This window comes from Lathamus discolor, chromosome 5, assembly GCF_037157495.1.
Source record: "Lathamus discolor isolate bLatDis1 chromosome 5, bLatDis1.hap1, whole genome shotgun sequence".
Taxonomy (NCBI): Eukaryota; Metazoa; Chordata; class Aves; order Psittaciformes; family Psittacidae; genus Lathamus; species Lathamus discolor.
In genome coordinates, this window is record NC_088888.1 from 27,056,459 (window position 1) to 27,167,861 (window position 111,403).

The window sequence follows — 111,403 nt, forward strand, 5'->3', positions numbered from 1 at the left end:
AAATAAAACTAACAGTTTCATGCTTTTCAAAGCAGGAGAAGTCAGAAGAGATCATAAGATAGCTAATTTCCATGCTTCAGCAGGTCATGGACGAGGCAAATACAATGGGTGACTTTCTTGTACCCCCGAGAGAGAAAAAAGGGCTAGTTCCTGCACTAGGGCAGGGGGTCTGTGTCAGGATTGCCTTGCTTGGAAGGTCAGCCCAGGTCAGATGAGGAGATCCATATGAGAGCAGGTAACAGCAGACAACTCTGCATGTTCAGGGCATCATCCTTGCTCTGAGCATGGTGCTATATTCCATGAAGTAGGGTAATGATAGCGGGGCTGTGAGTCCCCTGGGACTCTGTTGGCCAGGGCTCTGCTTAGATCCAGTCTGTCTCTGACTTATCCCAGGCTGGATGAATGACTCCTGCTCAGAAAGGTTACCAAGAAAAAATTTACTAACTTGGCTTCCTTTATGAGATAAGGTGGGTTCTGATGCTGCCTCAAACTTACCCAACTGTCTAAATTTCTTCTGTTCTTGTAATCCAGACATTCTCTGGTTATATCTCACAAATCATTATCATTAATTTGCAACCAATGTTCAGTGAAACCAATACACACCGCCAAGCCCTGGCTTTATGGCAGCTGGTGCCATAGTACCATGTTCCCCCAGTTTCTCTAGCTGTGAGCACAACTTGTCTGGGGTCTACTGCCACTGTGTCTTTGCTGCTGCTCAGGGGACATGACAAGCTTTTCGCCAGTCCCAGCCATCCCTGCTCCCCTGGGTGAACCAGTGGCTGGGAACTGTGTAAAATGGAATCCGAGTAAATGAAAGGAATGGTCTTGATTATGCCAGGTGCCCTGGGAAATTAGTGGGTGACAGAGAGGGAAAGATCTTCACGACTGCAGCAGGACTGGCATCCCTCAGAAAGGCAGTGAGCATGTGATGGTTCCTGATTAAAGCACCACGCTTCCTCTACTGAACACACTTTTGTCTGGGGTTTTCTGCTGTGCTTAGGCTTTGAGAGGAGGAACAGCCACAAGGGATGACTCAGACTGGGCAATGACTCAGAGTGGAGTTGGCTCACAGGCCAGCTGCAGCCTGACAGCACAGGGCTGGTAGGTAGATGCAACCAGCGGCGAGGCTGGAGGGCTCTCAGCATGCTCTTCTCACTAGCAACCCCAAGAAAGGATGCAGTGACTTCTTCTTGGCAGCTTTTAGCACATTCTCTGCCAAAAAATGTCCCAGGTGTTTACGTGCTTCCATCTGACTTATTCTTCCCTCTACATGAGTGACCAGGCTTAGTCTTGGGATTGCAGGTAAGGGCTCAATCCCTGCCTTTCTGTGATAGCATCAAAGCCTATTGCAAATGCCTGTCCCAACGCATCTGACACTATATTTACCTTGTTTCATGTATGTATCACACTGGGGACTCATCAGTCCTGAGGCTGATTAATGCACCATGGTGACCAACCCATGACACCTGATCAAGGGATCTCTGTGGGACTTGGAAGGAACTCCTGTGGAGGCTTCCTGCAGCCTGGAGAACAGCTTCACTTTAGCACCTGATCCTTGCAAGAAGCAGCTCTTGGTACCACCCTCCAGCCAGAGCTATGGTAGGAAAACTGTTGAGAGATCCAGCTGCACACTCACTCTACTGAAGTGGATGCGATGCCCTCGCTGTCCTGCTGCAGACAGTCCTTCTGTATGAAAACATGTTGCCCAGCTGCTATCATGGGAAATGGCACGAAGAGCTAAGAAACATATTCAGAAGAGCTCAAAGAGTAAAGCTAACTCCTTCACCTGGGAAAAAAAATATATGCAGCAAAGATAGGACACAGATTTATTTCCCTCCCTCTTTCCTGAGTTGAGGAAGATAACAGAAACAAAGATACATTATCCTGAGTGGAAATGTTGGAAGCAAAGTTGTTTTGGACTTGTTCCTTTCTGAGGAGCAAGAAGGTAAGAGGGCAGATGGCTGGAAGAACAGCTCACCAATAGCACACTGCTTGAGTCAGGCCAGCTCTTGATGCTGCGTCTGAGACCCTTTGGTATTGTCTTTTATTTCTCTTCACCAGAAAGATTTCTCAATTGCAGCAATGTGTGTTTGGTGATGTCTTTGTCTCTCACTCTGAGATGATGCTGACAGTCTCATTTCCTACCAACTGCAATGCTGCAATTGCTTAATGTACAGTGTTGTTATGTTACGAGTTTTTCGGAAAGAGTATTACCTCCCATTCAAAAGATTTTAAGAAAATATTATGATTGCTTTACTGCTATAGGCGTAAACATCAGACACTGCACAAGTTTCAATCCAAACAGCCTAAAACCTTATTTACTTCAATAAAATTACAATGTCTAATTTGTATCTTTCCTTTTGAGAATGTGTTCACACCTGCAGGGAATTACCTGTTTTCAGATAAAATTACTTATTACCAGTAAATGAGTACTATCTTGACTCACACTAACAGTTGCTAATAATGCAGGATGGGGAGGGAGAGAAACACGTGTCTGTACCAGCTGTTGTTTCACTCCTATCTAAACAGCATGAAGAAGATACTGGCAGTCATTGCAAAAAGATTTCCTTTCTTCCTCTTTGAGTACAACAGCTGCTGCCTCTGGCAAGTGTAACTGTTGCCCTGTTGATGCTCATCCCATACAGAATTTTACAACAGACTAAACATAAAACCTGCAAACAACAAAATGGTAAAAATCTGTGCAACGAATCAAACTAATTTCTCATGTTTGGCACCCAAGTGAGAAAAAAGAACAATCTGGCCACATGAAGATGGCCCTGGAACCAGACCTGTCCCTCTCACTAACGTAGGAAAAAGGGCAGCAGCAGAAGAAATTATCACCACTTGTCACTCAATGGGGAGCTGCCTCAGATTTGGTACAAGTAGTTTACTGTTGCTCTATCAACAACTGTGTTCCTTCTACCTCTGGGCAGCAAATCACTTTCTTGATAGAAACTATTTATTTGTCCTACATTGAGACATGAGAAAATGCCTTACCTTGGGACAGTTAAATGGCACGTTGGGGCTCCTCTGCTTGGGGCTGCTTGCCTGCTCTGCTCTCTGCAGACACTTCTGTTTGGTTCAGAAATACAACTTCTCCTTACCTGAGCTGATGAAGTAGATGGAAGCACATCATTTTGGTGATGCACACAGCTTTTTCTCATAATTGTTCAGTGTCATGGCCACAAGGAGAGTTTACTTAGGGGAAGCTCTGTCAAGGCAGCCTGGGTAGTGCAGCAAACAACAACCCATGTTGCACTACTCCTAGAGGGCAGCTAAACCTTCTCTGAACAAACCCAATCCCTATTACTATGAATCACAGAAAAAAAAAAATCACCTTCTTAGTACAGGCAACCCCCGAGTCCCGATTTTTCTTCTTTTTTTTCATCCAAGCTGCTCAGTTACTGTCTTAGCATCACTTCTGATTACCCTCAGTCTGTGGGGTTAAAACCTGTGGGGTTTAAGACCATATATATCCATCACAGCATAATTCCTTGTTCCTCTCCTCTTCGTTCTAGGGACCTTACCTTTGTCCCTCTCTCTGTCTTACTGGTACATTGCACTATATCCTCGTACTGTCCAAAAAGGCTTGAGGCTGAGGTGAAACCATTTGGATCGGCTCACTGCAAAATAGTCTTGAAAGAGATTGACTAGTATTAAGGACTTTGAATTCCCATATTAAAAATCCAGTGGGTTAACCACAACAGAACTCCTAAGTACATGATTCTAGGTGCTTGCCTAGAGATCCAGTGTATTAGTCTCCACAGTTAAGCTTCTTGAGTTACAGCAGCACTTTTTTTCTGGCAGGCCTAATGGACAACACAGTCAAAGCAAATTCTAGACCTAATCCTCCTTCACAGGGAGCTGATTTTGATTAATAAAGTGGAAGGTGCAGAGCAGGCGGAATCTATCACATATGCAAGGAGATAAAATAACTGATACTTTCAGACAAACCACATTCACTCAAAAGGTCAAGGAGGAATTCCCATGGTTTAACTCAAGGTGAAGTGAGAGGCACTCAGCTAACATGCATACTATAGCGATATAATTCATCATTCGAACAAAAGTCAAGATCTTGATGTGGAAATGACTAGTAAAATCCAGCGGCAGAAAGGAGGGATTAGAATATTGAAGTAACCTCTTATAGTTTGAAATATACATGCATCTTTATTCTCCAAAGCCAGGGTCAAACCACAGCAATTACTTTTCGGCATAATTCTATGTTGAAATCAAGGGCAAATGTGAACTAGAAGTCAATGGTGCCATCTGACCCTTCAGTAGGTCCTCACATGCTCTTAGCTTTACAGAATGTAAGGAAGGTGATGTTCATCATCCAGCATGAGCAGCTGTTGCTGGAGCTGTTCCATGGCTGAAGTACTGCTCAGCCAGGGGCCAGCAATTCCTCCAAAGTATATTTAATTTAGCAGTGTAATTTTGTGAGCATATGTCTTGAGAAGCAGCAGCTACTGGTATGAATAAATACACCTGCTACCCAGTTCGAAACAGGTCTACTTGAACAAGTGATGGCAAGAACTAGGATACCTGCCTAGCATTTCTGGCTCAGTATTCGATCTGTTGCATGAGCTTTATCAAGACATTTCTGATTACAGCCATTTCCCTTTCAGTGTGTCAAGTTGGAAGCACTTTCTAAGACAGGCTGAATATAATCCTGTCTTTATGAAGCCTAAATGAAAGAGGTTCTGATCTCAGCCTGCGCATCCAGACCAAAACTGTTGAACTTACTTTTAAAAAAGAGAGGCTCAGCAGCATGTTTGCTAAAAGCAGCAGAGCTGAGGGCACACTGAAGTGACTAGGAGACTGCAAAAAGTCTGAGTCCTCCTTTACAACTGAGGGGCAACTCACATAGCAAAACCAGGCAAAACTTGCTTTCAGTTTAATCCTTAACCACAACCCATTCACTGACTGGTGCTGGTTTAGACACTCATGTAATACAAATGATCTCAAGTGAAATCATACAACTTGCTCACTACCAGTTGTGGATCATACAACTGGTGATGTGTCTAACAGGACACAGGTACTGGCTTTTCTTCCTTGTTCTGGAAATCCCTTCCAGCCCTTAAATATTCAGGCATTTTCCAAATCCTATGAAATTCTGGATGGCAACGACCCTCCACTAGAAGAAGCTAAATACCATATAGTTACCTGGCATCAAGGTGCCAGCCACAGGGCTGCAGTACGGCCAATCCCATGCAGATGTGCTACGTGTGGTGGCACCCAGGAAGAGGAGCTGGCTTTGCTGGAGGTGCTGGTGGCAGAGAGACAGCATCCAGCCCTGTGTTCCTCTTGAGTTATTAAAATGATTCCTAGATTCATCCACTGTTTGAAGCTTAGAGTACAAGGAGAGGGCAAAGAAACAGGAAAATAAGCTACTACTTTGTCAGCATTTTTTTCAGGGAACCCTGTGATCTTCCCATTGGATGATGCTAAAAGCTGTACAACCTCTGGAAGAAATGTTTGCTAAAAGAAGGAAAAAATTTGTAAATATACCTGTTTGTTTTCTCACTTAAAAGAAATATTTTCCTGCAAACAGCAAAATCCATTATTTTTTTTCCCTGAAAGCTGCACTGACTTGTTTAATAAACATGACACAAGCTGCTGGTGTAGTTTCTAATGGAGATGGGGAGACAAACCAGTTGATTCCTGCCTCAGGTGATGTGTTTCAACAGACTCGGTGCTACATAGAAGCTGGGGCTCTCAAGCAGGGAAAAGACCCCTCCCCAGAAAGCCCCTGGGAGCCCCAGGAAAAGAAGCGAAGTCTGATGGAGGTCAGGTAGTGCCAGCACTGGAAGCTGCCCCATCTATGCTAGGGCCATGATCCCAGCACAAACCTATGCATACAGGCAGGAGCAGCCAGGCAGGAGGGTGAAGTGTGGGGGCTAACCTCCACAGCCTTGGAGCATGGGTGGGCACTGCCCCATGCCTGAGGCTGCCCAGGCAGGCCATCAAGCTAGTGGCACTCAGTTCCTTTCAATTACACCACTAGAAAAATATTTTCTAGCTTTGAAATGGTGGAATAGGAGAAGCTAAAACTAAAAGGACTATTTATTTACAGTGAATCTTTGCTCCAGCAGCTAATGAGCAGAGTCAGCAGACTGAGTGATGTCTCCTCTAGACTGTTTACACCAGAGGTCACACAGTAGCTCTTTCAAGGGCCCCAGCTTTGTGTTAGCTGTCTCTGTATGCAAGAGGATGGATAACCTGTATTTTTCAGTACTCATGGGCCGACCCCCACAAGGTGCTGATCACTTTCTGAATAGCACCAAGCATCCAGTGACAAATGAGATCTCTCAGCACCTCTTAAGAGGTGATCAGCATCTGGCAGAATAAAAGGCTGCAGGGCTGAACTACCCAGACAGCCCACGCAGCAATAAATTAGACATCACAGTTCCTGTGCTGGCAAATATATTAGTCACTCGCACTCAGCAGTGCTTCTCACACAGCTGGGCACATTGACATTAAACCTTACTTGCATGGGGAGATGGCTCTTTCTTTCAAATATTTTCAAAGCCAGTCTGATTCATTTTCCTTTTTCAGGTTGTATTTCCCATCATTCAGGTTTTTGTTACAGAAGTTTGCATTTGTTTGCTTCCTAGTTTTCTATTTCACACCTTTTGGTATTTTGACCTAAGGTCACACACGGAGACTATAATCATCAAAGAAAATGCCTAATATCAACAATCTCAAATTGACCCCTTCCCAGCTTTAGTTGTATTAAATTAGGGCACTCCAAATTTGAGCACTGTATAAACCATTTTACACATGCAGTATTTGAACTGTAGTCAGCAGGGTGACTTTGGTGCCAATGAAACAGCAGCCCTTAATTATCAGGCTGCTTGTTTTTTTAGATCTCAGAAAGCATTTGCAGGCTAGTCTGCAGCACATCAGCATGGCAACCCACTGCTCAGTTCCAGTGTACTGCCTGTTGCTATTGTGCTGCTTACACAGAATTCAAAAATCCCTCTGCACCAGAAATCATGGGAAAACTGTATTTCGAAGTTGGGTTTTAAGGCCTTACTCTCTGGGATTTTTTTTTTTTTTTTCCAAATATGCAAACTCGTTATTCCATTGTTTAAATATGAAAGGTGATGGGGGTTTGTCAGAGCCATCAAAGGGACCAGAAACGAACCGGAAAAAAACTGAATAAATTATCTTTTTTATTTCATGTGAAAAACTTGATTTTGTGCTAATGACCATTGAGATTTATCAGCAAAACTGTAGGCATACAACCCACTGCACTTGAACAGGACAATTAATTCAGCCACGCTGCATATGTCCTATGCAGGAACTTCTATTCCTTCCCTAAGTAAAGAAGTATCTGTTGTTTACACCATTCACTATAAACACCAATTTTCTCAAGACATGCAATGCAGACCAAGTGCTACTGCCAGAATGTGAATATCCCCCTTTGCTGACTTGTGGGTACTTTTGTTGTGACCTTCATGTTGCACAATAAGGGTCATCAGTTACCAAAAAGGCAAGTGAAATGCTGCTGAAGAACTTAGGAATTTCTTGTGAGCTTGGCTAATGAAAAATAAAAAAAGAAACAAACTGCCTGCTCTGAATTAACTGGTGTAAGGTATATCCACCTTACCACAGCTTAACCTTAGTTTGTTTTGATATGTTGGTCATTTTAGGCTCACTGAAGCAACCACCTACCTTTACCTGCAAGAACCTAAAAAGAAACATAAAATGAAGGGTAAACAAATGAGGGCCGTGAGCTTCCCTATAAAGAACTGTGATGTCTAATTATATGAGACTCCTGCATGTGGGATGAGTTATTTTGCCTTTCATTCCATGACCAGTATGGCTAATTGGAAGGTCTTGGAGTAGTCGAACAAGTACAACTTACGGGCAAAGCTTGCTTTAAGGTGATTAAATTGTCTGTCCACTGAACTAGGTATAGAAGCGGCAGGTTCCCAACCCTTGATGAACAGAGTGAATCTTCCCAGCTATCAGTAGCTATCTAAGAGTGAAGCACCCTTCCCTGCAATTTGATTAGGTTCCCTCTAACGTTAGAGGGAGACCCAGGCTCCGCAGAGGGATATTCATGCTGATCCACCCAAGTGCCTCTCCTGCAATTAAGGTCTTCTGAAGTGCATCCTCTTTCCTCCAGTTACAGAGGGAGCTCACTTGTCTTCTTTAATTTATTGTCAGTGGTGCTGTAGTTGGGAGGATGTAAGGCCCAGGGCACTGCAGGATTCTAAGTGAGGGAAATCTGACTTACGGATCAGTCAGTGTAGCTGAAAAAAACCACCTCTTTTGGGCACATTTAAATCAGATTCTCATCTTTCACACAGCTAAAGTTAGATGAAATAAATCTTGTCATAATGACCAGTTAGCTTGTTAGAAGCAATCATCTCCCTTGAAGGTAAATCTGCATTCCTTCTCAGCCTCGCTATTGGCAGAATATTTATTTTGGGTTAACATGAAGGTTATTGCATTCTAAGGAAATGTGTATATTTGAAGGAGAACAAACCTGCTTACGTAGCCAATGTAAAATATTTTAAATCCCTCCTTTCCTCACTTCTAAGTGACTGCTTTTTTGCAGATTTTAAGTAGATTACATGGTATCCCTAAATTATGAAATATAAAAGCCTGAATGGCATTTGTCAAGCTACTAATATTCTAGAGGTTCCCACCTCCCTAATGCCAGACTTTACAGTGTTTGTCTTCTTTCTCCTGGTCAGGAACACAGGTATTCAAGTGTTAGAGCAAAGAGGTCTTTTTGGCGCCACAGCTCACATCAAACTTGCTAATGATAGCACTTCCCCAACTGCCACGCACAGAGGCAGCGGAGTGACAGAGGATCACTCCCAGAAAACATTTTCCTGTCCCAAGCTGATTTACAGGAAGAAAAGTCACATTTAAAATCAGTAAGAGAAAGATGTCTATGCTTCAAACTATTACCCCAATGAGGAAAACCATCACCACCACCAAAAACCTCCAAAACTTTGTAATAGAATCATAGAATGGTTAGGGTTGGAAAGGACCTCAAGATCATCTAGTTCCAACCCCCCTACCATGGACAGGGACACCTCACACTAAACCATCCAACACAAGGCTTCATCCAACCTGGCCTTGAACACCGCCAGGGATGGAGCACTCACAACCTCCCTGGGCAACCGATTCCAGTGTCTCACCACCCTAACAGGAAAGAATTTCCTCCTTATATCCAATCTAAACTTCCCCTGTTCAAGTTTTAAGCCATTACCCCTTGTCCTGTCACTACAGTCCCTGACAAAGAGTCCCTCCCCAGCATCCCTATAGGCCCCCTTAAGGTACTGGAAGGCTGCTATGAGGTCTCCATGCAGCCTTCTCTTCTCCAGGCTGAAAAGCCCCAACTTCCTCAGCCTGTCTTCATACGGGAGGTGCTCCAGTCCCCTGATCATGCTCGTGGCCCTCCTCTGGACTTGTTCCAGCAGTTCCATGTCCTTTTTATGTTGAGGGCACCAGAACTGCACACAATACTCCAGGTGAGGTCTCACAAGAGCAGAGTAGAGGGGCAGGATCACCTCCTTCGACCTGCTGGTCACGCTCCTTTTGATGCAGCCCAGGATACAGTTGGCTTTCTGGGCTGCGAGCGCACACTGAAGCCAGCTCATGTTCATTTTCTCATCGACCAGCACCCCCAAGTCCTTCTCTGCAGGGCTGCTCTGAATCTCTTCTTTGCCCAATCTGTAGCCGTGCCTGGGATTGCTCCGACCCAGGTGTAGGACCCTGCACTTGTCGTGGTTGAACTTCATAAGGTTGGCATCAGCCCACCTCACAAGCGTGTCAAGGTCCCTCTGGATGGCATCCCTTCCCTCCAGCATATCAACTGAACCACACAGCTTGGTGTCATCGGCAAACTTGCTGAGGGCGCACTCAATCCCACTGTCCATGTCAGCGACGAAGATGTTAAACAAGACCGGTCCCATATAGTATATAATATATATAATATATAATTTTGAAATGCATAAAATGCACTTGGCGTAGCTCTGAACTCAAGATGTAACATTTTCTATAGATGAAGCTGAGATGTGACCAATACAGCCTGCTGCTAAAGAGAGCAGTTTTCAAGGTCTCTTAAGGTCGCTTTTTCTGCTGGAACTGAATGATGCTTCCCTCCTTTTTTTTTCCCATTTATTTTTATGGTTGCATGACTCTTCAGCAATTGCAGATCCAAACACTATTTAATCTTCTCTTTCTCTTGGAAATTCTAGAATGCCCCTCTTTATATTAAATTATTGACGCTCTAGTGGAGAATGGAAGAGATCCCATTATACTATTTTTCGTTCATTAAGGTTCTAATTACTTTAGTTTTGATATTGAAAAGCACTAATTAATGCTCTTAATGTGTAGTATTAGCAATGCCCTTGAACTGAATTTATACAATTTAAAGGAAAAAATGAAATATATAGTAGAATCAAAGGCTGAGAAAATGTATAAATTATGTAAGTGTAAAAAAATGCATAGAACTAATTGCTAGTATCTCATAACCAGGCATTCTGAATCCAGGAAACTAAATTTGAGTGTTTTTAAAAACATGGAACAGTCTAAATACAAAAAATCTCAATTGAAACAACTCACAATGAAGCCTCTCAAAGAGCCCAAACTCCTGTTGGTTGTGTTTGAGGTTTTCTAATATTTTGCGTTAAAGCTACAGGTTATGTTTTCCAAATAGATTTCTCCTATGTAATTACTGAAAGGCAGTATTTAATCTTTTTTTTTTTAAACTTGTATACTTATAATTACATATTTGACTAAGTGTAACCACATCTCTGAGCATCCTGTGTTTATAAACAATCATGTGCTTGAATATAATTATTACATCACTGCAGTATTTTCTTTTTTGTGCCACCTTTATCTCCCTGATGTATGCTTGCAGTCTGAACTTCATTTTAACACAGAGATTTCTTCACATGAGGATTTGCTTAATTTTGGTACAGCTTACCAAAAATTTCGGGCTGTGAGCACCAACTGAGAAGTGCTTATACAGGATGTTACTGTAAGCTCTTCACAATGATTTGGAAAAAATACTATCAAAAATACATCACTTCCATTTTAGCTTGTTGAGGCAGATTCACACATACTCAAATGTAACACAAAGGCAAAAATGGATGCCGACTGGATATATGGGAGCGACAGCCAGACTGCAGTGTCAGGTGTTGCACAGAGCAGCAGACCATGCTAGCAAGTCTCACCCTTAATTAGATACTGACTTATTGACTTGGAAGGAAGGTTGTGCTGACCAGGATGTCACAGGAAAGCCTGAACCCCACCTCCAACTCTGTGTAATTCACAAACTGCTTTTGGGCTCTTCCCACAGGTCTCCCAAAGGAGAAGATCAGCCTTAGTGCAGAAGGCAGGGGTGATGGAGCCCTTCCTCAAACCCAGCACTGTGCTCCAGATTTCCCCGGGGAGGTGGTATCACTGAGGCTGGGTACCCCCATAAGGTATTGATGTATAAGGTGCATCAGCACCCCGCTCCCAGGCACTGGCAGAGTTAGTGCCTAGGTCTCAGGGGCCCCATTTCAGAGCTGCTGTGCTGCTGCAGCTGTGACTCCACTTGCTCCTTACCCAGCCCTGACAATTACATTTGGCTATCACTAACTTAGCTAAATAAGAACATTAGCTTTCAAATATAGCTTGTCCACATCTTGTAGCAGGATGATTTTTCCAGTTTAGCTGAACATTTTCAATTTGTATGCAATTTGAGTACAATTTCAGTTGCAGCATCTTCCTCCCTTCCTTCCTTCCTAATCCCAACCGCAAACATAAACTCAGCTGCTGAGCAATTTAAAGACCCAGTGCTCTATTCAGATTATCCTCTCAAGGTGAGATCAACCTGACCAAAAATAAAAGGGTACAGTATAGGTGTGTCCATCTGCAATGTCATCTAGACTCCTTTTACAGCTAATCCTATAGGATGCATCTAAAGCAGGTCAGATGAATGGCACCCAGGAAAAACCTGTTTCCCTCCTCTACCTCACCAGGCTCTGATGCTGGTGACTGCACTGCAGACACTTAAACTGGGTAAGATGAATAGCAGACCTTCTTTCCAAACACAGGATTGCCCACCTCTCTGACGCCTGCTCAGATAAGCCTTGCTGTCAGTTCAAGTTCGCCTAAACCAGACCACTTCATGCAGCTCTTCAGTTGCTGTTTAGGTCAGTGTTCACTTATGCCTACAACTGGGGGCACATCTTTGGTCCAGACCTCTCTCTGTGTCCTTATTCAGGTTATGTCTGAGCCTTGCAAGGTTTGCTCTATAAATAATTCCTAACACAAAGCCTTTCTGTCTCTATCCACACAGCTAAGGCTCTCTTCCAAGCTGCTGCTACTCTGAATCATGCTTATTGCTTGTCCTGTCCTGTCCTGCAGATAATCACTCTAAATGCCACAACAAAGGATATGACTCTAGCTGGTCCTCCAGTGCTGTCATACCTATCTTTGCATTTCTTCACTAGCTTGCTACTCTATCACATCAGATGAGACACTTGTCCTCACTTTCAAGTCCTTCCATAGGCTACACCAGCTCTGCCTGTCTCAGGCACAGCCTCTCACACATGACAGAGCCAGCCCTGCCATAACCCATCAGTGGGCGGTATCACCCACTTGGTATGTTCTCATACATAGTCCTGCAGGTGTCACACTGCCCAGCTTGTCTGGGAGGAGCTGCTGCACACAGCTGCAAAAGTAATGCACCTTAAAAATTCCCCTTTTTCTTGCTAGAAACACTTGAGAAGTCAGGCTTCCTTTTGCGAAGCCAAATACTGTCCCACTGGTGCCTTGTGACTGTGTGCACAACCTCCCCCATTAGGTCAGGAATTGTCCCGTGCAACTTCATTGCATTGCACATTGGGCTTCTTGTCCACGACCAGTGCTCTCATACGCTACAAATTAATAGATCTACAGTGGCAACAGCAGTCACCAAGTCACAGTCAACATTTGCATAATAATTTAAAGAATGGTTGACTTACTAAGAGGCACAGCTGTAATTTAGAGGCAATGCATGCTGTTAGTAGTGCTGGGAGAAACTGAATGTGTTTGTCACTCCTTTGATGATCCTCCCACTTAGAAGCATTGCAGGTTTGTTTATTAATATCTGAAAATGTCTACTATAAAGACAAAGACTTTTAAAATCCAGAGGGACTGGTGGGTGGGGAAGCAAGCAGGAGGTGAAGAAAGAGGGTGCCTGCTGGTCATCTTTGAATCACGTGCCTTAGATGATTTGTATAGCTATATTCTAGAATGTTCAGTGGAAATGTTTTATATTGAGGGTATTTTCTTCTGAATTTTGTGTTAAATAAATACGTGTCCTTAAAGAAACTCTGAGTCTTACATGGGAGTCCTTGCTGTAATGGGAAACAAATTAGTCCTTGCTTAAAAGAAGCTATTGTTCTGAAAGAGTATATAGAAATCTCAAGTAGCATCATTTAGTGTTATTACCCAGGTTGGTTTTTTGGTTTGGTTTGGTTTGTTTTTTTTTCTTTCCAGTAAAGCTTTTTGAGCATGTATTACTGTGTTGCAGGTTTAAACATACATCACAAAGTTTAGCTGCTTTGCTCAAAAAATCAATTAAATTCATTGTGAATGCGCTGGACAGGTCTGGAATGCAAGAACTGGCTTGTTCTCTGATTTTCACGCTTATCATTTGTGGGGTATTTTAGGACATACATGTGGGAGTGTGGAGAGAGAAGGTATGCATCAAACTTCTGGAGTGACACTTAATAGCTCTGGTAATTTCTGGACAATTTGTAAATTGTAATGAAAACTATCTTGAATCTGATGTGCAATGAACCTCTTTGTGAGTGGTAGAAAAAAACAAAGCCTGCAAGCTACTACTGAGGAGTTCCATTTCCAGGCTGAGCGCTGAGAGGAGGCCCCAGCGGCGAGGGACACTTCCCCTGCCGGGGGGGGGCCTCACACCTAGGGAGGGCTGAGCTCCTTTGAAACACATTTTCAGCATCACCGAGAGCCCCAGGCAGGGCAGGCGGCCCCTGCGCCCAGAGGGGTATGCATACTGGGCGAGGACACCGTCCCCCCGGCACAGTGTGTTCGCCCTTGACGGGCCAGGGCTGCAGGCCCGGCCCCTCAGTATGAGATGCTGTGGGCCAAGAGTGGGCTCTGCAGAGGGCGTGGTTTTGCCGTGGATGCAGTGTGCTTCCTGAAGGCTCTAAGATCACCTCCTTCTAGACCCCCGGCGGTAAGAGCACGGCTGACGGGGTAGCCCAGAAACTACAGTTCCCGGCATGGCCCGCGCGAGCAGGCCCGCACCGGAAGCAGAAGCGGCAGGCTGCGCGGCACGCTGGGACACGCAGTCCGACGCTGGCCACCGCCCAAGGGCTCGTATCCTGCGACTTTGAAAACTCCCGCGGCTGCCCTCGCAGCTCTCGCGAGAACTCTGTCCCCAGCCCCGCCCCCCGCGCGGCGGGTGAGCGACCGAGGTGGGTGCCGCGCGCGGGGGGAGGGGCGCGGTGTGGCCCGGCGCCGACCGGGGCGCGTAGCTCACCGAGCGCGTTCGGTGACGTAGGAAGCGATTGTGGCGCGGCCGGGCAGGCGTGCGGCTGGCCGAGGCCTTTGTACCCGCTGCAGCTGCTGCGGGTGATGCCGCCGCCCTCATCCGCACGTACGGGGGACAAGCGGGCTGGGGTGGGCGGCCGGGGGGAGCGGCGCGGGGAGCGTGAGGCGCAGGCGACCGAGGGGGCGGAGGCGACCCCCGGCTGCCCGCCCCGCTTCCTTCCTCTGTGCCGGTAGGTGCCGGTCGCCCCTGAGGCGGCTAGGCCGCCGCCGCTGGCGCAGCGCGGGCCGGCGGAGCCCCTGGGCGGGCCCGGCTGCCGTCGCGCGTCGCCTTATGTAAGTGACCCCCGGGGCCGCGGCGCTCTGTCCCGCCACACGTGGCCCCGTGGCGGAGGGAGGCCGGGGAGGCCAGCGGCACGGCCTGGGCAGCGCACATGGGAGGAGGCGGCGGCGTGCGAGGCTCCGAGGGCGGGAGGCGGCCGGCAGAGGCTGGGGGCGTGCGAGGTGCGGCGATTGCCGGCGGGAGTGTTCTCTCCGCCCGGCCGCCTCCCGCAGGGCCTTAGGTCACTCTCTGGAGGGGTTATCTTTGCTTTCTAATAGTATTCTTTTTCAGTCCCTCCGGTCGGTGTTATTTGGAGGAGGAGGCGGGAAATCCACTGTCTGCGGTGGTCGCGGGAAGGGGGCTGGGTTTAATGGGGAGAGCACAGCTTTACAGTAATGCAGCGCGATTTGCGGGGGTCTCTTGGTCTTTGCTTGCATTGCGCAGCGAAGTTGCTGACTGGGGCAAAATCTATTTTTTTCTTAATAACCCATGGCTTAAGGTCTGGAACTTCTGCCATGAGAAAGCAGCGTGGTGTGAGTCTTCCAGGTTTAATAATTGCTTCCTGATTGTGTTTGGTAAAATGATTGGCAGTGTAGGGAGTTAATTCTGTTCGGAATGCTGAACCCTGCTTGGGGTGCGTGGTCAGGGGTGGTAGTTCAGGTGCCTTGTTCAACCTCGGTTAGTCTTGGCTGGCAGCTGTCATGTGTTTGGGCGCACAGTACTGTCTCTGTTCTGCTGAGGACAGCTCCTCCACTTAGTGTGTTGTCTTCCTGCATGGACTTGCGTGAAGTTTGCATTTTTAAGACATCGTAATGGACTTACTCAGACTTTTCTTGGTTTTATGTTTTCTCCCTAGTAAGCTGACGGATATAGTTTTAGAGAAATAATGGTGATTAGCCTTTTTCTGGTGTAGAACTGTTTTACTTATGTGGTGGAGACAACTCCTGAATGCAAGTATAGTAATGTTAGAGAATAACCACTGCAGGTAGCTGGGTAAACTGGCTCTTGTGTCAAATTCTAGTCTGTGTGGGGTTTGACTGATTTTTCAGTTAAAGGAAAATCAAACCTACAATCTGCATCTTATATGGGATCTTAGCTGTTGAGTAGAGAGCTGAAATTCTTATCCTCTGCTGTAGATTAATGCTTCTTGAAGAGCTTGTGGAACATGTGCACACACTCTGCAAGAGCTGCACTTGAGTGAAATAAGCCTGTTTTTAGAATTCCAATACAGTCTTTGCTCTGCAAGTGGCTTTTTAGACTAAAATTTAGCTTTTGGACTTACGGTTTTGCTTAACACACTGAGGGGGAAGTTTTCTGCCTAAAGTGGAACAGTGAGACTCACTAAATCCTCTTTCTGCAGGAGTGAAATACGGCAAAGCACAAATTCACTGGCCCTGACTACTGATGTGCAGGAAGTGTCTTTTCCATCTACTGCTCCTCCAATGCTTGTGAGTTGTTTCCTGCTTTCCTGCTGAAAATGTCATTGAACCAATAATGAATGGGAATTCAGAAAATTCTGTGATGCTTTTACCATCCCTTGGCTGTTTATTCAACAAAGTGGATGCTGCTTTTCTCAGAACTTTGTTTTTCTTCTTCTTGTGCAAGAAGGAGTTAAAAATTGACTGTGTTTTGGGTGGTGTCCTTCCTTAAAAGTGAAGGGGTCCTCAGCTCTCCTTGCAACAGTGTGTAGTTTCACATGTGTATCAGCTAGCATAGCAGCTTAACTGCCACAAAATGGAGATAGACATTCCTTCTTCTTCTCCCCCCAATGCATTGTTCTGCTTCCTTCTTTGTGCCAACTCTTATGCTTGCTAGTTCTCTCTGCAAGCCAGTGTAACTCTTCAGCCTGGTGGAAAACTGTCTGCTTCTCTGGATTAGTTTCCTCTCTGCTTTGTGGGCTAACTTTGCTTCTAAAGTGCTCTAAAAGGTGTTCAAGTCAGTGCAAGGTTAGCCGCAAGAGTCCAATAGTAGAAAAAAGGAGCAGATGGAGAAGGGAGGTAGCAACAAGGCCTCTCTTTTAGTGACAGCGAAGTCAATGTGTTTTGTGAAGTCTTATCTTCAGCTGTGATTGACAGTGTTTTTAGCTTTTCCTTCAGTAAGCCCATAAAGTTGTTGGCCTTTGAAACTGGTTTTCATGCACTACTGTCAGTCAGAGCTGACATCCCAGAACTCTTAACTTGGCTGTATGTGGCTCTGCTTGAACGTGTAGCTTCACCCTTTACATTTTAATTTTTTTTAATTTTTTTTTTTTACCCTAAAGCTGTTTCACACAAAAATCTATCACCACTGTCATCAGTCTGTGACTTGTGGCATGTTCCTTTCTTTGGAAATAGTTCATGATGTTTGGAAGTCATATGTATCAAAGCTGAAGAATGGCCGTTTTGGCAACTTTTGCACAGAGCAGTTTGGTTTAGGACACAGTTGAGAGGTTTAAAATGGGATTCTCATTTACTCCTGGATGTGGAGTAAGCCTGTGGTGTACTTGCATTAATTGATTTCTAACAGATAGAATTAGGGATGTGATTGTTGTCACTGTCACTGTTTTCAAAGAGGACAGTAATGCAGTTAGTGTTGGATATATCTCTTAACAGAAACTTCATGCCTTTATAATCTAGCTCTGTTTTCCTGCTGTCAGATTTCTCGGTAGTCCTTGGTTTAACTTAGTAGAGTGTTGTGGTTTAAACTCTGAACTGAAACTCCGAAACTTTAAACTGCTGAACCCAGGACACAGAGTGATGCAAGTAAAACATCCTAATAACCAAGTCACTGTATGTTGTTCATAATTTATTATGAAGTTTATTGCCCTTGTTCCATACGGTCAAGCCAGGTACCTAGAAGAAAATGCCCATTGGCTTACTAGAAGAAACCTCGGCATGCCTGATGATTTGTAGCATTTTCATAGGCTTTCATATGCAGTTAACAACTGTTGCATGATCAAATTTAAAGTGAATGCTCCAGGTGTTGGGGTGTTACTTACTTGATGGTACTTACTGGTGGTACTGGATTGATAAGCACAATTGATGTGTGCTGTAGACAGGACTACACTGTGTGAGGGTGTGAGCTTTCCACCAGAGAAGAATCTGATTTGATGGGGAATTTGTGGTGGTGACTGATTTGTGTTCAAATTCAGATCTCCCCAGTAGTGTAGCTTAAAATTTTATTTCCAGTTTGGCCACATAAAGTTGTGTGTTCTTGGCTTGTGCAGGTATTTAGTGGCGAAGGCAGGGTGACTCAGGGTGACTCATGGAGAGCATGCAGTTGAGAAGCTTTCTTGAATGCTATTTCCTGCTGTACTGAAAGATACTTGTTCCCTCTTCAGTATACTCTGGGGGCTGCCCAGCTGGAAAGCACCTTGACAAAAAAGACCCTGGGCGTCCTGGTGGACCCTGAATTGACTGTGAGCCAGCAACGTGCCCCTATAGCCAAAAGGCTTTCTGGTATCCTGGGCTGCATGAGGAGGAGTGTTGTCTGTTTGACATTTTAGTTAGAGATCTGGGTGATGGGGCAGTGCACCCTCAGTAAGAAGTGTGACCCTGACGCAAACAAGGCTTACAATACCCTGGGCCGCACGAGGGGGAGGCGCAGCTGGTGAGGCCGCACCTTAAGTGCTGTGTCCAGGTCTGGGCTCCCCAGAGATAGGGGGAGATACACGAGAGATAGGGAGGCACTGGAGAGAATGCAGCAAAGGGCTACAGTGGTGACTGGAGGGATTGGAGCACCTCTTTTGTGAGGCAAGGCTGGGAGAGCTGGCAGCCTGCAGAAGAGAAGGCTCAGGGTGGATCTCACCAATGCATATCGATACCTGAAAGGAGAGGGTTTAGAAGATGGTGTCAGGCACTTTGCAGCGGTGCCAAGTGGCAGGACCAAAGGCACTGGGCACAAACTTGTTAACCAGCTCAGTATATCAGTATACTTTTGTATTTGGTATTACAGGTTACTCATAAAATACATTCATTAAATCATTACAATTAAACTAAGATGGAATGCTGGTCAAATTGTGGTTCCTTTTACTCACTGGAGCCCCTGGATGCTGTGCAAAAATTCACCCTGCTGTCACTTTGAAATGATGACAAGTATCAAAAAGCAAACCCAACAAAGCTACTGTTGGCTAAGCTGTCCCACTTGGAACTTGATCTGTGCTAGTTGTGAACACTGGCAGAGTGATCAGGTGGGCTGGCCTCAGCAGCATCCTGCAATGCTGGCTTTGCCATTGGCAACATTCTTTTTCCAAATGTTGACTTGTGCCCAGTGTGGGACCCTGACTTATGCTTCCCAAGCTTTACATGCTTCTTGTTTTCATGCTTGCAGAATACGCTGGAATGTACTTTTAAATAGAGTGCTTGTGACTTGAAATGTATAGTAGATTCTAATAACCAGACTTTAGAGCATAATAATAAAATGGTTTGGGTTGGAAAGGACCTTAAGATCATCTAGTTTGAATGCCCTTGCTGTGGGCAGGGATGCCTCAAACTAGACCAAGTCACCCAGGGCTCTGTCCAGTTTGGCCTTGAACACTGCCAGAGATGGGGCATTCACAGCTGCTTTGGGCAACCTGTTCCAGTGCCTCTCCACCCTCACAGTAAAGAACTGCTTCCTAATATCTAAGCTGAACTTCACCTGTTTAAGTTTAAACTCATTACCCCTTGTCCTGTTGCTCCAGCCCCCGATGAAGAGTCCCTCTCCAACACACTTTTAGGTCCCCCTTCAGATACTGGAAGGCTGCTGTGGGGTCTTCAGGCAGCCTTCTCTTCTCCAGGCTGAACAGCCCCAACTTCTTCAGCCTGTCTTCACATGGGAAGTAATAAGGCCCCCTTATCATCCTCATGGCCCTCCTTTAGACTTGCTCCAACAGTTCCATGTCGTTCTTATGTTGAGGACATAATCTTCCTCCAAAGAAGTAACAACTAATATAAACAGTGTTTCTTTATAAACATTTCCCTTAAGTAATTTTATGTTGCTCTCAGAGTCTAGTCTTCAAAACTAGCTATAAGGGAAACAGGTTATTAGTGTGCGCTGGAAGAAAGAGTCATAAAACTCCATTTGCAGAACAGGTATGGTACAGTTGATGCAGCAGGCTTTGTGTGTACGTTTAAGTGGTTGGTTGTACTGGCTAGTAGTGTAGAGTAAGGGCTCTGTTTGATGCTTGGGTTGGTCAGCATGTGTGTAATGGATTTAAGTCTAGAAAAATATCGTTATTTTAAAGTGCTTTACTACATTCCCATCGTAAGTAATGATCAATGAGCTATGAATGCTTATGTATTGCTTGTAATGTGAAAACACCAACAGGGCGTTTTTGAATGTGAATACAAGAGAGACTTGAAATTGTCTTGGTACCTTCCACTTCTTACCACTGCATGACCTCATTGTTCTGAAGTCTGTATTGCTTAAGATGTGGAAATATCAACAGCACATTTTCCAGAGGAATTTTGGGGAATGGAGGTAGTGAAGAAATTAGTGTTCCTTAATGGTCAAACTGAACATGGGAAAGTGATTAAGACATAAATGATAACATAAAATCTAGATAATAGATTTCTAAAATATCTAAAACTCGATAATAACTAGAATAACTAGAAGACAAATGACAAGAAACAATAAAGCACAAAATCAAGGAAAAGTACAAATGGAAACTTACACCTCTTCCTGAGAAGCTTTTTAAAAGACAGTTCCTCTCAGGTTGACCCTCACAAACCCATGTGAGCAGTTTTGAACTTGAACTCAGTGTACTGTATTTTTTTCTGTTACTTCCCTTGTCAGACTTGCACATCACTATTTGTTGGTGATCTCACAGGTGTCAGAAAAGCAAAGGATTCTGCTTGTGCTCTGCTGAGAGATCAAAAGCTGCCCTGATTGCCGTTTTTGTAAGGAGAAGAGCTTCAGGCGACTCATGGGAGATTTTTCCCTGCATGCTGATGAAACTTTTGTTAATCTCCAAAATATTGATTGCTGACATGAGTGTGGTTTTGCATGTTTTTCTTTATTTACAGTGAAGAATGCGAGACCTAAGGGCTCGGGCAACGAGCAGTCTCCTGCAGTTTCCAGAGGTGACTATTCAGGCACTTGGGGAAGATGAGATAAGCCTGGACTCTGTGCTGTGTGGGAAGTTTTCTGGAGGTGAGTGTTTTCCTTTAGATTTGATCTTGTAGAACGTGATTCTTGCCTGGAGTTTGCCTGAGGCATAGGGTCATAGCATCAGCTGTGTCTGGTTGGTGCTGTTAAGATGCATCAGGTTCCGAGAGGACAAAAAGGATGTTTCAGGTGTTAGAAATGCTAATGTTAAATCATTAGTGTAGTTAAACTTTAAAATGGCAACAGCCTGCAGTGCCTGTTTTAAGCTCCAAATCCCTGCCCAGAGCAGCATGTATCAATGAAATTAATAAAGTAGAAATGAATTGATTTAGATTTGTTATACTTTTAAATGGGCATTAAGACTTGTATTCCTGTGTGTATTTAGATAATTTCTAGCAAGGCCAACCTGAATATGGTACAAAGACTATGGATCAATATGTCACTGTATCCCATTCAGAATTCTTCATTGCAGGATGACAAATGCAAATAATAGGGTTGTTAATTCTAAGATGTAGTGCTTGAGGATTTCAGTGGGTGATTTTAAATAGTTGATGAGAATTAGGTAAATTGGTTTTCCTTTGTTAGGTCCGTGACTTGAAGGACAGGGGCAGTGACAGTGACTTTCAGTTGTTCCAGTCTTCTGTTGGAGATTTGCTTTTATCAGCTTTCTTTCCTCTTCCAGGGAGAAATGTCCTGGCCTGGTTGGTATGTGGTCCTCAGCTCGAGGTAGTGAACTCTGTGACAGGAGAGCGGCTCTCTGCCTATCGTTTTGGTGGAGTAAATGAACAGCCCCCCACTGTCCGTGTGGTAAAGGAGTTTTCCTGGCAGAAGAGAACTGGACTGCTGGTTGGGTTGGAAGAAGCAGAGGGAAGTGTGCTCTGTCTGTACGACCTTGCGATATCAAGAGTAGTTAAAGCAGTTGTTCTTCCGGGAAGGGTACGTACAATTTTAATCAGAAAAACAAAGCCTTTAAGTCGCTAGGTACTGCATAACCATGTTTTAAGAAAAGGTTTGGAGTGTCTCCTTGTAGGGGATGTTTTTTCTGTGTTCCGTTAACATATTGTCACTTTAGGGTGTCCAGTCAAACAGAGCCTTAATGTAAGATCTTAGGCTTAACAGTAGCATTATCTTTTGAGTTTAGTGTTACTAAAACAAGTTTTCTTGTTTTATTGTAGACCACACAGTTACCTAACTCTCCACTTCCACATATGGGCATTTCCTTAAAGTAAACAAGAATCAGCATAAGAGAAGATTAAGGTTCACCATAGTTTTTGATCTTAGAATCTCAACAAAGAAATACTCTTGCTCAGCTTTCTGTAATGTGATTTGGGTTAACTTGCTAGAATCCATTTTGAGTTTTATTTGTAATGCTGCAGAGTGATTACTAGTAGGAAGCATGGTGTCCCTCAAGGATCAGTGTTGGGACCAGTCTTGTTCAACATCTTTGTTGGTGACATGGACATTGGGATTGAGTGCACCCTCAGCAAGTTTGCCAATGACACCAAGCTGTGTGGTTCAGTTGATACGCTGGAGGGAAGGGATGCCATCCAGAGGGACCTTGACACGTTTGTGAGGTGGGCTGATGCCTACCTTGCGAAGTTTAACTGCGACAAGTGCGAGGTCCTACACCTGCATCGGAGCAATCCCAGGCACAGCTACAGGTTGGGCAGGGAAGAGATTCAGAGCAGCCTTACGGAGAAGGGCTTGGGGGTTTTGGTCATGAGAAAATGAACATGATCTGGCTTCAGTGTGTGCTCGCAGCCCAGAAAGCCAACCGTATCCTGGGCTGCATCAAAAGAAGCATGACCAGCAGGTCGAAGGAGCTGATCCTGCCTCTCTACTCTGCTCTTGTGAGACCTCGCCTGGAGTACTGTGTGCAGTTCTGGTGTCCTCAACATAAAAAGGACATGGAACTGCTGGAACAAGTCCAGAGGAGGGCCACGAGGATGATCAGGGGACTGGAGCACCTCCCGTATGAAGACAGGCTGAGGAAGTTGGGGCTGTTCAGCCTGGAGAAGAGAAGGCTGCGTGGAGACCTCATCCAGTACCTGAAGGGGGCCTATAGGGATGCTGGGGAGGGACTCTTCATGAGGGACTGTAGTGACAGGACAAGGGGTAATGGGTTAAAACTTAAACAGGGGAGGTTTAGATTGGATATAAGGAGGAAATTCTTTCCTGTTAGGGTGGTGAGACACTGGAATGAGTTGCCCAGGGAGGTTGCGAATGCTCCATCCCTGGCAGTGTTCAAGGCCAGGTTGGACAGAGCCTTGGGTGAGATGGCTGAGTGTGAGGTGTCCCTGCCCATAGCAAGGGGATTGGAACTAGATGATTTTAAGGTCCTTTCCAACCCTAACTGTTCTATGATTCTAAGTTTTATTTCTGAAATCTAAGTAAGCTGGGAATTGGAAAAGGAAAGGTTTACAAGGATCATATCACATAACGAATCTGTTTCTATGAAGTGGTTTGAAATAGAATGTTGTTCTAACTGCTGGTTGTATTAGTGACTTCTATACCATGGGGGGAAATGTTGGCTGATGTCTGATGGAGATTATGAGTTTTGAAATAAAGCCAAAGCTCGTTGGAAGTTTTTCTCTTATGCCCTGGATGCTCTTGACTGCAAGTACATTTGGTCTGTTGCTTTCAATTTGATTCCTGTCTTTTTGCTATTAGATTAGTTAGATCAGCTTTGCCAGGACGCAGGTGTTGCTAGCTGGACTGTTAACTTCCAAGTTGTGGATGCAGATAAGGGTAAGGGAAACCAAGGAGATAAAACTTGTGCTTGGCTATTGTCCACGTGGTTTGAATTTATTCTGTAATTCATACTTCCAAATTATACATTGCGTAATATGTTTTTAATCTGCTTGAGCATTTCTTTGATTTCCAGACGTATTATTTGTAAAGGTAAAATGCAGATCTGCTATTAACATTGCTTTCTACAGTTTATATCATTACTGGTTTAAGGCTTTAATGAGTACCTTAGTTTCTAGACTGTTTGCTGTGTTGGTTTATCTCTGTGGATATTAAGTTGTACAAGTTAATGCTAACTCTGTAGCTACTCTTGTCCAAGGTGTGAAGCCATTAGTTTGTTAATGCAGCATTTTTTTAGTGTTTGTATGACTGCCATTTAATGTAACAGAATATGTGTAGTCATTCAAAGAGCAAGGGCATGGGTTAAGAAAACCAAACTCACAAGCTTAGAATGAATTTTGGCATAATTTTTTTTATTTTGCGGGACCAACTCTCATTGCCCCCTAGATATCCATGTGAAATGCAGCAGAAAAGGGAAAGTATTAGTGGAGAATTCTTTGAATTGCATTCTAGTAAAGGTTAAAAACATGAGTTGTGTTAAGTAGGTTTATAGTTGCTGTATGTTTCACAACTGTCGAATAGTATTTTCATGAGTTATCCTGGTTTGTGTGAGGCAGAAGAGTAGCATTCAGATTCAGTGAGCTGAGAAAAGTTTTCTTTGTTAATTCCCAGAATGAGTTGGCAGTAGTCTAGGATAATGTGAAAAGGCAGAGCATAGCACAGTAGAAAAAAATGCAGTTTCAGGAGCTTCTGTGTGGAAAATTGAAGTGTTAAACCCGGGAAACATTTTTGGAAGACTGAATGCAAAAATGGAAAAGATTAATTTGGGGCCAGTTGTACAAAAAAAAAAAATCAAAAAAGAAATAACACTTGAACTTGGCTAATTCTGTAGCAAGATATTTATACAATATTTCTGGTTTCCTCACAACTGTCATCAAGGCTTGGAGCAGCAAGCATTTCAGTAATCAGAACACTTTTGATAGTCCTTTTAGTAGCAGGGAAGACTGGAAATTGAGTTTGATTTATAGGAAATCTGAAACTAAAAGTCGTTGAAATTTCTATAGGTACTTCTAAGATAGAATTCTTGTAACCAAGATGAAAGACAAATTCTGTAGTAGATTGCAGGGCAGTGTAGTCATAACAAATGCTTGATAAGGGAGAGGAGAAAACATTGGGGCTTAGGGGTTTGGTTATTTTTCACCAGCTCTGCAGGTAAAAACACTTGGACTCCCTTGTGCTGTTCAGTTGTTTTATTTTCATATGAAACTCTGTTGTATAGTTTCCGGTTTTCATTATGCTGCATTTGTAAGCAGGCTGAACGATAGTCTGTGTTCTTTTGTTGTGTAGCTTTAACCACAGGAATCTTTATGTGCTTGTATCCCTGCTGTAGCAGTCAGTATTTTCCCCGGGGTGGGTTGAAGGTGCTGAAAGGTCTGTCTTTGCCTTGTAATAAAATTGCTCACAGACTGGTTCGTATGTTCAAGAGAAGTGTGCTGTTCTTCCTCAGTTGGAGTTATGTCTTTATCTATCAAGCTGCTTTCCTTTTTGCTGCTGTTCTCAAATTTTGGTTAATATTCCTGAGAGTGCTGGTGTGCATTTAAAACTTTTTTTACTGTATCTGGATATTGTTTTTATTCTAAATGAGGACTAGTGTAAATGTGATTAAGCTACTGTCTTCTTTCAGCCCTTTCTAAAAAACATAAACACGTTTAATTCTCATAGGAATGGTGTGTCTATGATGCCACGTGAGTGCTGCCTGATCTGACAGCTGTGATTTATCCTAGTAGCTGTTGGCAGAGGTGACATCAACTGCATCGCAGTGCTGATGGGCTGTGAGCAATAGGAGAAATAGATTTTAAGTTCCTTACATATGATAAAGTTTCTTGCAGATAACTGTTTTTCTGTGTTTTGTTAATTATTTCTAATTACGAAATGGTAATTGGTAAGCTGTAGTAGCAGAATGCACCAGTTAAATGGAAATTAATTCAGTTAAATGGAAATTAATTCAGATAAATGGAAATTAATTCAGTTAAATAAGAAGCCTAGTAAATGTAAGGCAGGAGCACATTTTTGCACAGGTTTTTTTTTTGTTGGTTTTTTTTTTGTTTGGTAGTGGGTTTTTTTGGTTGGTTTTTTTCTGTCTTCTTTTTTCATGATATAATTGGCAAAAGTGCTTTGTCTTTAAGTCATTGTTTCTGGTGTGCTAATTCTGGTTTCACTTTGAAGTGATATTGCTGTAGCTTGTCAAATTGCTTACATGTTCCCTTGTTGTTCTCCTGTAGGTAACGGCTATAGAACCCATAACTAACGACGGAGGAGCCAGTGTGAGCACTCGGCACCTGCATCAGAGTCTGCGATGGCTCTTTGGAGTGGCAGTGGTGGCTACGGACGTTGGACATCTGCTTCTTGTTGACCTTTGTCTGGATGATTTGTCTTGCAGTCAGAATGAAATAGAAGCATCAGGTAAGCTTGCAGTCATATAAATTGAAATAGCTTCTTCAAGAGGCCCAAACTCCTGATTTACAGAGTCCAAGAAAAATCTGTCTAGGAGGGTTACCCTTTTACTGAGTTTGAAATGTGGGTGAGAATCCCTGTCGGCTCAGGGAGTTATGTTATTTGAAGTTAACCAACATGGAAATAGCAACAGTAAAATTAGATTACATGTGCTGTCACATCGGTGTTTAAAATGCTACCGCACTGGCTTAACACAGTCATTTATTTTGTGGTTTTGTGTGTGTAGATCTAGAAGTTGTCACCAGAATTCCTGCTGAAGTTCCACAAAGAAGAGAAACTGTGACCAGGGAAGGGAGACATCTCTGTTTTGAATTACAAAATCCATCGGGAACATCAATATCAACGCTGTGCTACATAAGCAGAAGCAATCAGCTCGCTGTGGGTTTTTCTGATGGCTACCTGTCACTATGGAATATGAAAACTTTGAAGAGGGAGTAAGTAGGCCTTTACACTCTGCCATGCCTGGAGGTTCAGGAATCTCATTTTTTTGCTTCAGGAAGTGTGTTGGTGCAAAGAGAACTTTTTGAGGAACTAAAATGTTGAATATCATTTCGGAATGCTTAGAAATCTTCTAAAACAACTACAAAGTCATACATGGATTAAATGGACCGCCTTCTCCCCAGTGGGCTAGGGTGGTTTTACTTATTCTGCCTGTTGATGGAAGATTTGAGGGAAGCATATTCGTTTGGGTTATGTCAAGCAGTTTGGATTTGATAGCTGAGCTGATTTTTTTTTTTAAGTCAGTCTTTTCTATCAGTAATATTCAGTGAAACCAGGAAATGTGTGTATTTTGAAGAAACAGATTTTGGAAATTATTTATCAGAGCCAGTTTCTGGAATTGGGGCATATGTTGAAAGGCTTAAGTACACAATGAGATTTTGGAGATGGAATTCTTAAAAGGGGGAAACTAGTGAGGCATAAAAAATCAGCAGCTGATCGTTGCATAACATTAAATTGTCTCCTACATTTCAACCTGGACTGAAATAGGGGATTGAGCCATAGTAGTGCAGCAATGCCTGTTCATGACTGCTTGGAACACTTGGAAATGAGAATAAGGGACATGTGAATTTATAAGCAATAGAAGAATTAAAAGATGATCTTAAATCTACCAGCGAGCAACCTCACTTGAAATTTCATTTGTCCACTTTAGCAAATCTGCAGTGACTCACCGGCAACTCGTGGATGCATTAATAGAGAGGGGAGCAATAAATAGGTGGCCAGCATAGATTGTGAACGTGCAAACAAGGTTCAGAAGTCTGGATGAAAGATGCTTTCCATAGTCCAAGTAAAGAAAAGAGAAACTACTTCTGTGTGGTGCTGTTCTAAATAGGTTTAGAAGCTGTGCTGCATTTTCAGTTCAATACTGAAGTAGGCTACACCAGCAGGAAGAGTCTTTTGCGTGGCAGTAATTACTTCAGCAATTACTTCAGTAATCATTTATGTTCCTGCTGCTCAGGTGGAGGAGGACATAAACCAAGGTTCTTGAATGGGATGGACAGTAATTTCCTCACCTCTTGACTGTTGCATACCAAGGAGTCACTTCCTTGTCTCACTAGTTTGAGCTGGAGGTGTGCCCTTCTGTCCTTTGGGGATAAGGACACAAGGTGCTCTGCTCAGAAAATGCTTCTACCCTTCTACAAAAAGTTAGGGCCAGTAGGCTCACCTTTCCTCTTTTTGTTTTTTTTTTGAACCTGCAGGCACCACTCTCAGCTCGAAGGAGGAAGGATTCCTGTCTATGCTGTTACTTTTCAAGAGCCCGAGAATGACCCTCGCAATTGTTGCTACTTGTGGGCTGTCCAGTCTACACAAGAAAGGTGAATAAAACTTTACTATAAGCCACTGAATTGTTACGTTTTTATATATTTGTTAACATACAGTTGCTACACATATATCAGTTAGAATCTCCTTAGCTGTGCGGGAGATTCTCTCAGGTATGAGAGGTATTAAGCTTACAATGCAATTTTCACAGGGTTTAGCAGACGTGAACAGTTCCTAGTTCTTACCTTCAGAAAAGAAGGCAGAGTAACAGTGGCTGCATTTTTGTGCTTGCATTCCTAAATGATTTCCTTTGTTTCTTGATGACAGCTTCACAATTTGTTTGTATTTCCCTCCGTGGTATCAAAACACCAATAAAAGTAGTTGAGGCTGCAGATCTGGAAGACTAAACATGCTGGTATAGCAGCCTTCTGCCTCTGAAGGAGGAGGTGACAGTACTGCTGATTGCCTTGACCCTGCTTCAGCATTCTTTGGAGCCTCTGTGGGCTGTTTCAGCTCTCCCTGTTCAGGAGAGAAGTCAGTGTTTTCTTGCTGGGCTGGTGAATCAAATGAGGATGTGGAAGATGCAGTGTATGCTGGAGAGGGACTGGGGCTTTGGTGGGAAGGGAGAGGGAGAAAGCTCGCTCTCTCAGCATCACCGAGCTATGTGATCAGCTCAGCTGTTCACAGAGTTGCAGTCTTGTAAAGTCTGACTTTAAAGTAGTTTTGATCACGAACTCTTCACTATGAAGAACTGTTTCCAAGACATTTTGGTCCCTGCAACGTCTTAAAGCTTTCACGCGGTATGGCTGGCATTTTCCACTGAAGCTCTTAGTGTCCGTATTTCCTCTGATCCGTTTTAGTGGCTACGTGTGACCAATTGTCATGTTTTGGGAAATGGTGTGTTTCTTTTCAGCAAGAGGATGCTATTAAGAAAATTTCAGTCTAATGAAATAATAATGAGAATTATAGAGCAGCTTTGTAATCCAATTTCATCATTTATACCTTTTTCAGTGAAGGTGATGTTGTGAGTTTACATCTGTTGCAGTTAGCATTTGGTGACAGAAAACACTTGGCTTCAGGACAAGTCATGTATGAGGTAAGACATGCATGTGTGTGGAAAGATGAAGATAGTAATTTTCTCTGAATGAGAATTAGTGAAGCTGGAGGGGCTGATGTTAAACCATTAGAATTCAGAGCAGACAAAAAAAAAGGAATTACCTTCTTGGGCCTGGCCTTTGTGCTTTTTGACAAGCCGCATCAATTTTATACTGCAGCGTCATGTGTTCCAACTAGAGTCATCTGCAAAGAGCCCAAATAAATACAATTGTGCAAGAGGAAACAGCCTTTAGATATAAAATTGTTCTTAATTTAAACAGCAAATTAATGACGTGTAGCTCAAGTAGACAGGGCTTTGAATACCTTTGTGTAACCAGACTTTAGACCCAGAGAAGCTTATTTCTGTCAGCCTTTTCTAAAATATGGTTTTGCCTTTCTTTTTCTCTCTCTCTGTTTCTCTCTTTCTGTTTCTCTCTTTCTGTCTCTGTGTGTCTTTTTTCACTTCTGCTCTTCGTCTTATATTCTTGTTTTTCTTCTGATTGCCAGCTGGGTTACTCTTAAAGCCAGCAAAATATGTAAATGCAGTAAAGAGTGGCATGATTTGGTCTGAAGAGTATCCAATACATTTTTAAAACTGGCTCCAGAGATTTTATGTTAAAAATATAGATGGGATATCATTATAGCTGACATAAGAGATAATGTGTCTATATACTGTGTAAGTCTATTCCATAGTATGCTTTAAACTCTTCAAAACTCTTTTTGAGGGGAAAGTAATCTTAATTCAGAGCAAAATTCTCCTCTTATTTTGATTCTTTCTTTTGCGTATTCTCAGTAGTTATGGAATGAAATAGGAATGATTCTTCTATCTTGATATTCTTTTACAGGGACTGTATGTTTTTTCTTTTTTTCTGTGAGTTAAAATTTTGATCTTTTATTTTTTGCTTAAAGATAGGAAAGCTTCTTCCTCATTTGTAATTATAGCTTTTGAATAGTTACAGTTGGTGCTTGGAAATGGTGATGTTTCTTTAAAAGGCATTCTCTGTCATGGGGACAAGGTAGACAACTGATTGAGTGTGTTCTAAATATGGATGTCTTGTCTTTTCTTTGTTGTGCAGCTTTTTAATGGCGTAAATATAGTGCTCTAGAGCAGCAGAGCACCCTGATTGGGATTTTTAATTTTAAAAGATTTTCATTACATTTATCTGCTGCAAGTCTTTTTAGTGCTCTAAGCACTTTGGCCGGTTTATAAGAGAAACTGTCTTTAATCTTTCTCTCATTTTACTGTTGAACTCCTTTGTATTACCTTTTAGAAGTTCTTTTTTAGCTACAGTCTTTGCAGTGGCTAAGACAATACCTTGTGCTATATGCTGCTTTGGAAAAAAAGCAGTTGTCTATATCCATTCTTCTCATGGCTACCTTGTTTCATCTCAACCCTTTTAAAGTTTTAATGTGGGAGCTTTAACTCTTTGGCAATTCTTTGTCTTGGTCTCCTTATTTTCCTGAAGCAGATTAAACTAATGTCAGTTTTTATCTCTGTGGGTCAAATGTTTCATCAGCCTTTGAAAATGGTTCTTCTAGAAATTCCAGCAGACAGTCTATGAAAAGCACCCAATGTGATTAAGTAATGTTACTCTGTTTGTGGCTTGGAAAAGCCATGGTGTAGTTAATAGAAGACTTCTAATCCTCTACAGCCTATGCAACCAGTACCGCATTCACAGGCTTATAAGAGATGTCAGACACCTGAGTCTGGATTAGAGATGTTTTTCTCCCCTTCTGTTTCTACTTCCCTGTGATGTAATGTGGTGGAAGATAGAAACAGGACCTAATTTGTCAAGGTAGTCAAAGAGTGAACTAAGTAGCTGGACCCTCTGGGGAGAAATTACAGGTTCTTCAACTAGGTTTTAGATGAGCCACTTACATATGAGCACTCACATAGCTTCATACCAAGACTTGGTAACACCTACTGCCAAAGAAAGCCATCAAAACCAACCCCCACCCCTGGCCCCCTACCAAAGATGCATTAAGGCAGGATCTGTGCTTTACAGTGGACACTGTTAGTCTCAGAATATTTCCTTGTATTTGCAGATTGGTCAGTACTACATGACTGACTGTCTACATGGCAGTCTGAGTCAAGTTTCTTGTCCATCTTCAGTAGCAGAAAATTTGAGAGTAGTTCACCTTTACCAGGCCAAGTTTGAGTACATGAGGAGTAAACTGTTGATCCTTGTCCACTGAATAGAATTCTTAAGAGCTTGAAAGACTTGTCTACTACAGCAGTGCTTTACGTTCCAGGAATCAGAGTTGAGGCTATGCAACAGTGCATCATGGACTTTGTATCATGGTAAAAAGACACTAAGAGGACTTTTGGAAAATGTGACACTATGTTTTTGTAAATGTGTGTCAAGCTTGTGTCTCGATTGCCTTCAAGGCTGGTGCAAGTCTGCTCAAGTAATTAAACATAAAGGTATGCTTTCAAAGATCTTTTTTATACCATCTCAGCAGTTTCTAAATCTGGTGCATCAAATCATGGAGCACATCTTTACCTTGGTCCTACACAATACTTGTGGATTGGCGGAGTGTACAGTCTTTACTTTCATACCAGAGTCTGACCAGTGCATCTCATTTGGAAACTGTCTTCATGTTTTCCTGGTTGATTAAGTCATTCTCTAATATCTTCCATACAGTGGAGTTCCTTAACTTACATTAAGTTAAGATTAAACTTAATTTAGATTAACAATCTAGATTTGTTTGCCGTGGAGTGAAAAACTTAAAGTATACTGGTTTGCTTCTGGAGTTGTCTTAGGCAGGATTGTGTGCTATTATTTTTCCCTTCTCCTCTGCACCAACTTTGTGGGGGACTGATTCTTTCTATATGAATCAAAGTTGAAATTTCTAGCTGTTAAAATGAATCTCTGACAGATTTATGGAGTTTTATTTCTTTATTTGATGTAACTGGTTTTAGTGATTATTCATTCTATAATAAAAAATTTGAATCTTTGCTTAGGTATACACTAATTTTTCAAAGAGGTGGGTTTGATTTTTGTTATCTGCTCTGCACATGTTATCTGTTTCCGAAGTTTGAATGGAATATGCGTGCTTCAGAGCAAAGTGTAGTTGGGGAAATGCTAAATTATGAAAATATAAAAAGCCTTTACAGCCTATCATGCCTGTTACACTTAATTCTTGTGCACGTCAGATGTAGTTTCTGTTATCAGAATTAAGCTCAATATAATATACATACTGTATTAGAAACACTATTTCCTATGTAAGTGTAACATATGGGGTTTTTATTTTAAAATGACCATTTCTTTATCCTGTTTTTCCCCAGGGTTTGGAATACTGTGATGAAAGGTACAGTTTAGAGCTCACGGGTGGAGTCTTTCCCTTGAGAGGGCAGACCAGCAATACTAAGTTACTCAGCTGTCAGACTGTGGAAAAATTTCGCAACCACGTTGACAGAGAGGATAGTGTTAATGAAGGTTTGTTCTGATGTCTGTGTTTGCCTACTGTAAAAGAAAGGGTTTGGGAATCTTAAGCAGTGAATGCTGTTTCGTACCCACAGTGTACAAGTATTGAGTATCCATGTCAACTAGCTTCTTACGCTTATTGTGAAAGGAAATTTGTCACATGAGACTTTGCTCAGAGAAAAAATATAGAGGTTTTTTTATGCTTGCTCTTATGCTATAGCAATGTGTGATGGGGTCATCTGTGTAATGCTGGTTAGTTCTTCTATTCTTCCAGCTGTTGTCCTTGAACAATCGGATGATTCAACAAACAACACCCCTGGGAACCCTCCCCCCCCCACCCCCGAAAAAAACCCCAAACCAATCTAAAACCCAGCAAATGAAAGCAACAATAAAAAGTGATGTGAGGCATGGAGAAATACCTGTAATTTTTCTGGTCGTTTCTAATTAGCTTTTATTTAGAACCTGCTCAATTTAAGTTGTAGGTTCTGTTGTGTGTCGGTTGGAGCCAGCAGTGAAGCTGTGCTCAGTCATGAATTGATAACTTCAAAACCAGTTTCAGCAGCTGACAAAACTGAAACAGCAAAGAAGTGCACAATGGAACACAGTAAAGTGTTTGAGGATCTCTGAACAGTAATGATGATGAATTTAACAGAGAGCAGAGAAATATTTTCCCAGTCAGGATCTTTTCTCTGTTTGTGTAAATGATACACACATGCTTTGCTTCCATCTGGAAAATACATTCTCCCTAGAGAAGACAGACCATGCCACTTGTTGAGAAAACTGGAGTGTAACACTGTCTATGTTTGAAATTAAAATCTTTACTCTAATTTCCCGTCTTATGGGTTTTGTTCTTTCATTTATTTCTTTTGTGTGATAATTTTATTCTTTGATTCTGAATATACTCAATTTCTTGTCTTTTACAGTAGTGTCTCCTGACACCAGTGTATCAATCTTCAGCTGGCAAGTGAATACCTACGGTCAGGCAAAACCATCTACCTATTTGGGTGTGTTTGACATTAATCGCTGGTACCATGCTCAAATGCCAGATTCACTAAGGTAGATTTTTATGTAGTGCTTTTCAGTATCCCAACAAATAATTCATTGCAAAGTCAGTGTTTCACTTACACACTTGTTTTCTTTAAGGCCAGAAGAATTCCTTCACGATTGCCCCTACTTTGCCTTGTGGTCACTGGATTCTGTAATAAGCATGACTTCTCCAAACCTCCTTTTGGATATTGTGGTACATGAGCGGAGTCTAAGTCGGGGAGTTCCTCCTTCTTATCCACCACCTGAGCAGTATTTTAATCCAAGCACCTATAATTTTGGTAGGTATTTTCCCTGCTTTTGATAGTGATAAGCTAAAATAGAGGTCAGATGCCACTTACTGGTTCTTTTGTTTTGTTGCTGGTGGCTCAAATAGCAAAGCAAACCAGAGAACAACAAACCCCCACCAAAGCCAACTCTGATTATGTTGTCCTAACAAGGTATTGAATATTGTGAAACATTTCTGGCAGTCTGCTGAGTCTGGGGGTTTGTTGCTTTTGTAATGTAGTCTGGGAAGTGGTGAAGGTCACCAAATGAAATGACTTTGAACTGAAGCTCCAAGCACAGCACCTTAATAGCACCAGCGATAAAATTATTACAGGCAGTAATTACATAGTAGAAAAAGCTTGTAAGTGATCTGATAAAGAAAATGGGTGCTCAGTTCTATCTTTCCAGGTACTGCTATTTAAAACATGCAAACTGCTCATAACAGCAGGCTGTCAAACGTTCCTTGTTTCTGCAGATGGTACGTGCTTGCTGAAGTCTGGAGTTGTTCATATGACTTGCACCGGCTTCCAGAAGGAGGTGATCTTTTCCTGCATCTTTATTAAGATGTACCTTTCCTAGGTTTTCCAGTGCACTGCTTTTAGTGTCAGAGACCACTTTATGCTCATCCTGCCCACCCACATGCATCATTGCAAGTGTATCGTGCCATGGCAATGTTTTTGGTCCCCTCTTGGGACTGTAAAATTACAGTTGCCACCTGTTGAAGCACGAGCAGGGATTGAATGTCTGGAAAGGAACACAGCATTGCTTGACAAGCAAGAACGAAAATGTTGTGGAAGTCAGGGCACATGGTTACCTTTCTATTACCCATCTGCCAAAGTGCCTGCATGGCCTTGAGATTGGGTTTTGATGCGTGAGTAGCTTGAAAAAGGAGAACAGAATGGAGAAAATGAGAAACGATTGAACTCCTTAAGAAGAAATCAATGTTTTGGCTAGCTGACTTGGCCAAAGTATAGCTTCTGAGACACTGTACAGATTATGACCAGTAATGGAACTGAAGTTCTGAAATAAGTTTCTGAAACTGAATTAAGTTTGAGCTCACTAAATACTTCCAGGGTAAATCAGCTTCTGCACAAATAAGCAAAGGAAGTTTTTTCTAGAGGGTGATTTCAAGTTGTGTGCTAGTTTGAGCTAGCAATGAACAGTGTGTCAGTGGTTGGGGAAAAGGGAAGCCCTGTGTCCTGACAGGTAAGATAGGAAATAAATCAGCCTTGCAAGGGCTGATGTTTCGTATTACAGGATTTCTTTGTATAAACTGGAACTCTTGGTTTGCTGCTGTCTTAAATACTAAAGAGGAATGCGTGCTTATTCAGACTGGTAACCTAAAGCATGTTACTGGCACAGGCTTTCTGGCAGCTGCAGGGAACATTTGCATTACTTCTCCTAGTGGTCATCCAGACCCTTAGTGATTGAATAATAACGCTGTCTTAACCTGCCTTTTCAGACCTTGAATTTCTTGAAGAAATCTGGCCCTTCAGTAAGTGAAGCTATTCACGATAGCTACAATAGGTGTCTTGCTGCTGGCCTGCTGTCTCCAAGACTAGCGGATGTCCAGCCCTCCAGTTTGAGTCCGGTGAGTGCGTATGAGGGAACCAAGTGGGAAATACATCCATTTTGTCTGGTAGGGCTGTAGGAGCAGCAAGACATTATAATCTGATTTTTGTGTTACGTACAAGTTGCACTGAAATGCAGGTGTTACCTTAGTTAGCCAACTAGTATTCTTGGTTACGAACTGCTATTAACTTAGTACTGGTATTCTCAGATTGAGATAACTGAGTTTGACTGAGAACAGACCCCCATACGCCTGTCTTTAGAGACCTGTTTAATCTTGCAAGTCTATGTATACATGTTGATAGACAACTTGGGATTGGTTCCTACTCAAGGATAACCACTACGTGATTAGACTGTGTTTCAACTGCCTAAAATTTAAACTTACTAGAATTCAAATATTTCATTTCTGTCATTTTAGAAATTGCGACTTAATATTTTAGGTGCCAGAACCACTTCATATCTTCATAGCGTGGGAAGCTGCTTGACCTTTGCTGGACTATTTCCACACAAATATTTCCTGTTTGTATTTGTTCAGTCCCCTTCATGCTTTCCTGATGTCAAACTTACTGCACAATACGTGTAAAGGGTATTAGCAGAGGATGTTACTGAGAAGAGTTAATTGCATTTCAGTGTATTAAGACTGCGATGCAGAGGCATGCAAAAAGATTAGAATTAGCATCTATGGAAATGTCAGGAAAACTGCTATGTGTTCCTCAGGTCAAGAAGCAGTCCTGCCTGTGGCTGGAATTATGCAAAAGAATGTGGCATTATTAACACGTGTACTAATAGACTTCGTGATGTCTGAATGAGTATAGGGGTGGAAACACTCCAGATGGTTCAGGTACTGAAAGTGTATAAGATTTTCGTTTTACATTGTCTGTTACATTTAGGAGGAGCAGTTACAAGCGGTATTGTCAGCTGCTGTCCACACAGGTTCTTTAGAGCTTCTGACTGGATGCATTAAACACTGGACATCTGAAGGTAATGCTTCCTACATTGCCTTTGTGATAGATTTTTTGTTTTTTGGCCTGAGCTTGTGGATTAATTTCTGTTTTGTTTTCTTTTTTTTCAGAGCAGCCAAATTCTGCTGCTAATTTACGGTTTGTTCTGGAGTGGACATGGAACAAAGTGATTTATGCGAAACACAAATTTGACCAAATTGGTGAGTACCAGTTTAGTCATTGTGCACACAGAAAGTCATTGTTTCTCCTTGAGCTTCTTCAGTCAATGTAATGGCTTGACATTTCTTCTTCTTGAAAAGGTGTTCCGCTGTTTGATGGCTCTTGCAACTTCATTGACCCACAGACATTACAGTCTCTTCAGCACTGCCAGTTGCTTCTGAGCAACCTTAGCACAATCTTAAACAGTTTTCTAAGAGAAGCACAGGAGGTTACAGAAAAAGGTTTGTAAGAGTCTTACAAAATCTTTTGGTATGTTTTACTACAATTTGGAATTAGGCTTGGGTTGTAATTGTGGAAACATGAGCTTTTATTGCTTTGATGTTGGAAGACTGTCCAAGTCAGCTGGCAGGAGAGCCTTAAATCTGAGAAACGTGGGCTACCTCTCAATATACATTACTGTCAGGGAAATAGTTTGTGGTGGTCTTCAGGCAAGGGGGCATGGGAGGCTGTATTCAGCAAGAAGCTTTGTAAGCAGCAGTCTTGAATTTACAGCAGTTGAACATGGTAATGCTGAAAATCTTCTCCTTAATTCCTAGATACCAATTGATAATTGCATGCAAATTACTAAAATCCATGATGGAAGCATAAATGAGTAACTTGTAATGTAGCTTACTTGAGTTTCTATTGCTTTTTATGTTACAAATTCTTCTTGGCAGGGTGAGGAAAAATAAAACATCCCTTTGCTATCGTAAAAAATCTCTGCTACATGAAAAACGGGTGCCTCATTCATGAATGTACTTAATAGTTCAGGCTTTCTGTTAATGTTATTTTATATTTTATCTTTAGTGAATCTGTTGTTTCGTAGTTGTTGCTTTTTGCTTTGGTTGTTGTTGTGGGGTTTTCTTCAAATACAAATGTGAAACAGAGTGAAAAATGCCAAGACATTTTAATAATTTCTGTTGGTCTGATGAAGGGAGTTTTGTCAGAATGAAAGGAATTCCATAGCAAAAGTCATGTCATGGATTTTTTTTCAGGTTATGCAGACTTGAGAAATAAGCAGGTGGTAACCAGCCTCATTTCTTTGTATGCACAAGTGGTTATCTGGTTCTGTCGATCCAGTCTACTCCCAGAGGGTTTAGGTAAGTATCAAGTGCAGTAATGTGTGTAACAAGCAGAGTGTGTGCTAAGTAATTCTGTCACCACATCCTTAGCCATGCTTGTGTAAATGTTTCATTAATCCCAAGTTGTGCTGGTTCAGGGTCATTGTGTGCTGAAGTTTTGTGAGTGAAACGGAGGTTTTACTGGGTTTTCAAATGCGGAGTGTAGAATAATGCAAGCAGTTTTTTTCCTGGATGTTTTTATGTAGAGAGCAGTAAGCCTCTGGCTTTAAGGAGCTGCTTGTATCCACAGTGTAAAATGCCTGGGGTTTTAATCCAATTACTATTAAACAGCAAATTCTGGAATGCATTTTTTACTCTAAAAGCATCACTTGAAAAAAATGTTTGGTTTTGTTTTTTTATATACCGAACTAGAGCTTATAGTTCATATTCTGAATTCCACTTTCACTGTAAGCCTGAAATGCACTTGAGACAAGAAGGAACTGAGTCTTGTGCCTACATCTCTTAGCAGAGATAGAAGCAAGATGGGCTTCTTTCAGAGTAGGAAGCTTCCCTGTGCTTCTTGATTTTTAGCTTGTATTGTTCTGTCTTTTGTCAAAAATTTTAGTTTAAGAATGTGATACTATTTCTTTAACTTGCTTTTTCTTTATTGCCTGTAGATGATGCTATGCATTTGTCTAGACCTTTCTACAACTATCCTCTGATTCAGAGATACTATACTGGCCATCGACAGAAACTTGAACGTTTATCAGGGTAAGGCTTATGGGAAATCTCTAGTACACTTCCATTGCAAATTCACAGGTGGAGGTGAATGGCTTTTTGTAGCAACAGCTTTATTTGCTAAGCTCAGTGCATTGGCCAGCAATGCTCTGGACTTGAGTGATGCTTGTGTTCTGTTGGTCGCAGAGGTTACTTTCTTGTGTGAAATGTTTATGTATAGGTCTGCTTAGTACCATTTGTTGGTATTGTCTGTTCTTGTAGAGTACTTAGCGCATCAGCTAATCTGTACAACTTGTTACTGCTGAAAAGGGCCATGTATTTAGGGTAGGATCAGTCACCTCCAGATCAGCAAAGCTCAGCTTTTGCAGAGCAGTTGGACAGAGAAGAAAGTGCTGTTCTGGTTTTGGTTTTAAATAAATAAGAGGATCTTTTCTCTTGTTGACTAGTAATAGAAGGTAATAATTGTTCTGGCCTATGCCTCCTACTCACAAGGAAATATGTGTAATTTAGTAAGATAGTGTCAGTTACATGTACCTGGCACACCTAGCACTTTACTGGATGGTTGGATAAAATTCACTTCCTCATGTGAACTCTCTTATGTGGACTGGTGTACTAGGCCATAGGTGATATCCTTTGGATTAGGTGACTGGAGATTCTTCTTTGTAAATTGTACTGAAAACTGACTAAAGACCGAAAGAAGCTTAGTCCACAATGTGGTGAACAAGGTGCTGCAAGATGAGTTAAGGTGGAACCTGCAGGGTGTTAGGTATTGGAAGTTCATCTCACTTGGCTTACTTGTCAGGTAACTTACAGTCTTGTGTGTTCCTTACCAAGCATACAAGTTGTGGTGTGCTCTTGCTGCTTTTTATCATCAGGAAATGACAGGGTAAGTCGCAGTCAGCAGAAGGCTGAGATGGACTTTTGAAGAATGTTCAGCCATCCATAATTGCAGTGGTGTGTGTAGAGAAACAAAAGACGCTGTTGAGATGCTGCTAAAATTTCGTGTTTGCTCAGCTTTGTGACAGTCACTTCAATTTTCGTAACCAAAGTGAGATGCTGAGAACCAGATCTGAAACTTCCTTTGTGTTGTCTCCCACCTGTGTGTTGGAGCACTTCAATTTAATGCATTGGATTTGGCATAAGGAACAGTCCTGGTACTTTAATACTGGTATGTTTCCTCTGTTAGACAGGATGAGCGTGGTTAATTCAAAAACTTTGTTTTCCTTGGGTAATACAAGTAACACAACAAAAAAGAAAACTTGAAAACTAAAAGGCCATCGCAGCTTTCCCCTTAAGAGAGCTTTTAGGATTACTGCTTTGTACTGCTTTAATGACTCAATATGATCTAACGAATGTATTTCATCTGAGTTGGAAATGTCTTTCATGTGCCTTTCAAACCATATTCAGGCCTCTGTATGTTTGTTACTTTCTTGACTTATGGGAGCTTTTGCTTTGTGTTGACTGAAGGAAATTCTTACACCTAGTGGCTGGAGCCTAGGTCCAAATCCTTGCTACCTTTTGTTGCAGAGGAAAATGGGATTCTGACTGCTTGATGATTGATGGAATGGTTTCCCAGTTAGGAGGCCAAGTCGAGAAGCTGTGGCAGAGAGATGAAGGAGGAACTGGGAAATACCCACCCGCTAGTTTACACGTAGGTGTTGTGTCCACTGAAAACAGCAGCAACAGCAAACCCCCACCCAAAAGCCAGTGATTTCTGAAAGACAGGAGCTTTTTAAGAGCTTGTAACTTTCCCTTTCAGGCCCTGCTGGATCTCTATTTGCTAGAAAGCATTGAAGAAAACTACAAACATGCAATTGTATCCTTTCTAGTAATTCTCATTGCACCTTCAGTACATGGAGATTCGTGTCTTTTCTGCTGTGGGAAAGCAGGCTTACTAAGCAATGTTAAAGACAAAACCCTCCCTTAGTTTTTCTCAGAATGGAGCCCAGTTTTTGATTTGCTGAAGCACCTTTATCTCTGGCAAATGGCTCCTTGCTGGAATGATGCACAAAACCGTGCTGCTTCAGGGCAAAAGTTTCCCTGCCAGTGGTTTACCAGTACCTGAATTTTGCCCAAACCATCCCTTTTCCAGGCTGAGCTGACAACTGAAGTTTTAAATACCTGAAGTGATTCTTTTGGAGTACCTTTCAGAAATCCAGGGGTGCTCCTTTTGGGCTGTTCATTTAGAATGTAATCTTGTGATTACAACCAGCGTATCTTCAGGTGATAATGGCTTAAATTGCCAAGACTAAAACACTTGTATTTTCTGCTTCCCACCACTTCTGAGTTCTTCTGTTTTTTTTAGGGTTTGTTTTTTTTTTTTTTTTCTAAATGCAGTGTATTGGGTCTTACAAATTCATTTGCCTTAATTAGATACTTGATGTCAGACAATCTACTTGCTGCTAGACATCATGCATTCCTTTCCGAATAAAACAGAGACTTCAATTGACTCCTTCCCAACGGCCTTTGGTATCCCTTGGGGTCTTGTGAAGCTTATTCAAGGTTACTGGCTTCTAGATCACAACGATTATGAAGTAAGTATGGTAGAGATTTGATACTAAAACATTAGAAGTCATTTTGTAATACTGCTGCGACATCTTCAGCAGCAAGTTGTGATTTGAAATTCAGTATTAACTACTTTGTCGGGAAATGAATTAACACAAAGAAGACATCGGGTTTCATAATGCTTGATGATGGTATTTGAATTTTCAAAGCCATTGTTTAGGTCATTCTCAGCAGACCAGTTGAGCACTTCCTCAGAAACAATGGTTTAGGTCCTCTAGATAGGAGCACTGTGATTCTAGCAGCGAGCTTTGAGACATAAGGATGCAGAACTGACTTTTCAACCTAATTCATGTCCTTTCTGATGCTTAAGGTTGCTCTTTATGATGTTAATAAAATCTGTTAGTCTGACAGAATAATATAGTACTTGGTAACATGTTTATAAGGAGTGCTGTTTGTATACTGACAAGTGTGAATTACTCCTCTTCCAACACTTCCTCTTCTGTGTGACTAAATGATTTTGTCAGAAACTTTTGAATATCTTTGTTACACGTGTGGCTGCATGGATTATAATAAACCTGATCTCTACCGTCTACAGAATTCCCTGGCCCTTCTCTTTCATCCAGCTACAATCAAAACTGTGTCCTGGCAACACAGGAGGATTATTCAAGCCCTCATGAGCCAAGGAGAGCACAGGCGAGCCCTCAGATACTTGCAGATGATGAAGCCATCGATGTCAAGCAGTAGTGACGTTCGGCTTTTCCTCACCGTGTTGCTGTCCAATAGGTAAAGGAATCTGTCCCTCCATTCTGGCACTCCAGTATTGTGACAGGTGCAGAACAAGCGGCACAAAACACCTTCCCCTACATTTCCATTAAGCTTTGAATACAGTAGTTTGGGGCATTTTTTGGTTATGCTATTATATTGCATCTCAGCCAAATGAATTCCTGGTATTCCTTTATATCTCAACAAAATGAACTGCAGGTGCATGGTGGAGGCCTGGGGTCTGTTGCACCAACACACGACTAAGTTAAACACGGAAGAGCTGTTAAAGCACATGTATGAGCTCTGCCAGGAGATGGGACTAATGGAAGACTTGCTGAAGCTGCCTTTCACAGGCTCTGAACAAGTAAGTGTGGACAAGAAAAAAATCTGAATTGGAAAGAGAAAAAAAAAGTTGGGGCTGTTCAGCCTGGAGAAGAGAAGGCTGTGTGGAGACCTCATAGCAGCCTTCCAGTATCTGAAGGGGGTCTATAGGGGTGCTGGGGAGGGACTATTCATCAGGGACTGTAGTGACATTAGAAGGGGTAACGGGTTAAAACTTAAACAGGGGAGGTTTTAGACTGGATATAAGGAAGTTACTGTGAGGGTGGTGAGGCACTGGAATGAGTTGCCTGGGGAGGCTGTGAATGCTGCATCCCTGGCGGTGTTCAAGGCCAGGTTGGACGAAGCCTTGGGTGAGATGGTTTAGTGTGAGGTGTCACTGCCCATGGCAGTGGGGTTGAAACTGGAGGATCTTAAGGTCCTTTCCAACCCTAACTATTCTGTGATTCTATGATTCTAAGAGAAGAGGCAGAAGCACAGTAGATTTTTACAATGTGCTCTTTCCCACAGGAGTGTCTGGAGAAGTTTCTGCAGACCAGTGCTGGTGTTCAGAATCATGAATTTCTTCTAGTCCACCATCTGCAGCGTTCCAATTATATTCCAGCACTGCAGTTGAATCAGTCAATGAAGGGTAATCTTATGGTAAGTGTAATATTTGTGTTTGATGTGCAAGTATCTGTTAGGAGTTACTCACTAGTTGTTTTTTGTTTTTGGTTTTTTTTTTTACTTAGTAATATTCCTGCTTTGTTTTGTAAACCATTTTTTGAAATATTAGGAATACGTTTCTACACGTTAAGTTACATCTGAACATGAAATTTGAACAGAATATTTCTCCAAAGGTGCTCTCTGAATATCTGTGATAAATAATGCACACCGTTGTTGCCTCTGCTTAAATTAGTTTGTTTGCATCTGTGGACTAAATATCCCTATCTTTTCTGTCAGTTAGCTGTATCACTCAGTTGCTCAGGTGTGTATGTTTTGTATGGTTTTGATAATTGCGAGATTGTTGTGTCATTTATTTCTGTGGAATGAAGGGTATGTTGTATGTCACCTTATTTCTGTGCAATATGTCACCTCTTGTGTCTTGCACGCAACTTCATTTTTCTAGCTGAGGCCAGTCTGGGTGTCAGTCCACAGGTAAAATCGGTGTGGGTTTTTTTTTGTTTTCACATTCCACACCTTTCATTTTACCACTTTCTTGACAGAAATTCTCATCTAACTTTTGTCTGTCAAAACAGCTAGTTTCAATTTTGTGAATTTTGTTATGAATCTGTGATACATTTGCTGTTCTCTGGAATGAGAGTTTTCGAGAGAATCCCATTTATCAGGTAGTCTTGGAAGATTTAGGTTCTCCAGCTGAAGTTTTTTGTACAGCTAGAATGTGTTGCATTGTAGGGAAAGCCTGCTGTTTGAAAATTGCAGGTTATAACAAGTGTATCTGAAAAAGGTTCTGTGGAGTGCCAGAATTGTTTTAACTTAGAGTTGTCATCTTTCTTGTGATTTAATCCTCCTTCCTCTTTGCAACAAACACCAGATGAAATAGGTGTGTGCTGCTGGGTAAGAATTTGATGCTCTTCTGTGCAGTGGATGTATTTTACCCTATCTGTAGAGTAAGTTTATTCAGGGATGGGAGCTCATGTGGTGCTGTGCAGTGAACTTGTAATTAGTTAATGTTCTGCTTTATGCTTTTCATTTGTCAGGGTGATCGTGATCCTCGCTTGAGAGAGAGAGCAGTTGCCAGAAATTCTATATTAGAACAGTATGGCAAGATCCTTCCTAGGGTTCAAAGGAAGCTGGCTGTAGAGAGAGCCAAGCCTTACCATCTGCCTTCATCCATCTTAAGAGAAGGTAATTTTTAGGGGGCAGATACACTGGACAAGTAACCATCACTTTGATTCCACAAGGGTGATCTTCTTTCCATCTTGCATTACAGTTGCAAGACCAAAGCCATTATCAACAGTGGCAAGACAAGCTAATGCAGGACATGTGCATACAAGAGCAACTTTCATCAGTAACGTATTGTCTAAAATTGGAGAAGTGTGGGTAGGAAATGAGCAGAAAACCGGTTTCTTACAATATGATAGGTAAGCAGCCTTTTCATAACATTTCATCTTGAGCTGTGTATTTGAAAAGAGAGAGAGGGAGAAACCCCTGTCAGTTATGTTAGTGTTTTGGAGGGAAGGTGACCTGAAGAAAGCTTTGTCTGGGTTTTTGCACATCCAGTGTATAGCATTTAAGAATTGGTACCATCGTCAGTTACATTTTCCTTTCGGTTCTAGCCCTAGAGCTACAGAACCACCAGCACCTCCTCTCCCTGCTGCAGAGTTGCCAGATGCATTTGTTGGAACACCAGTTACAAAATTCTCACAGAAACGTTCCAGGTACAGATCTACAGAACGGGTATTTCACGAAGGGGTTCCTACTCGTAAATATATATGTGTGTGTGTGTATGTATGTGTGCATATTCTTTCTGTCTTTACAAATTGTTCTGTTTGCAGTGAGTTTTGTATCTGCTAAAGAAAAGGTCAGCTTTTCTTTAATGGAGAATTTGAAGTGGTCCCAGCATTGAGAGGTAGAGGAATTTCCTTCTGACATGAGCATTATGTCACTTGTTCAACTTAAAATTGGGTTACTCTTGCCTCAGAGGCAGAGATTTAGGACATTAAGTACAAAGGATAAAGAAGTGATTTCTCATTCAGTGAGTTTTTGTTCGGTATCATCTCAGATTTCTCGAACACCATTTTGTCATGCATTTGTTTATGTTCCTGTTTGAAATTGTGCCTCTTAACAGATTGCTGGATTCGGTGGTTCGTCCTGTTCCTTCATGTTCTGCAGAGCATGGTGGTGCCTGGCAGTCACCACGCAGAGATTCTACTTCATTCATGGCGTCCAGCCCAGTGAATTCAAATCTGCATGGTTCCGCCTTACAGAAGAAGTTTTTAAGAGCATCAGAGCTGAATCTGCTAGAGACTCCTCTGGTGGTTAAGGTTTGTGTTCTAAAAGACCAGTAACAACCAGCCAAGACAAAAGCCTGTAAACTGTGCTCAAAATGAACCCCCCCAAAGTATTAACCCAAACACTGTTGGATTCAATTTGTGGAATCTTTTCAGCATGCTTGTATTTAGTGTACATACAGTCCTTTAGGAAGCAGTATGTTGGGAACAGTCTTGAATGGGGAAAGCTTAGTTCTGCATTAGTTGCAGTGTGCACGATGTCCTGTAGGTTTGTGAAATCCACTTGCTTTCATTGCATGGATCCAAGTTAAAATTGGACTCTTCAGTATACTTAGATCCTTAAAGGTGCAGTTTCTGGCTTAACCATCTCATCATTTAAATGCTTGATAGTTCTGTATAGTTTGATGTACAAGCAAGATGCATACACATCAGTTTCCTAATCCAGTTCAGTGAATGACAGCTAAGTGATGTAGGTTAAGTGATGTTAGCCTGTGTGGAATTCAGTGATGGCTTTTTGCAGTAATTTTATCCATTAGCTGTTTGAGTTAAACTGTGCTCCCATTCACAGCCATCATGATCTTACAGTGCAAAGAAATAACATTTGACCTGTCATCTTGGTGCTGATCTTTTTGCCTTTGTCTGCTTGAACAAAGCAGTTGTGATCTCTCAGAGTTCTATTTTCTTCTTCTTCTATATTGTCTGTATCGTGAAGCTAGTTTCATTATCCTCCTTTTAACCCCCTGTAAAACCTTCACTGAGCTAAGCTAAGAAGACCTGAACGCTTCTAAATGAAGAGGTGGAGGTATTTTTACAGCAGTGTCATTTAATTTAGTCTGGTGCATGGATTGATTAATAAGTGTCAAAAATCAGCTGTTGCTTTGCTGTTTGTCATTGCACATGGCAGTGTGCTCACTCAGTGTATCTGGGCTAAAGTTGGAATTATTGTATGCTTTGGGAAGAGCATTATAGAAATTGGAAAAATCACTGGGGTGGGAGACAAGGTGCCAGACAACAAAATGCCATATCCCTGTTCTTCAGGAATTTGAAAAATAACATCTTATGCTGGCATTTAAAAAAAAAAAACAACAGTGGAAAGCCAAAAGAATCATAAAAAGCCTGTGTTTTTATCAGTAAGGGTTTTGTGCCTTTGGAAAAAGAGCAGTGCAGGAGTAAAACTTTTGTGTTCTCTGCTGCTACAAACCCAGGTTGTAATTTAAACGTGAACACTAGTTTAAATAAAGTTGATTTGACAAGTGCAGTTCTCTGTTTTGAAATTGAACTGAGTTTAAATGTTTCTGTTTCTTTTCATAGAGAGCTAAAGATTTGGCCATGTCTGCTTCTGGTTTTCCTGGGTTTACTCCTCAATCTATCCTCAGATCCAGCCTTCGCACCACACCCTTAGCAACTCCCTCTGCATCTCCGGGACGATCAGTTACTCCTCCTCTGCGAGCTAAGGAACCTAGAATATCCTTCAGGGAAGAGGGCTCGAGTGCAAAATGGACTGTTGGGGTAAGCTGGGTTGTAGTTAGTGATTTTTGCAGTTAAAGGCTTTCTAGACTGTGATTTGCTTTAGCTGCTCTCGAAGCTTGCCAAAACTCCTTAGATTGAGAACTGAAATTACAGATTAGCGCGGCAGACTTGAATTTGGTCAGAAAAGGTTATGTTGGACTGTCTGTAGCATCACATGCCTGCACGAACGCGTTGATAATAGATGTCAGTGACCTTGGTGATTTTTATTCAAGACTTGTTAGGAGCTGTTTTTTTCCTAGTTTCCTGCTGTACCTTTTCAGGTGGTGGTACAGCAGGAAGGTGAGGAACAGATTGAGCCAGTTGTTTGGGTTTGTCAAGCTTTGGGAATTAAACATCTTGTAAAGCAGCAGAACTCATGAACTGTATTTACTTTCAGTCGCTCTTTTTGTCAGGCTGAGTTTACTTCAGTTGTGATAAGAATAGACTCTTAATGAAGAGAGCTGTACTGTTGGCTGTTCCCTAGCCTTAAAATTCTCAGATTTGCCTCTCACCTTGCACCATGGACAGCATTTGTAGTATTGTCCTTCTGGAAGCTGTCAACTTCTTACTCCTCTTTTTGTTCTGTCAGTTGGATTCACTGATCCAGCTCATCATGCAGTTAGTGAAGGAACTTAACAAAATTGGGCTGAACAGGGGCATGTTACTAGTGTGAGCTTTCCGTATGTATAATAAGAAATTGTCCTTGTCTAGTTCTTTTATTTTTTTTTTTTTTTTGCCTGTTACTCAGTTGTAATAAGAGGCCTTTTTATATATGAAGTTCTCACTAATAATGCAGCGTGACCAGGTTAGTTTACTTCTAATGTGCTATCAGCATAGGGATTACTAAAATGTTGTAGTGATGCATGCAAGCTGAAAAGGTGAGCAGACAAAAGAGAGGAATTATGAGTTACGATTTTACTATACAAAGGTTCCTCTTCTTGAAAACGTAGTAGTGAACCCAGTGAACAGACTTGATATGACAGTAGAAGGAAGTACTTAAAAGACCCACTTCATCTTAATTCTCCAACGTTGTGGAAAGCAGTCAAAAGTGTGATTATTTTGTACACTGTGCTTTAAAAGCCAAGTTAGTGTTAGAATGAGATTAAATTTTTTAGCTCCTTGCTTAAGGTGCCACTTTTAAAACTTAAAGGTATTGGTATATGCTTAGGTGGGGTTTGGTTTTTTCTTGCTTTGACAAAAGAATATGCATGTTATTTATCGATTTCTTACTTATTTTTAAGGTAACTGTACAAGATAAAATGCTGTCTGAAGCTTCATCTGAGCGTCATCGTGGAGCGGTGAAGGATGCTTGGTCTGAAAGTAGAGTTAAAACAACTCTCTTTGCTCTGAGCAATCCTGAGAAAGATGTTGGTGGAATGGAAGAGTCTTCAGAAAGCATACCTGGAGATGGTTTGGAGAATATGGTTGTCAGCAAAGAAAATAGTAATGTTTCTGCCAGGTCAGACCAAACTACTCTGGAGTATCACGATGCAAAATCACCTGGCGATTTTGAAGATGATGTAATCTTTATAGCTGCTAAGCCAGCTAATTCTTCCGTCGAAGAGACTGCTGATTTTCTAGAGTCGGAGAAGGAAGAAGACAGTGAAATGGTTGAAGATAAACCTTTCCAGATGGAAGAACCAGGTTCATCAGAGCTAAGGGAAGAAGCTGGTGCGTTTCATACTGTGATAACCTAAGTTTCTGAATTAATTCAAATGTCTTCAAAAGATTAAATTGCTGATAAATGCAGCAGTTAACAATGAGTGCTCATAGGTATCCTAGGCACTTCCTTGTCTTGGGGTTTAAAATTGCCACTGTTTAGAGTCCTTCTTTTTTTAGCTATCCTGGATATTATGAATGAACACTACTTTGGGTTGGCATCTCTTGTGTATAGTTGTAGCTGAGAGGCAGCAGTGATTTGTGGAGAGTTTTGAGAGGGAAGCAAACTGAAAACTTAAGCTTTTGGTTATGTTTCAGGGATACCTCCATAGGGTGCTGGGTTTTTTCAGCAAGTTAAGTGTATGGTGTGCTTTGACTAGATAGTTTTCTTTTTGCTTTTATAAACCACCTTGTTAGTGCTCAGTTAAATAGTTTTCTTCTAGAAGTAAGTCTGTTTTCTGTGTCTGCTGCTTAATACAGCTATACTTGCTCATTTTGCTAGCTCAAAAGCTTATGCAGCTTTTTCCAAACCTATTTCACTTGTGTTTGGAAATTTAGGTCAATTGAACTCAATCAAGGCAGTTCAGTTGCTGAGGATGTGTTCATATGAATAGTTCTGCTGGCAGATGAGATAGAGTTGTGGCTCACTAGCTGTTGAGGAGGTATGAAGAGCTGGGAAGGAAAGTAGTGCAGGAAGAGGGAGATGTGGAAACACAGCTGCAGTCAGTGACAAACAGAGATGAGTCCATTCAACTCCTTACCAAAAAAAGTTTGTTATTTCTGAGATATGTCTGCAAGTGTTTGGAGTTGTGTGTCTGAGGTCTTGAAACAGTTTGTCTGCAAAGGTAGTTGCTGGGTCTGGAGGAAGCAGACAGTAGAAACAAGAAAAGGAGGATGTTTCTAAAATTGACCCTGCTGAAATAAGAACAGGTTAGAAGGCGGTGGGGTTTTGATGTCACCAGTCAATCATGAGAAAAAAAAACAAGAAAAGACCCTAGATGCATTCTTTTAGAAGAGGAGAAATGGAGTCAGGAAAGGAAAGAAGTATTGCTGCAATGGGGTAAATTATCCAAAGAGAAATAAGAAAAAATCCTGCCCAGTTTTAAGAAGGAAGGATGTTTTCTGAAGTTTGTATGTATTAGGTCAGTAATGTACCAAGTTTAGTTTGTAAACAGAGTATCAAGTAATTTTGTTTTCTGAACTGAAATTATGCATCGTGCTTCTTGGTTTACTGGAAAGAATTCAAGTCTTCTGTACAGTTGAAGTGTGGGTAGCATTATTTTGTTAAATCACTCTCCTATGTGAAATGCATAAAGGCTCACTTTACACTCATTTGTACTTTTATAAACAATTATGTTAAAGTGCAATATAGAAGTAATCCAACTGTCTGGTTTTGTAGGATTTGTGAAAGAATCAAATGCTGAATGTCTTACCCTTCCTGACAATGGTAAATTGGTGTTTAAAGCTGCTGAGTCTGCTGCTTTTGGGACTTCAAGTGAAGGGTAAGTTCATAAAATAGATACCTCTTTGGGTTTGCACAACATGTAATTGCTGGCTTCCCTGGCTTTGGAAACTATGTTTTTTCAGCTGCTGTTGGTTCTTTACTGTGTTCTTATAGATAATGGCTTTTCTGTTCCTGTCTGTGAACAGAACTAATTTGGCATGAATGTAAGTCAGAGTGACCAGCTGTCAATTTGAGCCTTTTTTTTTTTTCAAATGATTGCAGACCCCAAAGTATGGTGATAAAGACTTCATTCAATGGGCTAGATAAACCTTTTTTACAGTTTGAGGGTTACTAAGTAGATGCTGCGAACAGAAGCCCTGCTTTTGTCTGAGAATTTTGTAGCTAAAAATTACTGAGATTACTGCAACTTTAGTAGGTTCATTTTGGGGTTTGAGTTTCTGGCAGTATTTTATCCACTTAATTTCTATTTGTGTGCTCAATTAGCAAGTGCTTAGTGATCAAGACAGAATATTAACAATGAAAGAACCCTTAATTTCATGTGGTAACTTACTGAACAAGAGTTTGTACCAGTATTTGTTCTAAACCTCCAATACAGCAATTGCATTCTTTCTACAGAAGGCAGTATATAATTCTTTAATACAACTCTGTTGTTATTCTCTAGTGTTAGATAGCTGAGAAGAATATTTAATACTTGGTTCGTTGCATACTATGAGCCATGAATTGAATGGAGGTCTGTTGGTAAAAGAATTTCTGGGTTGGTTTTTTTTTAATTCCTCTCTTTTGCAACTTAAAGATTTTGCAGTGAGAAAGTAGTATGTAAAGCTCTTCAAGGTTTGTTTTGGAACTTTTATGATTTTCTCTTTCTTTCCATGAAGTGAAACAAATCACCAGGAGTCCAAGATGCCTTCCTCTTCATCAGAAGAAAAAGTCATGCCAGTTGCGACAAATCCACAGCTTTCTGAATCCCCAGGAGCAGACAGTGAATGTATGTACAGTATGTTGGAGATGTGATGTGAGTTGAAGTAGCTGAACTCCTGAAGTAAAATATGTGGTTTGCTATACCATTATAGGTGTCTCAGACTGAAGCAGTACTAAGATGTTACTGCTAACTTCCATTAAACTGTAGAGAGGCCACCTTCCTCAAAGAAAGTGCTTCTAGAAATTGCATAGTGAATGTTCCTGTTATTGATAAAGATACTGAGAAAATTGGTAGGATTAAAAATACTGGAAGGGGAGATCAGTTAGAATCATAGAATCGTAGAATAGTTAGGGTTGGAAAGGACCTTAAGACCATGTCGTTCCAACCGCCCTGCCATGGGCCGGGACACCTCACACTAAACCATGTCACCCAAGGCTTCATCCAGCCTGGCCTTGAACACCGCCAGGGATGGAGCACTCGCAACCTCCCTGGGCAAATGATTCCAGTGTCTCACCACCCTAACAGGAAAGAATTTCCTCCTTATATCCAATCTAAACTTCCCCTGTTTAAGTTTTAACCCGTTACCCCTTGTCCTGTCACTACAGTCCCTGACGAAGAGTCCCTCCCCAGCATCCCTATAGGCCCCCTTCAGGTACTGGAAGGCTGCTATGAGGTCCCCACGCAGCCTTCTCTTCTCCAGGCTGAAGAGCCCTAACTTCCTCAGCCTGTCTTCATACGGGAGGTGCTCCAGTCCCCTGATCATCCTCGTGGCCCTCCTGTGGACTTGTTCCAGCAGTTCCATGTCCTTTTTATGTTGAGGGCACCAGAACTGCACACAATACTCCAGGTGAGGTCTCACAAGAGCAGAGCAGAGGGCCAGGATCACCTCTTTCGACCTGCTGGTCACGCTCCTTTTGATGCAGCCCAGGATACGGTTGGCTTTCTGGGCTGCGAGCGCACACTGCCGGCTCATGTTCGTTTTCTCATCAACCAGCACCGTCAAGTCCTTCTCTGCAGGGCTGCTACTGCAGTTCTCTACTTTGCTGTTGTACACCACTGCTAAAGTGCATACTGTGGGATCTGCTGCTTGAGTTATTATTTTAAAAGATGATGCATCCTGGCTGTGAAAAATAACTAGCCTTTCCAGCCACCATTTTCTCTGTTGTTCTTTTTCTCTATGGACTTACCAGCTAATTTTACCCTTTCCTCTTTTAAATTAATTGTGAGGTTGCCTCCTTTACCAGATGGATAGTTCTGGCTTCTAGTTTGTGGAGGAAGCCCAGTATATGTGGCAGGATGGAAAACTGTGTTGTTTGTTCATGCTCCCTCTGCTAGTTCCTGTTGCTTAAACCTGTGTCATTTATATTGCAGTTAAAATTATATGAATCTCTTCTAGCTGTGATAGGTGTCCTTGACAGTGAGGATGTGGTCAGTGCTTATTCAGAGATACACCTTGAGGAGAAGTATGTGGATTTGCCTAAAGAACCTAACCTAGGAGCAGCTGAAGTTGAAGCCGAAGCTCCTTCTCCACAGGAAGAAATAACTGGTTCCAACAGTCTTCCTAAAATTGAGGAAATTAACGTAAGTAAACTGTTTTCCCCTTTTCTTTAAAATAGAAAACTCTTCGCAAATGGAGGGCAGTCCTTTCTTCCTGACAGTGAGAAGGCACACAAAACCATCTCTGTTTCTTTAGCTGGCTAATACAAGTTAAAACCTCGTTATGTAAGTGCAGATATGTTTTTCTGTACCTGTAACACAGAATGGAATCTGTCAAGATTTGGGACTTTGAGAACTGTAGTAGCAAACAATTCCTTATTGACACAAACAGTTCCCCATAATGAGTTAATTTCAGTGTCAAGGTATTTCCAACTACTTAATCTTTTATTATTATTTTTTTTACCACACCTTTTAACATCTAAACTTTTGTGAATTGTGAATTTTAAAAGGTTGTTCATATGGACTGAAAGTCAGAACTGGAGATTCTCCAGCTGTCCCAGGTTTTCCCCTGTTATTCTACTGGGGCTGATGTGTGAGCTTGAATTCATTGTGGATGTCCTCTAAGTACCATATTGAAAGAAACTGTTTCTGGTAGGATTATAATTACAGGAATTAGTAATATTGATTGGGTTTAAGTAACAGAAGATGCTTTTCAATGTCTTAGATTTCAGATAAAGTCAAATGGGTAGTCACTTACTTAACTTGTCATGGCTTTCCAATTCAGGACAGCTCTGTAGAGAAGATAATTATAGACTTGGGAGTACATAAATAACTTATGGGGAGAAATGAAAATTTTGGGATGGGAAGAAGGAAGTAGGGACATGAGGTGGTCACAAAGCTTCTGGGGTCATCATGTAGCAGTTACAGTGAAAGGTTTTCTGCTTTCGTTATAACTGGTGCTTACTGTTTTATATGTACGCATTGGGTTTTGGTTTGTCTGCCTTCACTGAATTTAGGACAAACTACTTGCAGCTTTCTTGTTCATAGATATGTAAGTATTAAAGGAAAGTTTTTGCAGACAGGTCTTTCCTGAATTGAGTTTTGAAGGATGGCATGTTGCTAGTATGTGACACTTCAGCAACTTTTGGCAAGGCAGGAAGCAAGAAAAAAAGCAGATTCCATGGAGACTCCTGCAGGGTGGCTTACTTCTTCCTGCCATTGATGGCTAGCACTATGACTTAGAGGCTTGGGCAAAGGTGTTTACACATTGATTCAATTCTCTTGACCATTTGAGTCACTTGAAATATGTAACAGGTAGTACTTTCATTCTCAACATACAAGCTCGAGTATCTCAGGTGGATCTGGAAGGAAAGAATAATTGCTCAATACAGGGAACTACAAGACATGAGATGGAGTTATTTAGAATACATGTGTTGCCTCTTGCAATCCAGGTGACTCCTTAAAATACAGTGCTGAGTTGTCAAATGTGATACTTGGCCACCCTGACTGAGTGTTGAGGTCACAACTATCATGACTGAAACTTGGGGGGCATAATTCTTGAACATGGGTAGGTGCAGAGATGGTCACTCTGTTGATTTGTAGTCAGTCCAGAAAGTACTGCAATGTGACAATTACTGCCAGTTGTCTATGCAGTTTGTGTTGTAAAACTGCTTGGTTTTGTTCATAGGTGGATGCAAACTGTTAGTCAGGAGCAGAAATACCAGCAGTAGAGCATGTGGCTGCATACACTGAGTACTTGTGTTTGTAGTGGAGAGTATTTGTATGTCACTAACTTTACATTAGAGGGTGATCAGAAAGGTGTAGCAGCATTTCACTGTCCTCAGTTTTATCTAGCTCAGTTTGAAGTTAGTCTGTTTGGTAATCGGTAATGTATTAACAGCCATTTTTTAATTTCAGGTTATTGAATATAGTGTGGTTAAGGCACAAACCTCAGAAGAAGCACCTGATGAAGCATCACTGTACAGTGAACTACATCCGTCAGGCAACCTTCAACACAGCTGTGATACTATAGAGCAACAGTTTGCTTGTGGTTTGCCTGATAATGGTGATGAATGTGATGCAGCTGAGGGAGATGGAGAGCTTTTTATACCCCAGAGTAATTTTACTTTAGTCTTAGAAGGAGATGAAGGTGAAGCGGAGATGGGAGACCCTACATTAGTAGATGATTCTAAAGCATCTGGAACAACAGAGGCAAAACCTGTGGGCTATTTAGGAAACACTGAAAACCAAGAATGTGTTACAAACTCTGTGTCTACTGTAACTAGCGATCAGGAGTCTCAGAATACCACAGAGTCACTCCCGTATGTGCCTGAACCCATTAAAGTAGCCATTGCTGAGAACTTATTGGATGTAATCAAAGACACAAGAAGTAAAGAATTTACATCTGAAACTGTGGAACAGTCTATTCATGAGACGATAGGTAAAAAGGTAACTCGATTCCAGAAGGCAAAAGCTCCCTTAACAGCTGTGCCAGAAGGAGTGGAAGATGAAACCAGCAGACATCAAGTAGGTTATGTCATCACTCCGAGAACACGTGCCAGGGGACAGCTGAGAAGTCTGAATATTCCATCTCCAGGTGATGTGCAGCTACGGAACCCAGAGAAACCAGTTCTGTTTGGACTGTCTCCCAGGAGAAGTACCAGGCGAACAAAAGAAGCATCTGAGACTTCTAGCCTTCGAACAGAAGAAAATGCTCAAGAAGAGCAAATACCTGTGACGCCTGTTACTCCGAGGAGAGGTCGGAAGCCTAAACAAGCTAATATAGAAAAAGTAGAAAGTGGCCATTCTGATGATCAAACATTGTCCATCAGTACACAGGCCACAGCTGTTACTCCAAGAAGAGGTTTAAGGAGAGCAAAGGAAGCTGCATCTGCACTCTTGGAAGAGGCAAATGAGGAAACATCTCTTACTGAAGGTAGCATTACTGCTTCTGCTACTCCCAAAAGGACTAGAGGAGGGAAAAGTTTAGTGGGAGATCCAGAAACTGGTCAGACTGACACTGATCGTAAGACAAAAACAGCAGTCAGTCCCAGTAGAAGTGCAAGAAAACTGAAAAGCATTAGTTTACAGTTTCCCGAAAATACTGTCAAGGATCAGGAGGTGCAGCCCAGTGACCAGCTCCTTTTACCTGTGCCCACTAAAAGAGGCAGAAGAAGAAAGATAAGTTCATCAGAAGTGTCAGAAAATTCTGACCTTAATCTGTCTAAATCATTGCTTCCTCAAACAGAATTTAAACTTCCTGTCACTCCTAGAAGAAGTGCTAGGAAGGGGGCACAGAATCTCCTGGCAGACACAGAGTCTGTCTTCACTCAGGAAGACTCAACTTCAGGTGGGAAAGTGGAAGTCCTTGATACTCCTAGGAGGAGAGCAAGAAGAATTCCACAGGCTAAACCAGAAAAAACAGATACTCATGAGCAGACATCTGCAGAGCCAAATGAGGAATTGGCCACACCCAGGACTCCAGTTAGGGCAGGGCGACGGGGCAGAAAGAGACGATCAGTACAGGAGGAGAGCACAGGGGAGGAGGCCTTCCCCCAAGGACCTGGTGGCAGTCTTTTGCTGCCTGAAGACACAAACCCATCAGGATATAGTGAAACATCAAGAGCTTCAACAGATCGTATTACAAGAACCAGATCCCACAAAACTGCCATGCATCAAAAACTGTCAGTTGAAGAAAATGAGTCTTTCCTTTTCTCTCCTCCTCTCACAAAGCTGACAAAGAAATTTAAAGGTAAGTGCACTATGTTTATACACAAAATAGGGCATGTTGCTGTTTTGAGGATGGCTTCAAGTATTGTAAAGAATGTAAACACGCAGACTAAAAAAACTGAAAAGAGTTAGATCTTTCTGAGCTGTACATGACTGGATGGCTCCTTGTGGTAGAAGTAGATGAGGCTGGTCTGAGTAGAGTGAAATGAAATTTAAGCTGAATTTTTGTCATGAGCTTAATTTCTATCAGTTTTGGAAACTGGAGGTTATATGTCACTATGTGATTGCTCTCTCTTCCCTCCAACAGCGAAATAAAGATGATGTGCTTTCAAATTCTGTTCAGTTTTTCTTAAAATGAGATGCATCTTCCAACAAACTATGTAGCCATTTACTTACATGATGTTTTTTCTTGGGCATAAACTTTGTTAGTGAAGTTACTGTGCAAAGGGTTCATTTTATTAGAGTACGTAATAAGAATGTTATTTTGAAATGTGTAAGGACTGCTGATACCTCTTGAGCATATATCTTTGATATTTATGTAGTATCTTTGGTTATATAAGTGCAGACAAAATCACTACACTGGCTTATTTTGGGTTTATGAGTTACTGTGGACAAGTGAATTTATAAGGCTGATTAGACCTTTTATTCAGAAAGCTGTTGTGCTCTTGATTATCAGCTGTAATTTAATGTCACTCTCCTTTATGTATAATGTACATACCTGTTAACAATGCATTGTCATTTTAGCTGAGAAAGCAGACGATCCTGTGCAGCTGAAGGATTTAGACCCGGACTTGTCTTCCCAGTTTGTCTTTTCACCCCCTCTTTTGAGGTCAAGAAGCAAAAATGTATCTAGCATTTCCCGAATTGTGACAGAATCAGTAAGTAAAAACTCTGGTTGTCTGATGTTCTTGATTTTCATTCTGTATTGCTTTTCCAAATCATGCTTTGTATTGCCTTGCCTTTTTCTTTGAAAGAATATCTAAAAAGAGAGTTTTAAATACATCAGGTAAACAGGGGGTTTTCCTTTATGAAAACTAGCTTCAAAAATAAACATTGAATCTATGTAAATCAGGAATTAATAAGTTTTGTTTTGCATTTAACAAAAGGCACAGTGGACTTCCTTAAAACTTACCTGATGTGTTATCTGTTAATTTCAGAATTTGACCTTTATTTATTGACCAGATTCAGTAATTTGAGATGGAACGTTTGTTTTTGCAGAGAGAAACTGTAATGCTTTTGGAAATAACTTTGGCATGACTTCTTCATAAAAGAAGCATTCATGTATATTCTGTAAAAGTGTCAGAACTCGTGCATGACTAATATTTTTGTCTTAACATAGGAAATTCCAACTAAAGAGGAAGAGGATACTAAATCTGTAGAGTCTGTGGGAAAGCAAAAATTGAAGAGAGGTAGAACTGCAAAATCAAAAGTGAAGAAAACAAGCAAGTATGAAATTCTTCTTGAACACTTACATACATTATTGTGGTAGTGATTCAGCTGTTAGCCCCTAACAACTTGTTCGTCACTTGGCTGAGTAATTCTGCTGACTTTACCATCCTGCCCATCTTGCTGGTCTAATTGGCACCTTTTTCTCTGCTTAATGGTTTAGTTTATTAATGGAAACAGAAGAGGGAAGAGATAAAAAAGGGCAAGTGGATCTTTGCAATGATAGCATGCAATGATTCTTCATTGTCTTACTCCACTGTATGAAAACCACACTCTTAAGGTCTTTAGTTCCCCATACAAAGCAGGAAAAGGTCAGACAATGAGTGAAGAGAACTTCTGGTTCTTTCTGGAAAACTGTTTGACTTTTAAAAGCTGTGGTGGGGTGTTCCGAAGGCTGGTATGACTAGTGACTGAGAATGTTTGGGGCAGTCTGGTAAGGAATGAAAGTAAAAGGAAGTTTATTTATATAACTTTTCTACCTTGATACCATCTCCAAAGAAACCCATAAAAAATTCCTTTGCGTTGATTTGTGTAATTCAATTTTGTTTTTTCCTCTGCTAAATGCTGTTGGTGATAAGAAATCAGCTTGATACCTCTCTCTTTTTTCAGAACCCCAAGAAAAGAAGGTTCTTGGTCACCTCCACCAGTGGAAATAAAATTCATCTCTCCATTTGGAAGTCCAATGGATGGAACAAAAAGCAAACAGAAAGAAACCACAGACATGGCAGAGAAGACTCTACGAAAGAGCAAAAAAAGACTGTCTAATTTTCCAAAGCCAGTTGTGCGCCGGAGGATGCTGTAACTGTTTTTTAAGTTTATATTGTACACCACTGTTTGTAAAGTCATCAAAATTGTGTGGATTATTAAAAAGAAAAAAATCATCTAATTTGGAAGAGATAATTTATATAAATTATTGTAAAATTTCATAAACAAATGGTCTTCAATAAGTAACTCCATATGGAGTGTTGATTTCCTCAGCCAATGCAGTTTTCTATTTTATATTAAGACTTCATACATTTATATAATATGTAAATACAGCTTATTTTAGGAATGTTAATAAAAATGTATACTTCAAATATGCTTACTGTCTTACAGCTTTTTGAGGGGAATAGTGGTTGAGTGATCTGTATCGCTCAGAAGTTTTACTGTTGGTTTGCAAAATTGCTGACCCTCAAAAGTGAGGCCAGAAGCTTTTTAAGCCTTTCAAAAGTTTGCTTAGAATTCTTTTAACAAGTCAAGATTTGAAACATAGTAGTTTAAATTTTGAAAATTTTGTTTGACCTTCTGGCACAAAGAATTGGATTCACAATGCAGAGGGGCAATTGCTTACAGTCACAGTTGAGTTGTACTGTATTGGAGTCAGAATGTAAACAATTGTATTTTAAGCTGTGCAATATTTTTTGTATTTGTCTTAAAACTTTGGGAAAGCTGCTCTTTAATTCATAAAACCTAGATCACACCTCAGATGTTTCATTATTTTTTACAGTTTGTTGTCGGCAAAAAATTAACTACAGAGGATGTGATGCTTACTGTAGCATAGCACATTTAAGGGAGTATTACCCACATACTTTGAAATTTCAGCCAAAATTATTTTCATAAGGCTAATAGAAATGTGACTGTCATTGAAATAATTACTGTCTGTGAACATAGCTTGCAATATTTGAAGCCTGCATATCACAGCACTGAAAACCTGATGGTAAAGCTAAAATAATAGTCTGGAAAAGGTACAAAAATGCACAGAAATCTTAGTTACAAACCATATAATGAAACAACTATTCAAAAATAATCTTGGGTAATGGAGTAAATGCCCCTATAAAGGTTCAATTTGTAAAAATAAACTCAGAAAACCTATTCTTTTAAAAACTGACATGGAAGTACTATTTTGGTGTGCAGTCTTTTTGACAACGGATTATTTTTATGTATGTTAATTTATATATGGATGCAACTTTGAAGACTACAGATTGATGGAACCTGATATTAAACTTTTCATTTAGTAAAAACTACTACAGTTACTCTAAGAAATAATTTATTGGATAACTAATACCTTGTATGTAGTGGATGATTGCATTATTAACAGACTAAGCTTGGAAAAGAAACTCTTCCTAGGGCCATGATTTTTGTATCTCAGGTCATTCTAGAGAAGTAGTTGCATGCGCTTGGATTTTTTTTTTTTTTTTCTTCCTTGGGATTATTCATAACTGAGAGATTTAAAAAAGCCCAATGTTGTCTGTGAAAGTGGCACCTCAGGTGAGACCTTTCGGTCAGGTCAGTAATTATTTACTCTGAATATTTTGTACTTGAACTTTACAGTATAAATATGGTCAAAGAGGAAGGGTGGGGGGAGCTCCAGTTATACTTTTTTTAAATTCACATAATACAGGAATGCAATGAATAGCTCAGAAAATGGGGTAAAAGATCAGACTTTCCAAACTAGAATAGAAAGTGAGTGTCAAATCTGAGTATGTTTTGTGTAGTTCACAAGATTATTTATTAAATACTCTAATTCCTGATCAGGCAGAATTTACCGATGAAAGGCTAGTGAAGATTGTTTCACTAGGGGTTTCATATGTTTCTCACAGTATTTTTTTATATGAAAATCAATTAGATACAAAGAAAATATTAGCTAATTTTATGATTAATTTTTAGCAATTTTTAGCCTTTTTGTTTTATAACCAGCTCAGCTGAATTATTCTCATTTGGCAGTGCTTTGGAGGGAGAAAATAAATCAATAGTCATAATGAGAAGATTGGCATGAGATTTAGTAACTTCCTATAAAGGTTTGTAGTAGTCTAGTCATGTTTTATCTTACAGGAATTTTAATACAATTATCTGACCTCTGGGCTTGGGGAGGTTTTGTGGGTTGGTTTTGGTTTGTTGGGTTGTTTTTTGGGGTTTTTTTTTTTTTCAGTTACTTAATGCATCTTTCTTGGGTGCTGACCAGTTTCCCCAGGGAGCAGTTTAAAAAGACTGTGTCATGTATGACAAGGAATGGGATTTCAGAAAGTTTAAAGGACAGAAGGAAACAGAACCAAAATCAGGCACTGACCATTCTTTAGAGCCCAGGTGAAGGAAAAGTAGCTAGTTAATAATGATACGATGGCAACTCAAGGATGGGTTTGTAATGAAGTGAAGAAAATTGATTTAACTTGGCTGATTTTTGTGTAGGCTTGCGAGAAGTACATGAAGGATAGAGTGGAACAGATATTTCAACAAGGGTGAGAATGCCTGAGTGCATGGGCAGTGCTTCTTAACAGGATGGGGAAGGAAATTGCCTTTTAAAAGATTAAAATGGCATGAGGTTGAGTGAGCAGGCTAGGAGTCTTCATAGAGAATTGCAGGTGTTTGCACTTGTACCTGAGAGGAAGATAATATTCATGGTGCCAGAGAAGGGCATGAGAGGTCTGTGAAGGCAAGAGGGGTTGATGCATCCTTGTGGATACATGAAAAAGGCTATAGGGGCAGAGAGCAGCAATTCTCTTGTTAGCAAGATGAGAATTTTCTACGGGCTACTCAGTACAGTTCATCACGAAATAGAGCAATTCTGAAGTTTTTCCATAGGAAATTTAGTTGAGGGGTGTGGGTTTTCTCCCCCTAAAGAAAAAGTGTGCATTTCTCACAGTGTTTGGATGAATCTGCTTTGATCTAATGTTAGTTGGCTGAAAGGTGAAGCTAAATTGTGCATCTGTACCTTTGGGGCTGTAACCCCAGAGAAAATTCCACTGGAAGGTTGTCTGCCTTGGGGCAGCAGACTCTCACCTTCCAGAAAGAATAGAAGTAGGTGTAATGATAGACTTTATTTCCAGGAAACACATAGTAGGAGGTATTAGTGAAGGGATAATGAATATTAATAAGGTTAAGGGATGGCGTTAAAAGGGGTTTTGTCAAGAAATGTGTCTTTAGAAATGGTTCCCTAGGTTACTGCAGAGAGTTAACACAAATATTCCCAAGACCCTTTTCTTCAAATATTTAGAAGCTAAGGCTGATGAAAATACTCATTCTAGGTTGTAACATGAAAAAGAATTAAAACAAATTTGTTTTACTTTTGATAGCCACTTAGTGCTTAAAGTGTTAAATGATTCACGTTGACTTAGTTTATTTGCCTTAATATTGTATATAGCTAGCATGCAAATAAGGCTGCAGATAACTTATTTAATCCCCCCCATCAAAACTTCCTCTCATGGAAGACTACTCTCAGGGTTGTCAGTGCAATAAATTACTGCAATTTCATCAGTTCCCACGTAACCAATCAGGAAGTGTTTAGCTGGTGGTTTCTGGTGGGGGGGTAAAAAAAGAAAGCTAAAGGCAGAAGCCAGTACGTAGTTTCTCCTGAGTTGTCAGGCAGTACTTGTAACCCATTAGTTTAGGGCAATCTGAAAATATTATGAAACACTAGAATTTCAAGTAGTAAGATAGCATTTGTTTCCTCTTTTGTTTGTACTTTTGCTTTCCGTGCAAAACTTCCATGTTTTCATTCCAGGAATGCTTTTTTCAGCAGTCAAGATGATGAGTCTCTTTGATATGCTTGCAGATAAATGTACTGTGGTTCCTTTTTAATTAAAGTAAAGCTGTTCCTAAAATAAAATGCATTTTCCAATGCACTCTGCTGTGTGGATGGCCAATATGTGAGGTAGAGAATAAAGTGCAAGTTATGGTTACTGATATGTCCGTTTGTTCAGGTCACTTATTCCTTGGCTGTGTTTATCCCACAGCAGTCATTAGCGGGGTGTGCAGTGCTGCTGGACTTAAATCCAGACTAAAACGTGAGTTATTAGTGAATGACTGATTGCTTTTGTTTTGATACTACAATTGTAGTTTTAATACATAAAGACAGAAGGATACAGGAAGTAGGTGTGTGTTTTTTTTGTGAACACCAACAGCACAAGCATGTATGACCCTGGAATCCAGGACATGGGAAAACATTTACTTTTCATCTGGCCTGTTGGTCTCATAGTGGCTTCTTCTTAAAGGACCAGAATTGTATGCTCATCTTGGCAGGATCCAACACTTAACAGGCCAGGTAAGCTTTTATTCAAAGAACCAAGTCAAAGCAATGTTAGCTAATACACAGTTGTAGACTGGTCAGTTTGTTTATTTTCTGTTATTAACACTCATGCAAGTGTAATACAAATGACTGGCATTTACTAGTTTACTGATCTGAAACATCTAGATTTTATCTGCATTTCTGTCATCTTGTAACTCAATATTACTTTCAAGTGTGTTTGCAAATCTTGGTTCCCAATTAAACTCTTAGTGAGGGCAATCCTACCAAACAGCAGTACTTGCGTGGGCTTGTGCTTGCTCACCTATGAAGATGTGTTTGGAAATTTTTTAGAGACAGGTCTTTTGTCGTTATGGTCAAGGAGTGCTGGAGAATGCCTGGCAAGGTTATAGCACCGCTATAACTGTTACACTTCCTAACTTCACTCTTGCACAGGGTATTCATGAGTCTTTGCAACACTTCAGTAAAGAAAATTAATGTTTTCTTTTGCATACCTTTATACAATACAGAAACTTTATAGTGCCATACATCCCCTGTAGAGTAGGAGAGATGTCGTTAGCCTTGCAGTACAGCTTTTGTACCTGCTGGATGCTCTCACTCATCATCATCCTTCTGTGCTAGTGTTCTAGCCCTGCTGTAAACAAAAAGCTTCACTCCTGTTCAGTAGTTCCTGTGTCTACCAAAGTATCACCCTGATTACTGAAGGCTGCTTGTGATATACTGCTGTGTTACTTCCATTCCAAAAGAGTATTATGGTTATTTTTTTTCCATAACCAGCCTTCTCAGCTCTGTGCCAGCAGAAATGATGCAAGAATGCTGTTTGTGAGCATGCTTCTATTTGCCTTGAACATCATCCACTGTACACTCCTGTGATAAACACAACAGTGAAAACTCATTCATTCCTCATGAATCTTGCTCTATCTTGCTCACCCTATCAACATGGAAATGCAAAATGTCAATTTGAAGCTGAGTTCCTGCTGTTGTAGACAGTCCTTGGATAGAGGGAAAATAATTATGCCCTGGATCTTTATTTTTACTCTTAATTCTTAACCATAGTCTTAGTGTTACAGATCAGGCTTCTTTTCCCAGTTAATGAATTTATTATTGCAAAGCTTAATGTTTGATGCCAGTGCCTGCCAAACAGTGAAGGGATATTACAAATCTGTCCTTCAGTGTGTTGCAATGCAAGCTTTGACACCAGAGGCATGCTGTCACGCTGTAGGCTCCCATGCACACCCATGTTTACAGATCCCCAGAAGATCAGCACAGCCTCGAGCCCAGCTGTGGTCTGTGCCCCCACCTCTCGCCACTGGCTGGGACACTGAGTCTTTCCAGGGGTTGTTGTTCCTCCTGCTCACTGATGAGCCCACCCTGGAGTCTGCTACCAATTTAGATGTTTACATGCGGCTAGGGGAAAGTTACAGCCGCTCTGCCCCCTCCCCTTGCTGCACCTTGGACACATGTGCCCTGTGACTGCGGGTCCCAGTGCAGCTGCTGGCGCTGAGACACTCACTGCTGACACCACAGGCATGTGGGCTTCTGTCACATGTGACTTGGCTTGGGTTGCTGATGCTTAGCTGACTCGCCCCATGACCACCAGTTGCTGGCATGGGGACCCTCCTATGATCTAATCACCACAACATAGCAGACGTCCTCATGTTGCATGTACCCTTATGCAGGTAATATATATGACCAGAGCTGTTAGTTCAGAAATCAGAAATTTGGGCTTTTTCTTTCTTCAAATAGCCTTGAAAATAAACACTGGTTGAACCAACCCGCACAGCTATCGAAAATTAACATTTGCCCTTCTTGAATTTTCTACAGTGCTGTCTAGATGCTTAATAACAATACTTAAGTAAAATGATTTATTGAAACATATGGTAGGTTCTAACTAGACAGTAATAAGGATTGTGCGCATAAAGGTAGGTGGAATAAATGCTGGAGAAGAACCAGTTGTGATGAAACAGCGTGGATGTGATAATAAATAACTGCATGAATTAAGCTTATGTAATGGTCTAGGGTGAAGGGAAGTTTTAGTATGACCCGTTGAGTTTGTGGGTCCTTTTCAAATACATTGTACCTACTAGTTACATCTTGTCTTTACAGATTACTTTAAGTATACTGGAAATACATAATGAATAGATAACGAATTTGCTTTGTATCGGAAGATGAATTTGACAGAAAATATTGTGGTTTGCTGGGATTGTCTGGGTAACCTGCTTTTTTGTCTTCTATGTATTTTCAGGCTTAAAAAGGACAAAAAAGATCAGGAACAAAACATTTGTGAATGCAAATCCCCACAAGAAGCTTGTAAAAGAACTGAAGGCTGAAAATAACAAATTACTATCCAGCCCAGCTGGGCTCAGGAGCACAGGGTGACCTACAGGTCAAGCATGTAGGTATTCTAGCATAAGCACAGCTACAGATAGCAAGTAGATTTTGATTTCCTAAAGCAAGTTTACAAGTAATGGGCATCATGGCCAGGTTCCTTAACCTCTGGTCATCTGAGCCTAATGTTTTCCCTTTCTTGTCATCTTTGCTATTCCCCACTCACACTCACCTCTGTTAGTATTGCCCTGACAAGACCCTCCAGGGGCTTTTGAGCTTGAGTAAACTGGCAATATGCCAGTTGGTTAGGGGCCCACAGCATAATACCAAACCTCTCATGAGTTCAGATATCAGACTATTCTGTCTGCTTCTAACTCCTGTTAGACTATTCTGTCTGCTCTTTAATAACTCTAGGTCTGCAGCTTCTGCCAAGAGAAAGCAGCATGGTGTCAGTCTGTCAGATCTAATGTTTTTCTGATTGTGTTTGGTAAAATGACGGGCAATGTAGGGACTTAATTCTGATGGGAATGCTGACACTGCTTGAGGTGTGTGGCCAAGCGTGGTATTCAAGTGCCTTGTTCGGCCCATCGGCCTGGATGGCTGGGGGTAAGAATCGCCTCCAGATGAAGCTGTGTAAGGTCAGGGCCCAGGTGGGTGTGGTGCGAGCCTGGACAGCGCCCTGAGGGAAGGTGCCAGCAGTAGGACAGGGGTGTCACAGGGAGGGGCCCGGTGTCACGTGGCTGACTGGTGTCTCAGCCACTCCTGGAACTGAGGGGAGAGAAGGTTCCAGAAGTCCAGGACCTGGAGCCAATACACAGGGGCACCTGTGCGCCTCTGTGAGAGTGTCCACACAGAGCACTGGCACTGTCCAGCACTGTACCCAGGACAGGTGATTTCCCAACATGTCCCCTCCTCCCCCTTCTCCCTCACGTTCTTTTATCTTAAAACTGTTAAGCTACAAAAGCCCTACCTTGACTTCTCACAAAGCCGCATAGCTCAGGTGGAGTATAACTGTGAGAGGCCTGAGGTTTACAGAATATTAGTTCCTTTAAGGTTGGTGTCTATGTACAGAACATGAGTGTTATCTCACCTTCATCCACACTGAGGGGATTTGCAAATCGTAGTCATTCTTCTCTTCTCACAGGTGGTGTATTTTTACAGCAGTGTCATTTGATTTAGTCCAGTGCAGAGTACTGAGTGGCTTTATAGACTAAAACCTAGCTATTGGACTAATTATAGGGTTTTGCCTGACACACTGGGGGGAAGTCTTCTGCCTAAGGTGGAAAGAAATGACCCAGTGGTAGTCACTAAATCACCTGCTGACTTACTCACTAAATCCTCTCTCTGCAGGAGTGAAATACGGCAAAGCACAAATTCACTGGCCCTGACTACTGATGTGCAGGAAGCATCTTTTCCACCTACTGCTCCTCCAATGCTTGTGGGTTGTTTCCTGCTTTCCTGCTGAAAATGTCATTGAACCGATAATGAATGGGAATTCAGAAAATTCTGTGATGCTTTTACCATCCCTCGGCTGTTCATTCAACAAAGTGGATGCTGTTTTTCTCAGAAGAACTTTGTTTTTCTTGTGCAAGAGGGAGTTAAAAGTTGACTGTGTTTTGAGTGGTGTCCTTCCTAAAAGTCAAGGGGTCCTCAGCTCTCCTTGCAACAGAGTGTGTAGTTTCACATGTGTATCAGCTAGCATAGCAGCTTAACTGCCACAAAATGGAGATAGACATTCCTTCTTCTTCTACCCAATGCATTGTTCTGTGTCCTTCCTTATGCCAGCTTTTATGCTTGCTAGATCTCTCTGCAAGCCAATTTAAGTCGCTAACCTGGCTACTGTGGGCAGGGGTGTGTGTGTTGTCTGTTTGACATTTTAATTAGAGATCTGGGTGATGGGGCAGTGCACCCTCAGTAAGAAGTGTGACCCTGAAGCAAACAAGGCTTACAATACCCTGGGCCGCACGAGGGGGAGGCGCAGCTGGTGAGGCTGCACCTTAAGTGCTGTGTCCAGGTCTGGGCTCCCCAGAGATAGGGGGAGATACACGAGAGATAGGGAGGCACTGGAGAGAATGCAGCAAAGGGCTACAGTGGTGACTGGAGGGATTGGAGCACCTCTTTTGTGAGGCAAGGCTGGGAGAGCTGGCAGTGTCCAGCCTGCAGAAGAGAAGGCTCAGGGTGGATCTCACCAATGCATATCGATACCTGAAAGGAGAGGGTTTAGAAGATGGTGTCAGGCACTTTGCAGTGGTGACCAGTGGCAGTACCAGAGGCACTGGGAACACACTAGAAGGTGGGAGCCTCGGTCTGAACATCAGAAAAAACTTGACAATGACTGAGCACTGGCACAAGTTGCACAGACAGGTTGTGCAGTCTCCATACTTGGAGATGGATGTTCAAAAGATGTGGTCCTGAACAGCCTGCTGTAGGTGACTCTGCCTGAACAAGGTGTTATACAACATGAGCTCTGGAGCTCTCTTCCAACCTCAGCCATCCTGTACTGCTGGAAGGCCTTTCTCTTCTTTGAATGCAAATACAAGAGAGACCTGAAATTGTCTCTGATACTTTCCACTGCTTACCTCTGCATGACCTCATTGTTCTGAAGTCTGTATTGCTTATGATGTGGAAATATCAACAGCACATTTTCCAGAGGAATTTTGGGGAATGGATGTAGTGAAGAAATTAGTGTTCCTTAATGGTCAAACTGAACATGCATAAGTGATTAAGACATAAATGATAACATGAAATCTACTAGAAGACACATGACAAGAAACAATAAAGCATAAAGTCAAGGAAAAGTACAAATGGAAACTTACACCTCTTCCTGAGAAGCTTTTTAAAAGACAGTTCCTCTCAGGTTGCCCCTCACAAACCCATGTGAGCAGTTTTGAACTTGAACTCAGAGTACTGTATTTTTTTCTGTTACTTCCCTTGCCAAGACTTGCACATCACTATTTGTTGGTGATCTCACAGGTGTCAGAAAAGCAAAGGATTCTGCTTGTGCTCTGCTGAGAGATCAAAAGCTGTCCTGATTGCCGTTTTTGTAAGGAGAAGAGCTTCAGGCGACTCATGGGAGATTTTTCCCTGCATGCTGATGAAACTTTTGTTAATCTCCAAAATATTGATTGCTGACATGAGTGTGGTTTTGTGTGTTTTTCTTTATTTACAGTGAAGAATGCGAGACCTAAGGGCTCGGGCAACAAGCGGTCTGCTGAGGTTTCCAGAGGTGATTATTCAGGCACTTGGGGAAGATGAGATAAGCCTGGACTCTTTGCTGTGTGGGAAGTTTTCTGGAGGTGAGTGTTTTCCTTTAGATTTGATCTTGTAGAAAGTGGTTCTTGCCTGGAGTTTGCCTGAAGCATAGGGTCGTAGCATCAGCTGTGTCTGGTTGGTGCTGTTAAGATGCATCAGGTTCCGAGAGGGCGAAAAGGGTGTTTTAGCCATTAAAAATGCTAATGTTAAATCATTAGTATAGTTAAACTTTGAAATGACAACAGCCCACATCAGTCATGTGCTATTAAAATAATTACCTTCAACATGCTGAGATAGTTAGCCCTCCCCAGTTCTTAATTAAAGAAAAGGTGGTTTTCAAAAAAGTAATCTTTTTTGGTTACAAAAAAAAGTGGTCTTCTGGGCCATATTGATTTGTACCAGCTCAAGCTCCAGGACTATCATAACATCACATGCAGCAATAGTTCCTCTACATTGTTAGAGAGGCAAAAGCCCCTGCTTTCTGTTCAGAATAAAATCAGAAGGGCGAGAGTAGCACTGTGCATCGCTGCAGCCATATTTCCAAAGTATTAATGGGATGCAGATGGGTACCCAGTGAGAGTTGCTGAAAGCGGCTAAGCAGAGTAAGCAGGTGGCTTTCTAGGTGATCCGAAGGTAGAGCTGGGTGCCTATGTATATGTGTAGGCTTCTTTTCAGACCAGGTAGAATTTATCTGAGTGTAGGGGCAGTAATTGGGTTAATACTTCTTTGAGCTTGAAGTAGTTCAGTGAAACAACATACATGAAGTTCTTTCTGTGATCAGCCCATGTAAAAGTTTCTGTTTACTCATGCAGTGTTGTTTTAAGCTCATTTCTTGCTGAAGTCCCTGCCTAAGGCAGTGAATTTAATAAAGTAGCAATGAAATGGTTTAGATTTGTTACATTTGAAGTAGGCTTTAAGACTTGCATTCCTGTGTGTATTTAGATGATTTCTAGCAAAGCCAAGCTGAATATGGTACAAAGACTATAGATCAATATATCAGTATATCCCGAACAACCATAATTCTTCATTGCAGGAATGACAAATACAAATAATAGGCTTGGTAATTTCAAGATGTAGTACTTGAGGATTTCAGTGGGTGATTTTAAATACTCGATGACAATTAGGTAAATTGGTTTTCCTCTATTAGGTCCGTGTCTTGAAGGACAGGGGCAGTGACAGTGACTTTTCAGCTGTTCCAGTCTTCTGTTGGAGATTTGCTTTCATCAGCTTTCTTTCCTCTTCCAGGGAGAAATGTCCTGGCCTGGTTGGTATGTGGTCCTCAGCTCGAGGTAGTGAACTCTGTGACAGGAGAGCGGCTCTCTGCCTATTGTTTTGGTGGAGTAAATGAACAGCCCCCCACTGTCTGTGTGGTAAAAGAGTTCTCCTGTCAGAAGAGAACTGGACTGCTGGTTGGGTTGGAAGAAGCAGAGGGAAGTGTGCTCTGTCTGTACGACCTTGCGATATCAAGAGTGGTTAAAGCAATGGTTCTTCCAGGAAGGGTACGTACATTTTAATCAGAAAAACAAAGCCTTTAAGTTGTTAGGTGCTGCCTAAGCATGTTTCAGGAAAAGTTTTGGAGGTGTTTTTCCTATCTTGCATCAGCCATTATCTTTTGAGTTTACTAAAAGTGAAACAAGTTTTCTTGTTTTATTGTAGAGCACATACCTACCTCATTTTCCGTTTCCACCAAAAAGGCATAGAAAGCAATCTTTTTTAATTTTTCCTGAGTGATAAATGAAAACCACCACTCTTGAAAGTGTCTGTACCATACATTTCTTAATGGTTAATTTCTCTCAGAAATGCTGTCTTTAAAATATCTCAAACTTCCATAATTGTGCCGTAAAGGGCTTAGGCATATTCCCATGAATCTCAGACTAGCAAGCAGGTGACTTTAGAGCAGAATATATTTTTATGCTGACTTAGGATAGGAAAAAAGAGCCTTTAGTGAATTACTTGACAGATTGTTGAACCTTTCAGTCTGCAGTCCTTGAATCTCTGCTTATTGAATACTCTGTGTAGATGGGATACACTGCTGTAATGTTACTAATTTGATCTATTTTCTATACCACACAAGCTCAAATGATTTAATCTCTTCTGGTCTCATTGTCTAAATGTAAACAAGGTCAGCATTAAGAGAAGATGAAGGTTCACTATATTTTTACCATCTTAGAATCTGCAACAAAGAAAATACTCCCTACTCAGCTTTCTGTAACATGATTTGGATTCACTTGCTAGAATCCAAGTGGAGTTTGTAATGCTACAGAGTGATTACTGGTAGGAAGCACTTGTATTGTGGTAATTCCTACAGGTAGGAGTTTGGTCAGTACTCCACTGTGTTAGTTTGCCTATCACCTTCATAAACCATAGAGTTTAGAGGAAAAGGCAAGCTGTGTGCTCACAAAAGCAAATAATCAACTAGTACATTTTGTGGAAGACAACATAGCTTTGCTAGGTTTCGTTTCTTAAATCTAATTAAGCTGAGTATTGGGAATGGATAGCAGGAACCATGACACATACCGACCTATGAGCAGTGGGAGAACTAGATTTAGTTTTGTCTTTAAGTCCCTACCATATGATAAAGTTTTCATATATAATTGTTCTTCTGTGTTTTCTTTAAGTTAATTATTTCTAAGTAGGAAATGGAAATTGGTAAGCTGTAGTAATAGAATGCACCAGTTAAGTGCAAGTTAATTCAGTTAAATAAGAAATCTAGTAAATGGAAGGCAGGAGCACATTTTTGTACAGGGTGTTTGGTTGTTTTGTTGTTTATTTTTTTTCTTTTTCTTCTTTTTTCATGATATAATTGGAAAAAATGGTTTGTCTTTGAGACCTTGTGTCTGATGTGCTAAATCTGGCTTCACCTGGGAGTGATTTCTCTGTAGCTTGTCACATGGCTTAAACGTTCCCTTACTGTTGTCCTGTAGGTAACGGCTATAGAACCCAGAACTAATGATGGAGGAGCCAATGCGAGCACTCGGCACCTGCATCAGAGTCTGCGATGGCTCTTTGGAGTGGCAGTGGTGGCTACAGATGTTGGACATCTGCTTCTGGTTGACCTTTGTCTGGATGATTTATCTTGCAGTCAGACTGAAATAGAAGCATCAGGTAAGCTTGATTTTTTTAAACTTGAATTTAAAAGTTAAGGAAACTTTTATCTTTTAAATATCCCACTTTGAGGATTTTAGTGTGTGGACATTTATGACTGGTGATTACAGGTGTTGGCTTGATATGGTATAGTCCTGAACCGATTAAAAGTTGTAGGGAGTGGCTTAATACTCCTTCTGATGTTATAAATACTCTCCTTCCAGCGTGTATGTCCCTCTGATTCTTGCCTGTGAGACGCAGGAATTTTGCCATCTGAGTCAGTACAGCTGCCTGATAGGAAGTTGTATCAGAGCTGCTCTCTTTCTTGGGAGTCTTCTCCTGCTCCTATTAAATGACTTGAGACAAATTTGGGGCTCATTTTTGAAAATAAATCTGACTTAGAATAATCATGCATTTTGATGAATGAAATCTCCAGTTTGTGTACTCGCAGTGCATACACTGTTGTGGCTACTATAAGAGTGGCTTCAGGAGTTGACATCCCTTCAAAACACTCAAGAGGCCCAGACTCCTGATTTACAGAGTCAATAAGAATCTGTCTGTGAGGGGTTTACTGGGTTTTGAAATGCACGTAAGAATTCCTGTCTAGTCAGGGAGTTCTTGTGTTATTTGAAGATACCCACATAGAAATAGCAAAGAAGTGTTGCATGAATGGATAATAAGCAGGGAACAGTAGAGTTAAATCACATGTGCTGTCACGTCAGTGTTTAAAATGCAATTGCAATGGCATATTACATTCATTTATTGTGTGGTTTTGCGTGTACAGATCTAGAAGTTGTCACCAGAATTCCTGCTCGAGTTTTACGAAGAAGAGATATTGTGACTGGAGAAGAGAGACAGCTCTGTTTTGAATTACAAAATCCATCAGGAACATCAATATCAATGCTGTGCTACATAAGCAGAAGCAATCAGCTTGCCGTGTTTTTTTCTGATGGCAGTCTGTCGCTATGGAATATGAAAACTTTGAAGAAGGAGTAAGTAGGTCTTTACACTCTGCCATGCCTGGAGCTGCAGGGGTCTCTAGGTTTTTGCTTCAGGAAGTATATTAGTATAAAGAGAACTTTGACAGAGACTGAAATGGCAACAATGCCTGTGAATGATAGTTTGGAACACTTGGAAATGAGAATAAGGGACATGTGAATTTATAAGCAATAGAAGAATTAAGAGATGATCTTAAATCTACCAACGAGCAACCTCACTTGAAGTTTCATTTGTCCACTTTAGCAAATCTGCAGTGACTCACCGGAAACTCGTGGATGCATTAATAGAGAGGGGAGCAATAAATAGGTGGCCAGCATAGATTGTGAACGTGCAAACAAGGTTCAGAAGTCTGGATGAAAGATGCTTTCCATAGTCCAAGTAAAGAAAAGAGAAACTACTTCTGTTTGGTGCTGTTCTAAATAGGTTTAGAAGCTGTGCTGCATTTTCAGTTCAATACTGAAGTAGGCTACACCAGCAGGAAGAGTCTTTTGCCTGGCAGTAATTACTTCAGCAATTACTTCAGTAATCATTTATGTTCCTGCTCCTCAGGTGGAGGAGGATATAAACCAAGGTTCTTGCATGGGATGGACAGTAATTTCCTCACCTCTTGACTGTTGCATACCAAGGAGTCACTTCCTTGTCTCACTAGTTTGAGCTGGAGGTGTGCCCTTCTGTCCTTTGGGGATAAGGACACAAGGTGCTCTGCTCAGAAAATGCTTCTACCCTTCTACAAAAAGTTAGGGCCAGTAGGCTCACCTTTCCTCTTTTTGTTTTTTTTTTGAACCTGCAGGCACCACTCTCAGCTCGAAGGAGGAAGGATTCCTGTCTATGCTGTTACTTTTCAAGAGCCCGAGAATGACCCTCGCAATTGTTGCTACTTGTGGGCTGTCCAGTCTACACAAGAAAGGTGAATAAAACTTTACTATAAGCCACTGAATTGTTACGTTTTTATATATTTGTTAACATACAGTTGCTACACATATATCAGTTAGAATCTCCTTAGCTGTGCGGGAGATTCTCTCAGGTATGAGAGGTATTAAGCTTACAATGCAATTTTCACAGGGTTTAGCAGACGTGAACAGTTCCTAGTTCTTACCTTCAGAAAAGAAGGCAGAGTAACAGTGGCTGCATTTTTGTGCTTGCATTCCTAAATGATTTCCTTTGTTTCTTGGTGACAGCTTCACAATTTGTTTGTATTTCCCTCCGTGGTATCAAAACACCAATAAAAGTAGTTGAGGCTGCAGATCTGGAAGACTAAACATGCTGGTATAGCAGCCTTCTGCCTCTGAAGGAGGAGGTGACAGTACTACTGATTGCCTTGACCCTGCTTCAGCATTCTTTGGAGCCTCTGTGGGCTGTTTCAGCTCTCCCTGTTCAGGAGAGAAGTCAGTGTTTTCCTGCTGGGCTGGTGAATCAAATGAGGATGTGGAAGATGCAGTGTATGCAGGAGAGGGACTGGGGCTTTGGTGGGAAGGGAGAGGGAGAAAGCTCGGTCTCTCAGCATCACCGAGCTATGTGATCAGCTCAGCTGTTCACAGAGTTGCAGTCTTGTAAAGTCTGACTTTAAAGCAGTTTTGATCACAAACTCTTCACTATGAAGAGCTGTTTCCAAGACATTTTGGTCCCTGCAACGTCTTAAAGCTTTCACGCGGTATGGCTGGCATTTGCCACTGAAGCTCTTAGTGTCCGTATTTCCTCCGATCCGTTTTAGTGGCTACGTGTGACCAATTGTCATGTTTTGGGAAATGGTGTGTTTCTTTTCAGCAAGAGGATTCTATTAAGAAAATTTCAGTCTAATGAAATAATAATGAGAATTATAGAGCAGCTTTGTAATCCAATTTTATCATTTATACCTTTTTCAGTGAAGGTGATGTTGTGAGTTTACATCTGTTGCAGTTAGCATTTGGTGACAGAAAACACTTGGCTTCAGGATGAGTCATGTATGAGGTAAGACATACATGTGTGTGGAAAGATGAAGATAGTAATTTTCTCTGAATGAGAATTAGTGAAGCTGGAGGGGCTGATGTTAAACCATTAGAATTCAGAGCAGACAAAAAAAGGAATTATTTTCTGAGTCTTCTTGGGCCTGGCCTTTGTGCTTTTTGACAAGCCACATCAATTTTATACTGCAGCGTCATGTGTTCCAACTAGAGTCATCTGCAAAGAGCCCAAATAAATACAATTGTGCAAGAGGAAACAGCCTTTAGATATAAAATTGTTCTTAATTTAAACAGCAAATTAATAACGTGTAGCTCAAGTAGACAGGGCTTTGAATACCTTTGTGCAACCAGACTTTAGACCCAGAGAAGCTTATTTCTGTCAGCCTTTCCTAAAATATGGTTTTGCTTCTCTCTTGCAATCTCTTTATAAATTTCTGATCCTTGTTTAATATACTTGGGGTTTTTTTGAGCTCTGCCAACTGGACTTCAAGTGAAATGTACCTTGAGTGTCTCTGAAGTGTTGATCCTGAAGCTTAGTACCTGGAAATAGAGCTCCTACTTGTTGTCTCAGTTACTCTTAAAGCCAGCAAAATATGTAAATGCAGTAAAGAGTGGCATGATTTGGTCAGAAGGGTATACAAGAAATTTTTTAGAACTGGCTCTGTGCTGTTCTGTACCCCTAGAGTACCTGTATGGACTAGGTTCTTCGGCTAATTGAAAAGGAAAACTTGGGTGCTAAATTCACATGAGACTTCGATCAGGGAAAAAATGTTCTATTTTATGCTTGCTGACATGCTATAGCAATGTGTGTTAGGATCATCAGACAACAACCAAAAATTATGTGAGATGTGCACAAATACGTGTAATTTTTTGATCGTTTCTAATTAGCTTTTATTCAGAACCTGCTCAATTTAAATTGTAGCAAACATGAGCATCTGTTGGGTGTGGGTTGAAGCTAGCAGTGAAGCTGGCCTCTGAACCATGAAAAGAATTCATAACTTGGAAGTCAGTTTCAGCAGCTGACAAAACTGAAACGGCCAAGAAGTGCACAATGGAACATAGTAAAGTGTGTGAGGATCCCTGAACAGTAATGATGATGAATTAAATAGGGAACAGAGAAACATGTTGCAAACAAACTGCTTTCTGGTTCCTTACTCTGTTTGTGTATATGATATACACATTCTTTGTTTACATCTGCAGAATGCATTCTCCCATGAGCAGACAGACCATGCCGCTGGTTGAGAGAAGTGGAGAGGAACACCGTGAATATTTGAGGTCAAAATCTTTATTGCAATTTCCTCTTTCTTGGGTTTTGGTCTTTTATTTATTTATTTTGTGTGCTAATCGCGTTCTTTGATTCTGAATATGTGTCGTGGTTTAAACCCAGAACAATATGCTGTAAAGAAGTTATTCTTAAAACTTGTAATTTGGTCAAATCTGAAAATTCAGAATGCCAGCTGAGTGCTGTAAGTGCATACAATAATTATTTGTATGCTTTCTGAAAGTAGCAATATACGTGTTCCTAGTGAATTTTTTTGCTAAACTATTCATCCAGCCTTGTTCAACTCTTAATCCTTGGAAAATGGAATTATCCAAAAAGTGTGTATTTGGCTTAGAACTATACCACTTGAAGAAGAAAAAGGGGCAGTATGACTGAAACCTATCACAGAGGTGTTTTCTATTCCATACATTTTTTTTTTAATTTATTATTCTTACAAAGGGTTGTGCTTCATGAGTGATATAAGAGAATTAAGCCCAAACAGAAAGTGGTGTGTTAAAAATATCAGCTATATCATCTATTCTACAAATAAGAAACAATGTCTTGTCTTTTACAGTAATATCTCCTGACACCGGCGTATCAATCTTCAGCTGGCAAGTGAATACCTACGGTCAGGCAAAACCATCTACCTATTTGGGTGTGTTTGACATTAATCGCTGGTACCATGCTCAAATGCCAGATTCACTAAGGTAGATTTTTATGTAGTGCTTTTCAGTATCCCAACAAATAATTTATTGGAAAGCCAGTGTTTCCCTTGCACACTTGTTTTCTTTAAGGCCAGAAGAATTCCTTCATGATTGCCCCTACTTTGCCTTGTGGTCACTGGATTCTGTAATAAGCATGACTTCTCCAAACCTCAGTTTGGATATTGTGGTACATGAGCGGAGTCTAAGTCGGGGAGTTCCTCCTTCTTATCCACAACCTGAGCAGTATTTTAATCCAAGCACCTATAATTTTGGTAGGTATTTCCCTGCTTTTGGTAGTGATAAGCTAAAATAGAGGTCAGATGCCACTTACTGGTTCTTTTGTTTTGTTGCTGGTGGCTCAAATAGCAAAGCAAACCAGAGAACAACAAACCCCCACCAAAGCCAACTCTGATTATGTTGTCCTAACAAGGTATTGAATATTGTGAAACATTTCTGGCAGTCTGCTGAGTCTGGGGGTTTGTTGCTTTTGTAATGTAGTCTGGGAAGTGGTGAAGGTCACCAAATGAAATGACTTTGAACTGAAGCTCCAAGCACAGCACCTTAATAGCACCAGCGATAAAATTACTACAGGCAGTAATTACATAGTAGAAAAAGCTTGTAAGTGATCTGATAAAGAAAATGGGTGCTCAGTTCTATCTTTCCAGGTACTGCTATTTAAAACATGCAAACTGCTCATAACAGCAGGCTGTCAAACGTTCCTTGTTTCTGCAGATGGTACGTGCTTGCTGAAGTCTGGAGTTGTTCATATGACTTGCACCGGCTTCCAGAAGGAGGTGATCTTTTCCTGCATCTTTATTAAGATGTACCTTTCCTAGGTTTTCCAGTGCACTGTTTTCAGTGCCAGAGACCACTTTATGCTCATCCTGCCCACCCACGTGCATCATTGCAAGTGTATCGTGCCATGGCAATGTTTTTGGTCCCCTCTTGGGACTGTAAAATTACAGTTGCCACCTGTTGGAGCACGAGCAGGGATTGAATGTCTGGAAAGGAACACAGCATTGCTTGACAAGCAAGAACGAAAATGTTGTGGAAGTCAGGGCACATGGTTACCTTTCTATTACCCATCTGCCAAAGTGCCTGCATGGCCTTGAGATTGGGTTTTGATGCCTGAGTAGCTTGAAAAAGGAGAACAGAATGGAGAAAATGAGAAATGATTGAACTCCTTAAGAAGAAATCAATGTTTTGGCTAGCTGACTTGGCCAAAGTATAGCTTCTGAGACACTGTACAGATTGTGACCAGTAATGGAACTGAAGTTCTGAAATAAGTTTCTGAAACTGAATTAAGTTTGAGCTCACTAAATACTTCCAGGGTAAATCAGCTTCTGCACAAATAAGCAAAGGAAGTTTTTTCTAGAGGGTGATTTCAAGTTGTGTGCTAGTTTGAGCTAGCAATGAACAGTGTGTCAGTGGTTGGGGAAAAGGGAAGCCCTGTGTCCTGACAGGTAAGATAGGAAATAAATCAGCCTTGCAAGGGCTGATGTTTCGTATTACAGGATTTCCTTGTATAAACTGGAACTCTTGGTTTGCTGCTGTCTTTAATACTAAAGAGGAATGCGTGCTTATTCAGACTGGTAACCTAAAGCATGTTACTGGCACAGGCTTTCTGGCAGCTGCAGGGAACATTTGCATTACTTCTCCTAGTGGTCATCCAGACCCTTAGTGATTGAATAATAACGCTGTCTTAACCTGCCTTTTCAGACCTTGAATTTCTTGAAGAAATCTGGCCCTTCAGTAAGTGAAGCTATTCACGATAGCTACAATAGGTGTCTTGCTGCTGGCCTGCTGTCTCCAAGACTAGCGGATGTCCAGCCCTCCAGTTTGAGTCCGGTGAGTGCGTATGAGGGAACCAAGTGGGAAATACATCCATTTTGTCTGGTAGGGCTGTAGGGGCTGCACGACATTATAATCTGATTTTTGTGTTATGTACAAGTTGCACTGAAATGCAGGTGTTACCTTAGTTAGCCAACTAGTATTCTTGGTTACGAACTGCTATTAACTTAGTACTGGTATTCTCAGATTGAGATAACTGAGTTTGACTGAGAACAGACCCCCATACAACTGTCTTTAGAGACCTGTCTATTAATTCTGTGCGACACAAACGCAGAGGGAAGCATGAAGCCAAAACTGATCACGTGCAACATGGAGAATCTTTCTCTTAGAATAACTTTTGAATGTTTTTATAAAACCCCAAACTAACAAAAAGTAGGGTGGAAACATTCCTGATGTTTCAGGTACGGAAAGTGTATAAGATTTTCATTTTATGTTGTCTGACTGGATGCATTAAACACTGGACATCTGAAGGTAATACTTCCTACATTGCCTTTATGATAGATTTTTTGGGTTTTGGCCTGAGCTTGTGGATTAATTTCTGTTTTGTTTTCTTTTTTTTCAGAGCAGCCAAATTCTGCTGCTAATTTACGGTTTGTTCTGGAGTGGACATGGAACAAAGTGATTTATGCAAAACACAAATTTGACCAAATTGGTGAGTACCAGTTTAGTCATTGTGCACACAGAAAGTCATTGTTTCTCCTTGAGCTTCTTCAGTCAATGTAATGGCTTGACATTTCTTCTTCTTGAAAAGGTGTTCCGCTGTTTGATGGCTCTTGCAACTTCATTGACCCACAGACATTACAGTCTCTTCAGCACTGCCAGTTGCTTCTGAGCAACCTTAGCACAATCTTAAACAGTTTTCTAAGAGAAGCACAGGAGGTTACAGAAAAAGGCTTATAAGAGCCTTACAATCTTTTGGGTTTTCTTCAAATACAAATGTGAAAGCGAGTGAAATATGCCAAGACATTTTTATACTTTCTATTGGTCTGATGAAGGGAGTTTTGTCAGAATGAAAGGAATTTCACAGCAAAAATCATGCCTTTTTTTCACGTTATGCAGACTTGAGAAATAAGCAGGTGGTAACCAGCCTCATTTCTTTGTATGCACAAGTGTTTATATGGTTCTGTCGATCCAGTCTACTCCCAGAGGGTTTAGGTAATTATCAAGTGTAAGAACTCTTGTTACAAGGAGAGTGTCCACTAAGTAATTCCTGTCACAACATTCTTAGTCATTCTTGTGCTTGTATCTCTTAGCAAAGGGAAAGAAGGACTGGCTACTTTCAGAGCTGTAGGCTGCTTCTTGATGCTTAGTTTGTATCATCTTGTGTTTTTCAAGTCAAAATTTTAGTTTAAAAATGTGATACTATTTCTTTAACTTGCTTTTTCTTTATTGCCTGTAGATGATGCTATGCATTTGTCTAGACCTTTCTACAACTATCCTCTGATTCAGAGATACTATACTCGCCATCGAGAGAAACTTGGACGTTTAACAGGGTAAGGCTTATGGGAAATCTCTAGTACGCTTCCACTGCAAATTTACAAGTGGAAGTGAATGGCTTTTTGTAGCAACAGCTTTATTTGCTAAGCTCAGTGCATTGGCCAGCAATGCTCTGGACTTGAGTGATGCTTGTGTTCTGTTGGTCGCAGAGGTTACTTTCTTGTGTGAAATGTTTATGTATAGGACTGCTTAGTACCATTTGTTGGTATTGTCTGTTCTTGTAGAGTACTTAGTGCATCGGCTAATCTGTACAACTTGTTACTGCGGAAAAGGGCCACGTGTTTAGGATAGGATCAGTCACCTCCAGTTCAGCAAAGCTCAGCTTTTGCAGAGCAGTTGGACAGAGAAGAAAGTGCTGTTCTGGTTTTGGTTTTAAATAAAAAAGATATTTTCTCTTGTAGACTAGTAATAGAAGGGAATAATTGTTCTGGCCTAGGGTGTGCTCTTGCTGCTTTTTATCATCAGGAAATGACAGGGTAAGTCGCAGTCAGCAGAAGGCTGAGATGGACTTTTGAAGAATGTTCAGCCATCCATAATTGCAGTGGTGTGTGTAGAGAAACATAAAAGACGCTGTTGAGATGCTGCTAAAATTTCGTGTTTGCTCAGCTTTGTGACAGTCACTTCAATTTTCGTAACCAAAGTGAGATGATGAGAACCAAATCTGAAACTTCCTTTATGTTGTCTCCCACCTGTGTGTTGGAGCACTTCAATTTAATGCATTGGATTTGGCATAAGGAACAGTCCTGGTAGTTTAGTACTGGTATGTTTCCTCTGTTAGACAGGATGAGCATGGTTATTTCTGGCACTTCAAAAACTTTGTTTTCCTTGGGTAATACAAGTAACACAACAAAAAAGAAAACCTGAAAACTAAAAGGCCATCGCAGCTTTCCCCTTAAGAGAGCTTTTAGGATTACTGCTTTGTACTGCTTTAATGACTCAATATGATCTAACGAATGTATTTCATCTGAGTTGGAAATGTCTTTCATGTGCCTTTCAAACCATATTCAGGCCTCTGTATGTTTGTTACTTTCTTGACTTATGGGAGCTTTTGCTTTGTGTTGACTGAAGGAAATTCTTACACCTAGTGGCTGGAGCCTAGGTCCAAATCCTTGCTACCTTTTGTTGCAGAGGAAAATGGGATTCTGACTGCTTGATGATTGATGGAATGGTTTCCCAGTTAGGAGGCCAAGACGAGAAGCTGTGGCAGAGAGATGAAGGAGGAACTGGGAAATACCCACCCGCTAGTTTACACGTAGGTGTTGTGTCCACTGAAAACAGCAGCAACAGCAAACCCCCACCCAAAAGCCAGTGATTTCTGAAAGACAGGAGCTTTTTAAGAGCTTGTAACTTTCCCTTTCAGGCCCTGCTGGATCTCTATTTGCTAGAAAGCATTGAAGAAAACTACAAACATGCAATTGTATCCTTTCTAGTAATTCTCATTGCACCTTCAGTACATGGAGATTCGTGTCTTTTCTGCTGTGGGAAAGCAGGCTTACTAAGCAATGTTAAAGACAAAACCCTCCCTTAGTTTTTCTCAGAATGGAGCCCAGTTTTTGATTTGCTGAAGCACCTTTATCTCTGGCAAATGGCTCCTTGCTGGAATGATGCACAAAACCGTGCTGCTTCAGGGCAAAAGTTTCCCTACCAGTGGTTTACCAGTACCTGAATTTTGCCCAAACCATCCCTTTTCCAGGCTGAGCTGACAACTGAAGTTTTAAATACCTGAAGTGATTCTTTTGGAGTACCTTTCAGAATCCAGGGGTGCTCCTTTTGGGCTGTTCATTTAGAATGTAATCTTGTGATTACAACCAGCGTATCTTCAGGTGATAATGGCTTAAATTGCCAAGACTAAAGCACTTGTATTTTCTGCTTCCCACCACTTCCGAGTTCTTCTGGTTTTTTAGGGTTTGGTTTTTTTTTTTTTTTTCTAAATGCAGTGTGTTGGATCTTACAAATTCATTTGCCTTAATTAGATACTTGATGTCAGACAATCTACTTGCTGCTAGACATCATGCATTCCTTTCCGAATAAAACAGAGACTTCAATTGACTCCTTCCCAACGGCCTTTGGTATCCCTTGGGGTCTTGTGAAGCTTATTCAAGGTTACTGGCTTCTAGATCACAACGATTATGAAGTAAGTATGGTAGAGATTTGATACTAAAACATTAGAAGTCATTTTGTAATACTGCTGCGACATCTTCAGCAGCAAGTTGTGATTTGAAATTCAGTATTAACTACTTTGTCGGGAAATGAATTAACACAAAGAAGACATCGGGTTTCATAATGCTTGATGATGGTATTTGAAATTTCAAAGCCATTGTTTAGGTCATTCTCAGCAGACCAGTTGAGCACTTCCTCAGAAACAATGGTTTAGGTGCTCTAGATAGGAGCACTGTGATTCTAGCAGCGAGCTTTGAGACATAAGGATGCAGAAGTGACTTTTCAACCTAATTCATGTCCTTTCTGATGCTTAAGGTTGCTCTTTATGATGTTAATAAAATCTGTTAGTCTGACAGAATAATATAGTACTTGGTAACATGTTTATAAGGAGTGCTGTTTGTATACTGACAAGTGTGAATTACTCCTCTTCCAACACTTCCTCTTCTGTGTGACTAAATGATTTTGTCAGAAACTTTTGAATATCTTTGTTACACGTGTGGCTGCATGGATCATAATAAACCTGATCTCTACCGTCTACAGAATTCCCTGGCCCTTCTCTTTCATCCAGCTACGATCAAAACTGTGTCCTGGCAACACAGGAGGATTATTCAAGCCCTCATGAGCCAAGGAGAGCACAGGCGAGCCCTCAGATACTTACAGATGATGAAGCCATCGATGTCAAGCAGTAGTGACGTTCGGCTTTTCCTCACCGTGTTGCTGTCCAATAGGTAAAGGAATCTGTCCCTCCATTCTGGCACTCCAGTATTGTGACAGGTGCAGAACAAGCGGCACAAAACACCTTCCCCTACATTTCCATTAAGCTTTGAATACAGTAGTTTGGGGCATTTTTTGGTTATGCTATTATATTGCATCTCAGCCAAATGAATTCCTGGTATTCCTTTATATCTCAACAAAATGAACTGCAGGTGCATGGTGGAGGCCTGGGGTCTGTTGCACCAACACACGACTAAGTTAAATATGGAAGAGCTGTTAAAGCACATGTATGAGCTCTGCCAGGAGATGGGACTAATGGAAGACTTGCTGAAGCTGCCTTTCACAGACTCTGAACAAGTAAGTGTGGACAAGAAAAAAATCTGAATTGGAAAGAGAAAAAAAAGTTGGGGCTGTTCAGCCTGGAGAAGAGAAGGCTGCGTGGAGACCTCATAGCAGCCTTCCAGTATCTGAAGGGGGTCTATAGGGGTGCTGGGGAGGGACTATTCATCAGGGACTGTAGTGACATTAGAAGGGGTAACGGGTTAAAACTTAAACAGGGGAGGTTTAGATTGGATATAAGGAAGAACTTTACTGTGAGGGTGGTGAGGCACTGGAATGGGTTGCCCAGGGAGGTTGTGAATGCTGCATCCCTGGCGGTGTTCAAGGCCAGGTTGGACGAAGCCTTGGGTGAGATGGTTTAGCGTGAGGTGTCCCTGCCCATGGCAGGGGGGGGTTGGAACTACATGGTCTTAAGGTCCTTTCCAACCCTAACTATTCTGTGATTCTATGATTCTAAGAGAAGAGGCAGAAGCACAGTAGATTTTTACAATGTGCTCTTTCCCACAGGAGTGTCTGGAGAAGTTTCTGCAGACCAGTGCTGGTGTTCAGAATCATGAATTTCTTGTCCACCATCTGCAGCATTCCAATTATATTCCAGCACTGCAGTTGAATCAGTCAATGAAGGGTAATCTTGTGGTAAGCTTAAGAGTTGTGTGGGGTGTGCACGTTTCTGTTAGGAGTTACTCACTGGTTCTGATTGTACTCATTAAAAATCCTGCTTTGTTTTTATCAATCAGTTGTGCAGGGACATATATTTCGTATGGTTCAGATTATTCAAAGTTTGTTGTGACACTCTGTGGAATAAAGCATATGTTGTGTGTCATTTCTTGTACCTTTCACGCAGCTTTGTTTTTCTAGCTGAGAGCTGTCTGGATGCAAATCTACAGGTAAAACTGGCATGGCGTTTTTATTTCCTCAAGTTATACCATGTCTGTAGAGGAAATTTATTCAGTAACAAATATGACAGACAATGGTGTGCAATGAACTGCTTGTAATTAGTTAACTTTTTGATTTATGCTTTTCATTTGTCAGGGAGATTGTGATCCTTGGTTGAGAGAGAGAGCACTTGCCAGAAATTCCATATTAGAGCAGTATGGCAAGATCCTTCCTAGAGTTCAAAGGAAGCTGGCTGTGGAGAGAGCCAAGCCTCACCATATGCCTTCATTAGTCTTAAGAGAAGGTAATTTTTGCAGGGCAAATATAATGGACAAGTAACCATCACTTTGATTCCACAAGGGTGGACATTTCTCCCTCTTGCTTTACAGTTGCAAGACCAAAGCCATTATCAACAGTAGCAAGACAAGCTAATGCAGGACATGGAGTTCCTCAGGGGTCGGTGCTGGGACCGGTGCTGTTTAATATTTTCATCAATGACCTGGATGAGGGAACTGAGTGCACCCTCAGCAAGTTTGCTGATGACACAAAACTGGGAGGAGTGGCTGACACACCAGAGGACTGTGCTGCCATTCAGCGAGACCTGGACAGGCTGGAGAGTTGGGCGGGGAGAAACTTGATGAAATTTAACAAGGGCAAGTGTAGAGTCTTGCATCTGGGGAAGAACAACCCCATGTACCAGTACAGGTTGGGGGGTGACCTGCTGGAAAGTAGCAAAGGGGAAAGGGACCTGGGGGTCCTGGTGGATAGGAGGATGACCATGAGCCAGCAATGTGCTCTTGTGGCCAAGAAGGCAAATGGCATCTTAGGGTGCATTAGAAAGGGAGTGGTTAGTAGGTCAAGAGAGGTTCTCCTCCCCCTCTACTCAGCCTTGGTGAGGCCGCATCTGGAATATTGCGTCCAGTTCTGGGCCCCTCTGTTCAAGAAGGACAGGGAATTGCTTGAAGGAGTCCAGCGCAGAGCCACAAAGATGATTAAGGGAGTGGAACATCTCCCTTATGAGGAGAGGCTGAGGGAGCTGGGTCTCTTTAGCTTGGAGAAGAGGAGACTGAGGGGTGACCTCATCAATGTTTACAAATATGTAAAGGGTGGGCGTCAGGATGATGGAGCTAGGCTTTTTTCAGTGATATCCAGTGATAGGACAAGGGGCAATGGGTGTAAACTGGAGCATAGGAAGTTCCACATTAACATCAGGAAGAACTTCTTTACTGTAAGAGTGACAGAGCACTGGAACAGGTTGCCCAGGGGGGTTGTGGAGTCTCCTACACTGGAGATATTCAAGGCCCGCCTGGACAAGTTCCTGTGTGATGTACTGTAGGTTACCCTGCTCTTGCAGGGGGGTTGGACTAGATGATCTTTTTAGGTCCCTTCCAACCCTTGGGATTCTGTGATTCTGTGTGATACAAGAGCAACTTTCATCAGTAACGTATTGTCCAAAATTGGAGAAGTGTGGGTAGGAAATGAGCAGAAAACCAGTTTCTTACAATATGATAGGTAAGCAGCCTTCTCATAACATTTCATCTTGAGCTGTGTGTTTGGAAAGAGAAAGAGGGAGAAACCCCTGTCAGTTCTGTTAGTGTTTTGGAGGGAAGGTGACCTGAAGAAAGCTTTGTCCGGGTTTTTTGCACATATATTTAAGAAATCAGTACCATCATCAGTAATATTTGGAGGAAGAGACTTTCTGCTATAATCGAATGTATGCAAATACATAAATTTACATTATGCTCAATGTGTTTACAGAATTTAGGAGAGCTGAAACCAAAACTATGATTGCCCTTAAGCTGTTGATAGAGTTGATTGTATGATGGAATAGTTATCTTTGACCTTTTCCAGCTCAGTTTTTGCTGTGTTTACTTAAAAATAGGCAGAATGCCAAAGAGCAGAAAGAGTCTGGTAGTTGTCTGTTCATTGCCCTACAGAAGGTATGTTCAAATAAACCTGAATAAATTTACATTATGTTCAATGTGTTTAGAGAATTTAGGAGAGCTGAAACCAAAACTGTGATTGCCCTTAACTCTTGATAGAGTGGATTGTGTGATGGAATAGTAATCTTCGACCATTTCCAGCCCAGTTTTTGCTGTGTTTACTTAAAAATAGGCAGAATGCCAAAGAGCAGAAAGAGTCTGGTAGTTGTCTGTTCATTACCCTACAGAAGGTATGTTCAAATAAACCTGAATTCTGGTATGTTTGCACTTCAGGGGAATGAAAATCAGTTATATTTTCCTTTTAATTTTAGCCCTAGAGCTACAGCACCACCAGCACCTCCTCTCCCTGCTGCACAGTTGCCCAGTGCATTTGTTGGAACACCAGTTACAAAATTCTCACAGAAACGTTCCAGGTACAGATCTACAGAATGGGTGTTTCACGAAGGGATTCCTACTCGTAAATATATATGTGTGTGTGTATGTACGTGTGCATATGTATGTGTGCGTATTCCTTCTGTCTTCGCAAGGTGTTCTGTTTGCAGTGAGTTTTGTGTCTGCTAAAGAAAAGGTCAGCTGAGGGGGACACAATGAGAAATGGAGAATTTGAAGTGGCCCCAGCATTGAGAGGTAGAGGAATTTCCTTCTGACATGAGCATTATGTCACTTGTTCAACTTAAAATTGGGTTACTCTTGCCTCAGAGGCAGAGATTTAGGACATTAAGTACAAAGGATAAAGAAGTGATTTCTCATTCAGTGAGTTTTTGTTCGGTATCATCTCAGATTTCTCGAACACCATTTTGTCATGCATTTGTTTATGTTCCTGTTTGAAATTGTGCCTCTTAACAGATTGCTGGATTCGGTGGTTCGTCCTGTTCCTTCATGTTCTGCAGAGCATGGTGGTGCCTGGCAGTCACCACGCAGAGATTCTACTTCATTCATGGCGTCCAGCCCAGTGAATTCAAATCTGCATGGTTCCGCCTTACAGAAGAAGTTTTTAAGAGCATCAGAGCTGAATCTGCTAGAGACTCCTCTGGTGGTTAAGGTTTGTGTTCTAAAAGACCAGTAACAACCAACCAAGACAAAAGCCTGTAAACTGTGCTCAAAATGAACCCCCCCAAAGTATTAACCCAAACACTGTTGGATTCAATTTCTGGAATCTTTTCAGCATGCTTCTGTTTAGTGTACATACAGTCCTTTAGGAAGCAGTATGTTGGGAACAGTCTTGAATGGGGAAAGCTTTAGTTCCAAGTTAGTTGCAGTATGCAAGATGTCCTGTAGGTTTGTGAAATCCACTTGCTTTCATTGCATGGATCCAAGTTAAAATTGGACTTTTCAGTATACTTAGATCCCTAAAGGTGCAGTTTCTGGCTTAACCATCTCATCATTTAAGTGTTTGTTAGCTCTGCATAGTTTGATGTACAAGCAGGATGCACACACATCAGTTTCCTAATCCAGTTCAGTGAATGACAGCTAAGTGATGCAGGCTAAGTGATATCAGCCTGTGTGGAATTCAGTGATGGCTTTTTGCAGTAATTTTACCCATTATCTGTTTGGGTTAAACTGTGTTCCCATTCACAGTCATCACAATGTTACAATAAAAGAAATAACATTTGACCTGTCATCTTGGTGCTGATCTTTTTGCCTTTGCCTGCTAGAACAAAGCAGTTGTGATCTCTCAGAGTTCCATTTTCTTCTCCTTCTATATTGTCCATATCATGAAGCTAGTTTCATTATCCTCCTTTTAACCCCCTGTAAAACCTTCACTGAGCTAAGAAGACCTGAACACTTCTAAATGAAGAGGTGGAGGTGTTTTTACAGCAGTGTCTTCTGCTGAAGAAAGCTGTACTGTTGGCTGTTCCCTAGCCCGAAAGCTCTTGGGTTAGCCTCTCACCTTGCACAATGGACAGCATTTGTAGAGTTCTCCCTCTGCAAGCCGTCAATTTTTTACTACTACTTTTGTTCTGCCAGTTAGATTCCCTGATTCAGCTCATTATGCAGTTGTTGAAGGAACTTACAAAATCAGGGGCTGAACAGGGGCATGTGCTAGTACGTACATGCATAAGCTTTCCATACATGTACTAACAAATTGTCATGCTCTAGTTTTGTTTGACATTTTCTTGTCTGTTACAAAGAGCTATTCACTGCTAACAAGAGGCTCACTTAATTAGGTTGTCATAGCTTTGGGATGTGGGACAACACTGTAGCAAAGATGATTATAGCCTTGGGAGTAGATACATCACTTAGGGGAGGGCTGTCACAAAGGTTCTGGGGTCATTCAGGTAGCAGTACTGTGAAGGTTTTTCTGCTTTTGTTGTAACTGGTGCTTACTGATTTATACATGCACATTGGGTTTTGGCTTGTCCACCTTCACTGAATTTAGGACAAACTACTTGCAGCTTTCTTGTTCATAGATATGTAAGCATGAAAGGAAGTTTTTTTCCTAAATTGAGTTTTGAAGGATAGCATGTTGCTATTTTGTGACAGTTCAGCAACTTCTGGCAAGGCAGGAGGCACTGGTACAAAAAAGCCTAAGTGCCTCTGCACAGGAATGGAATTTAACACAGTCATGATCATACTGACATCCCCTACTCTTTCGGCTTTCTCTTATCTCCTTTTTTAGCATGGCTCACTATGGGTAAGCTAGTAAGGATGAAAGTCAGCACACCTTAAGACAACAGCACAGAGGCAGCTCATCTTTATTATAACCCAGGACAAAATGACAAAACTATTTCTCTGAACTCCAAGAAACCACCACTCCTCCTTTATTTCACCATGGCCATGAAGGCATTAGAAGGAAGAACACCATGAAGTCATAGGAACCATCCCAAATAAGCAAGAGGACCAACTAGTGGCTTCATCTGCTAAGGCACGTGTTAGCTGGGGCCTGCCTGCTTTTAGTAGTGGTGGAATGGGGTGAAGGAAGAAGGCTGTGTTTAATGGTGAAGCAGATGCTATAGCAGTTCCATTATATAGTAACTTAAAACTCAGATGGGAAGAGATCACATGAAATTTTAGAACTAGCACCCAGTAATAGGCTTGCAAATTCAAACTCAATAGCCTCTATGGGGTTGTTCACTATAGCAAATAGTATTATAACTTTACACTCATTTTTAATTCTGCTGTAAACAATAGCACAGTGTAACTATTGAACAATTAGGCTTTTGCAGCCAAATGAGTTTTATTGGAGCTAAACTCAGGAAAGGTGTTAGTTCATACAGTTATGTTCTGAGTTCAGACTTCAGGCTTGCTAATAACAGAGAACTCGATACCATGTTTGTTAAGGCGATCAATCAGCTTTGTTTTGGAGAAAGCAGCTCCTGGAGAATATACACCGCCCCTGTTAATGAAAATAAAAACATCAGGGGTAAAAAGAAATTGAGTGACACTTTTTTTTAGAAGCCAAATGTATACTCCTTGCTAAAAAAAGTGCCACTGTGTCCCACAGGAAAGCCTGTGAAGAACTGGGCAAGCTGGTCATATTCATAGGTTCATTTCTGGATCCAGCAAACTTAATACTGATGCAATACATGATGCAAAAGCACTACTAAAAACCTATGAACTACATCCTTTCAAATTGAAAGGCAAATGAAGAATAAGTGGCTTTAAAGCAGCTCGTGGTGAAAGATCTCCCTTGCGCAGCCATTTGAGTGAGGTAACACAGAAATCCACAGGGTTATGAGATCTGTATTTTCAAAGAGAAACAAGTCGTCCACACAGTAGCTTTAAGGGAGATCAAGCTGCTCTGCATGGGAAAGTACTTACTGTTTAGGCAGACAAGTTGAATCTTCCAGAAGAGACAAGGCTGCTTGAACCATTGCAATTGGTGTAGCAATGTAGCCAGGCTCTGACAAAAACAAAACAAAAACCAACCACCAACTATGTACAGTGTGTTGAAATGTAGAATTTAATCTTGCTTTTACCTACAGCCTGCTGAAGAATTATCTCTTTGGCAATGAAACAGCCTTCTGCATTTACGATCAGCTTTTCTACATGGTCATCTTCCCAAGTAGCTGGTGAAATCCTTAAGATCTAAGCTGGACAAATATGTTTCACATAGAGGCCTATAATGACACAACCACAAGCCATCGCCTCACAGTGACAGAGGGCTCTCCATTACAGAGCCCACTGTCACAGGAGCTTTCCCCAGCCTCTGCCTGAAATTCAAACCTTTGATGCAGCTACATCACTAGTTATTTAAAGAAGCTATGCTTTATTAACTCCTTTCTGAGTGTTTTCCTTGCCGTCTCCAAACTTTACTTCAGGTGTCATCTCACCTCAAGGGAATGATCTGAGCACAAGTATGTTATAATTAGAAATGGTACCACACCATCTCTAAGTTCACTTACAGGGGACTAGAAACAAACTAGTACTAAGTCCAGGCTGTAACAACTGGAAACTGTCCTTAAAGCACTCTCCCTCTAACTGCTCTACTCTGCAAAAATGAAAATCTGAATGGGAAAGTCAGAAGGAAAGAGAATGAGAAGAACACAAATTAATTGGTTGTTTCAAAAAACAGGTCTCAGTGAGTGCTAGTATCCAAGGTAATCCTCTGTAAAGGCTGTTAACTTTGTCCACATTGCAGGTGCTCCTCAAGGGTGAAAGAGCGAGCAGTGGAACCATCAACCTACTTTAAAGTAGGGAATATGACGCAAAAGCAGTTAGTTTCTACTAAAATACATACCTGGTCCTTTCACTTCAGTGCAGATCTTTACATTTGGTTTGCCATTCTGGGGATCTTGCCCTTCACTGTAACCCTCGCCAAAAAAAGTAATTGTAAAAGAGGTTCCATCCATCTGTAGTAGACAAGTGTGGTCACCAAAAGAGTAAGTCACTCCCAGCAAACACAAGTAGAAAATAGAAGGATCTATTACGCCAAATTCTATGAACCATGTAGACATGAGAGTAGTTATTCTGAGACACTGCTTAAAAGGCATAATCTCATCTATGTTTTTAAGCACTTCCACTGTGTTCAACTGTTACTGTTCTAAAGTCCATTTATTCTCTCAGTGCTTCCAGCCCTCTGTTTCTGCTGCTCAGTCTCCCTCTGTCATCATCATTGACAGGCTGGGTGCTGTAAGCCATCCATGTAAATCATTGTAGAATGGCTTGGGTTGGAAGGGACCTTAAAGCTCATCCAGTTCCAACCCTCCTGTCATGGGCAGGGCCACCTTCCACAAGAGCGGGTTGCTCAAAGCCCCAACCTGGCCTCAAACACTGCCAGGGATGGAGCGCTCAGCTCCTCTGGGCAACCTGGGCCAGTGTCTCACCCCTCACAGTAAAGAATTTCTTCCTAATATCTAAATCTACGCATCACAGAAATACATCAGACCCATCCTAACATGAGTTCTACATACTTCAATGTTTTGTAACAGAAGATGCATTTAAATATTCAAAGCTATCTGAACAGATATTGCATGAATACACACAGTGTATATTCAGACATTATTTCTATGCAGTTGACTCTGAATTACTACTTCATCATTACCATGACACATTTATTCAATAACTGTGATGGGAAACAGCCAGTTACCTGTTTCTGGGTTGGTCCTTTCTTTGTGAAGTATCCAGCAGAGAAAAATTCTGGGTACTGCATAATGAAGCAGGGGAGAAAAACAAAAAGATGACCAACAGTAAACTAGATAGAAAAAAAATAATCTCCAAACATTTTAATTCTGTGTTTTGAACACTTACTTTTGTCAGAAGTTTTCTTCCAAAGCTAAACTTCACAAGAAGCAGAAATAAAATGCCAGCAAACATCAGCTTCATAACAGAACCAAGACCACCTACGTTCACATAAGCACCATACTGCACCTGAGGCAGAAATGTATTTTCAGAGACAGAACTGACATTAAAATTTTTGCATCAACTCCTTTGTAAAAATAAATCTACCCCCAGTTTAGGATGCAAGTGTTTGATACAATACATAGCTGCTTAAACAGGGCCTTAAACGACTGTCTTAGTACCAAAGAACTCTTCAAATAATGCTTCACTTCATAATGCGTTATGAGAATGGAATATAACTACAGAATGGTGAGGAAATGAGCATAGTAAACAAGAGTGGAAAACTCTAAAGAAAGCTGTGGTTTGGTATCTGATTTACAGCTTCTCCTCCAAGATCCCTGTGCTTTAGCTTAAGAGAAACTGCGGCCTTGCCTTACTTTTCAAATCTGAAATAACAGTAGCAAGCCTTTCTCATTTGTGCTTTCCATGTGCATTTTTAGAGCGCTATCTCACCTTCATCTCTTAGCTGATGCCTGTGATTCTGCACAGTTGTTATACAGATTGTTGGTGCTGGTCTCCTCTCATGAAACCATGAGGAAAACAAAAAACTTAGCATCTTTTCCACCACTTCATACTGCCCTTACTCTCCAGATACAAATGAGCAGCCTATGAATTCTTTATCAGAATGTTTACTACACTAGATTGACCTAACTACAGCTACACTTTAGAACATCCCAAGTTGGAAGGGACCCATAAAGATCATTGAGTCCAACTCCCTGCTCCTTGGAAGACTATCCATAACTAAACCATATGACTAAAAACATTGTCCAGAGATGCTCCTTGAACCGTGAAGGGCTTGGTGCTGTGACCACTTCCCTGGGGAGCCTGTTCCAGTGACAGACCACCTTTCACAGAACAGCTTTCTCTATTGTCCAACCTGAACCTTCCCTGACATACTGCAATAAAAGAGGAGGCTGTGAATAAAATCAAGATGTTTATTTTATTGTTTCACCCTTTCAGAAGCTTTACTGACACAACAAAAAGAAGCCTCTCTACAAGAAGAGAATTTAATGTATTTATCATTCCTGAAAATCAGGAAGCCTAACTTTCAAATATTTCTGTGACTTAGGGCTCCTATTCCCTACAAATACATACTTAGACAGCTCAAGAACCCTAAAAGCTAATCTTGTAACTATTATGCTAGCAGCAATAAGCAAGCTCATCAGGCAGAGGATCAAGTAGTATGAAACAGGCCAGTGCGCCCAGAAGAACCCAGACCACATCAAGTCAAGCAGCTTCCAAAGGTGATAAAGAGAACAAGCCTCCTTCTTCACAGAAGCAAAAGCACATTCCGGTTCATTACTGTTTACCTAACTACAGCGGCCCTACTATGCAGATCTGCACTACTTCTACTAACTGAACAGTTATTACATAAAGCAAATTAATTGAAAGCAGTAACAAAGACAGTATATTAATAACAGCAACTTACAGGTGTTTCCTGCAACTCTGTGTACAAATAACGTTGAGACCGTTTCACAACAGAAGCATCAGATCCCATGAATGGAATGGAGTACTCTTTGAATTCCCGACTGTAGAACACAAGCCCTCTGTAAAAGGAAAAAAAAAACCAACACAACAAACCCAACAAAACAAGGTCAGAAAAAATGTTCAAATGTTCACACAAACTGAAGAAACTTATCAATGTAACAGCCCTACCAATACTGGCCTTTCTCAAGCATTTTTATGACAGACATTATTTCTTTTCACCAAAAGCAAACTATCTGTGACTCAAGATGCCATGCACTACAGCAAGGAAGAATCTGATAACCAAAATAATATTCTCCTCACATTCCTTTCTTCCATTTTATTGAAGTTCAAAACTGTACCATGCCACTAAAAGCCCCTTAGAGCAATTTAACTTTGAGACCCAGTAAATGCTGGGTCATGTTCTGTTTTCAGTAAATACAAGCAAATCTGCAAAACTGAACTTCAATTCTACTAGACAAGCATCTCTGTTCCTATTACACTGAAGTCCTAAATGCATCTTTTTATTATTTAATAGTATGTTAAAAATCTATACAACAAATACTGGAACTGTTAGAAGACAGCATGTTTCCCATCTCAGACTTATACCTCCTTTTAAGCTTTGCACCAACTACTGGAACAGGGGCATATCCTATCTTTTTTCGAAGCTTCTTCAGGTTGTCTTGATCCGCAAGACCATAAACAGCTGACTTCCAGGTCCCATCATGTATACAAGTTCCCTAGTGATATACCACGAAACAGTAATTAACTCTATATCTAAAGGTTTCATGTATTATTTTAATAATTACCTTAGAATTATTACATATTCTTAGTTATTACATATATGTGTTATAATTACATGCACTGAACTACATTGAAATGTTGTGGGTTGGCCTTGACTGGGCACCATGTGGCCACCAAGACTCCTCTGCTGGACAGGGAGGGGAGCAAATAAGATTGGGGGAAAAAAAAAACCCACAACAAAACCCCTAAACAACCAACTCCTGGGTCAACTTGTGGGAGGAATGTTGAACAGATAGCCCTGATGCTGTGCCAGCACTGCTCAGCACTCTCCAAAACACTGGTGTCTTATCAACACCCTTCTAGCTACCAATACAAAGCACAGCACTATGAGGGCTACTACGAGGAAAATTAACTCCAGCTCAGGCAGACCCACTGCAATCTCCACATCTTACTCCATATGATTTGTGTCATCCTCAGGTCCCACATTATTGAATACATGTTTATACACATACACACATGTATCTTCTAAGCATCCTATTACATTTAGTTCTCATTACTGAAATCCCTCCTCACCAACACTTACAACTTACGCTACATACTTAAGCCATCTTTATGCCAAACATATTCACATTAACAACTATTTCCTGTCCTTTAAAAGATAGATATCACTCTCCCATTCCATGGGCTGCTTTTACTCCAGGTGTTTGTAAGAACAAGTGATGACTTGGCCCCATCTCTCAAGATTAGTGATCAGGACAGGAGAAGCAATGTGTTTTATTGGTGGGCACCAATCCAGCCCAGTTCGAGCCATCCTTTCATTGTTTTAATAATGATCTTAGAATTATTACATATATTAGAAATTATTATGATTATTATGTATAATACATGTATTACGATTACATGAAGTATACTGAAATAATCCCTCCAGACACACAAACACACACTAGAATTACTGGCAACACACCATGTATCCGTTACAGTTTACTTGTGTATGAATCCTCCCCACATCGCCACCAAAACTATTTCTTGAAACAGCTTAATGCAACAGACTTCTGGCCTTTGTTGTAAGTATGTCTGCCTAACTAACTGTACAAAAGGGTGTTTGCTTGGGATGCTTTTATTAGCTCCTAAAAAATAAAGCTCTTGGATTCATCATCAAAGAAATACCAGCTTGTTCCTTGGTCTGAATTAATGTAATAACAGTTATTCTGATGGGCTGTGGGAATACAAATACCTCTGATTTTCCCGCAAGGTATAAACCAACTAACCTCAGGCCCAGATTTCACCTTCAGGAAGCTTTCGACAGCAGTTAAGGTACCTTTCGGGGAAGAGAAAACATTACTTGGCATACACAATTACTAGTACACAGAGACACAGTATACACTCTGGTAACCTCAAATAGCAGACCACTGACATTATTAGTTGAAAAGGCAGTCACATCTTTGTTTCAAATTTAAGTAAACTAAGATTAAGTTCCACAGCTATTTCAGTTAGCAAGTATCAGATTTCTTATGTGAAGTACTTCAGTAAAGGTCACCAACACTAGCTTTACTCATTACCTTTTTCATGTCTTATTGACTTAATGACATAATGTAAACAATCAATAAAAAAAGGAAAATAATACTAAGAGCCATATTTAGCTTTCCTCCAAGTTTCAAAATAAAGGATGATGTAGGCTATGAAAACCAGGATGGAGTTATGGATTTGGGCTAGACCTTAAGTGCAAATGCCCCACACCCCAAACCCCCAAACCCACAAAGCACCAACCACAAACCTACAAACCCACAGAGAACCCTGAACTCACAAGAAACCTAAACCATGCAATGTTATCTTGTGTTTCGCAAAGAATTCTTAGTTGTGATGAACAGCAAATCAGTTCCTCAAAATTCTGATTTGCTTTGCACAGTTCCTTCCCAGATTATAAAACTGTACTTGTATGAGCAAATTTCAATACAGCAAGCAGCTGGATACAGAGGTGATAGTACCATAAAGTCAAACCAGGAACAGATAAGAGACATCTTTATTCAAAAAAAGTATCAGACATCAAATTATAACCCCACGAAAAAACAAATACTCATTTCCAGGCCTCTCCTCTCCCTCCAATCACATCCAGATTGAGTTTTCTTAAACTGAAAGCAGATGATACACTTCATTGCAAAGCAGACTCACTTAACAGCAGTTTTAATAGCCCATAAAAGCAGAACATTTGGATACTCACTGGCCTTTTCAATTGAAAGTCAGATGTGACGAACAAAAGCATCCTCATTTGAGATTAGGATCAAATGCAAATTTGATCCTGATTTATGCATCCAGGATCCTAATTTGATCCAGAATTTATGCAAACATCTCACATCTTTTCTCAAATGTATTTATGCTTTTTTGGTTACTGTCTCCCTGTTCCTAAAGTAAAAAGTATCGTATGGCACTGTCTGCCTACACTCATATACCAGCTTCTCAGTGCTTGTGGTCAAAAAACAAAACTTAGGAAACCCAGTTACCCACCAATCTGCAAACCCTTTCCCACTGCCTCTTCCCTACAAAGATTCTCACTGTACAAGAGGCAGTGTGCTGAGGCTTACCAAGTGACAACCACACACTGGCTCAACAGCCCACTCCTGACAACTGCAGGTTCTGTTGTCTTTGTAAGCAACATTTCCTTGAATCCCTCTTCTAACTAACAACCAATGTTATTCAATCTAAGAGGAATTATGATTTACTTTAAAATTTCTGTCTACCAGATCTGGTTGAAACTGATCAGCTGCTAGTGGCAGGCAAAAAGAGAGACTGAAAGACCTCCCATGTAAGTAATGTTGCTTTAGGAAACCAAATGAAAACATAATCTGCATTTCTTTTTCAGCATAAAATTACACTTAAAAGTCACCTTTCAACTTGTCTCTGGTGTACAGCACTCCCATATCAACTGGTATAGAGTCAAAGCCACAACTTCCAATGACATATACTCCCTTTTCCGCAGCTTTTTCATTGTATTTCAGGTACATTCCTTCCAGAAACTAAAACACAGAACAAATACTTTAAGCAGAACTGTCTATTTAGACATACCCAATATTAGCCACTCATGCTTTACTGTGTCATATCACAGCACCCTACATACTTCAACCGACTTACACACATCTTTGACACAGACAAAGAAATGTGACCTGCACAAATTCCCTACATAGGCTCACAACTGAGCTTTGAATCAGAACTCAAAAATTTGGGATTTCTGGAAAAAACCTTAGAGGCTCTCACCTAACAGCTAACACACTGTACTTTAAAATAATTAACACATCTTAAAAACTGCACATCACGAAGAAGAATACATCTTCCTGTTCATAAACAGGAACATGAAACATACTAAATAAACACGTTGCCATAAGGTAGCATTTTTCTACTGTCACATACCTGTGGCTCTCCACTGATGTCAATGTGGCTTGCACCATTTTCAACACAAGCTTCTATCACAGGCTCTCCAAAGAATCTATACTATAGAAGGAAAAAACACCACACATAACGAAAGCCCCACAGCACAACTCACCCAACATGCTTTATCCTACATATGTATGTACACCAAAACCGCGCCACGCCAAGCTGCTACACTGTCACCTGCCCCGAGGAGCGAGGAGCCCAGCCGCAAGCAGCCGAGAGGCAGCCCCCGGCTCTGCCAGCAGCCGCGGGAGTAGCGCCCGCACCGCCGCACTCACCGGGCCCACGCAGTTGAGCACCAGCCGGGTCTGCCTCGCCATGGCGGCCAGCGAGGCCGCGTCGTCCACATCGCACAGCAGCACGCCGACCTCCGGCCCCACCGCCGCCTTCCCTGCGCACCGGAGATCGCCGTCACCGACACGTCCCGCCGCCCCCCGCAGCCTCTCTTCCCACCCCGAGACAAGCCACCGCCTCCCCAGCACCAAGGGGCTCGCCCCGGCTCTCCGCGCGGCCCTTCCCCACACCCGCTCGAGAGCGGCTCCTAACAGACAAGAGCCGCGACACCGGGGCCGCGCGGGCCCCTTCGGTCCCGGACCACCGCCGCGCCACACGACCCCCGACCAGCTGCTGCTGTACCCAGCTTCTCGGCCGCCCGCTCCAGCACCGCCTGCAGCTTCTGCCGGCTCCGCCCGGCCACGGCCCAGCGCAGGCCGCCCCGCGGTTCCCCGCTGGCGGCCGCCCGCGCCACCTCCTCCACCACGAACTGGCCGGTGAATCCCGAGGCACCGAACACCACCAGCTCGTAGGGCCGCTCGGCCGCCCCGCCGCCGTCGCAACCGCTACCGGCCGCCATGGGTAGACACTGCCGCACCGCCGGGCGCAGCCAGGACGCCAAGCTGCCAGGCGGCCCCGCCCCGCAGTGGGCGGCCGCTGCAGCGGCTGAGGGGGGGTGTTGTCGTGCCTCGCTCCGCCCCGAGCGCAGACCCCGAGCTGCTGCCGCGGGCGCGCAGTAAGGGTTGTGAGGGGTACCCCGGCCGGTGGCCGGGGAGAAGTCCCCTTTGCTCTCCTTCCAGCAGCTAGAAGGGAGGGAGAGGCGCTATCTCCGGGCATGTTTGACACACACCGTGAACAAATAAAAACAGACCGAGGTACTGCCGGGGGGTTATAGAGCCAGCGGGTTTGAGCAACAACGCTTGTAAAGAGACGCCATCGTGTCCGGTCCCACAGCAGACGTTCTTCTGCTGAGCGCTGCCCATTGCCGAGTTACCGTCAGTAACCCAGAATGAAAATTGTAATCACTTAGAAGTCGAGTGAAATGCTCTTGTTTGCCTCACGACTACAGCAGGTGTTTATGTCAGGCTCAGCAGGAAAGGAGAACAAACACAAAATCTGCAGTTGCTGTGGTGGTGGGGAGAGGCCATGGCCCTGCAGGGCCATGCTGGTACGGAGCATGCATGACTGCACTGTGCGGTGAAGCACGGTTGTGATTTCTGTGCTTTTCAAGGCCAGGCTGCTCACCTGGATTCCAGAGGCTCGCAGCAAGCTGTGTGGGAGCCAGCCTCATGCATCCCTTTCTCCCAGGGAGTTTCTGCCCCATCTTAACCATTCCGAAGAGACGCCTGTCTAATCTCTAGTGACTGATGCTTTCACACTGCTCCCCAGGCAATCTCCTTCTGCACAGTGTTACGCGTATGGCTGAAGACAAGAAACTAGATCTGTACATCCTGTAGCTTTGCCCCCGTGCCATTCTGTTTCTAGAGGACATTAGTAAAAGGTTTAATCCCTGAGGAGTGTGTAGAAAGATGCTGCAAAGCTGGAAATTTCCATGAATTTCCTCAATCATCCTTAGTTTTTAAATCAATAACTCTTCTGAGCTTTCCTTACAGGCTATTTCACACGTACATTTTTCCTGTTCTTTTCAGCTGGTTTACATTTGTACTGAAGATTAATGTCCTTTTTGAACACACTCTAAACATCTTGTCTCCGAGGCAACCAGAGATCCTCACCTTTGAAAGCAGCAGCATCAACTCCTTGAGTACTGCTGATGCAGCTGTTTGTAGGCCTACACTATCAGCTGTACCAGTGAAACAACAGAGCCTAACAAAGAACAAAGCATGGGGGAGGGAAGGACAAAGATGGCTGTTGTAGGTTTTTTTAATCCCGATCATTTTGTTGATCTGATTTACAGAGCAAACCTGCCAAACGAGTTTCTTGTGTTTGAGGTCGCTGAACATCTCATTAGTCAAACTTGTCTCTTACTATCTTCCTCGGATGATTTCCAGCTGTTTTCAAAGTAAAGGCTGTTTTCTTCGAGGCCGCTGTCTTTGGTGTTCCACTCTCCTTTCTCCTTTGAAAAAGCTTTGGAAAAAAAAACAACCAACTATAAGCAATAGATATTTCCCTCCTCCCCCCCCCCCCCCCCCCCCAGTTTGAAGTTAATAAAAAATGTTTTTTCTTCAAACTTTGCATTAACATTTAAAATTGTTCAGTGACATTAGGCTGTAAGGAGCCTTCCAATTGCAGAGGGATTCTGACATAGCTCAAAGGGCTGCCTGATTTCTTTATCCCTTTGCTCCAGAAGCTTGCTTCTCTTGCCTTCTCTCCCTCTTCCATATTACCCCTTTATCACATCTAATCCCTTGTCCCTCTCGAAACACAAGGCAATTTATAAACCTATGACTCTGACTCAACTATTTGTAAAGAACCAGGACTGCACAATCTTTCTTGGGCCATATGTGTTTGATAAGAGCTGCATCGTTGTGTTAGGCAGTGGCTTGGCAAGCACAAGCTTGCATGCAGTGCTGAGTAACCTGCCTCCTCAGTGACTGAAATTTTACACCAAAAGGGGCAGACTTGCCCTGCTTGTCAATCCACAACTCTCAATATTCCATCTACTCGTACAGTGTCAGCTGCATTTCTTTAAAACACACCTGTTGGAGCAAGATAATTCATGTAAATTGCGGTTTACACAGGCAAGAAATCAGGCTTTCAGAGATGCAGAAGGACACCTGAAAAACAGCTAGGGGGACATCAAAACAGGAGGCGTACATAGTTTTTTGCCTACATAAAACATCATTATGGTAGCTCCAACTCATTTTTTCTTGAGAGAGACCTGTGGTTGTCAACTGGGAGAGTTCTGTTTGCAGGCATCTCCAGTTTCACGCCAGCTCACTGGGTAAGAAAAGAACAAAAATCAGTCTGTAAACCAGATTACATTCCTGCCCTTGAAACTAACAAGTTGATGGGTAGGTTTCAGAATAGCAAACATCAAGGCAATGATTTTAAATGGAGAGCTAACAGCAGTCTTGACTAAAGGCAAAGGTTAACCTGTCTCCCTGGTTAGTGCCCTCAGTGCAGGATTACAAAAATTATTCTGTGGGAAAGGAGTAGGATGATTTACAGTTTTCCGTTGTCCAATAGGAAGACAAGAAATGTCAGATCTGCTGCCAAGTGCAGTTCCACAAAGGAGGTTCCCACCTCAGTCAGTTCTAGAGGCTCACAAAAAAGATACTGCTGTTTCTGTTAACATCTTGCGTTCCAGATTTGCAGGTGCTTATTTTTTCACATGTGTATCAGCATGCAAAGCCTCATTTAGCCAGACTGCCTTAGTCTAAAGCTCCTTGCCAATTTCTGTGGGACAGAGAAGTACAAAAACGCGTGTGCACACAAAAAACCAGGAGCCATATCTTTTCAAAGTCATCCAACAAAAAGGGGCACGCCTCCCTGTGCTAGTTTCTCCTGTTCTACTTGGAGCCTCTGGCAGGATCTGAGGAATCTGTGTAATCATGTATAAGAGCACTTGTATGTCCCTTCCTTTCATACAGCACGTCTCCTGATAAAACCCTTCCTGTCAATATTACAGGCTTCTTGGATGCCAGTCTTTGTGGTAAAGTTTTTTGTACTCATTTATAATTTTAGGGTGCTTTTTATTAGGAGTGGAAACTAAGATGTTGTTCCATGACCACTTTTTAATTAAAATAATAATCAGGTAGCAGAAAGAGTGCAATATGATGTCAATTGCATAATGCTGTATGAAGGCAACTTTTTTAAACACAGCATGGTAATTGTCTTGAACCCCAAAGGATGAAATAAGATCAGTGGCTTGCATCATTTTAAAAGTTACAACAGAACACAAGAAAAATAGAGCATAAGAGTAGGCAGAGAACCTGGGAAACAAGGTTGATTAACAATGCATGGATAATTCACTGCAGGGTACGAAGAATTATGTGGGTGAGTATATAAGTGATTTAAAAAGAAAAGGCATCTGTGTACCTGTTACAGTGACTCAGTACTGTAAGACTGTGAGAACAAATATTTCTGGAACAAAGCCTACAGTTCTTAGTGTCGTGGTGTATCTTATCCTGAATTTATGCAGAATATTATTTTATAATCAAGAGGCAATTGGCTTTTAACAGCTGCTCAATACATAACTTTAGAATTTGTAATAAAACTATTTAGAGTGGGATAAAAAAAAAAGAGGATCTTGAAATTAAAAACTGCAGAGAATCCAACAAAGTTGCTTCTTTTCTCCAAGCTGAACAACCTCAGTTGCTTCAGCTGCTCCTCATAAGATTTGTGCTCTAGGCCTCTCACCAGCTTTGTCTCCCTTTGGACCTGCTCCAGCACGTCACTGTCTCTCTTGTAGTGAGGGGCCCAGAACTGAACACAGGATTCGAGGTGTGGCCTCACCAGTGCCCAGTACAGGGGATGATCACTGCCCTGGCCCTGCTGGCCACACTATTTCTGATACAGGCCAGGATGCCGTTGGCCTACTTGGCTGCCTGGGCACATGCTGGCTCATGTTCAGCCATCAATCAGCACCCCCAGGTCCTTTTCCTCCAGGCAGCTTTCCAGTCACTCTTCCCCAAGCCTGTAGCATTGCATGGGGTTGCTGTAGCCCAAATGCAAGACCCATTTTATACATATTTGGCCCTGAATTTTAATATATATTTAAATATATATGTATACATACACATAGGTAATATGTATATTGTATACGTGTGTATATATATTCAATCAAATGTATATTCAGCTAAATAAAATAATAAATGAACAAGGTTGTTTTCACCTATTTTGCTCATTTCTAACTTGGGAGAATACAAAACAGCAAATGGCAGATCCTGCTCTTCTGTTTTTTAATAAGTTGCATGCACATCCCCATTCATGCACAAATCTAAACAAGCTCTGAAAAGAAGAAATGAAGGCACTGTTGACCCATAGAAGGACAGCAGAAGTCAAAGCTTTTGACTGCCACTGGAGTCCAGGCTTCTCATTCAGTATTAACTGCAGCCATGACTTCTCACACGGAACTTGAAACACTTAGAGGTATGAAAAGGCTGATAAATGTACAGATTTTTCAGTAGATGGACACAGAGCAAGAAAGCGTAGGGGAAGAGCACCTTTTTCTGATGACACTAAATAATAAGTAATGTTGCAGTAGAATGCTCTATAACAAAAGTGGCTGCACAATAAATTAAGACATAAAGAGTTACATGCCAGAGTGCTCTTGCTGAGTACTGAAGGGTTCTGCCCTACCTCACAGCTTAGTAGTCATTTTGATGACAACACTTAAAGATTTGAAATTTTCTCCCATAGTTGCAGAGAAATGATTTAATGGCAGCTAAAAAACTAAAAGTGAAAGGATTCAGAAAACACACACTAATCTGTACTGGAGAAATTAAAACCTGGAATACAGCTACCTAAAAGAAATGGGGATATATGTTTTGTCAGTGGATGGCAAATGGGAGATACAATTGCAATGTAGAAGCATGAGATTGCATAGAAGGAAATAAAAATCTGTCTCCATTTTAAAGTCTTATCTAAAGCATTGCATTCCATTTCAACCACTTCACTACTGTGGGCCCATACTACAAGGAATAGATTGACAAATTGCAGACAATTCCAAGAAAATCTTCCAGGAAATAATGAATTGTCTGGAAGTAGGAATGGAGACACCTTACAGGGCAAATCCAAAGTTCAAGGTATGTATTCACTACAGAGGCACAATAGTGCTTTGCAAATATCTGAAGGTGGAGGGTGAAGGACTTGGAATACAAACAGAGGTGTACACCTAAGCAGACGTGGCTGAGAGAGCAACCAGCACAGCACATACCTCGCAGCAAGGGAGATGTCAGTAAGAGAATGAGACCAATGATTCGGTGAGTGCCGATGGACAGGACATCTGAAACCAAGCACCAGCCTGTTACCTGTGAGGAAGCTATGCAATGCCACAAGTGTAAGTGGATGGCTAGATAGGCCATCTGTTCTTTATTGGCTGTAGTCATCAGTATTAGACTGAACTGTAAAATTCTCTAGCTATCTTTCCTTTACTTGTGTTGTGAGTATAACAACAGAGTCCGATAGTTCTTAAAATATTCCTTGTATCTTATTTAAGCAAGGTCATTAAGGGGGGAAAAAAAGGGGGAAACATCTATATGTTCTAAGTAGCTAAAAGTGCTTGCAGGCAAGAGCATAGAGTACCTCAGTGTTACTCTCTACCAACTTCAGTTGCCTGCAGAACTTCTTGGGGGCCAGATCAGGCCTGGCCCTACGCCCTGGTGCCTCTGTTCAGTGCATTTGAATGCTCTGTCAGTGTTAATGCAGAATACCCACAAGAACTTTTCTTATTTCAGGTTGTATAGTGCCTGTTCACATGCAGAGAAACTTAGATTATCCAGTTTTACCCACTGGCAAAACCACAACCACTCATTTTTATCACATTTATAAATCACAGCTAAGCTACACAGGTATTACTGTCCTCAAAAGCCTTGTAGCTGTCTTCAAATTGGCAACATATTTCATCTTTTGACCTCCAAAGACTTCTTTTTTGCCAGTACTATCTTGTACAAGTCCTGTGTGAGGCCATCTCTGTGCTGCACTTGTTTTCTTTACATAAGGGGTTAGGAAGGATGGTTGTCATAGGAAGAAAATTAACTCTGTCCCAGACAAAACCAGGGCAATGGTTCCTTCACAAAACTCAAGATTTTCATCCCAGAAACCATAGCAGCTCAGTGCAAATCTGTGTGTGTGTGTACAAGCAGAGCACATTGCTACACATAGCTATTCCTTCTAACCCTGTATCATTTTTAACACATTTGCACCATCAAACGTCCCTTGAAGCTACCCTTTCTCACTAATGTGACATCCTCATAAACTGTCAGAGACTGAAGGGAATTCCTGATGAGGGGAGAAGAAATGGTGCAGTGGTAGAGCTTTTCCCTCTTGTTCCTGTGAAAGAAAGTGGAAGAAAGCACACCAATTAGTATTGTGTAGCTGCTTTTGCTCTGTGTGGATGTTTTGTGCAGGAGAATTGCTGCAGAGCTTCGGGAGTGAGAACAGAATGCCAAATATCCTGTGCTCTCAGCCACCATACCCTGCAGAGGTATTTCTGTGCTGGAATATGGGTGACAAGCAACACTTGAAAGCTCCTTCTTCTGTATCTATCTCCCATGTAGCTATGTGCTGGTTTTGGCTGGGATAGAGTTAATTTTCTTCATAGTAGCTAGTATGAGTAGATGTTTTGTTACAACACTGAAAGCAGTGTTGATAATAAAACAATGTTTTAGTTATTGCTGAGCAGTGTTTGCACAGAGTCAAGGCCTTTTCTGCTCCTCACACGACTTCATCAGTGAGTAGGCTAGGGGTGCAAAAGGAGTTGGGAGGGGAAACAGCTGGGACAGATGGCCCCAACTGACTAAAGGGATAATTCCGTGCCATATGATGTCATGTTCAGCAATAAAAACTGGGCAAAAGAAGAAGGGAGGGATGTTCAAAGTTATGTTTTCTCTTCCCCAGTACCCGTTATGCATGATGGAACCTTGCTTTCCAGGAGATGGCCCAGCACTTGCCTGCTGATGAGAAGTAATGAATGAATTCCTTGGTTTGCTGTGTCTGTGTGCAAGGCTTCTGCTTTAACTGCACACTGTGTTAACCAAAAAAAAAAAAAAAAAAAAAAGAAACTGAAAAAACCCCAAACACAAGTGATGCGCAATACAATTGCTCACCACCTGCTGACTGATACCCAGACCCACCCCAGCAGTCATCAGCTCCTTGCAGCCAACTCCCCCTTATGTATACTGGACATGACATTCTATGGTATGGAATACCCCTTTGGCTAGTTTGGGTCAGGTGTCCTGTCTCTGCTTCCTCCAAGCTTCCTCTGCCTGTCCACACTGGCAGAGCGCAAGAGACTGAAAGTCCTTGATCAAGGTAGGCGCTACTGAGCAACACCTAAAACATTGGTGTGTTGTCAGCACTGTTCCCAGACTAAAGCCAAAACACAGCTCTGCACCAGCTACTAGAAGAAAACTGATTCTATTCCAACCAAAACCAGGACAAACTATTGTTTAATAGCCCCTAACTGAACTTATCACAGTATAGTTGCATTTGAATTTAGATTTGTCTGTAACATGGACATGGCAAGATGTCTTCCATCTTCCTTCACAGGAAAGATCCTAGCAGATCTCTAGCTTCTGTAATGTTGGAATGGGGCACATTTTCCAAAATCTGCGGTTCATAACTACATCTCATCAAGAAGGTTTATGGAGAATTGCCAAAAGGCTGATCAACTATATCCTTTTGTTCATTCTGTAGAAAGCAGAAGTTTAGCTTTCAAACCAGTGTCTTGCCTCAGGACTGAGTTTAGAGCTGAGCAGTCGGCACAGGTAGCAATTACAGTGAGGATGGAAAGAGCAAAACCACAGAACGTAATGCAGAGATAGCAAATGACCCTTATTTCATACAGCTGGCTTGTTCAGCAGTGTGTGGGGCTAGTAACTGAACCTTGAGAAGTACTAAAGAATCAAATGGTACTACAACGTGGAAGTATCTGCAGTACATTTTGCCATGTTCTTGACATAACTCCAGCACCCCAGGTGACTCTTTGCAAGGCCTGGGTAGAGCCCTGCCTTGGTTTGTGTCAGGACAGAGCCTCGCTTACAGACTTGGAGACAATTCTCTCCCACTTTTCTGAATTTCTGGGATAACATCAAGGTGTCTAACCTGGACTGAGAATCAGTTATTTAAGATATTACTTTAGTAAAGCAATCTTAGCTATCACATAACAAAGCTTAATCGATTGATACAAAATAATGAATTGACTTTATTAACCTTTTTCACTATGTCAGTAAACATGTGGAGGGTGATAAGGGTAAAGGGCCTCAATCGGATCCCCTCCTCCTGTAGCAGCTTTCCTCTATCGGGGTGCCCAAGACTGTCCTAAGTGGTTTGGATGAGTTTTGTAACTCATACTACTATTTTAGCATTTTCTAGCAAAAAGGCTCCAAGGTGTGGCATGCAGATTTTTGCACAAGTATTTTTTAAAGAAAAAATGCGCTTACATGGCCACAACAGCCGATTCCAAACTTGCTTTATGTCAACTCTTGTCTGAACAACAACAAATACCTCCATGTGAACAGCGGCTGCCTGATGGCAGATAATTACCTGACCACGAGGCAAAGGTCTTTACTCCTTAAACTTTTCCTGAACATTAGATAAACGCTTTGACAACAGTGATTACAGCTAGTCAATAGAACCTCACTGTTGTGCATAACACATTCAACTGGTCCTCTCAGAATGGCCTCAGCAGCAGCCCAGGTGGTATTTGAACCTGCATTTGCAGCTCTAGATGTTAAGGCAAAGGAAGATTAGGAGAAAGAATGAGATAAAGCACAGGGTATTGGTGAAACCTAATGTGTATTAGGTAGGTGAGTGGATTAGGTTGGGGTCGTGCAGTAGGTGGGCAGAGTTGAAAGGCTGGGATCTGAGTAAGGTACGTTACTCGGACAGGAAAGTTGGGCATGGTTTTTAGGAGTAGGACATGCAGTAGAAGGATGTCAGTGCATGGACCTGAGAATCTAATGAAGGGGAGGGAGTGCACCAGGAGGGAAGAAGCAGGCAGGAGGAGAAACAAACCTCTTCTGACCCATTGTTATGGTCTGGAAAAAAGTATTCAGGTACTATCTACAGTGCTGACAAACAAAGTTTGAGAAGTGCCTGCCTTCTCAAACTGCCTTCAGTACTGATTTTCAAGTTATCTGCAATTGAAAGTTTACTTTACATAATGCAGGCTATGTACCTGCCCGCACAGAAACAGTAAGTTAATCGGGGGAGAGAGTTACCGACAAAACAGGGCAAGTAACAGGGTGAGGTATAGTAGCTCCTTGCTAGGCTCAGAAACTGTATCTGAGCTCCCTCTAGTGAGCTTTGCGCGTTTTCTACGCTCAAAGCTCACTGCTCAAAGCTCACATACCTCCTCATTGAATCCCTAAATTCAAACCCAAATACTTCTAAAACAAACAGGCAAACGGTCTTTGTACCTGTCCTGTAAGAGTTCACATCAATTCTGCTTCACAAAGCTGAGTTCTTATTTTCAGAAGTTTCCAGAAAAGTAAAGAGAACAAATGTAGTTTTAATGGTGTTAGAGACAATCGGAAAACTAGACTATTTGCAAAGCACTTGCAAAACAGAAGCAGCAGGCTTGTACAACTTCCTACTGCAGGTAACAAAGTGTTTTCTAAAACACAGAAGGGAGTGTGGTAGAGAGCTTTTACCATCATGAATGCAAAACAACTGTCAGGAGTAAGGCTGGCATATAGATCAGTTCGCTTGATACCTTATAGAATAAGCAAAGGGGTGAATCACTGTTTTAAAAAAATCAGACTGCTCAATTTTCTACATGACAAACGAACTCTCTGACAGTTTATTTATTTCCTCCTGCAATGATGAATGGATGGGACCTTTTTTTGTGCAATGAGCTTAAGCTACAGAGGGCAAGAAGCGCTACCACACTTCCTGCAGGCACGCACATCTACCTGTGTTTTTCCCCACAGTAGGAGAAAAAAGGAATACTTGTGTTAAAACAGCCCTCAGCTATCTTGTGGTGGCTGTGTGTCCTTCAGCTCTACTGGTGATTTGCTGTGAGTTTACTTCATGTGTCTGTAGCCTACAGGTCCCCTTGTCTTGGTTATTGCCTCTTGTCTGGGCACTACTGGTACTGCAAGCTGTGGACATCAGCATTACTGTTTCCTGCTACTGCTGTTTTCTGGCTTACTGTCATTTTTGCCATGCACACAGGACTGCATTTTATTGTGTTATTCAGCCACAACCACAAATTAACTCCTATTCGTGTATTCATCCTTTTTCGAGATGCCTGTGCCACCAAAAAAACACCTCTCTCTCCTAGGTGTGTACCACTAAGAACCTTTTACAGTCCTACCTCTTCTGGGTACAGCAGAGAAGTAGTTCCATTTAAGTTCCTGTCCTGACACTGCCCTACCTCACTGAGAACTCATTTCTGGAGTTCTCAGATCCAAGTACATGTTAAGGAGTGGGCATGACAGCAGCCATAAAGTTAATCGAAGCAGGGTGAAAAGTTGTCATGCCATCAGCCAAGGACGAGTGAAAGCTGTAGGGGGAGTTAGTTTATCCAAATAAGGAAGAGAATGAAGAACTGAAGCTTTGCGTTTGACATTACCAAGCGGCAATATTTCCCTGCCCACCATATCAGACTTGTCATAGGCTTACCCATAGGAGGTTTGTAGGTTTGTCCACCTGATTTTACAAAAGCTCTCAAAAGGAGAGGAAGCAACAAAAAGCTGTAGTAGTAGAAACCACTGCATTGTCTCCCCACCTCCCAGGCTAGTTCATGATTTGATCATGCACTAAGCATTTCAATGGAATTTTCCAAAGCAGTTGCTCTATCCTGTCCTATGAATCCAATGGTAATTGAAGACTTCCAAGGAAAGTAACAGCCCCATTGACATCTGTGCTCACTCACCAGCTCTCCATGCTGCCTACAATATGCTAAAGTTTCTAGGTTTGGTTTTAGCTCAGATTACTAATGCTGAATGAGCTGTGATGTATAACAAGAAAAAAAGCATGTGGAATGAAAAGTACCTTAAAAATGATTTGGTGCAGTGTGGTCAGATTTCGTAGCAGAGAAGGCAATATAATGATGAAACCATCTAGCCTGTGGCTGTGAAAACACAAAAGAGGCATAAACCCAAGTTAATGGCAGCATGCCAGAGCCTTGTTAAAAAAATGACACATCACTGAAATCAAGTGCTGATGTAGCACCACCAAAGGCTCCTTTATGGGCCTGGAGACAAGAGTGCCCTTACATTTCATTATATAACTAACAGCAATACCTGCCTCCACAGAAGGAAGGGTATTTATAATGATCACTCTGTTATATCTGATAATGGTTCCATACCCCAGTAAATATTAACAGCTTTGGTTGCTGTCACTCTTTTATTTAATTATAGAACACACTGGAATTTTACTTTTTTATGAAAAATGACCTAACTTCCTTATTGGAATAAATAACAAGATTTAGTAGGTGAAGCTGAAACTGAAACTAGGACATTTTAGTTTAAAAGAAGGCCTTATTAGGATTTAAGCATGTAAGTGTCCTGAAAACAGGCCATAGATGCTAATCAGTTTAAACAATTAAGAACAGATGCTAAATGTGCATGTCTGGTTCAGAGAACATTACAAATAACTCCTTTTTTTACATTGTAAATGTACTCCTTTTTTTACATTGAGGTAAATTGAGGATCACATGGCTGAGCACTGAAGTCAGCTGCAGCAGGGAAATCACCAAGCGCTGCTTAGACCTGGGGAACAGACTTGTGCTCTTTAGCAGCTATTACAGTCATGCAATGTGGCCTTATTTTCCTCTCATTAACACTTCAGTCCTTTCCTGTATTTTTGTGTGACTGATTTGTATTATACACAGACAGAAACAAAGACTATTGTTACTTCAATCGGTTCTGTTTCAGCCGCAGACCTCAGTCTACACCACTGAATACAAGGCACCTCTTCGACTTCTCTTCATGGCCCCTGTGTTGCAATCCTGGGGGACAGACAGGGTCTCCGGCTCCAGGACTGAGCCCAGTTGCCAGAAAGCCAGCAGGCGGCACCGCTTGCTTGTGCTGCCTCTGGTTTTCAACGGTTTAACCTTTATATATCCCGCTGATGTTGGTGCATGGACTGCACAGATGTGCTCTGTCCTATTTAGGACTGCTTTTCCTCATTAAGGCCAGGACTGCAGAGCTGTTGTTATTTCTAATGGTGTAAGTAGGGAGGGAATAGGAAAAATCCAAAGAAGGGCAAAGTGTGTTAAAGGTTCCCGTTTTTAAGCTGCAGTCTGGAAAGTACTTGCTGCACAGAGGTCAACATTTGTTTTGAAATAAAAATCTGGATGCCTTTTTGGGTTTGAGGTGTCTGCTTATCAGCATTCTCAGGGACTGTAGTTAACCATTTTGTAGTTCTCAGTAATCTCTGCTCTCAAGTATCAGCCCATGCACACGACCTGTTTTCTCTCTCTTGAAGGGACAGCAGAGAAGAGGGAAGGAAATAAAGTGGAAATGGTAATTTCTGCTAAATACAAGACTGAGGATGTGCACAGAGCTAAACTAAACACAAAAAGAAGATACTATTATGTCTGGCCTCTTGCTCACACAAAATTGTCTCTAGCTTTTCCCTGTGTCTTCCTCCAGCTCCTGGAAGTCACAGAGCTGCGTCCACAGCTCACTCCGTCTCCAAACTCCACTTGTGTCCTCTTCTACTTTGCTTCTGGTTTGCGTTTTCTCTGGTGCACGTGGAATTGCCACGTTTGCAGAAAGAAGATGGACCACATGACCGCACACAGTTACTCACATTTTACTGCTGGGCAAGGGGGGAGAGGAAATCCCTTGGTTCGATGTGGCAACGTACTGCCAAGAATTCATTTTGATTCTTCACAAGTGTCTTTCAAAAACTGGAAGCACAAGGTTTGGCTTGCAAATAGCTAAAAAGTCCTCCTGTGTGTATGACATTTATCTTCCTCAGATAACACTTGGAGGATCTCCAAAGGACTTTGGTTAGGGTTTGATGCAAGACATGTTAATAACCTCTAAATCTTTGCAATACCTGTTTTGCTGGCTAAGTAATTGATTTAACGCTATTTTATGGTTATAAACAATATCTGTGCACACTGTAATGGACAATAAATACTGATCCTGAAATATTCAAATACAGTAAGTAGGTAGTCAAAACAACCAAACAAATCTAGCGAAGATGTGGCTTTTTATATTTAACCTGTAGTTTCTCAAGCTTCTTAAAATAGTTGCTTCTTCATAGCCACAAGGGACAGAAAATTTTATATTAAAAACATCAGAATCTAGTAAAAATATACACCCATTAGCTGAGACTACAAAAATGGGGTAAACCATGAAAAGCCAGAAATAAAACACAGAAGAGACCTTCAGCTCTGATTATCAGTCTTCTGGAGGCAACTGATTGCATAAAACATCTGAAATCTCAACTAACATATTGTGTAATCACCTAGTGGCAGATAAGGATTCTGGACTGCAAGAAGGATATCCCTAAACGACCCTTACAAATCAGGCCCACAGGAGTTTCTCTCTCATTCAATTCCAAAAGCCATAGCTGCAATGTTTTCAGTTTTATTCCCTCCCATTCCCCTGGGCCCTTTTGCTTTCTCCCAGGCTGAGCTAGCCTCACTATTAAATACAGCTGCCTGTCTCCCACACTCACATTGTTTTCTATGGCAGCCAAACAGAATGTCAAAGGACTGTGGTGAGTACGGATGGCACAAAGGTCTCATTGGACTGTTTATAAGTACATGCACAGAAGGGAAAACAGCAGAAAAATGTATAGTGAACATGTTATTACAGACTTCAGCATTAATCACTAAGCAGCTTCAGGAATGTTGCTCTGTGGATCTTGCCACCCTAGAAACTTCCTGAGGCACTTTGGAAATTTTCCAGGATTCCACCAGACTTCTGGCCAAGCAGCAATGCCTTGGGCCTACATCCAAATCTCAAGTGTAGTCAGGAAAAGCTGAACTTACCTTAGAGTCCACTGGAATTTACAACTAGTGGTAATTTTGTTTTCCTCACCTACATCAGACGTTTATGCTGGCTCAGATGTCCAGGAAATTAGTCACTCATTGATGGAAGCAGG

At 41.6% G+C, this 111,403-nt stretch overlaps 3 protein-coding genes across 6 annotated transcripts; 2 read left to right on the forward strand and 1 right to left on the reverse strand.

Moving 5' to 3' along the window:
* Positions 1–14,389: 14,389 nt before the first annotated feature.
* LOC136014942 (protein ELYS-like) lies at positions 14,390–59,080 on the forward strand. 4 transcript variants are annotated; one of them, XM_065680122.1, is made up of 37 exons: positions 14,390–14,450; positions 16,206–16,293; positions 20,830–20,956; positions 21,594–21,847; positions 26,002–26,182; positions 26,460–26,667; positions 27,931–28,047; positions 29,003–29,087; positions 32,376–32,526; positions 33,438–33,570; positions 33,658–33,839; positions 34,301–34,362; positions 35,288–35,416; positions 36,285–36,375; positions 36,467–36,556; positions 36,656–36,796; positions 37,550–37,654; positions 38,293–38,386; positions 39,881–40,004; positions 40,113–40,169; positions 40,741–40,887; positions 41,454–41,641; positions 41,840–41,984; positions 42,470–42,601; positions 43,660–43,807; positions 43,893–44,043; positions 44,239–44,340; positions 44,751–44,946; positions 46,225–46,422; positions 47,664–48,093; positions 49,481–49,583; positions 50,422–50,531; positions 51,862–52,046; positions 53,820–55,653; positions 56,376–56,509; positions 56,971–57,077; positions 57,687–59,080. In XM_065680122.1, the coding sequence occupies exons 3-37, from the start codon at positions 20,836–20,838 to the stop codon at positions 57,877–57,879; spliced, it is 6,828 nt and encodes a 2,275-aa protein (XP_065536194.1). In that variant the 5' UTR covers positions 14,390–14,450; positions 16,206–16,293; positions 20,830–20,835; the 3' UTR covers positions 57,880–59,080. The 4 variants fall into 4 exon arrangements, with proteins under 4 accessions (XP_065536194.1, XP_065536193.1, XP_065536196.1 ...); XM_065680121.1 differs by lacking the exon at positions 14,390–14,450 and adding an exon at positions 14,473–14,632; XM_065680124.1 differs by lacking the exon at positions 14,390–14,450 and adding an exon at positions 14,473–14,628.
* Positions 59,081–64,352: 5,272 nt separating this feature from the next.
* On the forward strand, positions 64,353–86,135 carry LOC136015938 (protein ELYS-like). Its single transcript, XM_065682587.1, is given in 29 exon segments — positions 64,353–64,471; positions 65,755–65,842; positions 67,574–67,700; positions 68,902–69,155; positions 70,581–70,761; positions 71,525–71,732; positions 72,530–72,646; positions 73,602–73,686; positions 74,363–74,369; positions 75,515–75,647; positions 75,735–75,916; positions 76,377–76,438; positions 77,364–77,492; positions 77,897–77,966; positions 78,058–78,147; positions 78,247–78,414; positions 78,555–78,650; positions 78,895–78,988; positions 80,121–80,244; positions 80,353–80,409; positions 80,980–81,126; positions 81,693–81,880; positions 82,079–82,223; positions 82,713–82,841; positions 83,238–83,385; positions 83,471–83,537; positions 84,964–85,021; positions 85,298–85,437; positions 85,871–86,135. Coding segments are annotated over 27 exon segments (3,420 nt in total). The 5' UTR covers positions 64,353–64,471; positions 65,755–65,842; positions 67,574–67,579; the 3' UTR covers positions 86,091–86,135.
* A 1,568-nt stretch (positions 86,136–87,703) lies between these two features.
* SCCPDH (saccharopine dehydrogenase (putative)) lies at positions 87,704–97,362 on the reverse strand. Its single transcript, XM_065680125.1, has 12 exons — positions 97,073–97,362; positions 96,715–96,827; positions 96,416–96,496; positions 95,895–96,024; positions 94,282–94,331; positions 92,879–93,009; positions 92,235–92,352; positions 90,716–90,835; positions 90,555–90,611; positions 89,706–89,817; positions 88,787–88,868; positions 87,704–88,361 (listed from the first exon to the last, which is right to left on the reverse strand). Exons 1-12 carry the CDS (start codon positions 97,287–97,289, stop codon positions 88,256–88,258), a joined length of 1,317 nt encoding a protein of 438 aa, XP_065536197.1. The 5' UTR covers positions 97,290–97,362; the 3' UTR covers positions 87,704–88,255.
* Between the last annotated feature and the right edge of the window lie 14,041 nt (positions 97,363–111,403).

Bases quoted from the DNA above. Each gene is read 5' to 3' on its own strand.
- LOC136014942 (XM_065680122.1), top strand. From the start codon at position 20,836: ATGCGAGACCTAAGGGCTCGGGCAACGAGCAGTCTCCTGCAGTTTCCA. The intron at 40,170-40,740 runs GTATCCTTTCTA...ACTTGATGTCAG, and splicing joins AAAACTACAAACATGCAATT to ACAATCTACTTGCTGCTAGA. The intron at 44,947-46,224 runs GTTTGTGTTCTA...TTCTTTTCATAG, and splicing joins AGACTCCTCTGGTGGTTAAG to AGAGCTAAAGATTTGGCCAT.
- SCCPDH (XM_065680125.1), bottom strand. From the start codon at position 97,289: ATGGCGGCCGGTAGCGGTTGCGACGGCGGCGGGGCGGCCGAGCGGCCC. The intron at 90,836-92,234 runs GTAAGTTGCTGT...TTTCTGCCTCAG, and splicing joins CAGAGTTGCAGGAAACACCT to GTGCAGTATGGTGCTTATGT. The intron at 88,869-89,705 runs GTATGTATTTTA...TGTTTTTGTCAG, and splicing joins CACTGAAGTGAAAGGACCAG to AGCCTGGCTACATTGCTACA.